Genomic DNA, 142,614 nt, shown 5'->3' on the forward strand with positions numbered 1-142,614 from the left:
GACTAAACAACAACAACAACATTTAATGATTATTTGCTGATATTTCGCTGTTTACTATTACATTCTAATGAATTACTGAGTACTGCTTTAGTTGATACAAATTGTTTATTTAAAGATTATGTTTTTATCATCACTTTTTGTATTGGGTCAGATTGTCTATTTGTCTTATCTTTGCTATTTTGTTGTTTCTTCAGCTCATAATTTGCCTTTCTATAGAAATATAGAAAGGCGGGATACAAATTAAAAGTGATATGAAAATGATGTCTACCGTAATCTAATGCTGCCTTCAACCTCCTGTAACAGTATTCCTTTATGCCCTTCAAAAAATTAAAAAAACTAAGTTTGGTCTCTAAGGTGCTACTGGAAGGATTTTTTTTATTTTTTTGTTTCGACTACGTCAGACCAACATGGCTACCTACCTGTAACTAGTATTTATGCCCTTCAGTTTGTTTTGCATGCACGCACATATATACAATTTTGTTTTTTTGTTTTTTAAACCCCAATACATCCATCAGCATCAGGCAGGGATTGTCAGGGATGATGGGAATTGGAGTCCAACAATGTGAGGCAGTGTGGTGTAGTGGTTAGGGACTAGGGTCCAAATCCTCCTTCGCAGCCATGAAGTTCACTGGGTGGGGTTTTGCCTCTCCCCACCTAAGCCTACCTCACAGGGTTTAAATGACTCCTCAAAACGGCTAATGTGCAGACAGAAATCGGAAGCAGCCAGTTAGATCAGGCATCCCCAAACTTCGTCCCGCCAGATGTTTTGGACTACAATTCCCATCATCCCTGACCACTGGTCCTCTTAGCTAAGGATCATGGGAGTTGTAGGCCAAAAATCTGGAGGGCTGCAGTTTGGGGATGCCTGAGTCAGATCATCAAGATTTCTGGTGTTACCAGAGAGGGACAAAGGGCTAATGAAATGAAACTGGTCTAAGGTACTGGGTATTTTTTTGGGGGGGGGAGGGGTGTGTTCATTTGGTCCCAATTTTTTTTAAATAACTTTTAAAACTATACAGTACAAGGCAAGTCCTTGCCCTGCCTAGTTAGAAGTCCTGTTAGAGTTGGGAGAAGCCCTCAGCGTTCATCTAATCCATGGGTCCCCAAACAAAGGCCCGTGGGCCGGATGCGGCCCAATCTCCTTCTAAATCCGGCCCGCGGGCGGTCCAGGAATCAGCATGTTTTTACATGAGTAGAATGTGTCCTTTTATTTAAAATGCATCTCTGGGTTATTTGTGGGGCATAGGAATTCATTCATATATTTTTTCCCCAAAATATAGTCCGGCCCCCCACAAGGTCTGAGGGACTGTGGACCGGCTCCCTGCTGAAAAAGTTTGCTGACCCCTGATCTAATCCAACTCCCTGCAGCGCAGGAATAAAGTTTAAGGATGCTCTTACTTGCCAGTTCTTAAGATTTTTAATGCACTCTGGCAGGAATCTTTACAATGATTTTGAATCAGTCTCCAGCCCAAGCCACTGTTCCATCCTGTCTGAAATCTGCTACCATAATGCCCCTGCCAAAAAAAGCAAAGATAGACAGTCTGAATGACTTTTGCCCTGTGGCGCTAACACCCGTCATAATGAAATGCTTTGAAAAAAACTGGTGCGGAATCGCATTATATCATGTTTGCCAGTGGGACTTGACCCTTACCAGTTTGCATATAGGAAAGAGATCCACAGAGGATGCTGTGGCAATGGCACTACATGCTGTCCTGACTCACCTGGAGAAACAAGGGAAGGGAAGATAAAAGAAGATTTGTAAAAAATTATGTGAAATGAGGATTGGGGAAAACGATATATTCTTTAGGGAGTAATTGGAGGCTAAAGGATACAATTGGAAGAAGTTAAAATGAATTTAAAGTCTAAAGTTTAAAAGAAATAGCATTGAATGAAGAATATGAAATTGTTGAGTAATTTTGTAAGTAATATGATAGCTGCGTATAGAGTTAGGAATAAGAATTGGGAAAGGGAGAGACGAGGAAGTCGAGGAAAATATATTAACAAGTTTTAGTTAACTATATGTTTTTATTTTTTGTATTTTATTATTTTTTATTTCTTTTTTGAATCTTATGTATTTTTCTCTTTTTTGTTTTCTTTTTTACTTTTTACTCTTTTTTGTATCTACTATAAAATCAATAAAAATATATTTTTAAAAAAGAAAAGAAACAAGGGAACTATGCGACTGTTATTTGTGGACTATAGTTCTGCGTTTAATACTCTTCTTCTGCAGAGATTGGTGCCCCAACTATTAGACCTGGGACTTCCACCGAGCTTTTGCAGGTGGGTACAGTATTAGATTTTCTATCAAACTGTTCCCAACGGGTCAGGATAGGTTCTCGCGTCTCTGCGGATCTCAGTATGAATACGGGGACGCCACAGGGGTGCGTGTTGAGCCCGCTTCTATATACGCCAGGCATCCCCAAACTGCGGCCCTCCAGATGTTTTGGCCTACAACTCCCATCATCCCTAGCTAGCAGGATCAGTGGTCAGGGATGATGGGAATTGTAGTCCCAAAACATCTGGGGGGCCGAAGTTTGGGGATGCCTGCTATAAGTTTGCAGATGATACAATGGTGGTTGGTCTAATAATTATGGCTGGAGAGGGGGAGACGGCCTATAGGAAGGAAGTTGAGCAGTTGGTGGAGTGGTGCAGGGAAAACCATCTGTATTCCTCAATTTAAAGAAAACAAGAGAGATAATTGTGGATTTTAGGAAATGCAAATTGAATATTCAACCACTTAATATCGAGGGGAAGTGTGTGGAACAGGTCTCGGTGTTTCGATTTCTGGGAATGGAGTTGAGAGATGATCCAACATGGGGAGCAAATTGCAAAGACCTAATGAAGAGAGCACAGCAGAGGCGATACTTTCTGAGAATCCTCAGGGACCTGCTGAGGGCATTTTACCACTGCAGTGTAGAAAGTGTATTAGCCTATGGTCTGTGTGTGTGGTTTGGGAGTTGCACGGTTGGGGAAAGAACAGCGCTGTCCAGGGTCGTAAGGACTGCGGAGAGGATAATTGGGTGGACTCTTCCCACTTTGGATCAAATCTATGCGTCCAGGTGCAACTCCAGGAAGCTGCAGATATTGTGCAGGACAGTGCGCACCCCGGAAATGATCTCTTTCAGCTTCTGCCTTCTGGAAGGAGGTAAAGGGTCATAAAGACCAGGACTAGCTGCCTGAGAAATAGCTTCTATCCAAGAGTGATTTTGGTTTTGAATGCAGCGAAAAGTAGTTTGTGAGGGTCTGTATTCAGCCATGGGGCATCAGTGTTTTAGGGGGCAAATCAGGAGGGGAATTAAGAATTTTTTAGGGGGTAATTATGCTGATGGTTCTGTAAGTTTGATGTACCGGTAGATGTTCAATTTCGTTGTTCTGCATGGGACAAGGACAATAAAGATTATCGTATCGTATCGTGCATGTTCAGAAATACTCGGAACACTCCCTCTCCTTGGAGGTTTTCTAAACAGAGGTTGGCTTGCCATATGCCAGGGATTCTTTAGCTGCGGTCCCTACATTGCAGAGGGTTGGGCTGGATGACCCTCAGAGCCACCTTCCAACTCTACAATTCTGTTGAGTTGAACTGAAACTAGTAAGGTTCCAGACTAGTAAACCCACTGAAATGAATAGGCAAAAACAAGCCACGTCCTTTTAATTTCTATGGGTCTGCTCTGAGTGGGACAATCTGTAGTGGAAAAAGAGGTTAATTGGCCAGATGGAAATCAACCAACCCTGCTAGGTAATCCTGTCTTTTAGGCCCAGTATCCCTGAAGGAGCATCTCCACCACCGTTGTTTAGCCCAGACATGGAGGTCCAGCTCCAAGGGCCTTCTGGTGGTTCCCTCCCTGCGAGAAGCGAGGTTACAGGGAACCAGGCGGAAGGCCTTCTCGGTGGTGGCGCCCACCCTGTGAAACGCCCTCCCATCAGATGTCAAGGAAATAAACAACTATCTGACTTTTAGAAGACATCTGAAGGCAGGGAAGCTTTTAATATTTGATGCTGTATTTGGCTGGAAGCTGGGGGTGTGTATGAGAAATTTTTCATTATTATTAGAACCGAGGAGGCGGCACCCCCCCCCCCCCCGGTTTGGGAACCACCGTTCTAGTCCTTCAGAGCAAAGTGATAGGGCATGAGCAATGCCAGTCTCTGGTGACACATTTTTCCAGGATGCAATGAGTTTAAATATGCACACACCACCACCCAATTTTCACCAAGTGCCTTCCAGATATATCTCACCCCCACCCCATATCATTCATCATGTCTACAACCCCCCCCCCAATAAATTATGCTAGTGATTTTGCTGTGGCTTAGGAGTAGGCTGAGGGACGCAGGTGGCGCTGTGGGTTAAACCACTGAGCCTAGGGCTTGCTGATCAGAAGGCCAGAGGTTCGAATCCCTGTGACGGGGTGAGCTCCCTTTGCTCGGTCCCAGCTCCTGCCAACCTAGCAGTTCGAAAGCACGTCAAAATGCAAGTAGATAAATAGGAACCGCTGCAGCAGGAAGGTAAATGGCGTTTCCGTGTGCTGCTCTGGTTTGCCAGAAGCGGCTTTGTCATGCTGGCCACATGACCTGGAAGCTATACGCCGGCTCCCTCGGCCAATAATGCAAGATGAGCGTGCAACCCCAGAGTCGGTCACGACTGGACCTAATGGTCAGGGGTCCCTTTACCTTTACGAGTAGGCTGAGGAGGAAGGCATTTTGGGGGGGGGAGATCAGCGTATGCCAAAGGGATGTTTGATCCAGACTCTGTAATGGGTAGCTCAGATAAATCTGGACGGCCGCAGACGGACCACCTTGGCTCTGCAGCAAGCTTGCTAATTCTGAATGCTGGATCCGGTTCTTTGCTACCTGGGGAACACAGATTTTCTGTAAAGAAAAGGCCCAGATCAACAGAGGATGCTGCCTTATACTGAATAAAAACAAGAAGCTCCTCAGCGGCTCTCTGGGATTTTTGGCACGGAATCCTTTGCAGCCCTATGTAGAGATGCCAGGGATGGAGGACAGCTTAGGTCGGATACAACCTAATGGTTTCAGGTGGTCTGTTCCATGTATGACATCGCTGGACCCACAGCAGTGCCAGATATCATGTGTGTGTTTGTCTGTTAGGTGTTGGGCTAGGACCCGAGAGAGACCAGGGTTCGAATCCTCCCGTTCAGCCACCACGCTTGCTTAGGGGTGACCTTGTGTCAGAAGCCCTCACCCCTGGCCTACCTCGCAGGGTTCTTACGAAGATGAAGATGGGGATGACGGAGAGAACCACATACTCGCTCCCTTGAACTCCATGGGGGGGGGGGAGAGGTGGGATATTACAACATATAGACAGGTCCATGTAGAATAGTTAAAACCCAAATATCCACACTTGTGGGAAGGGGAAGAAGAAAGAAAGAAAGAAAGAATTATAAGGAGCTTTTTATTACAATGCAACAGTCATACTTTGAAGAGGGGTTCCCCCTCCTCACCCCCCCCACCCCTGTACAGCAATGGTTGTTTTGTAATTTTTTTTTTGTATTTTAAAAAATTTATTTTAAATTAAGTATCTAACTTGCTGCTAACAAAATACCAGACTGGCTCCCCACTGCCCCACCTGCCTGAAAAAAAGAGAGAGGTTCAACTGCATCAATCCTTCCCCACCCCTTCTTCTTTATATATAGATATATATATATATTTATATAATTTTTATTTTTATTTTGCAACGAACCCCTCTCCTATCAGCACTAGATCTAGTACCAACATGTTGTTAGGAATAAGTCCTTTTAAAAATGGGGGCTGCAATTCCACCTCTAGAAAATAAAAGTTTTCTTTTTTTAAACAACCTTAAAAACACAAAAGAGGGAACAAACTGTAGATGCTCCTTTGATTTAAAGCTTGGAGTATTCTCTTTTTTTGTGTGTGGGGTAGGGGTGGGGAATGCAATTTAAAGCAAAAATAAAATAAAATAAAGGTTACCCAAGGTGCTACTAGAAATTAAACATTTGGGGGGGGGCAGGGGGAAGAGAATTTGCTTGTTGGAAGGAGGAGAATGAAGTTTGGGGCACTGTGAACAGGGTCTGGGGTTGTGCTTTGAGGACAGCGATCAGCCCTACGGGAAACGGTTCAAAGCGTACGAAGGCCGTTTTGCACACTACCACCCCAAAACTGGTAGCAAACGGGGGCTGAGGGAGCCTCTTATCTCGTGGCATAGCTGAATCAATTTTCTCTCCCACTCCCTTCTTCTTTTCTTTCTTTTTTTTTAATAAAAAAAGCCTCCCCACAAAATTTCCTTTTCCAAAATCCACCGGACCTTTTCTTTCCTCCAAGTCACCTAAAACTGCATACAGCTTCTGGAGAGCCAAATTACAACTCCCCCCCCCCGGGCCACAGAAAGCGCACGGTGGAAGGAGGAGAGGGGGTGGGAGGGACGCAGTAGACATTTTAAAAATAAAATTTTAAAAAAATTATACATCTCTTCTTCCCTGTTGGGATGCTTGAAGTGGGGAAGGGGGAAGAGAGGCTCACCCCCCTCCCGGTTCATTCTCTCCAGATGAAGGAAAACTCCTTTAAACTGTCCAGTAAAGTTTTCGGGCTATCAAATGTCCGGGGCAAAACATCCATCTGAGACAGGATCCTGTTTATTTCAAAGAAAGACAAGACAGGTGCGCCTCCGACCCCCCCCCCTTGACGCAACCTCCCCTCCCCAAGTCCTGTCACTCCACACATCTTCGGGGTGGGCGGAGAGTCCGTTTTGCATTTGTTCACAACATAAGTTATCAGTGGGTTTGTCTTTTCTTAATTAAAAAATAAAACCAACGACCCTAAGAAGCCACTCTCGCCCCCCTCCACCGCAACAACCCCCTTACTTCCCCCCTCCTTTTATCACGTTGCCACCATGGGAATTGTGAAGGGGGTGGGTGCAAAAATGAAAAAGGCAGGGTTGGAGCCGGTCCGTCCCCTTTGCAGATTTCTCTCTCCACAAGCGCTGGGTCCCAGTTCCACTTTCCGTGAGCGGGAAGTAGTACATCCTTGATCGCTAACGACCGTTGTACGATCGCTCAGAAACGGAAATAATAATAATTATAATTATAATAACGACAACGATAAAATCTAAAAAGGAACTAAAAAAAAGGCGGCTTTTTCTCTTTAAAGGGGAGGATGGGACGAAAGCAGGCGAGAAAAAGAGAGAGAGACAGAGCAGGTTTCTTGCGCAATTATTCCTCGTTATGTACTACCGCTGGCTGGGGGTGGGGTGGGGGGAATGACATGTAACTCCCCCCCCAAAAAATGCTAATAAGAGAGACAAAATAAGTTTCAGGGTGTGTGTGGCCAGCAGGAAAGAATGATAAAAGGGCGACTCTCCTCTCGAAGACAGCAGAACAAAAATGATAATAATGAAAATGGGATAATCCGGTTGCCTAATGTTCGTTGCAACCTCCCCGAGTGTCCGTTCCACCCTGCAGGGAAGTGTTGTTGCCCCCCCCCCCCCCTGCCGCCGCCATTCCTTGTCGAAAGCAGCGTTGATGGGAGCAGGCTTTTCCCTCCTGCGACCTTTGCAGGTATGATCCGGGCGAGGCTTGAAAGCAGGCTTGCTGTTGTTGCTGTTTTTCCCACCGGGTAGTGGGATCCTGGGTGGGTGACGGAATCAAAGGTTGGGTGGGGGAGGGTGGGGAAACGGGGGGTGGGGACAAGAAGAAAAAGGGAGAAGTCTTCCACTCAAGGCGGAGGTTCCTGCGTTATTTCCACGTGGCAGACTGAGAGATGGACCGCGGGGGGATCATGTCTAGGAGGTACTCGCGCTGGCGGTCCACAGCCGAGGCAGCAGTTTTATGCACAGCGAGACTAGGGTTGACAAAGTTCAGCGTCCCACCTGGAGGGAGGGAAGAAAGGAAAGAGGGGGTCAGGGTGTGGGTGTGGGCCATAGCACACGTGAGCACATACAGGGTACGTGGTAACTGACAATCGTCACGCCGGAGCGTGCGGATGGTTTTGGAGGCAAAGCTTAGTCGGTAGAGCACGAGACACTCAATCTCAGGGTCGTAGGTTTGAGCCCCACCTTGAGAAAGATTCCTACATTGCAGGGGTTGGACAAGATGACCCTCATGGTCCTTTTCATCTCTACCATTCTACTATTCTATTAAAAAATACGGGGGGAAATGCAAAATATCGAAAGGATCAGTTACTGGATCGCATGTTCACTTATGCTGGCAATGTGAAAAAGCACAAACCTTTTGAGTCCGTGGTTTTTAAAGAAACCACTAACATGTTAAATTGTCGTATTATCCCTTTGCCCCTGAGCTACAGCCTCTTCCTCCCCCCCTCAAGCCCCCCAAAAGACAATGAGATTCTTTTCATCCATATGCAAATGTGAACCGATCAATTAAAAATTGCATTCCTGCTCTGCAGGGGGTTGGGCTGCATGACCCTCTGGGCCCCCTCCCAACTCTATAAAAAACACAAACAATCATAAATCAAAGTTTTAAAAGCAGGGCCCTGAGAAGCCACCGAAAGAGAGAGAAAGCGTCCCAGGAGGGAAATTCTGCAAGGTGGTTTGGAGTCCCAGAATGCTTTGCAAAGGGCACCAAAGAGGAGAGAGAGAGGAAGATGGAGGGAGAACTAATAATTCTAATTAAAGGAAAAGAGAAGCACCCTTTTCACCCAGGAGAAGAGAAGAGAAGAGAAGAGAAGAGAAAAGAGAGCCAGCCTTGCTCTGTTTGCTGGCTGGGCAAGGGAGCGCAGCCAGCGACGGCAAATTTTTGTTTTTAATAGTGTTCTCGAGAGCGAGTGGTCTACCTGCGTTGACGAGAGTCTTCTTCCAAGTGCAAGCACTTCCTTTGCCGACGGGTCTCTGAGCACGCTTACCTTGCCTGCCGCCAAGCACGGCCACACTGGAGGCGGCGTTCTGCAACTTGGGCGACGGGCTAAATGCATGCAACACTCCGCGGGGGGTGCTGGCGCTACGGGGAAGCTGGCTGGAGGCCTGGGGGATGAAAAACAGGAAAAGAGGAGGAAGGTGAGAGGGGCCTGAGCAAAAGCCCCCCCCCCGCTCTGTTCCCAGGTGAGAACTCTGGGAGACATTCAGCGTTTCCTAAACTCGGGTCTCTGGCTGTTTTTGGACTACAACCCCCATCACCCTAGTGCTCAGGGATGATGGGAATCGTAGTCCAAAAACAGCCAGAGACCCGAGTTTGGGAAACACTGTTCTAGATCCATAAGGATGATGGAGGGTGGCCTCATACTGGACATGCAGGCAGCTGGCTAGTGGAGTATTTCCTGCACGGGCCGGCAGCAGCTCTCCAGGGTGTCAGACTTAGGGGTCTCTCCGCCCTACCTGGAGATGCCACTGTGGATCGGACCTGGGAACTTCTGCATGCATAACAGGTGGTCTAGCACTGAGTGGCCGTGCTCCAGGCAACACTCCGCCTACCCCTGAGTCCCAGGACCTTCTACAAGCTCTGAGTCATGGTCATCCCCTTAAAAACAGAGTTAAGATCCCAGCCCTCATTGTTTTAAACAGGCAGAGAGGAAGCTGCCGGACACCGAATCAAGCTGTTGGTCCATCTGACAGAGGTGCACTTAGCACTTCCACTGCACGATGGAAGACACAGCTCTTTCCCCTGGTCCTTGGCACCCAAGAGAGGTATGTGTATGTGTATTATATTGCTGCTGACATCCATCTGTCTCGAGAGACAATGGAGGGCATTCTCCAGCGGTGAAACCAAACTTCTGTGTGAGCAGCAGCTTCCCGGGGTGCAAGCCTGGGGAGTGTGTCTGAAAGTCCTGGACTGCCCAGACAACAAGACGCCCCCCTTGGCCTTGCTGATGGGGGTCCAAAGGAAATCAGAGCAAGATGTTGGACACCAGCTTGGCAGCAAGAGTTGCCGGAAGGAGGCGGACAAGGCGCCACCCAACTGTTTTAGGGACTCTGCTCCGGATTTACTCCTGAGCCTTTTCTTCTCCCAAAGATGCCCCGCAAGGCAGCAGAGGTTTAGGATCTTCCTTCTATTTAATGGGCTCCCTTCCCAGGTGGACGAGCCCCAGCTGCCCCTCACTTCCCTCCACAGCATGTGCAGAAATCACCTTCTTGACCACTTGGTCTCTTCCGCTCCATCCTCCGGAGCCTATTTTCGCATGCAGGAGAAGCCCCTAACTCACTGTGGGTTTGAGGCCCATTGACTCCCCTCACCTGGTTTAGCCGGCCAGTCGTTACACCCACCCACCCCTGTTCATCTGACTGCAAATTGTTTAAACTGATTTTATTAATATTTATTTTATTACATTTGGAACATGGGAAGCTGCCTCCTACCGAGTCAGGCCAGTGCTCCATCTAGCTCTGTACTGTCTTCACTGACTGGCAGCAGCACTCCTGGGTTTCAGGCAGGAAGTCCTTCCCAACCCTGTTTGGAAGTGCCAAAGATTGAACCTGCGATCTTTTGCTTGCAAGGCAGGTGGTTCTACCACTGAGTAGGGCTGGGCAATATCTGGTTTGCAACATCGTGATATATCACCAGCTAAACCACCACATAACACCGGTCCTGAGAGACCTACATTGGCTCCCAGTACGTTTCCGAGCACAATTCAAAGTGTTGGTGCTGACCTTTAAAGCCCTAAACGGCCTCAGTCCTGTATACCTGATGGAGTGTCTCCACCCCCATTGTTCAGCACGGACACTGAGATCCAGCGCCGAGGGCCTTCTGGTGGTTCTCTCACTGCGAGAAGCAAAGTTACAGGGAACCAGGCAGAGGGCCTTCTTGGTAGTGGCACCCGCCCTGTGGAACACCCTCCCATCGGAGGTCAAGGAGATAAAAAAACTACCTGACATTTAGAAAACACAAAAGGCAGCCCTGTTTAGGGAAGTTTTTAATCTGTGATATTTTAATATATTTTGTTACTTGTTGGAAGCCGCCCAGAGTGGTGGGGGAAACCCAGCCAGATGGGCGGGGTATGAAAATAATAATAATAATAATAATAATAATAATAATAATAATAATAATAATAAACATATACGATTCATCATAATGTCTGAAATATTGTGGAGCTAGGTAGTGGCAATGGCTGGCTTCATGGTTTTTCCCACATTGTGATTTTTGCATAGCACATACACCATGATTTGTGATATATTGCCAGGTCACAAATTATGAAACCACTATCATAGGGACTTCAAACCAGTTTTGGATGATCTACCAATATATTACCCAGCCCTACCATGGAGCCATATATCCCACCTTTTCCTCCAAGGAGAGCGCCAAGTACATGGCTCTCCTCCTCCAGGCCTCATCCTCCACAACAACCCTGTGAGGTAGGCCAACGAGCTTGTATTTTTATACCACTTGTACCTGGCACTGGTGGGGAAATTGCTCTCCCCCTAAGCCTGCAGAACAAACTAACTAGAAAGCTAAGTTGGATACAGCATGCTGCTGATAACGCCAAGGTTGCAGGTTCAGTTCCTGTAAGGAACAGCTGCCTGTCCCTGCATTGCAGGGGGTTGGGCTTGATGACCCTCAGGACCCCTTCCAATGCTACGGTTTTTAAGCAAGAGAAAGTGCAGTGTCCCCACCTGCTTGAGCGAGTGATGCTGCTGTGCGATCTGCTCGGGTTTGGTCTGGACGGGGGAGGCCGCCTGCTGCAGTATCCGCTGCTCAATCTCCTGTTCCTGCTGGAGGGCCTTGACGAAGGCGGCCTTCAGCCGGCTGGTGTGCTCGGCTTTCAGCGCCTTCTTCTGGTTCGAGGACATGCATGTCTCGCACATGATGGAACCGCTCTTCTCCTCCCGCCACCGGCAGGTGAAGTCCGTCTTGCACTGGACGCATGTGTAGGGGTCCTGAGAGGAAGGGGCAGCAGAAACCTTGCCTGTAAGGGGAGGGAGAAATGGAATAAGTCAGCCCAGAAGAAGAAGAAAAAAAAACCTGGACAGCCTTTCCCCACCCCCAACCCATCAATTGCCCAAAGTTGTGGAATGCACGCAGGTCACAGAATTGTAGAGGTGGAAAGCACACCCAAGCCCTTTTCGAAATTCGCCAGCTTGCGATCAAGCGAAGATGCCCGGGCGCTAAAATGGCACCTGACTCTCCACCATCTGGAAGTGCATGCCATGGGATCCTTGGATCGGGACTGTTTTCGCACACTGATACCACATTTTGTAGAGTTCTATCTGTTATATTTCTTTAAGTTTTCAAAGTTCTTAACCCAGCTCAAGGCTGTCATCTGAACTAGCCAGATGTTTTAACTGCGAAGCCATCACGGCCGGTCCATCATTTGAAAAACAAGACTTTAGAGCTGTCTTGCCCCCAAATGGCAACTACCGTGTTTCCCCTATTTTAAGACGTAGTCATAAAATAAGCCGCAGCAGGATTTTTAAGCTTTTGTGAAATATAAGACATACCCCGAAAATACGCCATACCTCCACGCCACGTGGAGTGAGACCGCTGAGCGCCCCAGCCAGCCAGCGGGACTCAGCACGCCAGCTACGGCAGGGGGAAGAGGCGGCCTGCAGGGTCGGCACCCAGCAGCGTCGTGCCGGATTGAGGAGGCGACCTGCAGGGTTGGCGCTCAGCAGTGCCACACGGAGTGCCGGATCAAGGAAGCAGTCTGCTGCGTCGGTGCCGATCAGCGCCCAGCGGAGCGCTGGATCAAGGAGGTGGCCTGCAGAGTCGGCGCCCAGCAGCGCTGTGCTGGATCGAGGCGGCGGCGCTGCGGGGCGCTGACCCGGCAGGCCGCCTCCTCGATCTGGCGCTCTGTGCGGCGCTGACCCTACAGGCCGCCTCCTCGATCCAGCTGGGCGCAGACTCTGCAGGCCGCCTCCTCGAGCTGGTACTCCATGCTGGTGCTGCTGGGCACCAACCCGGCAGGCCACCTCCGAGATCCAGCAGCAACGCAGCAGCAGGTGGGGGAGGCTTGCTGTGCACCCCGAGGCAGCGGGACCCAGCAGCAGCAACGCTGGCTGCAGTAAGGAGGTACTTACGGTAAAAAATAATAATAAGACACCCCCCCAAAAATAAGCCATAGGCTTATTTTCTTGAGTAAAATAAATAAAGACGGTGTCTTAAAATAGGGAAAACACGGTAGACATTCCTTTCTGGCAACTGCAACCTTCGTTCAAGGAGACATTTGGTGCCTAGCTTGTATATCCAAGTTTCTCACACTGCCTCAAGCGTCGTCTAGTCCACCACCCCCCCCGGCAAAACAGGAATCGCAGCTAAACAACCTGTGACAGAGAACCATCAAACTTCTGCTTAAAAGCCTCCAAGGAAGGAGAGTCTACCACCTTCTGAGAAAGTCCGTTCCACTGTTGAACAGCCCTTACCCTCAGAAAGTTCTTCCTAATGTTTAGTCGGAATCTCCTTTTTTGTCATTCGTAGGGTTGCCATACGTCCAGGAAAACCCAGACATGTCCTCTTTTTGCAGGGCCGACATGTCAGATGGACATGTTTTACATGGAAATGCCTGGGTTTTTTTGGGCTCAGGTTGTTCTGCCTTCCTAGTCATCTGAATCCATTGGTTCAGGTCCTACCCTTATTCTTACTAAATATATGAAGTGGATTAGCAATCCTTCCATCTTCACCGGGAATTCTGGGAGGGGAATTCTGGCGGCAGGGTCCTCCCAACATCTCTCAGCACCCTTATCAAACTACAGCTCCCAGAATCCCTTGAGGGACACCACAATTACTTAAAGTGACATCACACTGCTTTAAACTTATGCTGTGAAGGTGGCCTTGGAGAGATTCCAGTTTAAAAAGGAGAAAAGAAGGACTCTGGAGTATTTTTTACGGAGGAGAAAGAGAGAATGTGTGTGCGTGTCCCTCCTCTCACCTTGAGCTTCTAGGAGGTTCTGCACCACCTCCTCCAAGCCCACCAGGTAGATGAACTCGTTGTTGGCCGCGCTGGGCAGGAAGTTCATCTCGGGGGCCGGCGGCTTGGGCGGAGGGATCTCCAGCAGCGTCTTCTCCAGCTGCTTCCGCAGCGCCAGCTTGGCGGCAGCTTGGCGGCTGGCAGGGGAGTCATTGGAATTGACGATGGAGGCTACACTGGTGGCAGTGGCTGCAGCGTTCACCTGGGCCGCCGTCACGGCCGTACCTTTGAGCGAAGTTGGCGAGGCCTGAGGGAGGGAGAAGGAAAGAAAAGGGGTTGTGTTGAGCCGAGATTCCTGCATTGCAGGGGGTTGAACTAGATGACCCTTGGGTCCCTTTCCAACCCCTAGGACTCTTATGATTCATGCAGACTGCCCTGCCCTGGCGTCGTCACACTGAAATAATAGCTCATTGCTTGTTTGTTTGTTTTTAAAAGTTTCAACAGTTCCTACCAGTAATTTTATCACTGGCTGCAAAAAATATCGGGAACAATGAGTCAGATAAAATTGCTATAAGCTGCTTTGGTGATTGGGAGGTTTAATTTGAAATTAAGCTGATTTGTGTTTCCAGTGTCTCCTTTTGCCCACACCATGGATGTCAGTTTATATTGCAGGTGTATGTTCTGCGTTATCTTATTAATATTACTGCTGCAAACTTGTCATGGCCTTTTGGCTAGTTTACAGTGCTTCCCCAACTTGGGTCTCCAGCTGTTTTTGGACTACATCTCCCATCATCCCTAGCTAGCAGGACCCGTGGTTGGGGACGATGGGAATTGTAGTCCAAAAACAGCTGGAGACACAAGTTTGGAAAACCTTGGGCTAAAATATTAACCTTATTGATTGATTGAAATAGCTTTCTTGTTTTATTCTTGTTTTTTAAACAATGAAGCAGAGTATAAATTTTATGAAATAATGATATATCATCATAATCATCACCCTAGTTTATTGCCAACCATTAGGTTACAATATCAAAAACACTTTTTTGTGTATTTATTCCATTTATCCCTTTATCCAAAGTTCCTATGGTGGGCTACAACATTATATAGCATAGCAGTAATTTAAAAAATCACAGAAACCCCCCCGTAATAACAGACCCCCCACTTTTAAAAATTCATAGATTATTTAATAGTCAAAGGCCTGGTTTAAGACTTTGAAACAGGCTTTGCAGTCACAAAAATAAGGCGGGTTCTGAAAATATACCCTTCAGTAGCCAGGTTCCTCACCAGGGCAAGACAGTTTGAGCATATTAAAGGAGCGTCTCCACCCTCATCGTTTAGCCCGGACATCAAGGTCCAACTCCAAGGGCCTTCTGGCGGTTCCCTCACTGCGAGACGTGAGGTTACAGGGAACCAGGCAGAGGACCTTCTTGGTAATGGTGCCTGCCCTGTGGAATGCCCTCCCATCAGATGTCAAGGAGATAAACAACTATCTGACTTTTAGAAGATATCCGAAGGCAGCCCTGTTCAGGGAAGTTTTTAGTGTCTGATGTTTTATCGCTTTATTATTATCATCATCATCAACAATTCTGTGGGGAGCCGGCCAGAGTGGCTGCGGAAACCCAGCCAGATGGGCGGGGTATGTATGTATGTATGTATGTATGTATGTATGTATGTATGTATAAATAAATAAATATTATATTGCACCGATCTTGGGTCCGACTGCACTCACTACCAATTAGTTTCCAGTCCAAAGTGCTGGTTTTACGACATAGGACTGCAATACCTCAAGGACTGCCTCTTCCCATATGAACCTACCTGGACCCTGAGATCACCTTCTGAGGCCCTTCTTTGAGTGCCTCCTCCTCAAGAGGTCCAGAGGGTGGCAACACGATAACAGGGCCTTTTCTGCAGTGGCTCCCTGTCCGTGGAATGCTCTTCCTCCAGGGAGGTTCCCCTGGGGCCTTCATCATACACCTTTAGGCGCCAGGCAAAAAGCTTCCTCTTTAACCAGGCCTTTGGCTCCTTTAAAATATCTTGGGGGAGGGGAGGGGGATTATTGTGTTGTTCCTGTTTTTATTTTCATTATGCATTTTGTTTTTTTTATATTGTGGTTTTTATCTCGTGAACTGCCCTGAGACCTGCGGCTATAGGGCAGCATGCAAATTTAAATAAACAATGACGTGTCTTCAGCGTTTGTCAAAATCTGTGCCTGGGGGAGAGTTCGAAGGCTTAGGATCTGCTACACAGAAGACCCTCTCCCTCTCCCTGCGCCAGCCCCCCCCCAAAGCATCTGATTTCAGAGAAATCACTACTCTGCTGATCTCAGCACCCAAGAGGGTCTGCAGAGAAGAAGGTTCCCTTTCAGGCTTGGGGGGGGGGGCTGAGTAATTCAGGGTTTTAAACGCCAACATGTGCAATTTCAAATTGGACATGGAAATGAACTGGCAGCCACTGCAGCTGTGTTAAAACATGAGTTATATAATGTATAAATGGGACCCCAGCCGGTGCCATTTGGCTGCTGCCTCTTGGGTGGCGCCTGCCTGCCTGCCCCGCCCCTCCCCCCGCTCTTGCAGCTCCTCACCTGCGGGATGTTGACCAGGAGGCTTGCGTTGGGGACGTTGGCGACGCGGATGAGGCCCTGCTGAATGATGCGCTGGCCCTGGATCTGCACGCTGGGGACGGACGCCCGCGGGGCCAGGAGCAGGGGAGGGGGCCCCGAGCTGGAGTGCTGGCGGATGTTGTGGATTTGCTGGGGAGACACAGAGATGGGCTGATATAGATGGGATCCGAGGGGGGGAGGTGGAAGAGAAATTTGAAAAGAGGGGGAGCGGAGGATGACAGCCAAGGGGGAAGAAGGCAGAGAGGAAGATGGCGCAATGGGGGAGATGCAGAAAGGAAGGCGGGGAAGAGGAGGGGGGAATGAGAGAGCAAGAATATTAACCTTTTTTCCCCCTTTGAAGACAAGAAATGGCAGAAAAACTGATCCTCCAATTATATCCCAGCTTTTCTTCCAGGGAGCTCAAGGTGGCACACATGGTTCACCCCCTCACTGAATCAGAACCACCACCCTGCCAGGCTGACTGAGAGGAGATAGGACTCGAACCCATGGCTTCAAGTTACAAGAAAGGAGATTCCAACTAAATTTCAGGAGGAACTGTCTGGCAGTGAGAGTTATTCCAACAGTGAAGCAGACTCCCTATGGAGGTTGTGGATTCTCCTTCCTTGGAGGTTGGGTGGCCTTCTGCCATGGATGCTTAAGCAGAGATTCCTGCATTGCAGCGGGTTGGACTAGATGACCCTTGGGTACATTCCAACTCAACAATTCTATGATTCTATAGGTTGGTTAGGTTGAGATAGGCAGTGACTGCCTCCCCGCCCCCTGTCAGGGAGGGCCCAGGGAGCTTCATGGCCGAGTGGGATTTGCAACCCTCTAACCACTGCTTCTCCAGGGGATGATTGCGCCACACCACAAGTTTGGAAGTTGACATTTCAGCCTTTTCCCACCTGCCAAACTCCCAGTCAGAATGAAACACCCAACTGAATTCCACCAAGATTTAAGAGCATGGAGTTACCCATGTCCTTTGATTTCATAGAATCATAGAGCTGGAAGAGACCCACGAGGTTCGTCTGGTTCAACTCCCTGTAATGCAGGAATTTCAATGGCTGTACTCTGATTAGGGCTAACAGCTGATGCATCCCGATGTCTGAATGACAGAATCACAGACCTGCAGAGTTGGAAGGGATGCTGAGGACCATCCAGTTCAACCCCCCACAATGCAGGAATAGCAAGCTGTTCTACACAGGGATCAAACCTGCAACCTCGGGATTATCAGCACTGTGCTCCATCTAACTCAATGCTCTCTACACCAGAGCTTTCAAAACTTTTCATTTTGATGACACACTTTTTAGACATGCATCATTTCGCAACACAGTAATTCCATTTCACTAGCAAACCGGAGGTTAAACTAACCCCCATCGTTCTGCCCGGACACTGAGGTCCAGTACTGAGGGCCTTCTGGCGGTCCCCTCGTTGCGATAAGCCAAGTTGCAGGGAACCAGGCAGAGGGCCTTCTCGGTGGTGGCGCCCGCCCTGTGGAACGCCCTCCCAACAGATGTCAAAGAGAAAAACAGCTACCAGATTTTTAGAAGACATCTGAAGGCAGCCCTGTTTAGGGATGCTTTTAATGTTTAATATATTATTTTATTTTATTTTTCTGTTGGAAGCCGCCCAGAGTGGCTGGGGAAACCCAGCCAGATGGACGGGGTATAAATAATAAATTATTATTATTACCCCTTTTGCAGCCCCAGGAGGAGTGCAGGGAGCGTTCGTGCAACACACCTACACACTGCAGCCGACACACTAAGGTGTCGCGACACAAAGTTTGGAAAGCTCTCCTCTACGCTGACGGATGGTGGCTGCCCCAGGATTTCAAACAGGGGTTCCTGCTGTAGATTGAACCCCGGACCTTCTGCCTGCAGAGTGCATGCTCTGCCCCTGAGCTACAGCCCCAACCGAGCCCTTCAAACAAAGAAAACGGAAAGCACAAGGTGGGGGAAAGCAGCTCACCTGTGCTCCTCTCACCAGAGGAGGCATGACTATCTGTGTGTTCTGCTGAGAGCCCAGCTTTGAAGATGCCTGCTGCCCTCCGCGGATCAATGGGGGAGGAATAACAGTCCCGGGAATACGCGAGGAATTCTGCATGGCATGAGAAGAGGAGACCAAGGAAGTGAAGGAGGAAGTCCGTTCTATAAGCACCCCACCCACCAATGCATCATTTGTCGCCAGAATCTTTGCTATATTCTTCGGGAGGTTCTGAAAACAGGCCAGTGACGGACTAAAGAACAGTGTTAGAGCCAGCGCGGTGTAGTGGTTAGTCAGGCTAGGATCTGGGGAAGACCACGGTTTCCCAAACTTGGGTCTCCAGCTGTTGTTGGACCACAAACCCCCAACCTCCCTAGCTAGCAGGACCAGGAGTCCAAAAACAGCTGGAGACCCAAGTTTGGGAAACCCTGCTATAACCATACCATGCGGCCTGTTGCATGTCTGGGGGTGAGTGGCTGGGAGGGGGGGGAGGAGACTTAAGGTCCCAACAGTCAACCTCTGTGGTTTAAACTGGACTGAACCCAGTAGAACCGCCTGCCTGAAAGAGGCTTCTTCCTGTTGTGTTTCTGAATAAGCAGCTCTCCTGGCCTCAGCCTCCTTCAGCTTCTGCAGGAGACTCCCTGGTACTGGGCTACATTCGAGGAGACTCAGTCAATCCCAATGGAGAGAGAAGGTGTCTAATTCTTAACCGTTGGGTGCTTAAAAACACGAAGCATACTTTAAAATTTTGAGGGAAGGTGTGAAATGTGGCGGCTTTGTAATTTTTTTGGGGGGGGAATCTGGGGAGCAGCAGTGTAGATTTTGGTTCCCTTGCTGTTGAACAGCTTTGGATATCTGTCGGACCTGCAAATTGGCACTATTCTGTTAGCGTGAGCAAGATCTGCACCCCCCCCCCAACAGCACAGAAACTGACCTGCTTACATTTCAAGCAAGGCTTCATATTTTCTGGTCTGAACCAACTTGCAAGAGGCCTCATCTGCTTGGGATGTCTCTGGCAGAGCATTCAGGCCAACCCATTGCATTCCCCTCCTTAACCTCCTCATTCCCCACCCCCCAAGTTTTTGTTACTTCTCCCCCCGCAAAATGCACACACAGCTTTGCTTCCAGTTCTGCCGTGTGCCCTTGCGTGTACTGACCTGGAGGAGGGCTGACTTGCTGGAGGCGATGCTCTGCGTCCCTCGCACCAACGGCGGGGGAGTCGCCACGGCATTTCCGGAGGAGCCAGTGGGCTACAAGGGGCATCAGCCAAAAGGGGCATGTTGCAGGGGGGCGGGGGAGAGAGATCCAAGAGAGATAAATTAGGGTACAGGCAACTGAAAATCCTTGGGAGTGTTGCGGTAGTTGGCTTCCCCACCTCCCGTTACCCAACACTCTCTCTTCCTGTGTCCTGGGGACATAGAAACTGCCTTATATTGAATCAGACCATAGGTCTATCTAGCTCAGCTTTGTCTACCCTGAACGGCAGTGCATTCAAACAATCGATCTATTTTTATTGTATACAGTGGTGCCTCACTAGACGAATTTAATTCATTCCAGGACTCAATTCGTCCTACGAAAAATTCGCCCCAGGACTCAATTCGAGCAAGAGAAAGCACGCGGCGCTCGCCCTCCGGCCGGCCCAGATCGACCCCCTCAACGCCGCAGCACGCTTTCTCCTGCTTGCCCTGCGCGCTGCGCTCGCCGTCCGGCCGACATCAGTGCCGCCGCCGCCAAGGCGAGCGGGAGAAAGCGGGGGGTTTCGCCGCCTGCCTTCCCCAAGCCAAGGTTCCTGAAATTCATCCCAATTGTGCAGATAAAATGTAACGGATAGGATTCTACAAGACTGGGGTATGAGTCTGAGGAAACAGTCTGGATCCAAGGATCCCCAGGAATGCACCTCCAGATGGTGGAGGTGTCAGGCACCACCCTGGTGGTTATGGGTCATCTTCACTTGGTCGCAAATGGCTAATAATTCTGAATGCTGCTGGCCTGGGCAGGAGGCAGCTTGGGACACCCCGCCCACCCCCAGCGCACAGCTGCCTTGGCGTTCTTACCTTCTGAGCCGTCGTCTCCTTCTGTATCTGACTCTGCCGGAGTTTCTTCAGCAGGACTAGTTTCGCCTCCTCTAACCGCAGCTCCTCCTTCAGCTGCTTGATCATCTGCTCCCGCTCCTCGGGGCTGCTCTTCTGCAAGGGGGGTGGGAAGAGGAGAGGGAAAGGGGGCTTAATTCTCCAGTTAGGGGTTTTGCTGAAAGGGATGACGTTTTGGGGAGGGGGTCTGCAGGGAAGAGAGGTGACAGCCATGGGGAGGTAAGGGGTGCAGGACTGGCCCCCAGTCGGCAGAGTGGATCCAGACCTCCCTCCCCACCTCCTTGCTCTATGGGCCTTTGACAGGTGGGTGGGACTGTTCACCAGCCAATCACCTGCCAACCTGGTGCCATTACGGATGCCCAGTGACGACGTCACCCCCAACACACCCACCCCTCCACCTTTTGCTTGTCTGCAGGCGTGGTTTGGGGACAGATTGGGACTGTCACATGTGGCATGTGACTCTTCATCTCAGGGTCATGGGTTCAAGCCCCACGTTGGGCAAAAGGCTCCTAGATTGCAGGGGGCTGGACTAAGGTGACCCTTGGGATCCCTTCCAACTGTACAATTCTATGAGATGAAGCAGGCACCTTCACCAATCCCTTTTCAGCACCGGCTAAAAATATTTTTGTTTAGACAAGCCTAGTCAGATATTTAGAAAGCGGGTGTGAGTTTTAATCTGCTTGCAGTCTACTGCATTGTAGCTTTTCAAATATCTTAACTATTATTGTTAAGATTTTAATTATTAATTATTATTGTTAAGATATTAGTGATATTATTTTTCAATAATAAAACAGTGTACAGTGGAACTTCGGAAGCCGAACGCCTGTAAACTCGAAAGTTTCGGTTCCCGAACGATAAAAAACCGGAAGTGATTTTTCCGTTTTCTAATGATGTTCGGAAGCCAAACGATGCTCCTGCAGCCAATTGGAAACTGCGCCTTGTAAGTTGAATGGACTTCTGGACAGATTCCGTTAGACAGACTTCCAAGGTACATCTGTATAAATTTTGGCACCCAGTCTCTAGTGGGCTCCAGCTGCCCCTGAAGTTAAATAAAGCCCCGGAGGCTGCAGAAGTCAATGGAAGTGGTGACTGGGTGAATCAGAGTTTTCGCAATATGTGCGTGGATGAGGAGCAGAAGAGATGTGCAAAAAGGGATGGCTCGTTTCAGCGCCACACCCAAGGAAAAGTCCCGGCGGAAGACAGAACACAAGGAAGCAATGAAAATAGAAAGCCACAGCCGCCTGGCCTGAATGTGTCGAGTGAGGAGAGGCAGCTACGTCAAGGCATGGGCTAAGACTTACCATCAGCACCTCTGTGCTGGTCTCCTTTAACGGGATTTTCGTCAATCCATTCATTCTTGGGCTCGATGGTTCGTTGTCCGATAGTACTATTACATCGGGCGAAGGAACCCTCCTCTCTCGCTTGATGTCACTGGAGGAGCCACCCCACACACACACACAAAAAAAATAAAGCAGAGAGAGAGAGAGAGAGAGAGAGAGAGAGAGAGAGAGAGAGAGAGAGAGAGAGAATAAATAACAGTAAATTAAGACAACACAGTGAAACAGTTCCAGCTGGCTGTTGTTCAATTAACACACCACCTTCCCCAATGTACGTCCTTCAGAGAGGCTGCTGCGCTTCATCACCCCTGAACACTGGTCATGCTGGCTGCTGGGAGATGGGGGTCCAGTAGCACCCAGAGAGCCAAAGGTTTTTCAGTCCTGCAGTAGGAAGAGGCATTCCTCTTTCTCAGGAGAGAATGGCTCTTCTAAACAAGAGGCATTCCTCCACCTCTTGTACGCAGCAAAGCAGCTGCTACCAAACCTTTTCAGGGCACTGTCGTCGTCCCCCCCCCCCGGTCCCATAAACTCACTCCCAGTGCCCCCTACCCTGCAGAAAGCATCGTTCAGTCAGCCCACTGAAGGAGACAACACAATCAAATTCAGCAACAACTGGCTGCACATTTAGTCAACATCCAACTGGAACTATTTAGTTTCGACAAAATTGATGAACTTGATCCAGGGATGACAGCTTTTCGGCAGCCATTTACACCCTCTCTGCCCACTTGGGAGAGCCACTGCAGTACAGAATGCTCCTTCTGAGAGCAGGGATGGGGCACCTGTGACCCCTAGATGTTGTTGCACTATAACTATGTCCGTCACCGCTGGCTGTTGGCTGGGGCATGCTGAGAAGGATCTAGGTTTGGGAAGGCTGGCCAAACATGCGGACTGGTCTTTGGAGGGGGGGGGGCACCAATATTTTTATTCATTTATTACCAAATGTACATCTCCTTCAAGAAGATCAAGATGGTGAGTATGGTTCTTGCCACGCATACAGGCACTCTTCATGGCATGCCTGTGAGGCAGGGTAAACTGAGCGTGACTAGCCCAAGTTGCAGGGCAGAGTGGGGATTCGAACCCAAGTCCTAAGACTAGGAGCTTCTAGTTCAGCCCAGACACTTAGATCAAGCTCTGAGTGGTTCCCTCGCTGTGAGACACAAAGCTACAGGTAACCCTGTGGAATGCAGTCCCATCAGATGTCAAGGAAATAAGTATTATTATTATGAAGTTTAATTTTACTGTTTATGAGTAGATTCCCTCGTTGCGAGAAGCCAAGTTGCAGGGAACCAGGCAGAGGGCCTTCTCGGTGGTGGCGCCTGCCCTGTGGAACGCCCTCCCAACAGATGTCAAAGAGGAAAACAACTACCAGACTTTTAGAAGACATCTGAAGGCAGCCCTGTTCAGGGAGGCTTTTAATGTTTAAAAGATTACTGTGTTTTATTTTTCTGTTGGAAGCCGCCCAGAGTGGCTGGGGAAACCCAGCCAGATGGGCGGGGTATAAATAAATTATTATTATTATTATTATTATTATTATTATTTATTGAATATTGCTTTATTTGATATGTTGTTTATTTTAAAGTTATTGTGACTTTATATTGATCAGATTGCTATTATTCATGTTCGATGTTTTATTTGTATATACCGCCCAGAGTGCCTGGGGCAACCCAATTTGATGGGCAGGGTACAAATAATAAAATTCTAACTTTCACCCCACTTGTAGCAAGTGGTCTCAACGAGAGGTTTCTGCAATACTTAGAAGAGGCTCTAGAGGGCAGCCTAATGCAGTTCAAATGCATCATTCCTCCAAATGGGGACAAAAGGTGAAAAAGAGGTTATTCCCCTTCCCCATTTCTTATGAACCACGCCAGATCTGTGGACCGGATAGGACTGCATGCAATTCAACCTTAACTCAATGGAGACCCACTAAACTTGAGAGGCTCAAGCCAGATAAAGCACGGCTTGTGAAAGAGCACACTTCTTCCTCTGCAAACATTACCCAAAGGGTCCTATTCCTTCTTAGAATCATAAGTGTTGGAAGGGGTTCTAAGGGTCCTCTAGTCCAACCCCCTGCAATGCAGGAATATATAGGGGATCGAACCTGCAGCCTTGGCATTATCAGCACCAGGCTCTAACCAACGGTGGTCTCCAGGCTGACTTTAACAAAAAGTTTAAGCTTAAAAAACCTTTTAAAAAAAACCTCACTTCTTTCAGTAGGCAATAAAACAAGCCCCTAGCTCAAGTACTCTCTCTCTTTATTTTGATAAGCAGACCTGATTCCAGAGAAGATAAATAAACAAATGGATGGATCTAAACATGGGACTTTTGCTGCACTCAAATTAGTTTCCACTCGCTCGTTTTTTGGTTTGTTTTTTTTTAAACATCATTTAATGCATTTATATCCCAACTTTTTATCCAAGGAGCTCAATTCTTTCCTCACCCTTCATTCTACCCACAGAACCACCACGCCGTGAGATAGGTTAGCCTGAGAGGCATGATTGACACCCAGTGAAATTCATGGCTGAGTGAAGAGATTTTAACACTGGTCTCCCAGTTCCTAGTCTGACAGTCTAGCCCAGGGTTTCCCAAACTTGGGTCTACAGCTTTTAGACTACAACTCCCATCATCCCCGACCACTTGTCTTGCTATCTAGGCATGATAAGAGTTGTAGTCCAAAAATAGCTGTAGACCCAAGTATGGGAAACCCTGCAAAAGAGCTCTTCTAACAACCCTCAAGGAAGCAAGCAAGCGTTCCTGTTGGAACTGGTGGTAGGCATACTCTGAGCAGAGGAACCAAAACTGATGGACACAACTAACATTGTGCAAGATAGAAAAGAGCCCTACAGCTGAATCAGGCCAGAGGGGAGCCATCAGTTGGTTACAGTGTGGTGCTGAGAACACCAAGGTTACACATTCAATCCTCATAACAGATAGATGCATATTCCTGTATTGCAGGGGGTTGGACTAGATGTTCCTAGGGGGTCCCTTCCAACTCTGATCCTATACTAGTCCATCCTGTTGCCCTCACGGTAGCCAAATAGATGCCCCAAAGGGAATCCCACAAGCAGGACTACGGCACAACACCGACTGTCCCCAGTTACGACTCCCAGCAACCCATATTTAGAGGTGTTTATTGCCTCTGACCGTGGAGCCCATTCATTTCAATGGGTCTACAGTGGTACCTCGACTTACGAATGTTTTTGAGTTACGAACAGAGTTCCACCCGCCATTTTGGATGTGGTTTAGATAGGATTTTTTTGACTTACGAATTTTTAGATAGGCTTTTTTCAACTTACATTTTTTTTAAAAAAAAATTTCCCCCATTGGCTTCGACTTATGAATTTTCCGACTTACGAAGGTCCGTTTGGAACGGATTAAATTTGTAAGTCGAGGTACCACTGTACTCAAAGTGGAACTAACTTAGGTAAAACTTCTTTCTTGCCAATGTACTCTTCCTTGAAAACTTTTCAGCTCCGGCTTGTGGTTTTTAAAGTGTCACGTTTTGCAGGAATAAACTCTTGAGGAAGAAAGCAGTTTCTACCAGGCCAATGCCAAGTTCGGCAAACAGGGCAGTCATAGAGAGGGGACACAAACAGCTTACGGTGTCAAACAATGCCTCGACGTATGAATTTAATCCGTTCCGAAGGCACCTTCGTAAGTCGAAAAATTCGTAAGTCGAAAAGCGCCATTGGAAATGCAATTTCCCATAGGAATGCATTGGAAACGGAAAAATCCGTAAGTCGAAGCAACCCTATCTAAAAATGCGTAAGTTGAAAAATCCTTTCGGATGTCGAGACATTCGTAAGCGCGCGGCCATTACCCCCATTCGTAAGTCGAAAAATTCGGTTGTTGAGTCGTTCGTAAGTCAAGGTACCACTGTAAGGTCCTCTCTTTTGGACAGGGAAATACCTGGGTTTGGGACCTCTGCAACATTCCAGCCCTGACCACAGAAGGAAATGTCCAGTCTTGATCACAGAATCATAGAATGGTAGAACCGGAAGGGACCCCAAGCAATGCAGTCCAACCCCTTGCAACGCAGGAATCTCAGCTAAAGCACCCTTTGAGAAAAGGCTGGGCCCAATTCACCAGCCTGCTTTCGAAGAAGTCTTCCCTGCCACAAATTACTATCAAGCAGAAAGCTTCCCAAACCATTGGCTTCTGCTAAAAACCCCAACACACCCACCACCCCTCCAATTCGCAAACTGTGCAAGGTGTTACCTCTGATCCTGAACCTCTGCTGCCTTGTGGGATAATGATGATGATTAAAATTATACACCACCCTTCATCTGAAGGTCTTTGGGAGAAGAAAAGGCTAAGGAGTAAACCCTACTCAAATCCACAATGGAGTTCCTAAAATGGATGGATGGCGCCCTGTCAGGCTCCTTCTGGCAACTCCTGCAGCCCAGCTGGTGCCAAACGTCTTGCTCTGATTTCCTTTGGATCCCCCATCAGCGAGGCTGAGGGTGTGTGTGTGTGTGTGTGTGTGTGTGTGTGTGTGTGTGTGTCTTGCTGCCTGGGCAGTCCAGGACCCCATACACACGGCCCAGGCTTGCACCCAGGGGGGAGAGGCACTTCAGTGCTGCTAACACAGCGGTTTGGCTTCACCCCCGGAGGCACACTCCATTGCCTCTCGAGACACATGGGATGCCCAAGGCAGCAGCGAGATGTAAATTCAGCCTGGGAAGTGGTCGAATTTTGGGTTCAGAAGCTCCTGGTTTGATGCCCAGCATTTCCAGACACGGCTGAGAAAAAGAGACCTTGTATCTGAAACCCTGCAGAGTCGCTGGGGATCCTGAGCTGAATTGTTCCAATTGTGTGCCTCTGTTGCGCTCTTGCGCGGAAAAAGAATCGGCCAAGTTTTAACCCCTTCTGCTACGTGTGAACTAAAAACCTCTCTGTCACACACACACACACAACACACACGGTCACCCTTCTATAATCAGTTATCACAGCAGCATCTTAAGACTCTAAACTTCCTGTAATGCCAAGGAAGTCACAGGGCTCACCCCCTCTCCACATCGCCCAAAAAGTCACATGATCCCAGTTGTCATGTGATTTTTTTTAATTTTTTATTTTTTTAAAAACCAATTCCTTTCCACATCCTGGAAAAAGTCATAGCAACCGACTGGTCGGAACCGGTTTCGTGACACATTTGCTTTCATTTTGTAGAGTGGGAAGTTGTTGTTGGGGTGGGGGGGGGGGGGAGGAAGGAAGGGAAGAGGAGGAGGAAGAAGAGACAGGTAGTGGAAAGAAAATGGAGGGGGCGGAAGGAGGAAAAGTCTCTCTCATTCAGACACACACAGGAAAAAAGGGCAGGCAGGCAAGCTAAGACTAAGAACCTTAAAAAACTTACTGAAACCAGCTGAACTATGAGATCTGCAGAACCTGTTTTGTACCCCTAACATTTCTTTTTATTTCTGCATTTGACATCGTCATTCCTCCTGCTTAGTTTCAACGCACTAATTTTGTTGGCTAAGTTGCATCGTTTTGCATATTTTCATATATTTATTGCAGTGACTACCAAACAGAAACTTTCTATTCTTATGGCAATAGATATTTTGATTATTATTTAGATTTGTATGAATTCATTAAATTTATATATCGCCCTCCAGCCAAAGATCACACAGGGTGGTTTACAACATAAAACCACAAAATGCATAACATAATACATATTTTTTTTAAAAAAAACCAAACCAATACTATATGTGGCTTCTGTGATTAACAGCATCCCACTAGGTTCAAGGTAAAACTTGTCTCAAGTGCTGTTTTGTTGCTTTTATTATTATCTACCTACTTATACAATTTAATGTTTCTAGGTGGGTTTCATCCAACAGAGTAGACCCATTAAGAAACTTAAGTTAGTTCATTCATTTCAATAGTTCTGCTCTCTAGCTAATGTTGGATATAACCCACAATACTGTATGGATTTGTTTTCTGTATTGATTCACATTATTTTAGATTTTTTTTTACTGCAGCATTTATTGTTCATGTGGGTATTTCTATTTTTAATATTATTATCCTCATTATTTATTTTCAATTACCGTGTTTCTCATATTATAAGACATGTCTTATATTTATTTTTTCCTCAGAAAAACACACTATGGCTTATTTTCAAGGGATGTCTTATTTTTTTCCTCCTCCTCCTGCCGCGGCCAGCATTGCTGCTGTGCCTATCACTATGTCTTATTTTCGGGGTATGGCTTATATTCTTTGAATGCTTAAAAATCCTGCTATGTCTTATTTTATGGGTATGTCTTAAAATATGAGAAACAGGGTATTTATATGCCGCTTATTAACAACAGCCACTAAGCAGTGTATAATAAATTCAAACTATTATGATTATCATCACCAACAATTTTACATACCGCTCAATTACAAAAGCTCCTACAATGCAAATAACTTGTTTATTTTGCAAATAATTTGTTTATGTACCACTCAATTACAACAGCCCCTAAGCAGTGGATAATAAACTCAAAACAATGCAAATAACTATTAGAATTATAGAATTAGAATAGACCCTAAGGATCATGTAGCCCAACCCCCTGCAACGCAGGAATACACAGCAGTCCGGGGATCAAACCTGCAACCTTAGCATTATCAGCACTGTGCTCTAACCAACTGAGTTATTATTTTCAACAATTTATATACTACTCAATTGCAGCAGCCTCTACGCAGCAGCGTATAATAAGCTCAAAACAATGCAAACAACAACAGCAACTAAAAATGAAAATATCAGGGTATCCTTGTGAGCCACTTTGGGTACAATGGTGGGAAATGTATGCAAATCTAGGAAGACATTCAAGAAAGGCATCTGCAAAGAAAAACTGTGCACAAAAACAAACACTTCTACTGCCCACAGCGCTTTTTAGATAGGGCCTCCTCACTTGTTCAAACGTCAACATACCACATATGTTGACTTGGGAGCAAGCCTCCATTAGGTCCAGTGGAACTGATTCCCCCCCAAAGATTAAAGTCCTTTTTCAGCGGGTTGGGTGTTGGAGGAAGGATAATATAATAGTTGCGCTGGAAGGGACCCCCTGTGGGTCATCTAGTCCAACCCCCTGCAATGCAGGAATAGGCAGCTGTCCAGGCATGATGGGACTCGTAGTCCAACAACAGCTGGAGACCCAAGTTTGGGGAACACTGATCTAGAATCTGAAATCAGACAGGATGCAGAGTCAGACCACTAGTCCATCTAGCTCAGTATTAAAGAACAAAAAATGACATTGTCTCCTACCAATTACTGGTGGAAGCTGTCCAGGTGGGAATCTCGCCTACCTGGAGATGGCAGGGACTGGGCATGGGACATTCTGAACGCAAAGCAGGTGCTCTGCCACGAGGCCTTCCTCTAAAAACGTAGCAAGGTTCCAGTCCCTATTGTTCTGGATACACAGCAGATTTGAATGGACACACAGGAAGAGTCGTGTGAGTGTGTGCCTGCAGTAACTTATCTTGGGGATGAAATACAGTGGTACCTCGGTTTATGAACACAATTGGTTCCGGAAGTCTGTTCATAAACTGAAGCGTTCATAAACTGAAGCGAAATTTCCCATTGAAAGTAATGGAAAGTGGATTAATCCGTTCCAGATGGTCCGCGGGGTACTTAAACTGAAGCGTTCATAAACTGAAGCGAACTTTCCCATTGAAAGTAATGGAAAGTGGATTAATCCGTTCCAGATGGGTCTGCGGAGTACATAAACTGAAGCATGGGTGTAATTGGTTCCGGAAGTCTGTTCATAAACTGAAGCGTTCATAAACTGAAGCGAACTTTCCCATTGAAAGTAATGGAAAAGGAATTAATCCGTTCCAGATGGGTCTGCGGCGTTCATAAACCGAAAATTCATAAACCGAGGTGTTCATAAACCGAGGTTCCACTGTAAGTCTCTTTGGAATCCAGGAAGTTTCTCCCAAACAGGAAGTAAAAAGAGCAGAAATAAATGCCATCTATCCCACCCTCCTCTTCAATTAAAATAAAATATCTTAGAAGAACATCTTTGCAGAGTTTGAAATTGTGTGGTGAATAGTGCCTGTAGGGTGGGTTGTGGGGCACACACACACACACACACACAGCTCATCAGCATAACCTGTCCTCCCAGAAGAGCCAGTAGACCAAGGATCCTCCTTATCAATCCCAAATAAATCTTTTAAAATTCAGCACAGCCTTCAACGCTACCAGGAGTCAGGTAGTTTTCCAAGAAGGGTGAAGAGGTACCCGGGCAGGACAGGGCAGTCGATATTAAAACTAAAACGTGGATCTTCTCACATTTCCACCAATTGTGCCCGCAAAACAAATTGCTCCAGGGTTAAGAGTTTTAAAAGAGCAGGGAAAGTGGAGCCTGCAAAGGGCCTCCCCAGAATGCTGCTTGCTCACCACCAGCCTTGGAAAACACTTCTTATAGATGGCTGCTGTGCATGTGTCTCTTGGCCAAATGAAGGCTTCAGAAGGTTATCATGCACTTACAAAGATGACACCATGCCACTCAAGAAAAACTGCAAACTGCAGCCCAAAATAAATAACAACCGGCTTTTCACTTAAGACTGGGCCTAAGATTCTCCCACTAGTCTGCTTTAAGAACGCAAGAAGAGCAGGTATAGGCAAACTCGGCCCTGCAGATGTTTTGGGACTACAACTCCCATCATCCCTAGCTAACGGGACCAGTGGTCAGGGATGATGGGAATTGTAGTCTCAAAGCATCTGGAGGGCCGAGTTTGCCTGTGCCTGAAGAAGAGCCTGCTGGATCAGGTCAATGGCCCATGTAGCCTGTTCTTGCAGGGGCCAACCAGAACCTCAGGTAGGACCGGAGCGCAAGAGAAGCTCTCCCCTCCAATGGCCAAAGATGATGGGGAGTCGAACATCTGGAGGAAGGTCCCCTGGAGGCATCTTGGTGCTTTCCTGACCTAAGAAGTCACATTCATTCTGCTTGCAAGAGATGGAGGAATGCAATCATTTAGACCAGAACCTCGAAAGACCTGCATCCCCCAGGGGTTATACAGAGTCAGACCCTTTGATCCATTGGCTCAGAACTGCCCACTCTAGACTGGCAGTGGATCTCGAGGGCTTCAGGCAGGAGTCTCTCTCCCCGCTATGCCTGGAGATGCCGGGGATGGGAGAGCGCTGGGAGAATGCCTCTCTTCAGAAAAGGAATTCGCCTTGGGAAAGGGGAAATGCCTCTTCTTTGATCAGGGACAGGGAAACCAGTGGCCCTGCAGATCTCATGGGAGGAATGCCTCTATTCAGAAGAGGAATTCTTTTCTGAGAAAGGGGAATGCCTCTTCTTGGATTAGGGATGGGGAAAACGTGCATCCTTCCAGGTGCTGTTGCGACACCCAAGGTAGTATGACAACAACAACAACAACAACAACAACAACAACAACAACAACAACAACTATCAATCTGGTTGGGTTTCCCCAGCCACTCTGGGTCGCTTCCAGCACATATAAAAACACAATAAAACGTCAAATATTAAAAACGTCCTGATACAGGGCTGCCTTCAGAGGTCTTCTACAAGCTGTGTAGTTCTTTATCTCCTTGACATCTACAGGCCACCTACCTTTTCGAGGTGCTCATGTCCACCGGCTCGTCTCCCGTCTGCACCTCCACTTTAATCGTAGCTTTCATCTCCCCTCCTTTTAGCAATCCCTGGACTCTCCCAGGTGTGGGTTCACTCTTCACCTTGAGGTCTCCCCCTTCCGTGTTGGCATCGGGGGCCCCCAGGAGCCCCTTGTCAATCTTCATCTTCTTGCAGTCCACGTCGTTCTGGGTGATCTCCCGCTCGAGGGCTCGCTTCTGACTTCGCGTCCGGCAAGCTTCTTCTGTCATTATGGTACTCTGATGAGATGGGGAAGTAACGCAAGGAGAGGGAAAGGGGAGGGAAGAGGAAGAAGGTAATTAATTCATCCAGGCAACACAGATCAGAGTATCATAGTGGTGTTTTTTTTTTTAATATAATAGTAATAAAAAAAGCAGCAGTCTGCACTAGCTGCTTAGGGAGTACAAAAGCGGGTGCTCAGCTCTGTTTCAAGCAGCACTCACAGCTCAACTCAAATGGAAGAATCCGAAGTCAAAATGGGTTTTTGGAAACCAGGGGCAAGTTCACTGCAAGAAGACTTGGAGACTCCCTAACCACATTTTTTTTAAAAAAACCTGCTTAATTTTGCTTGCCTTTCCCCCCTCCTGCCTGTTCTCCTGAACACCTGCTTCTCATGATTGAAAGTTTCCAAGTCCCTTCTGACACATCCTGGGGTTTGGGAAAGGCCTTGCATATTATTAGTTTTTTTTAAAGGTACAGAGAACATGCTTTTTTATTGCTAAAGAGATTACAGGCTTTATTCCACCACTGGCCCTAAAAGCCACCAGAGAGAATGTCTTAAAGGAGAAGGGCTGTGGGGAAGCCTTTCTCTGCACCTCTCCCCCCCCCCCCAGGCCTCAAAATGACTCGTTTTGCACAGGAAGTGCTCAAAAACTCATGGAAGTAGTTGGGAGAGATTTGGGGGGCATTTTTAAAAAAGTTTTTTTTTTTAGTGGTGGTGGGGTGGAGGGTTGCAGTCTGCGTGTGTTCCCTCTCCAATTGTACCTGCAAGAGAGGCAGACACACGGACACACACCAAACCTCTTCTGATTTGGGGGTTGGCGTTGCGGGGGTGGGGAAGGGCAGCAGGGAGCAAAGAGCTGAGTCAGTTTGTGATCCCATGACATCACTGGGTCCACACATGACCCTTTCCCAGGATTCAGTGGGAGAGACAAAGCACTTTCCAGAAAACCGGTCTGAACTGGTTCCAGACAACAAGGCTATGTGTTGTTAACCCCTCGCAGCACCAGCAGCAGCAGCAGAGAGAGAGAGAGCGCGAGAGCCTCCGCGACTGCCACCCTAACCCTGCATCTGCTTGTGGGTGGGGTGGGGCTGGGGGGTTGCAGATGGGCATTCCAGAACACAGAATCCCAGGGAATAAATGGGAAAGGGGCGGGGGAGACCACCCCACTGCGTGCTCTTAAAGGGGCAGCGCAGGTGGTGGTCAGCCGGTCGGGGTTGAGAAAGCCATTTGGGAGAAGGCGCCCATAAAAGACAGATATAGAAGGGGGGGGAAAGGGGGGTGCGAAGTCAAGGACTAGGGGGTGTGAGATGCACACCATGACCCAAGCCCCCAGGAGAATTACACAGCGGGGAGTTGGCAAAGAAAAAGCAACTTTTCTCCAAACCGGGAAGGGGGGGGGGAAGAGGAGGAAAGGCTTCCCAGGATGCATTGCACAGGAGGAAGAAACTTCCCCCTACGTTAAAAAAACACAAGGTGGAGGCAGGAAAAGAAATGCATTTGCCGCAGGTGGCCTCTCCCTGCAATGGAAAACCCTAAACCACGAGGTTTAAGAAGCTGCTTTGTCAATTTGGGAGAGAAGCTGGGATTCTATGGCGTCTAGCCCACTGCCACTGGCTGCCAGGGGTGCCAACTTGAATAAAATATTGAGGTGTGTGTGTGGGGGGGGGGGGGACAGGTAAGCCCCGCCCCACAGAATAGATCACAAGCTGCGGTGCACGCACACTATTTGAATGGCAATGCCGATCAACTTTTGAGAAGGGCGGCCCAAGGGACCTCGGCCCCTAGGGACTGGCTCCTCAGATCAAAGGGGCTTGCCCACCCCTCTCCGCAGATGGTGTAGGGACTCCCCTCTCCGTGCAGGGAGCATACCCAATGGTTAGGAGTGATGGCAGTTGGAGCCAAACATCCGGGGGGGGGGGGTTGCAAGTGCTCCACATTCCCAAAGCTCACAATTTGTCTGCAGACATTTGCACCCGAAGAGAGCTGCCAGTGTGTTATTTGTTAAATTTGTACAACGCCCTGTCAGGGCGGTTGACGGAACAAAGATGCGAAACAGAAGCACAAAATGTGATATGAATAAAGTTGTGCTTGTGTGTGTGTAAACACCTTGTACAACCGGATCCCAGCAGAACCTAAGAGTGCACAACTCAAGGAGGAAGGAGAGCTGGACCTACAGCTAAGCTTGAAATGCTCCTTCCTAGGGGTAGGGAAGCCACAAAACTCCTGGGCAGAGACTTCTTTCAATAGCCAAGGAGCCTTCCAACTCTGCAATTACCGGTAGTGGTTAATCCACCCTGCAAACTAAGGGAAGAAGAAAACCTCACAACCTTTGTCAGTTTCAGCCTAGTTACATCTCTGCAATTCTCAACTCGTCCCAGGCAATAAGACTCTCTATACCTCTTGCTTAACACCAGCCACCCCTTTTCCTGTCTCTCACAATAATGGGGGACAGGCCCTTCTATCACTTGGAAGACAGGAAGCTGGGGTTTATTTGTTTTGCAGCCCCAGAAACATTTTTAATACCCCCAACAACCTCCCTTTAAAGAAATGGAGACAAACCTGGTATAATTCAGGCAGTGTCTTTTCCGGCATGGGGTGCGTCGTGACAGAATCCTATCACATATTGACATAAATTCACCTCCTGCTCGGAAGAGAGGCGAAGGAAAAAGGAGCTTGTGGGAGAGTTATACCGCTTTCTTTCGCCACTGCAGGGAAGGTTATAAGGGAAAGGAAAGGAAAGAAAAAGCAAAGGGTAAATTTCAGTTTATGAAGGTAAAGAGAGCCCTGCCGCTGGACTCCCATCGAGTCCAGCATCCTGCCCTCCCAGTGGCCAACCAGATGCCCCCAAACAGAAATCCGCAAGCAGCAGCGCCTCTACCCAGCGGCTCAGCCAGCAACCAGTGCTCAGAGAAAAAGAAATCGGGTATATACAGACATTTCCACACATAGCTGCCACTACAGCCTCCTGAGCAAGTTCCACCTGCTGCCTGACAAAAAGGAAATCTTTCTTGATCCTGTGAGTTTTGGGCAACCAGCTAACTCTGCATGCAAACAAACGTATTAGGAAAGGGGTGGTTTGCAACACATTAAAATGTCTAATCAAACAATCCAGAATAAAATAAATTCAAGCTTCAAGGAAAATATTTTAAGCTTCAAGCTTCCTTGAATTTTCCTTGAAATTTGAATTTCCTTGAAATTTTCCTTGAATTCAAGCTTCAAGGAAAATATATAGTAAGAGCTGTTCGACAGTGGAATTTGCTGCCAAGAAGTGTGGTGGAGTCTCCTCCTTTAGAGGTCTTTAAGCAGAGGCTTGACAGCCATATGTCAAGAATGCTTTGATGGTGTTTCCTGCTTGGCAGGGGGTTGGACTGGGTGGCCCTTGTGGTCTCTTCCAACTCTATGATTCTATGATTCTATGATTTCAGATCCTTCCCTCTAAGGGACATTTTGCTTCCCCCCTGTTGCCAGCCTGGCATCCAGAGGTCTCCGTGTGGTCGCAATTGGGCCTGCGCCTGTTGCAAAACGTGCCTACTAATTTCTAACTGCCTGGAGAGCCGCTGCTGCCAGCCAGTGTAGGCAATGCAGAGCTAGAGGGACAAGTAGTCCGACTGCATAAGGCAGCTCCCAAAGTTCATATTTCCACCTCCGATGCAGCGATACTGAGGGAAGAGCTTTGGGAAAGGGCATCGCCCTCATCATATGGGCAGGTCTACACGGGAGGAGGCATGCTTATTATTTGAACAAGTTCCTTGTTGCATTTGGTGGTGGCTGAAGAAGACTGTTGCAGGCAACCCTAAGACCACTGGATAGGAGAATGCTGTAACAGCTTTGAGGTGTTTTTAATTGCAATTGCTTTAAAAATGTTTCCACTTTATTTTTGGATTGCCCATCTCTCTGCTGCCCTGGGCTCCTTCGAGAGGAAATGGTGGGGATAAAAAAATCCAACAGAGAAACAATTCAATCAACGAAATGGGAAGCATGGTCTGATATGGCAGGCGCAACTAACTGGCTTTGTGGCTAGGCCTACCTTGCAGGGTCGTTGTCTACAGCAGGGATAGGGATGTTGACGCCTGTGTGGGGTGGGGGCAATGCTTGAGTGCTTTTGTCTGGTTGGAGTCATCGAATCGTAGAGTTGGAAGGGACCACAAGGGTCATCTAGTCCAACCCCTGCAATGCAGGAAGCTTTTGCCTAATGTGGGTTTCGAACCCACGACCCTGAGAGTACCAGTCTCTCAGCCAACTGAGAATTGCCCTGGAATCCCGATCGCGCCTCTCGCCTGCCTGGATGCAAGTAGAGGGGTATGTGAGAGTCCATGTATAGAAACTAGCTTGCTTTCGGAAAAAAAAATACCAATGTCATCTGAACAGCAGCAGCAACGACAACTCTGCAAGGGAAGGCCACATACACAGACCTCTCTGAGCTCCTTCTGGAGGAAAGTAGGGGTGCAGGGAGGATAAACTGAACAAGCCAATGAAAAACAGAAACCCACTCAACTTAGCATGCAGAACGGCAGCCTCCCTGGACAAGAACCAGGGCTGTTGCCTCCAGCACTAATGCAAATCAAAGCCTACCTCTTAAGGAAATGGGTCTCCAGAGAGCGCAGAATGCTGGAGAGGCGAAAAACAATCCCCACTAGACAACCAAGGAAAAACATTGGTGTGTAATGAAGGCGAAGAGAACAGGGCGATTCCACGGCTACCAGCCATGATGGCTGCTGTTCTGCCAGCATGGTCGGAGGTGATAAATGCCACTAGATCAGGGTTTCCCAAACTAAATTCTCCTGCTGTCTCTGCACTACAACTCCCATCACCCTTAGCTAGCAGGAGCAGTGGCCAGGGATGAGGGTAATTGTAGTAAAACAAAAAACAAAACAAAAAAACCCACCAATAAGCAGCTGGAGACCTAAGTTTGGGAAACTCTGCAGTCTGGATTCCAGTTGCTGCTGGTGGGCTTCTCATGGGGACATTTGCTTGCCCACGCTTAGGACAGGATGCTGGGCTAAATGGCCTGATCCTGCAGCTGCAGGGCTCTTTTTATGTGGCGAGCACTCAGTGCGAGTGCAAATAGCTTGCGCCAACTTTCATTTACAAGCTTTTCAATGTCAAGTGAAACAAAACAAAATTTAAAAAATCCTTCCAGTAGCACCTTAGAGACCAACTAAGTTTGTCATAGGTATGAGCTTTCGTGTGCATGCACACTTCTTCAGATTGGCTGATAGGAGTGGTAAACCTGTTGATGGCTGTTTACCACTCCTATCAGCCAATCACCCATTCCCACCACCCTTCTGGGTAATACCCCTCCCCACCCTCTGACTATACATAAGGGTCTGGTGACTTCTGTTTCAGTGTATCTGAAGAAGTGTGCATGCACACGAAAGCTCATACCTATATGACAAACTTAGTTGGTCTCTAAGGTGCTACTGGAAGGTTTCTTTTTATTTTGTTTTGACTGCGTCAGACCAACACGGCTACCTACCTGTAAGAAGTGAAACAAAAGTTTCTTCTGCCTGGACCGTTTTTTATTACACTCTGGCCCAGGAAACACTCTTCCTTCCTTGATCCTTGTAAACCCACCCTTTTCTTATTTATTCTGTTGAATCAGAATCATAGTTGGAAGGGATCCAAGGGTCATCTAGTCCAACCCCCTGAAATGTAGGAATCTCAGCTAAAGCATGAAATTGTACCTGTGGGCATACTGAAATCAGTATTTTTTTTAAAAAAAGGAAGTCCCCCTCCTCTCCCCAAGTAAACAGAGTAGTATTCTTAATAATAATAATAATAATAATAATAATAATAATAATAATAATGTTATATGTTATATGTTATAGCCTTAAAGAAAGCAGAAAATAAAAAATTTATCTCCTTTATGAAACAGGTCCCTTAAAAAACATTTTAAAAAAATCCCAAAACATTTTCTCTACATTCCTGGAATTATTTGGAAAAAAGAAAAATATCAGATATTGCAGCCCATATTCCGGAATGTAGCTGCCTTCAGTTCTACTCAGAGTAGCTCTTTGAAAATAATAATGTTGGGCATGACAGTGCAATCCAGTCAGGTCTACTCTGAAGTAAGTCCTATTAAATTTGCTGGGGCTTACTCCCAGGTAAGTAAGGTTTAAGGATTGCAGCCTAACTTCAGGTCCATTGATTTCAACCAACTTACTTACAGTAGGACTCAAGTTGAATAAAGACTGACACTTATTTTAAAAGGCAAATTCTATTTCATTAACCTGATCTCTCTCTCTCTCTCTCTCTCTGTGTGTGTGTGTGTGTGTGTGTGTGTGTGTGCTATGTCTGACTGAAGAGAGAGAAATCAAGTTGCATTTTGGGATTCTAAAAAGGTGTGTGTGTCTGGAGTCAAAGCTTTAAAAACAAAACAAGGGGGGGGGACTCTACAGAGTCGAGCTTTGGGCTGCAGCACACAAAGGGTTAAGCCCTGCCATCTTCATGCCATTCACTGATATGTCCATTAAGGGTGTTACATAACAAAATGGCAGACCTTAACCCTTGGTGTGCCACACATCCCCATCGCTTGTCAGTCACAGGAGCCAGGCTGAGTTGAAAGCAGCAGGAGGACACAACCAAAAAGCCAAAAAAACAAAAACAAAAAACAAAACCCCACATTTTTCTGGGCGGTGGGGGGGGGCAGTGTAGAGAAATGGGGGAAAGAAAGGACAGTGGGATCTTTAAGGAACCCTACCATGCCTGCAAAATAAATAAAGTTGGGGGGTGCATAAGTTTTTTGTTGTTTTTTTAAACATTTTGTTTGGTTATTCAGGATTAAAGCTAATGAGAAGTTATTTAATTTAAAAGCCACAGGGCAGTGTGGAAATATTCCAAAACATGTTGGTAGGCAGTATGTTTAATACTTGGGGGGGGGATCTGGGGGGGGCACGAGGGGACACAGTGCCTCCCAATGACAGGGACAGGGAAACTTCTGTGTCCCTCCAGCTGTTGCTGGCCTCTCAGATCTCAGTAGCCCCCCCCCCCCGCATTGTTCGATAGAGTGTGTGTGTGCGCGGATTGGGAGTTGTAGTACAGCAACGCCTGGACAGCCACGGAGCCCCTGCCCTCTGTGGATGGAATATACATTACATGCGCGCACACACTTCAGGATCTCTGAAGGGGATGCAGTGCAAGGAGCAAAGGTCTTCCTGCAAGCACCCTTCTTCGATACAACAACAGCATCCCGAATCCCCCTCCTTTACATATAGGGAAGAAAATGGTGCTCTTGACCAGGAACCTCAACCACTTAAAAAAAAAAGTCCTCATCTTGGTCGCACTCATATATGACCACAACGCGGGTCTGTTTTGCCAGGCAGTGGATACGGGGAGAAGGGGGTAGTGTTTGAGGCTGCTTTTTCTTACAGGGAGTCCCGTTGCAGGTGTCAAGTCCAACAAGTGTAAAGGGACCCCTGACCATTAGGTCCAGTCGTGACCGACTCTGGGGTTGCGGCGCTCATCTCGTGTTATTGGCCAAGGAAGCCTGCGTACAGCTTCCAGGTCATGTGGCCAGCATGGCTAAGCCACTTCTGGCGAACCAGAGCAGCGCACGGAAACGGCGTTTACCTTCCCGCCGGAGTGGTACCTATTTATTTACTTGCATTTTGACGTGCTTTCGAACTGCTAGGTTGGCAGGGGCTGGGACCGAGCAACGGGAGCTTACCCCGTTGCAGGGATTCGAACCGCCGACCTTCTGATCGGCAAGCCCTAGGCTCAGTGGTTTAACCCACAGCGCCACCTGCTCCCTTGTTACGCTACACTGTGTAACAAGTGAAGTGTTAGCCATCACTACTATGCCAAGGAACTCGAGTTTCACCTCAAGTTTCCACCTGCTGACTTTCGGCAGCTGGTAGGAAAGGACAAGGACAAGGCCCCCTTACATACCTATGGGGTTAGGTCTTCCTTGCTCAAAGTCAAGGGGAGAAGAAAGCACCTGGGAGCGAGCACAGAGGCTTCCCTACACACCCAAATACACACCACGGACCAGCCACCTGCATTTTACGGGTCCAGCCCTACCTGGGTGACTTAAGGATCATGGCAATTTCACTGCAACACCCGGACTCAAGTGGCCTGGTTTGCCAGAGGCAGAAAGAGAGGGAGGGGGAATGCATAGTAAACTAGGCTGAGCACACCTCAAATGAAACAGGGTGGGCTTCCTATTCCAGTCTCTTGCTTTCTCTCACACACAGATTTTGCAACGCAAGAATATAGGTCTATCGCATCAAGCGTCCGGATTCCCCCAGCGCCCAGCCGGAGGTGCCTCGGGGGGACCCTTCAAATGGGAGATGAGCACCACCAGCCCTCCCTGGCAACTGATCTTAAATTCCCAAACTCAGGGGCTGTTTGAATTCCTCTCGGCCACCAATTTGCCTCCTCCGCTGCTTCCCATGGCAGAGAATTGCAAGAACTGGTTGTGCTTGTACTAAAGGCTGCCCCTTAAACAGTCTCCAAGGTTTTCCTTCCCTGGCTATATCAGTGGCGGTTCCTAACCGTGCCACCACATACCCCAGATTGTTTGTAGGGGGGCAGGTAAGCCCCACCACATCACAAGAGGCGGTGCACACACACCATTTGAATGGCAATGCCCATCAACTTTGGGGCGCCTTGGCCACTCAAATATTTCATTGTGGGGGACTCGAAGGGACCTCAGCCCCTAGGAGTGAGCTCCTATGCTTGTAATGCACAGTTAATGCCTCTATAGCAGAGATGGGGGGCTTGGGGGCAAATGCGACCCACTGTCCAGCCCTTGAGGAATCTCTCTTTTTCCAGGCCACACCTCTTCTCTCCCAGGCAATGCCCCTCATCATGGTAGTCCTTTTGCCTGGTTATAATAACAGAATCACAGAACTGTGGAATTGGAAGGCACCGAGGGTCATCTACTCCAACCCCTTGCAAGACAGGGGGTGGGTAGACAAATCTGCACAGGACAAGACTTATCAGCAGATACTTGCCACAGTCACCATGTTCTCCCTCTACTGTTGCTGGGAAGTGCAAGTAGGGAGAGTTGCTACTGTTCAGTGTTAGAAACTCAGATATACAGTCATATCTCGACATCCGAAAGCTTCGACTTCCGAAGGTTTCAACTTCCGAAGTCGACAACCCTGGAAGTCTTTTCGCCACTGCGTTCTGCACCTGCACAGAGCGGCGCGCGCGGTCGGCGCATGCGCACAAGCGGCACTTCGACATCCGAAAACCTCGACTTACGAAGACGGCCGTGGAACGGATATAAGCTAGGAGCCAAATGTATATAAGCTAGGAGCCAAATGGCTCCGTTGACCAAGGTCACAGTCGCCAAAACGAAATGTCTAGTTGCCACTGTGGGGTAAGTCGGCTCTAAAGTCTTATTTTCCAAATGATGGACTGACTGTGATGGATTCTCAGTTAAACATCTGGCTAGTTCAGAGGACAACCCTGAGCTTGGTTAAGGGCTTTGAGAACTTAAAAGAAGAAAAGTCACTTTATCCAGTTCACATGTACACTGGGCCTGTTCCGACCTCTTTTTCTTAATGATTACTCAGACCATTCATGACGTAGGAATATTCTTCCCAACTCTGAGCAGGGCAGTGGGGGAAGCAAAGACAAGTGACAACAATTCACTATAACGATGTTCACTGCTCCTGCTCAGGCTGCACTGAAAAAGCATTTTGGTTCCTGAAATCCATTCCAATTGTACAGATAAAATATAATGGGATAGAATTCTACAAGGTTGGGTATTAGTGTGTGAAAATAGCCCAGGGATCCAAGGACCCCCAGGCATGCACCCTCAGATGGTGGAGATGTCAGGCAGCATCCTCGCAACTTAACTTGGTCGCAAGTGGTCAAAAGCCAGGTGCAAAATGTGCCTGGCTAATTTCGAACCCTGCTGCTGTTGCACTTGGGTTTCCCGTAGTGAACATCTGGTTGGCCACTGTGAGAACAGGATGCTGGACTAGATGAGCCCTTGGCCTGATCCAGCAGGCTGATTCTTACATTTGGGGCCTAAGTCCTTTATCAGGGCAGCTTAATGTTTCTGGGTAAACAAGAAGCTAGGGCTGGTCCCTGCAGGTCGCCCTCCAGCAACTGTGGTACTTTGCCTTGGAAAAAACAAAACGGGAGACTCCAGGTTTAGTCGCCAGAACCAATTCTTATCATTTTTCTTTTTTCCCAGACACCAGGCCACAGTGACATCTTAAAATCCTCATCCTCAAGGGTTGTCACCAACTACGTTCTCCTCAGAGAAGACCCATTGAAATTAATGGATCTTACACAGTCAAGTCTGTCAGTAAGACAATAAGAATAGCCTGCTGGATCAGGCCAGTGGCCCATCTAGTCCTACATCCTCTTCTCACCAGATGCCCATTGTGGGAAACCCTAAGTCGGATTCGAGCACACGGGCCCCTCTTGTCTCCTGCTGGTTTCCAACGACTGCTTTTCGGAAACATTTGCTGCCTCCGACCGTGGCTAGCAGCCACTGATCGCCTCCTCCATCTCCATGAATCTCTCCAATCTTGCTTTAAAGCCATCCAAGTTGGTGGCCATTCCTGCCTCCGGGGAGGAGTGAGCTCCGCATTCCAGTTTCTGTGGATCCGCTCTGAGTTTGACTACTGCTGGGCTCAACCCTCCAAGTCACACAAAACAGGAAGCTCCTACCTGTCCCAGCCGTTCATGGGTTCCCAGGAAAGGTCTGCTCAGTCCTTCCGAAGGTTGTTTTTGGGAGGAGGATCCCGACTACAAGAAACCTAGGGAGAAGGCAAAAGAGAAAAAGGTGTACTAGGTTACTGGTGGGGTAGGCAGAGATTTATACAAGAGGTTTGTAGACCTTAAAAAACATAACCTGATTGCTGCTGGATTTGGCCAAAGTCTAGCATCCTGTTTTCACAGCGGCCAGCCAGATGCCCGCAAGGAGGACCAGGGCAACCAACTCTCCCTGCTTGTGATCCCCAGCAATGGCATTCAGAAGTATTTACCGGCCATGACAGTGGAGGGAGAAGATAGCAATTGTGGCTAATAGCTACTGGCTTTTTTTTTATAAAAAAAGAAGGGGTGGAGGATAAGCGCATGAACCCAACATGTTCCCTGTTTGTTTGTTTTGTATACCTCCCCATACCCACCAGTCTCAGGGTGGTTACAACATAAAAACACAAAATACACAATCAAAATAAAAACAAAAGCAGCCCAATTAGCACTCTGATGCAGAGATACGAGTACCCTGCTGAAATAAAAAGCTCTTCTCATCTGAAGCTGCCTTCGACCGAGATGGACAGGTGGGGTTGCAAAGAGCAGGATTTGGGAATGCCTGAGGCCTTGCGGGAATTGCTGGGACGCTGACTCTCCTCAGTCCCCACAGGCAGCATGACCAACGATCAGGGACAATGATGGAGCTTGTGATCCCCACACCACCCGGAGGTCCCCCACCTTAGTTTGCCCCAGGCTTCCCAGTCCAAAGGCCACATTCCCTTCTGAGGGTTTCTACCCCCCCCCTCTATCCTCTATTCCAGGGTCTCCCAAACTTGAGAGTCCTGCTGTTTTTAGACTACAATTCACATCATCCCAGACCACTGGTCACTTTTATCCAGGGACAGTCCACATATCTATTGGCCTGTTCCGACCTCTTTTTCTTAATGGTGACACGGACCATTCATGGACGTAGGAATATTCTTCACAACTGTGAGCAGGGCGGGGAACGAAAACAAGTGACAACAATTCACTACAACGATGTTCACTGCTGCTGCTCAGGCGGCAATGCAAAACACATTTTGGTTCCTGAAATTCATTCCAATTGTGCAGATAAAATATAACGGATAGAATTCTACAGGATGCGGTATTAGTGTGTGAAAACAGTCCCGATCCAAGGATCCTCGGATGGTGGAGGTGTCAGGCAGCATCCTGGCACCAAGGCATCTTCGCTTGGTAGCAAATGGTTGAGAGCCAGGTGCAAAAAGCATTTGGTTAATTTTGAACGTTGTATGGCTTGGCCCCAGGGGTGGGGAGAGGGGGTGGAGAGAGAAAAGATTGTCTTGAAGTCCTAACAGAGTAGTTCTTTGGACATGGACTTGGCATTACTGTATACTCGGCTTGAAAAGCAAAAATGAAAGGAAACGACCAGCGAGAATGTACCGAGGCAAGAGGCTCTGCTTTGAGCCAGGAAGTTGGTGGCTTAGGTGTATCTATAATAAAGATGCAGCCCACCCACACCAGTCACCCACACTGCTTTTTCACACTGCCATCTCAGTAGTGGGGCCCACCTCACAAAGTGGTTGCAAGGCTGGTACTAGCTGAAATGGCCCTCCCTGTCCCAGTGTGCCGTCAGTGCTGTGAGCCGTGGAGAACCCCCAAAATCCGAGCCACGGCACCTCCACTGCCAGTACTTGTTGGCCAGGATTCTTGGTTTGTATCTAACCATAGCAATACTCAAAGGAGACCCATAGCATCAGAGAAAATGACTTATTTAGGCCAATTAATTCCAATGCATCTGCCTTAGATGCACCAGCCTCTCCAGGTGGCTTCCAACACATATAAAAACATAATAACATGTCAAACATTAAAGGGCTGCCTTCAGATGTCTTCCAAAAGTCAAATAGTTTTATTTCCTTGACATCTGACGGGAGGGCATTCCACAGGGAGGGCACCACTGCCGAGAAGGACCTCTGCCCTGCAGCCTCACTTATCGCAGGGAGGGAACATCCAGAAGGCCCTTGGAGCTGGACCTCAGCATCTGGGATGAACAATGGGGGAGGAGATGCTCCTTCTGGTATACTGGGCCGAGGCAGTTTAGGGCTTTAAAAGTCAGCACCAACACTTTGAATTGTGCTCAGAAACATACTGGGAGCCAATGTAGATCCCTTAGGATGGGAGTTATATGGTCCAGATGGCTGTTTCCAGTCACCAGTCTAGCAGCCGCATTCTGGATTAGTTGTAGTTTTCGAGTCACCTTTAAAGGTAGCCTCAGCGGGATGCAACCTCTTGCGGCAGTGCGTTCCACAAGCTAATCGGGATCTGTTCTGCACAAATCATTGCTAGGAAGCTGCAGCTCAGTGGTCGAGCATCTGCTTTGCCTGGTTCAATCCAGGACTTCTCCAGCTAGGGTTGGGAGAGACCCTTGCCTGAAGGGCTGGAGAGCAATTGATGCCACTCAGTGCTGGACTCTGTATAAGGCAGCTTCCTATGTTCCCAGTATATGCAGCCAGCATGGGCACTAATCAGGGGGGATGATAGGTAGGAAGTAGAGCCCAGCAACATCCAGAGCACCCCAGATGTTCCTCTATCCTTGGCCTATATGGAGGGACACACCTCTGGGGTATAGATGGGCGCAGGGTCCTACTCTGCTGCACATATGGTAAGTATCATAGAATCACAGAATTGTAGATTTGGAAGGGACCACAAGGGTCATCTAGTCTGACCCCCTGCCATGCAATAATCTCTTTGCCCAATGTGGGGCTTGAACCCACGACCCTGAGATTAAGAGTCTCATGTTCTACTGACTGAATTATTTCAGCATCCAAAGCACATAACCCAAATGCTCACTTAAATAATGCTCAAGAACACATCTGCAAACCACCAAGGTCGGGACAACGGACAGGTATATTACAGAAACCCAATCCTGGAGGGGCTCTGAATTCAAACATCCACCCCACCCCACAAAAAAAACAACCACATTTTAAGCAAGAAAACACACAAATTCCTGGCCCCTAGGGATCCAAGGATAGGCTTGAATAAATTAACTCTCCCTCCCACATCAGAAACTTGGGATAGGGCAGAAGTCCCCTCCCCCAACAGCTGTAGGAGAAGAGAGAAACCGAGTCTCATGAGAACTGGAGAACTGGCAAACGGTTCCTTTATACAGGGCCACAGATTATTTTATTATTTCATGAAACCTTGATCTTCTCATTTAAAACAAACAAAAAAACAGAACAATAGCATAAACGAGCCTCTCCTTGGGCAGAGTTTTGATCACAAACACAGCTGACACAAACCCCCAACTGCATAGGATTTTAAAACTAGAGTTGGAACACCTTTGCCCCACCCCACCCCCCAGAACCCCCCCCCAAAGTAGCATGAGACTGAAAACACTGTTTTTCAACAACAACAACAACAACACCCCAACTTTAAAACCCTTGTACCCCTTAGGATTCTGGAAGGATGGAAGTTGTGAATCGTGAAAGGTTCTGTTGCTGTTGAAACAGGAAGCCCCTTTGGGTGTGCCAAGCGAGGCGTAGAGTGGCATCTTTTGTAATATATATATATATATTAGGTGCAATGTTTAGGTATCTGGTTCCGTTCCACTCACATGCCGCTGTGCAAAGCAGACATTACCAGCTGCCCGGCTTTCTGCAGGTTCCCTCCTCCTGTTTCCCGGCAAACTCCGAGTCAACTTCTCTCACGCAACCTTCCCCACCCCACCCCAAACGAAACCGCCTTTTTGGGGGGAGGGGAGAGTGATTTGCAAACAAGAGAGAGGAAGAGAAAAAGGGGTCCAGCCGTTCCCCAGCTTTGGGGTGCAGAAGGGAATGAACAGAAAGAAGCAAGCCCAGCACCCCATACTACGGAACGGGGTGTTACCTATGCACGGAAAGTGTCTTGCATCCCGAGAAGCTGGGAGCTGTTTCTCCAGTGGGCGTTTCCGAAAAGAGGAGGAGAAGGGAAAAAAGAAAGAAAGAAAGAAAGTCAGGGATCAGACTCCCGGGAAGAAGCTCTCCTTCGCCTCTTAAGGGAGCCAATAAAAGGAGGCTGGCGGTTGTGCCCCTGTTGTAAGCTGGGTTTAAGCTTCCGGGGCAGTTGCAGGAATGACCTTAGGACTCTGAAGTGAGGGAGGGAGAGAAGGGACCGTCTTAAAAGAGGCAGGATTTGAAAGCAAGATTAAGTCCCCCACGCGCCTGATGCCATTATGCACAAAAGCAAAGTGTGTTTGTGGCACAGGAAGGGGTTTGGAAATGGATCCTGCGTGTGCCATTAGCATGGCAGGGAGGAGGGATTCCGCCCCACTCCCAATCGAGACAGCCAGTCAGTTACTGGGCAGGCAGGACTGGGTGGTTACTGTTGCTGCTGTTTGTTTGCTTGTTTTGCAAAAGTCAGCTCTAGAGGAGGATGGACGGTTTGGGATTTATTGGGGGTTAAGGAGAGCAGAGTGCGCTCAGAGTCCCAGGAGAACCTGCTTCGCTTTCGCACAGAGGACCCCCCATATGGAAACTCGGGAAGCCGCTTTGTGTCGAGTCCACCTGGCTCTCGGGATTGCCTACCCTGACTGGCAGCACAGGGGGAAGTTCCCAGTCCTCACCCAGGACCTCCTGCCTTTAAAGCGCTGCAAATAAAGTAGGATTCCATGTCCTCATCGTTCTAAATAAAGTGCTGATTCTGCTGGGAGTGAAAGAAGCTGCCCATGCAGACCAGCACTGCTTACACTGGCTGGCAGCAGCTCTCTCGGGTTTCAGGCAGGGAATGCAAAGCAGGTTATCTACAAATGAGCTTCGGACCCTCCCTAAACAGGAAGCTGTCTTAAGCGGAGTCAATGGTCCACTGAGCTCAGTACTGTCTCCACTGGCTGGCAGCAGCTCTCCAGGGTTTCAAACAGAAGCTATTCCCAGCCCTAAGTGGAGTTGCTAGGGACTGAACCTGAGACCTTCTGCATGCAAAACAGTTGCTATACCATTGCCCTTCCTCCTTAGGACATCCAAAGCAGGGAGTGATATTTTGCTGTCTATATGCCCTGCCATATCCTGGCTGGGGCCATTGTTAGTTGAGGTGGTCCCTTCAACATTCATAAGAATGCTGAGTGGCTCTGGATAGACTGCCTCTAACCATGGAGGTTCTGCTGGATCAGACCAAGTCCCCTCATCCTCCAACCAGCTGGAGTGGACCAACCAGCCCAACTCAGGGAAACCTAGAAACAGGCTGCAAAGGCAACAGCCTTCCCTGGTATTTTTGGTCTCCAGCTCCTGGGACTCAAAAGAGATAAGACTGCTCTTCAATATGGAGGCTCCACAACAGCCACCAGAGAATAAATCACAAAGCAGACTGAAGGGTCCATCTAGCAGGGTGGCTTGAACCCCAGACAGAACCCCAGACAGGGGCTAAGCAGGTGGCCATGGAAGGCAATAAGGAGGAAAATGAAGGCCACTGTCCTCCTGGAAATGGAGAGACCAAACACCATGCTAGTTTTGCCACACAAAACTGTGACACCCCCCCCCCCGGCACCCCTGAGACAGCCATGCTTTAATATTACACAGAAAGGTGAGGAGAGACCCCAGCTTATGATGCCAAGTGGGAATTTTTCATAAGTTTCAAACAAAGCACTTTGAGACAGGGGGTGGGTGGGTGGGGGGTGGGAAAGAGAGATACAGGTAAATTGTGGCTTGCTTATTTTTTTGTTTGTTTTAAAGGGCTAGGCCCAAGATTAAATGACCTGTTGCAACAGCTTTGCAAAACTTTGTAGGAGCAGTAAGTGGTGGAGAGGGGTTTATGAGGATATTTCAACTAGGGAAGCTTTCTGGTTTCTTTAAAGGTGTTGTTTGCATAGAATCCCTCCCTGCAGCTGGATCAGACCAAAAGGAGACCCACCTAGTCCTGCATCTTGTCATCACAGTGGCCAGCCAGATGCCCCAATGGGATGCCCACAAGCAAGCAAAGACAACTCTCCCCTCCTGTGGTTTCCAGTAACTGGTATTCAAAGCACCTACTCTCTCCCAACTGTGAAGACAGAGCATAGCCCCCCCTCCTCCTCCATGACTCATAAATGGATCCTTAAACCAAGGTCTGAGGCTCCAAAACTTTGGCCACCTCATGAGAAGAGAAGACTCCCTGGAAAAGACCCTGATGTTGGGAAAGATGGAGGGCATAAGGAGAAGGGGACGACAGAGGACGAGATGGTTGGACAGTGTTCTCGAAGCTACGAACATGAGTTTGACCAAACTGCGGGAGGCAGTGCAAGACAGGAGTGCCTGGCGTGCTCTGGTCCATGGGGTCACGAAGAGTCGGACACGACTAAACAACAACAAACCAAGGTCGCAACCGCCAAAACAGAATGTCTAGCTGCCATTTTGGGGGCAAGAAGGCTCTCAAGTCTTATTTTTCAAAGGATGGACTGACTGCGATTGATTCTCAGTTAAATATCTGGCTAGTTCAGAGGACAACCTTGAGCTGGGTTAAGAGCAGGCATAGGCAAACTCGGCCCTCCAGATGTTTTGGGACTACAACTCCCATCACCCCTAGCTAACAGGACCAGTGGTCAGGGATGATGAGAGCTGTAGTCCCAAAACATCTGGAAGGCCTGGTTAAGAGCTTTGAGAACTTAAAGAGGAAAAGTAACTTGATCCAGGGACGACCCACATAACTATTGGTCTATTCCGACCACTTTTTCTTTATGCTGACTACTCCTGCTCAGGCTGCACACAAAAAAAGCATTTTGGTTCCCGAGATTCTTTCTGACAGTGCAGATAAAATATAATGGCTAGAATTCTACAGGATGGGGTATTAAGTGTGTGAAAACAGCCCTGATCTGAGGATCACCTTCAGATGGTGGAGACATCAGGCCCCATCCTGGCACCCAGGCCCCATCAATTGGTCGCAAGTGGCCAATATTCAGGTGAAAATTGTGCTTGGCGCCTGGCTGATTTCGAACACTGGTTCTCACAGGAGCCAACCAGGAGCCTGTGGGGAACCTCCAAGCAGGACCTGAGCACAAGAAGTTTATGAAACTATGCATGGAAGTTTATGAAACTATGCATGGCATAGAGGAAAACTTCTCTCTATTCACTTCCCCTATGCCATGCATAGTTTCATAAACTTCCAACAGTCTTACTTCTTTCTTGCCGTTTCTCTACACAACCCCCCCCCAAGCACTTGGGGGGAGTGCAGAGGGAGGCTGTGGAGGGGTGTGGCCTGGGGCAAGTTTCAAGGGGCAAACACAGAGGCTGGGGAGGGGGGGTATTTGGCCCCTCAGGGGCTGAGGTTCACAATCCCAGATTTACAAAGTGGTGTTGAATTTCTCCCTTCCAAGGCCAAATGACAAATCTAGTATGTGCAGCCAGGGGAGGGAGGGAGGGTCGGTATTCTGTGTTATTAGCCACAATGGCAGCCCCAGGCCTCTGGAATCAAGTTACCAGCTGAAATCACGACAGGGTCTCAGTGTTTTCGGCAGCTACTAAAGAATTTTGCATTTAAGGCCCCCTTTCCTTGAAGCAAACATTAATTGTGCACTTGTAGAAACGGTACTTGTTGATTTTCAAGAGTTTGGGTTCTTTTTTTCCATTTCATCTTATTGAATGCTAATTCAGCAGCTGCCAACTGTTTATAAAATTGTTAAGATGGGCTACTAAATAAACAGAACCTTCATGTGACAAGGAAATATACCCCAGAACATCAAAAGCTGGGAGAGACACTGGAGGTGAAGCCCATGGCTGTCCAGCTCTTCTTAATGGGCTTTGTGGAAGCATTTGATGAACTTCAGAAAGAAGCATCTTGTGCCTCCCCACCACCCGACTGAAACAGAAAACTTGCTCTTAAAATCTAGGAGGGTCCCACCATATGCTGAAAAGTTAGGTGATGATCCATCAGAGCATACAATAAGAACATCAGAAGCTGCCTTTTATCAGGTCAGTCCCACTGGCTCCATCAGAATTTCTACACTGACCGGCAGCTGTTCTCCAGAAGTGTCTGAAATCCCCCAGGTGCATTTTGCGACTGGCATCTCCACCTAGCTGGGTCCTCCAGCTTTCTTAAGCAGGTAACCAGCAGAGCTTATTTATTACCTTTTTCTCCCACCTTTTTCTCCAAGGGGTGCATGATTCACCCTCGCTACGATGACCCTGTGAGGTAGGTTAAGAGGCTGTGACTGGCTTAAGGTCACGCAGTGAGCTTCATGACCAAGTGGGGATTTGAACCCTGATCTCCTTGTCTGACCCAAATCACTATACCACACTTGCTTCCTAGAGTACTTTTGCTATGGGGCAGTACTTTTGCTAGAGTACTTTTGCTATATAAATTAAGTAGGTAAATAAATAAATAAATATGGGGAAAGCTAAATGTCACATAGAGAAGGATCTGAAATATTTTCCTGGAAACCTGAATTTGCTTTATTTTGGATTGTTTTGTTTGATGTTTTAATGGGTTGTAAACCGCTTTGAGGTTTTTCCTTTAAAATACTGTATAAAGCAGCATAGAAAATGAACTGAACAACAACAACGGGGGGGGGGGGGAATGGAGAGTAGACATTCTGCTGTAGTGACCACAACCCAGGTTAAAGGTGCTATCTGGCAATTAGCTTATATACCGTGTTTCCCCCTTTTTAAGACACCGTCTTATAACTTTTTTTCCTCAAAAAAAACACAAGGTGTCTTATTTTCAGGGGATGTCTTAATTTTTTAATTAGATTTTTGTTACGGTTTTTATTATGGACCCACCCTGGGGAGCAACTTCTTTTAAAAAGAGACAAGGGAAAAAGTGCCCTCTGTTTTGCAACACGCTGCCTATGCTGCAGGAGGGAGGGCACTCTGTACCTGCCCAGAGACCACCACCATCACCCTCACTCCTAGCCACCAGAACGCCAGCCTTGCAAAATCCTCCCTAAGAGATTATGTTTATGTAAGAAGCATTCACCGTGCATGTCCAAAGGCAACCAGTGCAAAGGCAGTGGTGAGGGAGGCACTTTGTGCATGCTCAGAGACCACCCCATCCCGAGCTATAAACCCACTCTGGCTTTCCAAGACGCCTTTTCCCCGACACTGGACTGGGGGATGGGAAGGGAGTGTCTCTCTGTGCATGCTCAGAGGCAGCCTCGTTCCCGTGCCGCTATGGAAGGGGAGGGCACCCACCCAACCACGATCCAGATCTTGGCCACAACGAGGTGCCGTGCGCCGGCGGTGGACTGAGCCGGAGCCCCTGGCGCAGGCCGGCGCAGGCCAGCGTGGAGCCCACTACTGGCCCCGCCGAGCGCAGCCACGGGCCTATCGCCCAGCCCGCCTGCTTCCCGCTCCCCTGCCCACAAAATTCCGGCAGCGGCCATGCAGCCCACGATGCTCCGGCGCCGCGAAAGGGGCCAGCAGCGCTCCCGCCGCCGTCCGGCGCCCTGGCAGGGCCAGCGGGCCTCCGGCTGCCGCTCTGCCTCGGGCCATGCAGCCCACAACGTTCCGGCGGTGCGGAAGGGCCAGCGAGCCTCCGGCCGCCGCTCTGCCTCGCCACTCCGGCTGGGCACTCTGCTCTGCAGTCGCCTGTTCCGGCGGCAGGGCAGCAGGCCTCCTCGGCCGGGCGAGGAAGAGGTCAGGCCGCTGGCTGGATGCTTCGCCTGGCGCTGCCGGGCGCTCCGAGCTGCGGAGCGCTCCACTTTGCAGCCGCCTGTTCCAGCGGCGGGGCAGCAGGCCTCCTCCGCCAGGCGCTCCGCGCGCTCGGCGCTGCGGAGCGGTCCACTTTGCAGCCGCCTGTTCCGGCAGGTGGCTCGCCGCTGCAGCAGCCGGATCCAGGCCCCGCTGGCTGGCTGGGTCCCGCTGTACACGGTATGGAGGTATGTCTTATTTTCGGGGGGTGTCTTAAATTTAGCAACTGCTACAAAATGCTGCCATGGCTTACTTTATGGCTACGCCTTAAAAAAGGGGAAACACGGTATACACCTGAGTTTCTAACACTGCTCCCCAGGGTTCCAGGAAACAGCCTTTCCCAGCTCTTCCTGGAAATGCTGGAGATCGAACCAGGAGCCATCGGAATACAAAGCATTACTCTGCCACTGAGGTACAAAGTATTTCAGTCCTCAATGTTCCAAATAGAGCTGATTTACACAGGAAGCCACCCTATACTCATGTTGCCCTCACTGACTGGCAGTGGCTCTTTATTCGTTGCCATGAGGACTGCAATCTTGCGCTTTATTTTTAGGGAAGGGGCACAGGTGTATACACAAGGCTCCAGGTTCAGTCCCGAAAGGCACCTCTGGGTAGGGGTGGGAAAGATACCATCCGTATTTTTCTGTCCAAAAGATGCCCCCATGTATAAGACACCCCCTATTTTGGGGGACTCAGATTTAAGAAAATTGGGGGGGAGTGCATCTGTGTATAAAATGCCCCCTAATTTTAACATTATTTTAAAGGGGGGGAAACCTAGTCTTATACACGGAAAAATATGGTATCTGTTGCCTGAAACCCCGGAGAGCTGTGCTGCCAGTCAGTGTGGACAATACTGGTGTGGTCCAATTCAGCATAAAGAGTAGAGCTGGGTGATGTATCGATATATCACCCCAAACCGGTTTGAAGTCCCTATCATGATATTGGTTTCATAATTCCTGACCTGGCAATATATTGCGAATCACGATGTGTGTGTGCGCACTATGCAAAAATCACGATGTGGGGAAAATTATGAAGCCAGCCAATGCATCTACACAGCTCCATCCTTATTTCAGACATTGTGATATATCAGTATATCACGATGTTTGGCTGGTGATATATCGCGATGTTGAAAAGCAGGTATCGCCCAGCTCTAATAGAGGCAACTTGCTCTCATCCCAGCAAGCCCCTTGTGATGGCAGCTAGAGCTTTCCCGCAGCATCCTTGACTTTCAGAGACAGCAGGAGTTTTCGCTCCTGGTTCCCCAGTGGATTGCACAAGGAGAAGGCCTTAAAATGGTCACCGTAACAGTATGTTGGCACCAGCCCAGGACTTAATATAGCAGAGCCACACCCACTTCTTCGGGCCTAGTGTGTGTACGTGTGTGAAAAAGAGAGAATGGAGCTGTGATCACCTCCTCCTAAAGCAAAAACAACAACAAAAAAAGTCATTGTCTCCCCCACTCCTCATTCCATCCTCACCCACCACCAGGTCAGACACGGGGGGGGGGGGGGGAACCCCAAAAGTTTGACATCCTTGCCTGCCTGCCTTCCCTTCACTAAAGGCGTGTAAATAGGGTGTTTATATATGAGCACAGGAAGAAGATGGTTCACTTGCTGCAAAAGAGATGAGGAAATAATTTTTAAAAATCCATCTGGAAATGAAAAATGGTTTGCCCTGATGAGATCATAATCATTTCTTTTAAGGGGAGGAAGTTGAAGACCACTGGAAATAAGTGTCTGGGCGGGTGCTCAATATGGAGTGCCCTGGAACTGGATCTGGCCAAAGGGGGCCCATCTTGTGCAGTCCCACCACCACCCCATCCTCGCCAACCAGATGCTCCCAATGAGAAGGCCACAAGGACTGGGGCACAAGAACCAGCAGCATTGTTCGGAGGTAGACTGCCTCAGACAGTGGAGGGAGAAGTAGTGGCCAGTAGCCCCCGAGAGACTTCTCCTCCATGTTTTATTAATGTCTTATTAATTCTATTTATAGAATTTGTTAAAAGATAAACAATAATCCAACAACATTTCAGGTTTTGCAATCAGTCGGTCAACCTAGGACTTCCCCTCCCTCCCCTCCATGGTTTCCCCAAAATGTCAATTTTTGTTGCATATTACTGTATATGCCGGCGTATTAGGCGACTGGGCGTATAAGACGGCCCCCTAATTTTTAAGCGAAAATATTGACATTCAGTAAAAATATAGACTCACTGAGCGGCACCAGAAATCGCGTCTGCCCAGCCGCAGAAGCAATTTCTGGCGCTGAGGACATTTTGGACATGGGCAGTGCGGCACCAGAAATCGCTTCTGCGCGTGTCCAGACGCGATTTTCGGCTTCCGCATATGCTCAGAAGCAATTTCTGGCGCTGCGGACATTTTGGATATGGGCAGCGCTGCCCATATCCAAAATGTCCGCAGCGCCAGAAATCGCTTCTGAGCATGTGCGGACATGCGGACACGCTCAGAAGCGATTTCTGGTGCCACTCGGCGAGTCCCCACACCGCGCTTATTCTTATTTCTGCAGCCAAGGGAGAGGAGGAGGCCGTCCCTGCTGCCGAGCCCACCCACTGCCCTCCACGGTGGAGGAGACACGGAGGGCAGGTGAGGAAAAGGTGACGGGGAGCAGGCGGGCGGGAGCCAAGAGCCACTACCCCTCTGTCGGGCGTAAACCAGCGCGCACGGCCCTTTTTACGCGCCTGGCAACTTCTGTCTTTCACACGCAGATTCGTATATCCGACGTATAAGATGGCCCCCAACTTTGAGACAATTTTTCGGGGTTAAATGTTGTCTTATACGCCGGCATATACGGCAGTTACTCCATGCCTTTGCTTGTACAAAAACAAACAAAAAACTCCACAAAACACAAAACTCCACCGTCCTTCCCATTGCTGTTCTCAGTCAAATCCTATTTGTGTCTTAATACATTTACACTGAGTTTTTAAATAATCTACAAACATTTTCCAATCCTCCTCAAAGTCAGTCTCTCTTTTTTATCTCTAATTTTAGAGAATTCTGCCAATTCCAACTGCCACTCCTCTTTCGTAGGCTTCTCCCCGCCATTTTTGTGCTTATAATATTTGAGCTGCCATTGCTGTGTAAAGAAATAGATTTACCTGGTTTTTGAAGGGGACATCTGTTCCCATTATCCCTAATAAAGAGGCTTCTGGACTTTCTGGGAGAATTACCTTAAATCTCTTTTTTATCTCATTATAGATCATCTCCCAAAAGTAGTTAGCCACTTTACAGGTCCATCACATGTGATGAAACGAGTCTTCTACTTCTTCACATTTCCATCAGATGTTTGACACAGATTTATGCATCTTTGCCAACTTAACTTGGTGTCAGGTATATCATTTGCATTAAGTTTTCCCTCAAAGTATAACACTTTCCCCATGATTCTATGTCCCTCATCCCTAGACCCCTCCATGCATTTGTCTAAGAGCCCAGCAGGCCCTTCAAAGCAGTGTTAGAAACACATATATAAGCTAGGCCGGGGGTCAGCAACCTTTTTCAGCCGTGGGCTGGTCCACCGTCCCTCAGACCATGTGGTGGGTTGCACTATATATATATTTTTTTTGGGGGGGGGGAAATGAATGAATTCCTGTGCCCCACAAATAACCCAGAGATGCATTTTAAATAAAAGCACACATTCTACTCCTGTAGAAACACCAGGCAGGCCCCACAAATAACCCAGAGGTGCATTTTAAATAAAAGGACATTCTACTTATGTAAAAACAGTAGGCAGGCCCCACAAATAACCCAGAGATGCATTTTAAATAAATGGACACATTCTACTCATGTAAAAACATGCTGATTCCCGGACCGTCCGTGGGCCGGATTGAGAAGGCGATTGGGCCACATCTGGCCCACGGGCCTGAGGTTGCCTACCCCTGAGCTAGGCGCATGCAGGAGACAGACCCAGATGAGAGTCCTGCCAACATTAAAAAGACCAGCTCCATCAAGGCTCCTTTCCCACAACTGTCTCCAGGCAGCAGCTATCCCATTAGGCTGCCTCCGGGGGGGGGGGGGGGGGGAGACAAGAACCAGGACTCTCTCCATCAGCAACTGCTGAAAGACCAGCTCAATTAAGCACATCCTGCCCCTGGACTGCTTCTATGCCAGCTGACCATTCCAAGAAACTACTGTGTGGGAATCGGTGCCCGGGTTTGCTTTCTTCCTCTGCCCTCCCTATCCCTTTTGCCTTGCGTGTCGTGTTGTTGTTTTTTTAATACAGATTGCAAGTCTTGGTTTTACGTAAGCCACTCCAGGAACCTTTTTTTGGCTGAAGAGCAGGCTATATTATATTATATTATATTATATTATATTATATTATATCATATTATATTATATTAATTATACCCTGCCCATCTGACTTTGCTTCCCCAGCCACTCTGGGCAACTTCCCACAAATGCGCTTAAATAAATAAATAAAAATCAAACAACATAAACAACATTTCCCGCACTATAGAATGCAAACCAAGATCCGCTGTCTGATCATTTCTCCAACAAATCCACTGTATGATAGGAAAGCGCTGGTCCCCTCCACCCACACTGAACACTTTTGCAATTGTTTTAAAGCAAAGGAGAATTAACAGAGCCACCGTAGTAGCAGGATGCAAGGCCAGCTTCATGAAGCCTGGCTCTTCTGGAGGTATCGTGGCCCCTTTTTTTTTGACTTTCTAAATTTCTCAAGAGGGAGTCTCCGGAGAACTCCTATGGTTGCTAAGCAACCACCTTGGGGACCTTAGCCTGGCGGACACCATTTCAAGAGGCACAATAGACACCCCCCCCCCGCTATAATTATTATTATGTTCACACACACACACACACACACACACATGGCAGACAGGCAGGCTTTATTTGTTTGTTTGTTTCAAAGTTTTGCTGTGGCCCCAAGCTTGGTACATTTGCAGCTCTTGTATATTTTGGGGGGAAAGGGTCCTTTAAAAGAGGGGAGAGAAGAAAGAAAGAAAGAAAGAAAGAAAGAAAGAAAGAAAGAAGGAAGGAAGAGTTGGAGGGAGAGGCATTGAAAGGTGTCATTAACAGGAAAGCGAAGTTCTTAATTTAGCCACAAAGAGAGAGGAGGTTCGATTGCAGGTGGGGGAGGGGAGAGAGAGAGAGAAAAAAAGAAAGCACAATTAGCCTAGAAAAGGGTTTCCTGCTGGCTGGCCAATTTGCCTTGATTTTTTGGCACAGAGGGGGCCAAAGTCAGCTAGCAAATGAGATGCAAGCCCCCCTTACCCTCTCTCCCCACCCACAGATTTTTGTGATGCTCAGCTGCCCAAAGGTGGCTCAAGATTCCTGCCTTTTGCTGGGGCAAGATTTGCAAAGCCAGCATGGCTCACCTCACTTGTGGATCCCCCTTTGGGGGCATCTGGCTGGCTGCTGTGAAAAAAACGGGATCATGGGCTGCATGCCCCCCCCCTTTGGCATGATCCACGGGGAAATCCAGATGTTCTTGCAGACAGCTTGAAAAAGAGGATTAGACGAATTCATGGGGGAGGAGAAGGTTGTCAGTGGAGACTGAATACCAGTGGCTGGGAACTGTAAATGGGGAGAGCTGCTGTTGCTTGTGGGCTTCCCTATGGGGGGATGCCAGACTAGATGGGCCCCCTTTGGGTCTGATCCAGCCAAGGGCCTCTTCTGATAATCCGATTACGTCTATAGGATTGAGTTCTTGGCATGTCGAAGTGCATCAAAGCTCGCTGTTTGTTGGCTAACATTTGCAGCATTGGCAACAACAAAAAGGGGGGGAAGTCTGCCATCGCTCCTGTGATTATTTGTACACCACTTCCGAAAGGGGGAGGACAGCACCCTCAAGGTATTTTCAGCAGGTACCTTGAAAGGAATCCCTGAGTTTTCCTTCCGATGGCATCACACAGACCACAACATCACCATGACATTAGCACATGACTCCCTGGCAGAGGGGACCAAGGCTGCGATCATAACCCCACACACCTGGGAGTAAGCAGCATTAGAGTCAATGGGACCTACTTCTGAGTAGACATAGTTAAGAAATGCCCACCCTCCCAAAATTGCTGTTTGACCGCCAAAAAGATTGAAATAAAAAGCAGAGAACTTTCAGAAATGCCTTATTTATCAGTTATAATTATTATTACATCTACCCGTATATTCCGGCGTATAAGACGACCCCCAACATTTCCAGTTAAAATATAGAGTTTGGGATATACTTGCCATATAAGGAATACGACCTGGCGTATAAGACTTTTGAGAAGATTTTCCTGGGTTAAAAAGTAGTCTTATACGCAGGAATATACAGTATGTATTCCACTTTTTCTCCCAGGAGGTGGTATGCATGACCTGCCTCCTCCCAATTCTATCCTCAGATGGGCAGGGTATAAATAATAAAAATTATTATTATTATTATTATTATTATTATTAGCTAGGTAGACCAGCGGTCTGTCTCAGTCAAAAGCAGCTTTCTAGGTTCCTATTTAAAACTAGGTCTTTATTCAGGACCATGAGGACTAGCATCTATAGCTTAGTGGTAGAGCACCTGCTTTGCAAGCAGGAGGTCCCAGGTTCAACCCCATGCAGCTCCAGGTAGCGCTGGGAATGTCTGTTGCCTAAATCCCTGGGCAGCTGCTGTCAATTGGTCTTGACAGTGCTGGATGGAGTAGTGGCCTGACTCAGTAGAAAGGCGGCTTCCGGGGTTCAAGGCTTCTTGAAACAATTCCCTGCTCCCTGAAGAACCTGTTGGGTTAGAAAGAGCACCCTGAGAGGCTCTGCACTCCAACCACCTGAAGTCGTGTGGAAGGAGGATCAGCAGCAGGGCCTTGTCAGTAATGGGACCATGCTCTTGGAACTAATCTGCAAGAGAGGTGTCATGGTTACTATATTTCCAGCACCAGACGAGAAAACAGGGCATTAAAGCTGTATTTTACCTCTTAAGCTTTGTCAGTGCTTCATGCTGGATTTTAAAACTGCCTTCTGTTTAGAACAGAGTTCCCCAAACTTAGGTCTCCAGCTGGTTTTGGAATGCAACTCCCATCATCCCTAGCTAGCAGGACCCGTGGTCAGGGATGATGGGAATTGTAGTCCAGAACATCTGGAGGGCCGAAGTTTGGGGATGCCTGGTTTAAAGCCTTTGAGAGGCACTCTCCCCTCTGAAAGCCTGCCTGGTGCCATCGCTGTCAGCTTTTAGGCTCCAAACTATGGCCTCCCCTTGGCCTTTTTTGAGATCATGCTAGTGTTAATCTTCACCCCTGGCTTTTGACACCTGAGATAGAATCATGAGAGTTGGAAGGGACCCCAAGGGTCATCCAGTCCAACCCCCTACAATGCAGGAATATATCAACTAAATCATCCATGACAGGTAAAAAATAATACTAATATTGATAACAATAATAGTCTACATTGCTGTACATCTTATGGGTGGCTTTAAAAGGGGGATTGGACAAATTAATGGAGGTAAAGGCTATCCGTGGCTGCTAGACATGAGGGAGGCTATGCTCCATCTCTGCACTTCTGCATGCCAGTTATGTGGTCACTATGCTGCACTAGACAGATGGGCCATTGGGCTGACCCACCTCTTCTTGAGTTCTTACTAGGTTGAGGTTTTCCTTACTTTGCTATATGGTCAGACAAGCATTTTCAGTAATTCTGTGGTGAGGTTTTTTTTCATTTCGAATTATTTTTTAGCATGTGCGCGCACGCACACACAACATAGGAACTACAAAGAACTATTATGACCGTTTAGAGCAGGCACCCCCAAACTTTGGCCCTCCAGATGTTTTGGACTACAATTCCCATCTTCCCTGACCACTGGTCCTGTTAGCTAAGGATCATGGGAGTTGTAGGACAAAACATCTGGAGGGCCGCAGTTTGGGGATGCCTGGTTTAGAGGCACTGTGGTCCGTCAATACTCAGTAGGTTCCAAAGATCACCATATTGCAGAGGCAGCGTGATTGACGCTTTCTGTTAACACGCATCATAAACCCTAGCTGATCAGAGACAGATCTGCCCCCTCTTGCCCTTTTTATTTTTGCTTGTTAGCTTTTATTACTAGCGTGATGCTCCAACTTTTTTTTACTCCAAAAGTGTAAGTCTGGATATATTATCCCAGAAGAGTGCTACTGTTAGTCTGGCTGCCACTAACGAGTGGCAAATCAACTCCTTGCTTTTTAAATCCCTATTATCATCAATAAAGATACAGTACTTAGGAAATTTTTGTTTTATATGTGTTGCTTTCTTCTCCCCCCCCCAAAAAAAAATTGGCTTCTCCTTTATTTTTACCCGTTTCATATTTTACCTTGTTGCAAAGCCCCTTTGGGACAAAGCGACAGGCAAGTGCGAATAATAATAATAATAATAATAATAATAATAATAATAATAATACAGTCATACCTCAGTTTAAGTACGCTTTGGTTTGAGTACTTTCAGTTTAAGTACTCCGCGGACCCGTCTGGAACAGATTAATCCACTTTCCATTACTTTCAATGGGAAAGTTCGCTTCAGGTTAAGTAATAAGTACGCTTCAGGTTAAGAACGGACTTCCAGAACCAATTACACTCATACTTTGGGTTAAGTACGCTTCAGGTTGAGTACTCCGCAGACCCGTCTGGAACGGATTAATCCACTTTCCATTACTTTCAATAGGAAAGTTCGCTTCAGGTTAAGTACGCTTCAGGTTAAGTACAGACTTCCAGAACCAATTGTGTACTTAAACCGAGGTACCACTATATATACATATACATATACATATACATATACATATACATATACATATACATATATGGAGTCAGCAAACTTTTTCAGCAGGGGGCCGGTCCACTGTCCCTCAGACCTTGTGGGGGGCCGGACTATATTTTGAAAAAAAATATGAACGAATTCCTATGCCCTACAAATAACCCAGAGATGCATTTTAAATAAAAGGACACATTCTACTCATGCTGATTCCCGGACCGTCCGCGGGCCAGATTTAGAAGGTGATTGGGCCGCATCTGGCCCCCAGGCTTTAGTTTGGGGACCCTTGCTATATATTGATAGACACCCTGCACCAAGCTTATATCAAGTGGTCTTATATATAATGGTAGCAGTAGCAGCAATGCAGTGCCCCCATACATAACCTACCCCAATAACATTCCTGTACGTAGGGAGAGACAAGGGCGACAAGAATAATATATACAGTATAATAATATTGCAATGGTGAGAAAGAGGAACAGCTTTAGGAAGCTATTGCCAGTGGGGCTTTTTCCTGGGGTGTGGGTGCATGGCTGATGCTGAACCATGCCAATGCTAAATGCCAGGCCTGCATGACGTAGCCAAGGGCTGTCTCACGGTCAAGGAACCCTAAATATTGAACCTGCCACTTGCTCCTATTCCCCTGCAGCAGCGTTTGCCTGCCTGCCTTGTCCTCCCCATCTCCTTCCTCAAGATTGCAAACAGGACAGGAGTTGCCTTCTTTGCTTATTTCATTTTGTAAACTGCTATGCACACAAAACTGCTATAGAGGTAAAGAAAAAGGAATACAGTATATGCAATTTTTAAAATTGCAATTTGTTCCTCTGCATCATTTTTTAAAAAACACATTTTATAAGAATGATAAAAAAAAGAGTCCGGCTATTGAGTCAGGCCGAAGGAATCCCATCTAGTCCCACTAACCAGATGCCCCAAAGGGAAGCTGCCAAGGAAGAACTGAAAGCAAAAAGGTCTCCCCACTTGTTTCCAACAACTGTATGAGAGGCTTTATTGCCTCAGATAGAGGAAGGAGAACACAGCCATTATGGTCACTGGCAGCCTTAATTCTCCATGGATTGGCCTAAACTAGTATTTCCCAAAATTGGGTCTCCAGCTGTTTTTTGGACTACAGTTCCCATCATCCCTGACCACTGGTCCCGCTAGCTAGGGATGATGGGAGTTGTAGTCCAAAAAAATTGCTGGGTATCCAAGTTTAGGAAACACTGGTCTCTAAGCAGCTCTGTGCAAAGGGGGGGGGCATCCAGTCCAGCATCCTGTTCTCACGGTGGCAAACCAGACGCCCCTCTTACAAAGCCTGCAAGCATAGCCTGAGCACAAAAGCAACTCTCCCCTTCTCCCCACTTCTGGTTTTCACAACTGTACAGGTGGGCAGAGCACAGCTATTGTGCGCAGCAACCCTTGAAAGTGCCCCTCTCTCCTCCACAGTGTTCAAAATTCCCCGAGCACCAGGCTCAGTTTGCAACCGGCACGAGTTGAATTGCGACCCCGTGGAGATCTCTGGGCGACTGACATCTCCATTCAGCTGGCCCTTCCAGCTTTCTTAAGCAGGTCAGCAGAACAGCTCATTTACTGCCTTTATACCCCTCCTTTTCCTCCAAGTGGTGCATGATTCACACTCCCTATGACAACCCTGCTAGGTAGGTTAAGAGGCTGTGACTGGCTCCAATGTCACGCAGTGAGCTTCATGACTGAGTGGGGATTCGAACCCTGATCTGCCAGGTCTTGGTACGATGTACGCTTGAGGCCTAGGATGCCTTGATTTCTCAATTCTCCCTAGTACAACGCTTTAGCCACTACCACACCCTGCCTACCTAGAGTCCTTCTGTTATGAGGCAGCTCTATAAATCAGTGGTGTTCAAACTTTTTTCAAAGAGGGCCAGATTTGGTGAAGGGAAGGGCCGTGGGGGCCGACCAAAGGGCCAACCAAAGTTGTTGAGGTTTCTTTTAGGATTGAAGTTGTTGAGGTTTTTTTTTTTTAGGATTTTACCCCAGGAAATTAACTGCCAGATTAAACCGGCCAGCAGGCCAAATTAGGCCCACCAAACGGACTTTGGACATGCCTGCTATATATGAAGTAACTGAATAAATTTGAGGAAAGCAAAATGTCCTTTGGAGAAGAAATATATTGCTGGAAGCTTGAACTTTTTTTATTATGGATTATTTCATTTCATGCTTTAATGCAGGCACCCCCAAACTGCGGCCCTCCAGATGTTTTGGCCTACAACTCCCATCATCCCTAGCTAAGAGGACCAGTGGTCGGGGATGATGGGAATTGTAGTCCAAAACATCTGGAGGGCCGAAGTTTGGGGATGCCTGCTTTAATGTGTTGTAAATCGTTGTGAGATTTTTTTCCTTTAAAATATAAAGCGGTATAGAAATGAAATTAATAATAGCAATAAAATATATTTTTTTGGGGGGGGAAGCATCTCTAGATAGTCAGTGGTGGTGACCACAGAACCAAAGTTAAAGGTGTCATTTGGCAATTAGCTTATATATCAGAGTTTCTAACACGGCTCCTCCGTGAATTTATCTCAGACACTGTAATTTGCAGGTTGCTACAAGACATCTGTGGAACATTGTCCAAATATTACCAGGAATGAAATGAACAAATGAGACCTGCTCAAGGATTCCATTGAGGCTGTGTGCATCCGTGTGTTAACTATGTGCATCAGGGGGTGGGAGGAAGAGGGCACACAACACCAAATGCCCCTCCCCACAGAGCAGATGCCTCCTTCCCTGCAGCACCCACCCTTCTTGCGCACCCCCCAACTCAAACACCCAGGAAACGCCTTAAGGATCCAGATGTTGAAAAACAGCCAAGGGTTGGGATGTTTGCCAAGTACACAGCGATGCTGATGCAATGCTGTGACATGACTACGCAACATCCTCCCTCCCTCCCCTCCCCCCAGACGTCAAGATGCCTTCGCAGCAGGATTTTTTATTAAAAAAGTAGTGTGGGCGGGGATCTTCACTGTGCAGCCAGGTGATTGTAATAATCGCCATGGGGAAGGCGAAGTTTATGCTTCCACTGGCCCGGGGAAAGGAGAGGCGAGAAACAGGCAGAATTCTGGGTGTGTGTCGAAGGCACCCTGAGTCTCCAGCCTACCAACCCGGACGTCCTGGCTCCTAACTAGCTGCAAACTCACTCCAAGTCTGTGGGGAAACCTGCAAGAGTTATGAATGCACAGGGGCAGCTCTCATTGGGTCCATCTAGAGCAGTGTGGCCTTCCTGGACTGGCAGCTGCCCTCCAGGGTTTCAGAGAGGAAGTTTTCCCTCAGCCCTACCTGGAGACGCCATTGGGGATAAAACCTGGGACCTTATGCTCGCAAAGCAGGTTCTCCATGTCTGAGCTACGGCTGTTTCCCCACAATGGTATTTAAAGGTAAAGGGACCCCTGACCATTAGGTCCAGTCGTGACCGACTCTGGGGTTGCGCGCTCATCTCGCATTATTGGCCGAGGGATCCGGCGTATAGCTTCCAGGTCATGTGGCCAGCATGACAAAGCCGCTTCTGGCAAAGCAGAGCAGCACATGGAAACACCGTTTACCTTCCCGCTGTAGCGGTTCCTATTTATCTACTTGCATTTTGATGTGCTTTCGAACTGCTAGGTTGGCAGGAGCTGGGACCAAGCAACGGGAGCTCACCCCGTCGCAGGGATTCGAACCGCCGACCTTCTGATCAGCAAGCCCTAGGCTCAGTGGTTTAACCACAGCGCCACCATTTATTGGTTTTTAATTGTATTTATACCCCACCTTTTTCTCCTAGGAGCTCAAGGTGGCACACATTATTCTTTCCCTCCCTCAATTGACCCCCCCAACAACCCTGCAAAGTAGGTTACCTGGAGGCAGTCAATGGCCCAGTGAGCTTCGCAGCTGAGTGGGCACTCGAACCCTGGTCTCTTAGGTCAAAGTTTGACCCTCTAACCACTGCACCACACCAGGGCTGGGTGATATATTGATATATCATCCCAAACCAGTTTGAAATCCATATCATGATATTGGTTTCATTATTTTTTACCTGGCAATATATCGCAAATCATGATGAGTGTGAGCGCGCTAAGCATAAATCACGATGCGGGAAAGACCGTGAAGCCAGCCAATGGCTCTACACAGCTCCATCCTTATTTTGGACACCGTGATATAGCAGTATTATCGTGATGTTTAGCTGGTGATATATCACAATGTTGAAAACCAGATATTGCCTAGCCCTACACCACACTAGCTCTCGCCCCCAGTGAACAGCTAGCCTTACAAAAAATCCTGTGCGAGAGGCCAACTTTTACCACCCTTGTCTGTTTTAAAACCTGTTATTTCTGGAGACAACAGGGTTACCCCCCTGGAAATGATTATTGCGCAACTGCTGCAGACCTCTCCCTGTCTCTCCCGCTTGTGCTCAAGCCACCTTCCTCTTCTACTGAATTATGGGAGAGCTACCCATTTTAGCAATATTTGGGTCTTACCTTGCCTTGACCACCTGTTAAACCTCACCCCCCATTCAGAGTTAAACACACACCCCTACACCTTCACAGTTTTTTTTTAAGAGCAGGGGAAGTACAGAGCTCAGAAGCGAAAGTAAAAACCATGAGTATTTGCATGCATGATAGCTTTTAACCCCAGAATCTGTAAAGCCACAATCCCAGGCCTGAGTCTTTAGTTCAATCAGCATGAACAGGACTTATTTCCGAATAAGAGTACTGTTAAATAAATAAGAGGACAAACTGAAGTACAGGGAAGCAGCCTTGCAGGATCAGGCCCAAAGCTTCCATCTACTGCCTCTGAGAGGACAGTCAGCAGAGAAATTCACTTAGCAATGTCAGGAAGTCCACAAACCCTACCCCGTGGCATGACCCCAGTGATCTAGCCTTCAAAGACATGCTGCTTCAAGGCACAAATAAAGAAAACCTAACTAACTTGCATGCCATGAGACTTAAAAGGAGGCACCGGATGTTAACAGGGATTACCCATGGACAAGAAGAATTGCTGGATCAAACAAAAATTCCATGTAACCCAGTGTCCTGTTCCCAACAGCGGTCAGTCACACACTCCAAGCAAGACCACAAAGGCAGCATTCAACTAAGATTCACAGCAAGTACACCCGCTGAAATGTATGAATACGACCAAGACAGGTTTGTTAATTTCAGTGGGTCTACTCTGAGTAAAATGGAGCTGAATACCACTCCTTGGCAACAGGTCTCTGTCTGTCCTCAGCGTCCGATAATAACTCTGCAACGTAGCTGCCAGCATGATGTTCTCAGGCAGTGTTCGAAATTAGCCAGGCACATTTTTTGCACCTGATTATTGGTCACTTGCAACCAAGTGAAGATGCCTAGAGCCCACAATGGCATCTGATATCTCCACCACCTGGAGGTACATGCCTGGGCATCAATGGATTTGGACTGTTTTCTCTCGCTAATACCACATCCTGTAGAATTCTATCTATTTTATCTGCACAATCAGAATGTATTTCAGGAACCAAAATGCCTTTTTTTCTGTGCAGCCAGAGCAGGAAACAGCGGTTTAGTGAATTGTTGCTTGTTTTATCTTACCCCACTGTCCTGATCACAGTTGGGAAGAATATTCCTAGGTTATGAATGGTTCCTGTCACCATTAAGAAAAAGAAGTAGGAATAAGCCAATAGATATGCAGACTGTCCCTGGATCAAGTGACTTTTCTTCTTTAAGTTCTCAACCTAGTAGCTCAAGGTTGTCCTCTGAACTAGCCAGATGTTTGACTGAGAATCAGTCAGTCCCATCACTGGAAAAGTAAGACACAAGAGCAATCTTGGCCCACAATGGCAAGTAGACATAAAGTTTTTGTGAATGGTTTAAGGAGCCCTATGGCACCTAGCTTATATATCTGAGTTTCTAACACTGGAGCCTAACATCAGGAGGGTGACAGATTCCCCATTTCTGATTTAAGAGCCATTCCCCCACTCTCCTGGAGAGAATGCCTCTTTTAAATAGAGGCATTCTTCCATCTCTTGCATGCAGTAGGGAAAGCTGATTCTCAGGAGCAGGGATGGGGAACATCTATAGGGTTCCTTCATAAGTGTCTTGACTCCAGCTCCCATTACCCTGACCATTGGTCATGCCTTCCATCCAGATTAGCCATGGCAGCATAAATCCCATGTTTACCCTTATTCATTTCCAGTGCTTGAAATTTTGCGACTGACACGGGTTCAATTGTGACCATGTGGAGATATCTGGATGCCAGGTTGGCGACTGGCCCTTCCAGCTGTCTTAAGCAGGTCAGCAGAGCTTATTTATTGCATTTATCTCCCACCTTTTTCTCCAAGGACTACATGGTTCACCCCACCCCCTGCTCAGGTAATTCCTACAACGACCCTGTGAGGTAGGTGAAGAGGCCATGACTGGCTCCAAGGTCACCCGGCAAGCTTTACGACAGAGTGGGGATTTGAACCCTAATCTTTCAGGTCTTAGTCCAACACTCTAACCACTACACCCTACTGGCTTCCTAGAGTCTTTCTGCTATGAGGCAGCTCTATAAATTAAGCGGGAGAAAGTAAACTGAAAATGGAGAAAGCAAAATGTCACTTAGAGAAGGATCCGAAATATTTTCCTTGAAGCTTGAATCTGTTGTATTCTAGATGCTTTATTTAATGTTGTAAACGGCTTTGAGATTTTTTTTCCTTTAAAGTATAAACCAGTAAAGAAATGAAATTAATAGGAATAAACTCCACCGGGGGGGGGGCAAAAATGGCACCTACACATACTGCTGTGGTGCCTGTAACCCAGGTTTAATTTATATACTATAAGCTAATTTGGTGATTAGCTTATATATCTAACACTATCTCATTCTCCAAATTTGGAAGCCCCTCTGTCATGCCAACATGATCCAAAGGTGGTTTTCAAGCAATATAGAAATACCCAAAAATGTTTTTCTGAAGGCCTTCTTGAACCTACTGCCAACCTGTCACATTAGGGAACCCCTCTTCTTTGGGAAGGACCCCAGTTCAGTGAAAGCGCACCCGCTTTTCATGCAGAAGGTCTTGGGATCAGTCCCCAGTGATGGCTGGGAAAGAGTCCCTTCTTGAAATCCCAGAGAGCTGCTTCCAATCAGTGTGGACAACACTGAGCTAGATGGACCAACAGTCTGACTCAGTTTAAGTCAGCTTTCTATGTTCCTAGTGTTAAGGGAGATGAATATCCCTCTGTCTGCTCCAGGGATGGGAACAACACCTGTGGCCTCTGGACCAAAACACCCAACACCAACATCTTCCTTGACCATTGCCCCGAATTCCTGCCTTGCAGGGGGTTGGACTAGATGACCCTGGGGACCCTTCCAACTCTACAATTCTGTGGTTGCTGTCAAAGACAGCTGGAGGGCAGCATGTTGGCTATCACTGGAAAATGTTATGTTTGTGGGTGCTAGACACCCTAAATTCCTGTGTCCAGCAGGAGTTAGAAATTAATCAAGGTAAATGTTAAAATATATTTCCTGACTAGGAAATTGCCTGGGGTGGTGGACAAAAGGAAGGTAATTAGCCATTAGGAAAGCAAAAGAGGGGGGCCCCCTCCCTCAACTCAGAATTAGTTTTGAAGAAAAAGCAGAGTTTTGAAGTAGAGTTTCAGAATTGTCTGTGATGTGGGAAAAGGTTGCAGGCTGGAAATGGCAGAGCACAACGTTTAGCTTTCTGCTTGAATCCAAGGCCGCAGCTATGGGAGAAACGAAGACTCTTTTGGGGTGTTAATGCTGTGAATTCCCATTATAGGCTCAGGTGGTATATCTGTGTAAATAAGCCGTATATCCTCTAGAGCAAGGGTCAGCAAACTTTTTCCGGAGGGGGCCGGTCCACTGTCCCTCAGACCTTGTGGTGGGCCGGACTATATTTTGGAGAAAAATATGAACAAATTCCTATGCCCCACAAATAACCCAGAGATGCATTTTAAATAAAAGGACACATTCTACTCATGTAAAAGCATGCTGATTCCTAGACCATCCGTGGGCTGGATTGAGAAGGCAATTGGGCCGCATACGGCCCCCGGGCCTTAGTTTGGGGACCCCCGCTCTAGAGACACCAGGGTCTCCGCTGTGCCTCATTCCCAAAGGCCCAGCGCAGACCCCTGGTGAAGCACTCGGAACCCCTGGAATTCTGCATGACTCACAGATTAGGGATTCGGCTAGAGAAGTGTTCCCCAGACTATGGTATCCAGATGTTTTTGGACTACAATTCCCATCATCCCTGACCACTGGTCTTGCTAGCTAAGGATGATGGGAGTTATAGTCCAAAAACACCTGGAGACCCAAGTTTGTTAAACACTTTCCCTGATGGAAAGCAGCTCCCTGTTTATATACAGCAGTGGGGACTCTGCAGACTAAAGAGGGGGAACATCTGTGGCCTTCTGGCATCCTATAACACCTGGAGAGGAGCCACAGGTCCCCCCATTCCCCTCCCTCCCTCTCTGTAGCTTAAAGAGATGCCCATTAGGAATGATATTTTGATAAGGATTTGAAGGTGATGAGGGAGATTGGAGGGGGTGCGGGAAAGAAGAGAAGAGGAAGTACTCCCCTATAAACAGAGTGTGAGAGCAGCCATCTGAAGCAAAAGACGACCTGGTTAACCAGAAATCCTGAAGCAACAGTGGCCGGTCCATGGAGTGGGAAAGGAAACCATCAGAGACAGAGCTCAATGGAAATTTAAATAAATAAATGCAGAACTCCAGGAAGAGGTGGGGCAAGATTTCTGGCGGGGGGAGGGAGGGGGCAAGCAAGAATGAGAAAAGGTCTCTGCAAGGCGAATCAGGCTACGGGGGAAGCTTAGGTCCCACCCCTCAAGCACATCCCCATCATCATCTTCATCCTAACAGGAGGATTGAGGAGGGACTTTTATTCTGGAACAGAATCCTGTCTGGCGACCTGCCAGGTTTAGGTGCTAAGAGAAGACGCAATTATGTCCTCAAGCTCCCCTCCCCTCCGAATTTATTTTTTTACCTCTCCCTCTATGTCCTCCCCACCCCCCCAATAAAGCCAGTGGCCTGTTCATTCAAAGTAAGGAAGTCATTTCAGACGCACCAGAAACCTCACTGACCTGTCTTCCTAAGGCAGACAAGATTACAAGCTCCCCTTAGAAGTACTCTCCCTCCCCACACCCAATAAAACAACTGGTTGGGGGGACGGGACGACGACGACACAGAGGGGAGTTATTTTCTAAACCGTGGTTTGTATTGCAATGCTCCGGCCGTCCTCTGCCTCCCCGCCCCCACTCAACTCCAGCCTCTCTCTCTCTTCTTCCCAAACTGGGAGGGAAAGGAGGGAGTGCGGGATGGTGGTAGGAGGAGGAAGAGGAAGTGAAGAAGCAAGGCCGGGGAAAGAGAAAAAAAACAGGGCTCTAACTTTTTGAAACAAGCTTTTTTCCTCCTTCCCACCCAAAAGGCCGCGTTGGGTGTTTTTTAAAATCAGATAATGCTACAGAACCCTGCGTGTGTGGCTATTAGAGAGCGTAGTAGTGGAAATAAAAGTGTATATTGTCAAGGGGAAGCCTCCTCCAAAACACAAGTTCCAGCTTCCTGTCTCTCTGTTCTCTCTCTCCCCCCCCCCCGCCCTGCCTCTTCCATCCTCGGTGAAGCACGCAAAAGAAGAAAAATCCACTTTCTTGCGAGTTTTTACGTTTTTATGAACACGAAACCTTTTTTAAAAAGAAAAGAAAAAGAAAGTTCGCCAGCTGCTTAACGTCTACCTCCTCCCAAAATCCACCGTCGAAGGTTCGGAAGACGCTTTGCCAGGAAGTCGAGTAAGCAAAATCTCACGCCTCCCCCACCCTGCCAGTCGAAGGGAAGGGGCTGGGAGCTTTAGTAAACTCCAAATCCAACGAGGCCGACGAGATAAGGAGGCTTTTAGCCACAGCCCCAAACCCACTCTGCTCGTGCTCCACTCCTTTAGAGGCCGCAGGAATCCGACTTCTACCGCCTCTCTCCTCCCCCCCCCATCCCAAAGGGGAAAAAACCCCAACTTTCAAAGAGACGCACTTACAAAGCCGCTTAAACGATCCCCCAAATCGAAAGGTCGGGCAGATCCACTTCTTTTTTTAAAAAAAAGCCTCCCTTTTCTGTCCACCCCCTTCACCGGCGATGGGGGGGGTGGAAGCGAGGAGGAAGAGCAGCCTCCTCTTTCGAACCGGCCGGCGAGATCCCTCCTCTCTCCAAATCCTGCTGCGCTCTCGCCCCCCTCCGTTGGCCAAATGCGCTCTTTACACATGGAGTCGCTGGGCACGAGCATGCGCGCACCGCCCGCCGCCGGCCCACTTGGCTCTTGAATCCGCCTCCTCCTCCGATCTTCCTCTTCCTCTCTTCCCTCCCCCGGCCAAGCTCTTAATTAGATGGCAGCAGGCAAACTCCGCCTCTGTCATCTCCTTCCTTTTTCTCCGCCCGCCCTCGCCAACTCCGCTCTAAAAACTTTGCGCAAAATGGAACGGCTGGAAGAGCGCGCGCGCGCGCAACGAGACGACTTGGGCAGGAGACGTAAAAAGAGCGCAGCGAAGGATCAGCTTGGAGATCGGGGCAGAGAAGCAAGGGGGGATGGCTGATAATGCAATGGGGGTGGTCCCCCACTTTTTTGGTGTTACTCTTTCTCTTTGGGGCCACGTGGAGAGGCTGAACCGCAGCAAACCAAGTCTGGGTATGTGCCGATACATTATAGAGGCATGGGGCGTCTTTCTGCGTGTCCCACCCCGGGGAGGGAAGAGGAGGCTGCTACTGCTACGGTACATCCGATGGGGCTTTGCATGCTGGAGGTGGAAGAGAAGAAGCCGCCCAGCCTAACTAGGGCGTCGGTGACACAGAGCGCTTGTTGTTGGACCTGGAGAGGAAGGAGAATGACGGCCGTCCGGGACTGGCAGCTGCCTGGCCGCTTTGCGAGGCCCAGGGGTGCTGACGACACGAGTTTGCTTGCTGCGTTTACTCGGGAATAAGGGCGGCTGCGGCCGAAACGCTAATCCTTTTATCGGGGCCGGGCGACTAAACTGTCAGCAAGCTTCCAGGTACTCCGGAGCTCTCCGCTGACGCTGCGGAGTTGAACGCTTGCTCTCGACTTTCTGGCATTTTGGTTGGGGCCTAATGCGAGGGACAGGGTAGCTCGGTCGGTAGAGTCTGACTCTCAGGGTCGTGGGTTCGAGCCCCACGTTGGGCAAAAGATTTTTGCATGGCAAGGAGTTGCGCTAGACGACCCTCTTAAGTCCCTCGCAACTATGCAATTCTATGGTTCTCCCACCCACTCCACCACAATTGCTCGGTACAGTTTCCGCGAAATTGGGGCATTCACAATCTGGGTTAAAATGAGAGATATAAGGAAGCACGCACCTATGGCCAAACCCCTTGATGCCTCCAATCGCTGCTGTGCTCCAAACATCAATCAGCCACAGCCATCATAAGGCAGGTTTCCTTTGTGTTCCCTGTTAAAACCAGCACTTGATTCAGAGCTGGAGGACTGTAATTTTAATTTGTTTTTAGGGGGAGCAGTTGGGCACCTGCTTTGTATGCAGGAGGTTCCAGGTTCAAGCCACTGGGGGGGCCACACACACCAGCCACCACGGTCTACTGCTACTACGGTAGCAGTGCCTTCGAGGGTTTGCAGGCAGAAGCACCCCACCCCATTTTTTATTTAGAAAGAGAGACTCCAGGAATTGGCTGCATGAAAAGCATTGTTCTACTCAACAGTAGAGCCACTGAAATGAATGGGCCCAATCTAGCCATGTCCTTTCATTTCAGTGGGCTGCTGTTGTTGTTTAGTCGTGTCCGACTCTTCGTGATCCCATGGACCATAGCACGCCAGGCATTCCTGTTTTCCACTGTTAATTCTACCCAGGAGTTAGAACTGTTGAAATTGATGGACATAACCAACACAGGTCCATTCATCTCAGTGGGTCTGCCCTGTGTAGAAGGTGCAATTCAGTGGGTCTACTTTTGAGTACAACTTTGGATGCAAGGCTTGCACAGTGGTGGACCCTGCTCTAGTCTCTTGTGGGCTGCAGCTCTTAGGCTTCTTCCATCAGCAACTTTTTAAGTCTCTTTAAGGTTACCATATTTATTCGAGTCTAATGTGCCATTGAATCTAATGCGCACCTCAATTTTCAGAACCTTGAAACAAACAAAAAAAGGTATTTGCTGGCGAATGTAAATGTACCATCGAATCTAATGTACACTTAATTTTTGCAATTTTGTGATTTGGCCAAGTGAGGTGAGCAATTAGAGTAAATACGGTATTAATATCTTTCATCCAATCTCTTGTGCCCACTACAGCTCCCCCACCCCATCTTTGATGATAAGATTTCAAATCTACACCAGAGTAAGTGCAGTGGCAACACGCCCAGCCCTTTCACCAACTACCCTTCAGTGAACACAATAAAACCTGGAATGCAAAGCAGGTGAAAAGGTGTGGTCTGGCTGGTCATGAGGCTGAGGCTGGCCATGATGGCTGTCAGCATTCCAAGGTCTTTTAGGTGTTACGTTCTGGGGTGTGCCTTTAAGGTAACGCTGTGTTTGAAGAATGGAGGGCATCAGCTGTGTGCTGCATTAATTATACTCCCTGGTGAGTTTGTAGGAGCAGGGTGGGTCCGAAGGGAAAATGGCTATCTACTGTCTTTTCTTCTTCTTCTTCACCTAAACAAATGGAACAGAGGAAGCCCTTTTTCGTTTTCTTAGATTTTGCCAGGGAAACATGGCCAGCTTTCTTAAACCTAAAATTCTCAACAGGGGGGCAGATCCTATAAGTTGAAACAGGAATCTGCTACAGAAGACCCTGCCCAGTCCTACAACATTTTAAGAGGGAGTCTAGAGATAGTGCACCGTAAACAGCTGACCACGTGCAAAGTTTAAGGTCAGAGTGGCCAAGAAATAAAGCCCAGTACCAATCCTGCTTAGAGTAGACCCGCTGAAATTGATGGGCATGACTCACTTTGGCCCATCTAGTCTATGATCCTGTTCTCAAAGTGACCAATCAGATGCCTCTTTTGAGAAAAAAAACACAAGCAGGACACAAGTGCAACCGTATCTCTCCCCACTTGTGATTCCCAGGAACTGAAATTCAGAGGAACAAATTAGGGTGTCAAAGGTGAGGGTTAAAAAGGTGTGTTTTCAGCATACAGTAAAGTACTTTCTTCCTTGGAGCTTTTTAAGCAGAGGTTGAATGGCCATTTTCACGACTCCTTTAGCTGAGATTCTTGCATTGCAGGGGTTTGGATTAGATGACCCTCAGGGACCCTTCCAACTCTACAGTTCTGATTCCATACAATTTAAGGTGCCATGCTCACCTCTGTAGAGAGGGGGTTCCACAGCTTAGGGGCTGCCACAAAGTGACCTGTTTGGCAACTGCTTTCCTTGTTCTACACTGGCTCCAAGTATGTTTCCAAGCACAATTCAAAGTGTTGGTGTTGACCTTTAAAGCCCTAAACAGCCTTGGCCCTCTATACCTGAAGGAGCTTTTTCCACCCCCATCATACAGCCCAGACACTGAGGTCCAGCTCCAAGGGCCTTTTGGTGGTTCCCTCTTCCCGAAATGTGAAACTACAGGGAACCGGGCAGAGGGCCTTCTCAGGAGTGGCACCTGCCCTGTGGAATGCCCTCCCACCCGATGTCAAGGAGATAAACAACTGCACGACTTTCCATAAACAACTGCACAACTTTCCAGAGACATCTGAAGGAAGCCCTGTATGGGGAAGTTTTCAAGTCCCCATGGTTTTTTGCTTTTTTTAAAAGACAGGAGTGTCTCCAAGTCCTACCTGGAAATTCCTGGAAATAAACCTGGGACCTTTTGCATGCAAATCAGAACACACAACCTCTTGCAAATATGGGAACAAAGACAGTCCCTCTGGAAGCGGGCCTAATAAACTATGTTAATGCCATTTCACAACGGTGAGGCAGGCATGGAGACAACAACACCAAGTCACAAATCACAGGCCTACATTTTCACATTTGTTTAACTACTAATGTCCTGATTCCAGGGCCTTGGGAGAGGAAGCAAGCGTGTTGGGTCAAGCGAGGAGGGCCTTAGTTGAATACTGCTAATATTTTTAAATGAACAAAACATGGAGTGGTTTCCCTTTAGGTTCCTCCCAGCTAAGGATAGTGGTGACAGAAATAGCAAGGGTTACATCATCTGCTTTCCTAAATATTCCTAAATATGAATGTGCACACACGAACACACGCACACAGTGTGTTCTTTTGAGACAGGCACAGAGATTGTACTGTATACCGTTTTGAGAGTGAGGGAAGAAAAGGGGCAGGGGTGGAGGACAGTTCAAGGTATACCTGTCTGCCTGGTAGGCTGTGTGAAGGCTAGTCACCTCCCCCAGGGGTAGCCAATGTAATGCCTTCCAGATGTTGTTGGAGTACACTTCTGCTATCATCTCTGGCCATTGGGCCATGTTGATTGCCAAGAACGAGGAATGTAAGAAGAGCCCTCCTGGACCGAGCCAATGGCGTATCCAGTCATAAAACTGTTGAGTTGGTAGGATACCCCCAAGGGCCATCTAGTCCAACCCTCTGCCATGCAGAAATCTCAGCTAAAGCACTTAGGACAGGTGGCCATCCAACCTCTGCTGAAAAACCTCCGAAGAGTCCACCAGCTCCTGAGGGAGTCTGTTCCACTGTCAGAAAGTTATTCCAGAAGTTGAGTCAGAATCTTCTTTCTTGTCACTTGAAGCCATGGGTTCAAGTCCTACCTTGTTTTCACAGTGGCCCAAAAATCTGCAGGGTGCCAAGCGGGTGTGTACCTCTAATATGCACAGACCAGAACTTTTTTTTTTTTTTTTAAAATCATTATTCTAATGAAGCACAGGAATATTTCAGCACATGGCAAACAGTACAATGACAGAAGAGCAGGGGAGTGAGAAGAGGTTTGTGCCTAGGAAATAAGAAAAGCCCTGCTGGATTACACCAAAGGCCCATCAAGTCTGGCATTCAGTTAGGGAAAACAGGAAGAAACCTTAATAGTGAGTCAGATCGTTGGTCCATTGAGCTTAGTATTGACCACACTGACTGGCAGCAGCTCTCCAGGGGTCTCTTCCCTGCCATGCCCGCAGATGCCAGGGGCAGAATATTCTACATGCAAAGCAGATAATCTATCCCAGAGCTATGAAGTTGAGCTCCAAGGACCTTCTGGCAGTTCCCTCACAGTGAGAAGTGAAGTTGCAGGGAACCACGCAGAGGGTCGTCTTGGTAGTGGCACCCACACCAGAAGGCAGCCCTGTATTGAGAAGTTTTTAATGTTTAATGTTTAGTTATGTTTTTATATATGTCAGAAGCTGCCCATAGTGGCTGGGGCAACCCAGTCAGATGGACGGGGTACAAATATTATATACTGCATTATATTATATTATATTATATTATATTATATTATATTATATTATATTATAATTATTCCTTGCCCTCCACCCAGACTGAAAGCCCTGCCCACGGCAGAGAGGTGTATTATAAACCACCCTGTGAGTCTCAGATGAAGGGTTGTATAGAAATTTTAACAACAACAATACAGGGGCCAATGCTCTTTGGGGTCTCCCTGCTCCACAAAGGAGATGATGCTTTCAAAATGGCAGTTGTCTTTTTCAAGCCCTGGCATGGAAATCACTCGTGTACTGAATCCTATTAAGATCCAAGTTTTGCTTTTTTTTTCTCCAAAAGGAAAACACATTTAAAGGATGGTCGAGGAGCCTCAAATCCATGGACAGAATTTAGCCCTCCAGCTTATCTGGCCCTCAAAACTTTGCCCCTGCATCACCCCTTAGGAGCCAACTCCTATGGTCTGCGAGGTCTCCCCCCACAATAAAATGTTTGAGGGGGCTGCCCTCCCCCCAAAGTTGATGAGCATTGGCATCATGTGATTGATTATGTAGGATGGGGCTTACCTGGGGCCCCCAATATTTGATTCAAGTTGGCACCCTGCATCACCCTGTCATGGCTCCTGCTTCACACCATCCTTGAGTGTTTTGGTTTGACTGCACTGTGCCTTTGAGCTGTGATAAAGCCTCTTCGCTTGCCTTGATGGAGGATGGAGAGAAAGGTATGGGTGAGGAGAAACCAGCCTACTGCCCAAAGGTTAAATTTGCCTCCATTGCTCTGCCCAGTTTTGCCTGTGGCCCTGCTCACCACTTGCATGCAGTCCTCAGAAACTTTACCAGAAGGGAATGCGGCCCTAGAACTGAAAAATGTGCCCCCCCCCAAATCCCTGACTTAAAAGGATTGTCTATGTATTCATTGGAGAATTAGCACCCTTGGGTGTCAGACTTTAGCAGGGCTTGTTCAACTGGGCTATTAAGTGAAAACCACTTAGCATAACCTGTTCAGGTGGATGTGTAAAGGTGCACTTGGAATGACAAGGAGAAGATGAGTCAACTTATGTTAAATAAATAGGTTTGTGTATATGAAAGACTGAGGGAGGGGGAAAGGAATCTGTTGACCTCAAAGCAGGATTTGCACACCTGGGATTAAAATACAGCTCATTGTTTTTCTGAACTGCTGATAGGGACAAGAACAGTACTGGTAGTGTGCTGCAGAATTAATTCTGGAGATGGCGCAGCTAACCTGCGCACTCACCCCACCTTAACAATGGATGGCTTTGGTTCTGGGGGGATCAGTTCCCAGTCCTCACTTCCATCTTTTAATATGGGAATAAGCAGCCTTACAAATAAGTCACCAGCCCACATTTATCTTTTTGCTGCTACTAACCATATTTTAAAATGGTTTTCCAAAAACACACAATTTGTGTCAAAAAGGTTAGAAAGAGAGAAGAGACACAGAAACGGGCTCTAATAAAGCTTCCCAACCTGTTCTGCCGGAGATGATTCTTGCTCTTCTACAGGTAACCAAGGTGTGGGGCATTTGCAAGCCTGCTATTATCCTGCCTCACAGATTGTGTTGGGATAAGAGAAGGCCCCTGTGGAGCTAGAATGGACATGAAATTCCCTCAGCCTGCAGTGGCCTGCACCCCACTTTCCAACTGAAATAATTGGAGTCCTGGAAAAGTTGTGGACAGCGATTAGATTTCGCACCAAGCAAAAGGTTGTCCCTCTCTTCCTGCAACTCTTTTAGCTTCCTGCTTTTCCTATGGCATCCTGCCTCACCCAGATTTCACTCTCTGTCCCTGGATGGGAATAAAGACCTGGTCTAATCTTCCAGGGGCCACATTGCGGTGGTGGGCAGAGCCAGAAGGGAAAGTGGGCAGAGAAATAAATTCAAATTTTACCTTTTGTACCATAGGTACAACACATAGGTGTGTTCTACACACCCCCACCCACCCACCCCTCTGCCCTCCATCCAGGTAATCAAGATGCATTTTCTGTTGTAAGCCGCCCAGAGTGGCTGGGGAAACCCATCCAGATGGGCGGGGTATAAATATATTATTATTATTATTATTATTATTATTATTATTATTATTATTATTATTATTATTATTATCAGAATTAAAAGACTCCCTACCCAGGCAAAAATACCTAAGGAAATAAAGAGGCAGGGCTAGTGAGAGATGCTGGCCTGGGTAGAGTCCCGAGCAGTGAAAAAAACTTAGATATATAAGCTTGGCACAAAATGGCACCTTAAACCAGGGTTAAAGTCGCCAAAACAGAATGACTAGTTGGCATTTTGGGGCCAAACGGCTTGAAAGTTGTATTTTTCAACATGACTTTTTGGTTCCTGAAATTCATTGATTGTGCAGATAAAATATAATGGATAGAATTCTACAGAATGTGTTGCTAGTGTGTGAAAAAGGTCCAGGCCCAAGGATCCCTAGGCATGCACCTCCAGATGGTGGAGAAGTCAGGCACCATCCTTTTTCCCACATGATCGCAAGTGGCCGATAGCCAGGTGCAAAATGTGCCTGGTGAATTTTGAACGTTGGTCCTGAGGGCCAAATGGAGAGGCATGGGGCTGCTTTTGTGCAATGGGCATGAAGTTCCCACCCTTGCTCCCCTCACATACACACTTCTTGATAAACTACTTTGTACATTCCCCTACCAAAATAAAGTCTTAAGGGAATGCGGTCTTAACGATTCACATTCATTGTGCTATACTCATTGCTCCATTTCTCTCCCACATTCCTTTGCCATCAACCTTTCAAATTGTAAAGTCATTAGAACAGAGACTTCTATTTTTTCTCCTGTTGCTCATGTACCCCTACGGAGCCATGTTTCTAGAACATGCACACTACAAACGATTGTGCTTTCCTGCAGGCTATGAAATGTGGCCCATCCTCCCCATGCAACCTGCAAAAGTGAGTTAAAATGGTTTTCTGTAACTTAATGCAGTGTTTCCCAACCAGTGTGCCTCCAGATGTTTTGGGACTACAACTCCCATCATTCCTGACCACTGGTCTTGTTAGCTAGGGATGATGGGAGTTGTAGTCCCAAAACATCTGGAGGCACACTGGTTGGGAAACACTGACTTAATGTACAAAAAAACAATCCCCACAGCAAAGACCAGCATCAATCCAAAGCCATCAAAGAGAAGCATCAGGCAGTGTAGTCCGAAGGTCATAACCAAAGTTTAAATCGCCATTATAAAACTAGCAGTTCATAAAACACTCCTGGGGGGGGGGATTTGCTTTGTTTTTACAGTGAGTGAAATTCTTCAGAATTGTTTTGTTTTGTTTTGAAAGGCAGGTTGCATTCAGCTAAACTAGAGTAGCCTCACTGAACGGATCTAATTAAGTTGTGTCCTTTAACATTAGTGAGCCTACTCTGAGGATGACTAGCACTGGACACAAGCTAGCACTACTCAGAGTAGATCCCTTGAAAAATAACAGACATGCTTGGTTCACGTCCATTAATTTCAATGGGTCTACTCTGAGTAGGACATTGTTAGAGACAACAAAGTTTTTACTGGGGTGAGAAAGAAGCTATCACCACCTTTAATGGCAAGACACCCGCTCCCAACGTAAACAGGAAAGGTGTGTTTCATAACCCCCCTTTTAAAAGAATTTTGCAAGAAAACATTTCAATCAGTTGGACTGCAGCTTCCAGTATGACATGGGGTTTTATACATTTGGCAATTGTTGAATTAATAGAAGTGGGGACACACAGAAAAGGAGGCAAGCTTTCGAAGTAAATATAGTTCCATGTGCATAAAAAGTCCCTAGATAACTCCCCCTGCTGCCGCTTTTATGCTGGAATCTCAGCCTGCACCAGGCAATTCTGACAGTTAAAAGTGTGCTGAAATTCGAGGGAGTGGGAGGTGCTGGTTCCTGCTAATAGACTTGGATATTTTAAACTGGACCTCACATTCACATGACACTAATAACTTGCCAATAAATGTGTGCTCCATAAATTTAACCGCCATCATCATGGGGCTTCCAGCAACTGGTATTCAGAAGCATTGCTGTCTCCCAGCAAGGAGGCCCCGAACATAACCATCATGGCTAGCAGCTGGGAATCATGGGTGGGGAGAGTTGGTGTTACACTCAGGTCCTGCTTGTGGGGACTTACTATTGGGGCATCCGGTTCACTACTGTAAAAAAAAACGACTCTGGAATACTTGGTCCTCCTTTGGCCTGATCCAGCTGCAGAGTTCTTCTTTGGGCTGCATTCAGCTAAGTTCTACTCTAGAGCAGACCCACTGAAATTAATGGGCCTACATTAGTCATATCCATTCATTTAAAAATGCATACTTTCTAACATTGGATACAACCCTATGTTCTTAGGTTCCGATTCTATCTCCATTCAGTTTTACCAAACCCTTCAAGTGTCCCTGTTCTCCAGGGACAGTCCTGGATTTATAGAAGCTATTCCGCTTTCTGATTTGATCCCAGAATGTCCCACTTTTCCTTAGATCCCTATTATCATCAGAGAAATGTTGGAGGGTATGGTAGGCTGTCCCGATTTTCATGGGAGAAATGTTGGAGAGTAGGGTGTTCTGCAACCCCTGAGCCAAGGAGATAAGTAACTATACAACCCTTAGAAGACATCTGAAGGCCATCTCGTATAGGGAAGTTTTTTTAATGTTTAATGTTTTATTGTATTTTTATATATGTTGGAAGCTGCCCAAAGCGGGCAGGGTATAATTACTACTGCTACTACCACTACTACTACTATAACTATTATGGAATAGTTCTAGTTACAGGTAGGTAGCCGTGTTGGTCTGAGTCGAAGCAAAATAAAAAAATTCCTTCAGTAGCACCTTAAAGACCAACTAAGTTTTTATTTTGGTATGAGCTTTCGTGTGCATGCACTTTTTTTTATTATGGAATAGGACAGCCCTTTTTTTCATCAGAGAAATGTTGGGCGGTATGTTTTACTGGATGACTCCCAGTACTGTACTATGAAAAAAGAAAGGAAAAAAATAAACACCTCTTTATTTCTACACTTCTGTGTTAGCTGCCATTCCCTTGTCTCCTAAGGTTAGTATCTCCAAATACATTTCTCACAGGGAATGTGCCACAGCTGTCTAGCACAGGTATGGGTGGGTGCACAGCATGGGCTAATAACCCCCCCCCCCAAGATTTGCACTGCTGACAACCTTCCTAATTTTTCAGCTGTTGTCTTGGAGATAATGGAAAGGTAGAAAAAAGACACACACACACACACAAGCACAACGCAACTCCATCTCTAAAATAACTTTTTAAATGAAGCATGAGAAGGCAAAGGTTTGATTCCTAACCTATAAGGGATTGTTCAACCCAAATCCCCAACCATGGCCTGTGTAAGCGGGAGGGGCACACACAATGCATCTCCAGAGCATGTAATATTTTCTTCCAAAAGCACATTTCTTGGGGAGGGAGGGAATGACATGAAAAGAAGAAATCCCTGCTTTTGGTGGCCCCACCCCCCAGCATAAACACACAAAGCAGTGGCTTAATGATTTGAAAAGTAGGGCAGTTCTCTCATCACCTGAGGACTTAACATCCCTGTCATTGTATCCAAGAGGAAGGAAATGTCTCACTTCCCCAGCTATTTCAGGAACAGAAATCAACTGCGGGGGGGGGGGGGATAGGGGAGGGGAGAAGGGTGGTTAGATGAGCATTCCATCATAGACTATTGGAATTGCATTCCTGGGCCACCCTAGGCAGTATAGTGCAGTAGTTAGAGCATTAGTCCACCCGCCCCCCAAATTATGTCTCAAGCAACCTGCCTCCATGGGCTTAGAATGAAACAGATTGCCCCACTGGAAGGGTGGGGAACACCTGTGGCCCTCCAGATGTTGCTGAATTACAACTCCAGCCATCCCTAACTACAGTACTGGGTCCTGTTATCTGGGGCTGGATGGAAGCTGAAAGTTCAGCAAGATCTGCAGGGCCACAGGTACCTGGGCTACTGGCTGGCTCTAGGTAAAATATTTGAGGGGCTAGTTTACTTCTGTGGGCCTGCATAGCTCGACACCCCTCTCCTGACCCTCCATGGATTCATCCTGGGGGGTGGGGGGTAGGGGAAGGAGATGCAGCTCGGAGGTAGAGAGCAGGCACTGCATGTAGTCAGTCCCAGGTTCAATCCCCAGCATCTCCAAGCAGGGCTGGGAAGCTCCCCTGCCTGAAACCATGAAGAGCTGCTGTCAATCAGTGTTGATGTGGCTCAGCACAAGGCAGCTTCCTACATACAGCTTAGATCTAGTTTTTATCCTAGTACAAGTTTTAACTGCCCTATCAATACCAGGGTGTATGAACAGCAGCACTGCTTCCTGATGACTGATTTAAGCTGCCGCAGCTTCTTACCATATAATGCCCTTAACAATTTGGGATCTGGGCATCTTGCCATATTGTCCTGTCCCAAGATCTGCTGGGGATGCCTTGCTGCAAGTGTGTTCAGTACTGTGGGCTCAATTATGTGGAGTTTCCTCCTGACTGGGAGTAGAGAGGTCTTCTCGCAATAGCCTTTCCAATTCCGCAATGCACTGCAATGAAGTTTTCTGTTGCATGGTGGTTTTTAATAGCTTTTATCCACTGCATGCTTTTCGTTATTTTTTACAGAGAGTTTAGAGATCTAGGTAATTAAATGGCATATGAATACTGTACTTGAGTTAGGCTGACCCCAACATTCATGGTACTGCAGTTGGATAAGATCATGAGGAATCCTTTACACATTGTGGGGCTTGAACCCACAACCCTGAGATTAAGACTGAGCCAGGTTAGAGCAATGTATTCAGCTTTAGATGCTGGCTGAGGACCTGCCTGTCTGTGAAGACTGTAATATCAGCCTGTGTAGTGAAAAACAAGCACACTTGACAACATTATGTGATATTTTATTATTGGGTTTTATTTATGTAGTTGCTGCAACAAACCCTGAGGTCTTCTGATGATGGGCAGGAATGAAGGTTTATATAATATATATTATATTATATATTAATAAATAAATGTGCTTGTCATGATCTATATTAATTTTCCCCCAGACCTCATAAAAACTTTAAAAGTGCACTGCAGTTCAGTGCAGTGAATTCTGGTGTTATGAGAGATGGAGAGAACAACTCTCTGTCCACTTGCGGCACTCCAAGCATACTTTTAGATACCACACTGCTCGCATATGGAAGGGTTTATACACCAGACAAGTGACTTTACATATCTGAGGGCACTAGACTCCAGTCCATGACAGGTTCCACCATAATACATTTGTTACGTCTCTTTAAGGTGTAATTTCTTTTTCTTGCCAGAGACTTAACACAGCTAGGTAGCCAAAATGTTGCCTGGAGCTTTCTTCCCTTCCCTTTGCTGCTCTTTCGTTGCTCAGGCTTCTGCCACCAGCAAAACTTCCATCTCTAAGACAAAACAAGCCCCTGCATGCCTCTAGTTGTACCTCTTGATTTCCCACCTCCCTGATCTCAGTTCAGCTTGCCCTTTCTTCCTGGAACACCTGGACCCAGTGGATTCTCATACCACCCTGTGTATAATTGCACCAACCCCACCCTCTTCCCAAGTCTCCATAACCGGCTCCTCTCCTCTCCTAGCATTCTCACTGAGCCCTCCATGTTCCCTCACACACTTCTCTAGAGACTATATTTGGAGATGTGCTGTAGCCTAGTGGTAAACTATCTGTTTTTCATGCAAAAGGCCTCAGGTTCAATCCTCAGTATCTCCAGGTAAGCCTGGAAAGGACTCCTGGTCCAAAACCCTGGAGAGTCACTGCCAGCCAGTGTTGATAATGCTAGATACACCAATGAGTCCAGCTCTGTAGAAGGCATGTTCCTATTTAAACCAGCCCTCTGTTCATAAGCACGAGGATCAGAACTTTACATTATCTTTAAAAGGTCCACAGCTGAGTAGTATAGCACATGTTTTGCATGTAAAAAGTCCAAAGTTCAATCTCAGGCACCTCTAGGAGCTGGGAATACCACCTGACTGTGAAACCCTGTAGAACTATTGCCAGTCAGTGCAGAAAATACTGAGACAAACAGACCAATGATCAGATTTTGTCTAAGTCAGCTCCATATGTACAAAGCAAATTCCTTCTTCTTCACCCACCACTCTTGGTACCTCTTTTCTTCCTTATTTATTTTTTGATATTTCTAATCCACCCCATAACAAGGTCATTGGATGGCTGGTGATAAATAAGGAGGGGGGAAGCTAAAAAAGAAGTTTTTTTAAAAAAATATTTTTTAAAGGGGAGGTGGATGAATAATTACATAAAAACAACAAAACAGAACTGCCATGCCACACCTCCAAAACAAAAAACAACAAAGGCTCAGATTATTGAAGCCAGCCTTTGCCAACCTGGTGCTCTCCAGATGTTTTGGACTACAGTTCTCATCAGCTCTAGCCAGCCTGGTTCTATGATGTCAAGGCTGATGGGTTCCCGACTGTGCTGGCTGTGGCGGCTGGGAGTTGTAGTCCAAAACACCTGGAAGAAACAAAGGTGGGAAAGGTTAATATATGGTAAGTTAAGGAGACCCAAACTCTAGAATCAGGTGTGGGAAATCTTTGCCCCTCCCTCAGATGTTGATGAACCACAGCTCCCATAATCCCTGGCCATTGGCCATGTATTCTGGGGCCAATGGGAGCTGCAGTTAGCAACATCAAAAGAAAGGACTTCATCACCAGAGAGATGGGGCCAGGCAAGCCTCCTTGGGAAAGTTACTCCATAAGTGTGTGGGGTGGGTGTGTAAACTACTGAGAAGGCCCGTTTTGGACCAGGTTTCCAGATTATTTTGAATTTGAACAGCAGCCCCGACATACAGTGTGTTGCAATAGTCTTAACATAAAGATAGCCTATTCTCCAGCAACTCCTTCCCCTCCCCCTTAATGTGTGAGGGGAGATGTGCCAGACACTTACCATCTCCTCACTTAATGTGCCACCTACATGCAGAACAAAAACTTTGGGGTCTGGATCCGGAAAGCTAAATAGAATTGTAATGTGCAACAGGGATGGACACATAAACTGGGCTCCCTAGATGTTGTGAACCACAACTATTATTTTTTAACTACAGGTAGGTAGCAGTGTTGATCTGACGTAGTCGAAACAAAAAATAAAAAAAATTCCTTCCAGTAGCACCTTGGAGACCAACTAAGTTTGTCATAGGTATGAGCTTTCGTGTGCATGCACACTTCTCCAGATTTTTAACTTGTAATTTCAATTATTTGTAAATGCTTTTATTGATAATTTTAATATTGCTTGTAAACCCCTTAAAAGCCTTGCGACAATCAAGTGGCATATTGTTAAATGCTGTCCTCAGTGCTCATTCTTTGAGCACCCCCAAACTCCCTCTGAACCCCACACACAAACCATCTCCAAAGTCCTCCCATTAGATGTCAAAAGAGATAACTAACTATATAACCTTTAAAAGACATCTGAAGGCAGCTCTATATAAGGAAGTTTTGAAATGTTTGATATTTTATTATGCTTTTTATGTGTTGGAAGCTACCCAGAGTGGCAGGGGCAACCCACTCTGCTCATCCCCTCAACCCCCCCCCCCAACTCCTGCTTCTCGGCCCCTCAAGCACCCCAAAACTTCTACTCAGCTGCAAAACCTAAACGCCCCCTAAACTCCAAACACTTCCCCAGATTTCTCACACCAACCCCTCCAAATCCCAAAATCCCTCTGCTCAACCTCTCGAACAGCCCCCCCCCAAAAAAAACACACCACCTGCTTTCTGCCCCTTAACCAACAAAACCAGCTCGAAAACACACACACACGTTTACATGGCTCCTGGTTAGAGCTTGGTGCTGATAACTCCACGTAGGGACAGCTGCCTATTCCTGCCTTGCAGGGGGTTGGGCTAGATGATCCTCAGGGTCCCTACCAACTCTAAAAAATTATATGATTCTATGAATACTTGCACTGGCCTGTCAGACATACATACATACATCTATAATATTATATATACATAGTGCTTTTCTTCTTGGGAAAAAAAGGTGCCCGTACTGCACACAAAGGGTGGCGGTGGCAGGAAAATGTGGGGGCTCTTTTGGGAGGAAGGGCGGGATATGGAAATTTAAAAATAATATTAAAATAATTAAAATATTAGAAATCCCCCCCTTTCCGTTTTCTCTCCCTTCTTCCTAAGTGACACGCGGTGTGTGTTTGTGCGGTGGAGGTGGGGATTCCCCCCCCAAAAAAAAATTCCCCCTAATAACAAGAACTTCTTTCTTTCCCCTCCCCTCCAAGCCCCCGAACGAAGGCCCCGCGGACTTTACCTCAGCTTTTCCTCCCGAGGGCCTCCGCCTCCTCCTCCTTCGCCGCCGCCGGCCTCCTCCTCCTCCTCTTCTTCCTTCCTCGTCCTCCTCCCTCAGCAAGGCAAGGCCCGGCTTGGCCTGGCTGAGGGGAGGAAAGCGCGGTGGGGGAGGGGAGGAGGCTCCCTCAGGTGGCCGCTGACAGGAGGCGGGAGGAAAGGCCCCTAGAAGCGAGTGCGCGTGCGCGGGGAAGGGCAAAGGGGAAAAAAAGGCGGGCAATCGGCTTCCAGCGTCGGGCCACGCCCCCTCTTTCCCCTCTTGCTTTCGACGACGCCGGCTGCTTTTCCCGCCCACTTTCCGACCGCAGCCTATCCGCCGGCTTCGCGACTCCACGCCCCCTTCTGTTTTTTTCTCCGCCTCCTCGCCCGCCGTCACTGCTTTCCCCTTCCAGGCCACGCCCCTCCTGCAATTCCCCGCCTCTCTTCTTTTCGCCTCGCACGTCTGCGTGCCTGTTAGCCGCACCCACTTTCTGTAGAGGCCACGCCCCCTTTGTGACTCCCCGCATCTCCTCTTTTCACCTCGCGTATCTTGCGTGCCGGTTCGAGGCGCGCCCCCTCACGTGATATTCTAATCCACCGATTTTGCTTGATAGGCAGCTGGATGCGACCAATGGAAAGTTTTAAAGGGTGAGTTCAGTGTAGGGGTAAAGGGAGGAATAGGCCAATAAGAACAGAGGGCGGGTCTCAAGGGATCCTTCAACCTCATTGCACGCTGCTTAAGACACGCCTCCTTCGTTATTCCCCCTCTTCTCCACGCCCCTTTTCTTCTGCCAGTTAGCTGAAAGACAATCGCGTCTTCGGGTAAGAAAGCGAAAGCATCAGATGGTGGATATGTTTTTCCCCCTGGAATCAGAGTGGCAGTCAGTCTCTATGGGAAAATCCTCATTTTTTTGCATTGATAGTTAATAATAAAAGGCACACGGGTGCCATTGCAAGTTGGAAGCGCCGAAAAAGATCCCGGTGGTGTATTAATATTGCCCAACAGGGATCTCTATGTTGCAGATGCTCTTTGCTCAAGCACATAAAAGTACAATTTATAGCACTGGCCCTCTCAGGTTCCCATTTGAAAGCAATGGAAGAGTTTTTTAAAATAAAAACTCTTCCATTGCTTTTACTTTACTTTACAATTGTTTTTACTTTACTTTACTTTGTAAAGAGTTTTGTATTTCCTCCCTAAATTTTCAGGGTTACAGCTGTAACTGGGGATAGAACCTAGGGAAGGATAAAATGACCTCCCTTCTCACACAGACACTTCTTAGGGTGAGCGTATCTATTGCTTTACAGAAGACAGCCCTCTATTCAAAGCAATATCCTGGTTCGAGTCTAAAGATCTAAAGTCCTCTAAAAAGAGAGAGCAGGAGGGTTTTAAAGGCCAACTCATGCAGCCTCAGGACCCCAATACCTCAAGGACTGCCTCTCACTGTATGGACTGACCCGGATGCTGTGCTTATGAGACCCTTCTTCATGTGCATACAGGTCATGTGGTCACTGCCCTCCCTTCCCTACCAGGGGGTGGTACATTTCATTTCCATCCAAATTCTAGCAACCACTTCTAAATTTGCAGCTCTCACTGTAAATTAACACATAGTTTTTATGGAAATTGACATCTCCCCGCTCCTTCGGCCAGGTCATTAGACTTATTGAGAAACTTGAGTTATATGCAGCCGAATCCTATTTAAATCTATGGACTTATGTTGGTCATGCCCAACAATTTCAGTATAGGTCTACTCCAAAAAGGAGCCACAATGTGCAAACAGCTCTTTCTGGGTTTCTTTTTGCTTTTGCTGTGGTTGTTTTTTGTGTGTGGTGACCTACTTCTTAGGGCCCAAGTTTTCAATCAGTGTGCTGTGGTACCCTGCGGTGATTTCTTTCTGCCAAGGCCATCTGTTGAAAGATAGTGGGGCAACCTGGACCCACTGACCCCAGTGGATTCTACTCCTGAGTAGGACTTTGCTGGGGAAACCCATCTTCATCATTATTGGGTTGTAGGCAATGTTGAGTCCTGCTCAAGAGGAAACCCATTAAAATAGGTGGGTAATAGATGGGCAATAAATTAATACTAAGAATAATAATAGCCAAGAGACCTACTAAAATTGATTGATGTTGTTGTCTCGGGGGTCACTGGCCTCCAATGGGTCTTCCCTGAGCCAGATTTATATTATATTATATCATATTAAATATTATATAGGGTTGTCGCCAGTGTTAATTTTACTCCGTGTAGGCCCATTGAAACTGATGGTTATGACAGACCATTGATTTCAAGTGAAGCCTGTTGGGGATAGAACATAGCAACCTTCAAATACAAGTCCCAGTGTTAAGTGGGGTTTCCCCTGTATCCCACAGGGGACCCACAGAAATAATGTGGTCGGTAAAGGGAGTTGTGGACTCAAAAAGGTTAAAAACCTCTGCCTTAGGGCATAGATGTAGAAAACACAGGTTAAATTAAAGAATGGATACCATGATGCTGTGCATGCACACTCAGAATGAAGCCCTATATAATTCTATGGGACTTACTCCCAGGTAAGCATTAGGCACATTTGTGGGCTAATTTAATATTATTTCTAAATCCCTGCAATGGAGCAGGGCGCTTTCAGAACCAGATGTGTTGGCTGATTCAAGCTCCCCACACCTTTACCGCTGTGCTCCACAAATGTTCTCATTATCCTCTGTGAAGAATGGATTGTTGGCACATCAATTAAGCAAGCCCAACCTATCAAAATCAAGGCCCATTACCATAATCAAGGCCCATTACCATAACAATCGATGTCCTTCAAGTGATTCTTCAGCTCTCTTTGACTGACAAAACCAGTTCACCAATAAGAAAGTTTTTAAAGGGATAGGTTGACGCTATGCTTTTATTAAGGAGAAATGAATGTGAGCAGCTGAATAGCTCTGCAAGAGAGACTTTAATTTATTTTCTTTCTTAAGAATAGTAGTCAAAATTTCCTCCTACTCATTCTCCTTTTTTGCAAGGCTTACAACAACCCTAAAAGGAATATCAGTATTTATTAGCCTCCATAGCGCAGACAGGGAAAACTGATACGGAGATTCGATGCAGAAGGGGCTTAAGACACCTGGTGAGGCAGGATTCAAACCAGGGAACTTGCTCAATTACCAGCTCAGGCCTTAGAGCGCACCCACTCCTCCACCCTTTTACAAGTTTCTGTGTAGCCAGACAGTTCATTCTCAGAAAACGAAACCAAACAAATGATTCAGCTTTCCTGGGGATCAGGGCTGATGAACAAAAACTGCTGCCTCTTCTACTCTAGTTTAAACCTAAGTATTTTTTGTGGGAGACTGCAGCCAACTAGAACCACGAAGGGTCACGAAGAGTTGGACACGACTAAATAACAACAATAACCATAGCATGTGCAATGCTAGTTATTGCACGAAGAGGTTAAGACCATAAATCTGTATTCCTAGACTCAGCTAGGTTGTGGTCACACCCCTCACCTAGAAGGAAGTTAAGTTTCCTCCAGTTGTTCTTTCTATTAGCCTGAACACTATAAGTACCGAAGGCCTCATCTGGGGCTCCAGGCCCAGACCTCATAAAGGGCTCGCTAGCCATTTTTGCGTTTCTTGACCTACAATTGAGAAACATTTTACCACATCATGTAACCAAGATGTTTGTACCTGCGTTTTACCTACTGCTTAATGGATGAATGCAGTCCTGTTTAGGGAAGCTTTTAATGTTTAATAAATTATTGTATTTTAATACTTATGTTGGAAGCCACCCAGAGTGACTGGGGAAACCCAGCCAGATGGGCCGGGGTAGAAATAAATAAATTACTATTATTACTATTATTATTATTATTGCACAAATCAAAGAACTGTAGAGTTGGATGGGTACCCCGAGGATCATCTGGTCCAACCCCCTTGCAATGTAGAATCTCAACTAAAGCATCCATGACAGATGGTCATCCAACCTCTGCTGGAAAACCACTTGGTTCCCACAGGCACCACTGCTACTACCTAGGAGTCACATCTTGGTTGGAAACTTCATTTTTAAAAACCAAGCTGAAATTCTTAGGAAGCACCTGCATCCAGACACCTGCACACAGTTCTGCTCAAAATAGAGACACACCCAATGACAAAAGAAAACCCAAGATTCTCCGAAAACTCACCCCATGGACTAAGGTGAAAAACCACTTTTGCTCCTGAAAATGAAGACAAAATAAAACCACTGTACATTTTTTTTAATGTCTGCACGTTATCGCTAGGAAAAGATTAAACACTTTTTTGGAAAAAGGCTAAAAGACAAAACTGTACAAATTTACTAAAGCGCACTTTCTTTTTTTTAAGTACATAAAAAGAACTCATTCATAGAGAGCCTTACATGAGCAGGAGAGGGGACTGTTAAGAGTGACGAAGCAAATAATTTCTCACATCAAGTTGGGCAGGTGCCACACTTTCAACTGTGCAAAGTTACAAAGGTGCCCACATAACTGGCCCAAATGAGGGTTTTCTGGGAAGGTGGGGCCCCTGGTCGTAAGACAGGGGTCTGTTGGGATGGGGTGGGTGGATGGGAAACCTTTGGGGAGGGGGGGCGTAGGTATTACAGCAGACATACTCAACACATGGCCTGATAGAGTCAACCCCTCCAAGCAATTTAAACGTGGGTCTTTCCCAGAGGGGTGGAGAGTTTCTAACCCAAAGTGTGGGAGAGTTCTCTCAGGATCAACCTAGTGCTTTTCCCAAGTTGTAAGAACCACTTAATGCCTCTCAAACACATTTGTCAAAACATGCTTAATTTGTCACTAATAGCACTTTTTCCTCTCTTTTTTAATAAAAAAAATACTAATGCCAATATTGAGCAACCTGTCCTCTTGTTAACTCTAGAGATGGTGTCTAAAGGGTGCCTTGGAGGTGGGGGCAGAGGGAGGGTGAAGAGTTCATCCTCTGTGGCAGTGTACACTTCTGGTCCCTGAGCAACTGTCTGGGAAAATCAACATAATCTTTGCCTGAAAGTCCTGGGAATAGGCCATCCTTCTGTGCTGCCCTCAAACAAGCAAATGAAAGATCCATATCATTCAAAAGCGTTTGCAGAAATGTCAGGTTTGCAGATCCAGCTTGACTTGTGTCTCAGCTGAAAAAGCAGCTGAGGAAAGGATGAGCTAAACACCCCCCACCCCCTGCAAAAGTCAACAGGTCTATTATCACTGGTCTCAACACCTTCCTGGAACATTTGGTAACTCTGGCACTCTATCCCAAATGTAGGACAAGTCTGTCAGAGAAAAAGCAGGTCCGGGGGTCACTGCAAGAATGAGAAAGACGCAGCTCAAGGCTGAAGGGAAGTTTCAATTCATGATTTCTTCTAGGGGGTAAGACAAGCAGAGGATCTGCTCTAGTGAGCCAACACACTCAGCTTCTTTGAGGGATTACTTCCAAACCCTCTACAGACACTGAAAGTGACTTCCCTGCTGGGACTTTTTTTTTTTTTTGCACATCACCAACCAGCTCCAGAAAACCTGGAGGGTCTGCAACAGGTTTCAGTAGCAGAATGAAGCAGCCTCATGAGAGAACATGATTAGATAGAGGACACAGGCCATTTTTTCAGTTTATGAATACAGTGGTACCTCCGGTTGCGGATGGGATCTGTTCCGGAGGCCTGGCCGGATCCCAAGGTTTTCAAACCTGGAGAGACTGCTTCTGCGCGCGCACGCACGGCAGTAGAGCGCTTCTGCGCATGCGCGTGTGGCAAAAACCCAGAAATATACTTCCGGGTTTGCCGCTTACGTATTCCAAAGTTTACATAACCGGAGGGATACGTAAGCAGAGGTACGACTGTATTCTTGATTTGAAAAATCCATGATTGAATGCTCAAGTTAATCTGGTTGCAGGAAATATTTCCTTTTTAAAAACAAAAACCCACACACGCACACTAAAAGTAGCACTGTGTCCCTGTGCTAAAAAGCAGAAGTTCTGCACCAAGAAAAGCAGGATTCTGCAACATGATTAAATTATGCAAATTGATCACCACTGCATAATTAGTTTTAGTACTTTGCATAAAATATTCCTGTTTTGCTAGCCAGAGCAGGGCAAGGCAGGCTTTTATCCCAACACAGGAAAGCCTCTTGATTTCTCGGGGGGGGAGGGGCAGCCGACCCAGCAGATTCAGTAGTAGTTGTGATCTGCTCTCCCTTATGAACTGTCCAAGCCTCCCGTCCCCAAGAACATGGAACAAGTGTTCCCTGAAGTGCCCCACACTCGATTTTCGCTTTGCTTCTATGCACAGTTCTTTCTACTATATGCCAAGCCAAAAGGAGTCAACTGTTAGGGAACACACAGTCTGTGTTGGCTGGTGGCTACTGGACCACCGAATTGATTTCCCTCAAGAAAACAAATGTAACAGACTTGGGAGTGTGCCAGTTAAAATGCAAGGATGTGACATTATAACGGGCAGTTTCAAATTAGCTGGGTGGTTTCCTCCCCTGCTTCCCCACACCAGTTTTTTCCCCTTCATTAGAAAATTGTCGTTAAAGTTATGTTGAAAAGAATCAGCTTAATGGAAGGAACACTTGTCCATGTGAATTGCGTAAAACCTAATTCTGGGTCAGGGAAGGGATGTATCAAAACCCCTTCTCACAATTGTGTGTGCCTTTGTGTGTGTAATGGAGACACGCGCACACACCTGCAATCCAGGCAAAACACAGAAACCTTAAGAAGGAGCTGAGAGTGGCCCTGCTGTCCTGCAAGTCTGTGAAGTATCCCTCCCTAACGCAACACCTGCAAGGCAAGGAATCTGCAGCCCACTGTCTGTTTTAAAAAAGCTCAGCGTAATAAAAAACCCAACTCCGTCGCCTCCTCTTCTCCAAGTGAAGACTGCACATCGCCCTCCTTTCACAACAGGCTGGCCAGACTGGTGGTGGGTCCGTTCTGTGCCTGGAACTGTACAGGTGGGGGTCCGTCTGTCCACTGCAGGTAGGGGTGGAGAAACACACACACAAGCTGAGGGTTAGTTTGAATGGTCAGTGAGCAACTGAAGTGGGAAATGTTATATTACCCTCAAAACCAGTACCATTTAGCAGCCTGTATTATGGGAATGCTTGACTGTTTAACTTTACAGTGGAACCTCGGTTTATGAACACCTCGGTTTACGAATTTTCGGTTTACGAATGCCGTGGACCCATCTGGAACGGATTAATTCACTTTCTATTACTTTCAATGGGAAAGTTCGCTTCAGTTTATGAACGCTTCAGTTTATGAACAGACTTCCGGAACCAATTGTGTTCATAAACCAAGGTACCACTGTACTTTTAAGTAGAGTTTATTGGCCAATTTGCTACTTAAAAAGCATCAGATGAGGAGTCCTGCAGCACACACACAAATAAACAATACACTCCCCAACCAAAGCCCCTAAAGAATACTCCAGCTCACACATAAAACTATCCAAATTAACGTATGCAGTGGTACCTCTAGTTGCAGACACAATCCGTTCCGAGGTGCCGTTTGCACCTGAAAAGTCCGCAAATAGAGCGCTTCTGCGCATGTGCGAAGCGTGCAGAACACTTTCAGTGTTCGCAAGCCAAAAAGACGCAACATAAACCCAACACAACACGAGGTATGACTGTAACATTTAACAAGTTGTTAAAGCACCACCATCCTCCAAATAAAACAGCACCCACCCAAGTTAAACCACCATCCCCGTTAAAGCAGTAATTTTAACACAGCAGACCTCCTTCCACAATTGGAAGCCCACAAGCAGAGCCTAAGCACAACAGCAGCAACTCTCCCCACTTGTGATCCCCAGCAACTGGTATTCAAGAGCAGACAGTCTTCCCAACAGTGGAGGGAGAACACAGCCTCCTCCTCCTCCTCCATGAACTGATCTAATATATTTTTAAAGCCATCCATAAGAACTGCCCTGCAGCCCATCTAGTCCAGCATTCTGTTCTCACAGTGGCCAACCAGATGCCCAAAAGAGAAACCCACAAGTAGGAACTGAACAGCAACGGTGGCGACTCTGCCCAGCGAATGACATTCAGAGGATTAATTATAATAATTATTGTTACCATTAAAATTTATATACCACCCTTTACCCGTAGATCTCAGGGCAGAACACAGAATTACAATATAAAAACCATGAAATACACGGCAGAAATTAGACCAACATCAAACCAATAATCCCCCCTCCCACAACACATTTAAAGGGGCACCCTAAACCAGCTCAAATCTGGAAGTTCAGGATGCCTATAAAAAGGAAGGCTAGGAAACAGATGCTGCTGGCCCCCCACCTCCTATCGCCCCCTGAACATGAGCTATGGCGGCGGCTGGGGGCCAGAATCTAGCAATGTCTGGAGGGTCTGACATACCGTGATGAGGTTGTGCTCTGGGAGACTACAGGCCTCAATATGATCCTGGAGAAGCTGCTGAGAGAAGTTCTGGTGCATCTGCGCAGCTTCGTGGGCATCAATGGCGTTCCCACAGGCTTTGTTCAGATCTTTTTTTCCACAGAGGGAAGGGAGAAATGAGGAAGGGAGGGTGAGATGGCAGACTCCTGGTGGGGTTACACACCTAGTCTCTGTCCATTTCAGAAGCCCCAACCCACACAGATGGTGCAATGTTAGGGGGATAGGAAGGTATTTGGCTTGTCAGGCCTAATTTGCCTTTTTACTAGAAGACCAACCAGAACCAAGGGCAATAAGCCGCACAGTTAGAACTCTCACCAAGATCTCCCCCAAAAGATCCAGGTACAAAAGACATACATGGTTAGATTTAGCAAGGACTTTCCAGCAAATTATAACCCCTAAGATAAAAGCTTCCAGGTTTTTTTTTTTTATAATCACTCCACCCCCATCGTTCTGCCCGGACACTGAGGTCCAGCGGCGGTTCCCTCACTGCGAGAAGCAAAGCTACAGGGAACCAGGCAGAGGGCCTTCTCGGTAGTGGCACCCGCCCTGTGGAACGCCCTCCCATCAGAGGTCAGAGAGATAAACAACTACCTGACATTTAGAAAATACCTAAAGGCAGCCTTGTTTAGGGAAGTTTTTAATCTGTGATATTTGATGTATTTTAATGTTTGTTGGAAGCCGCCCAAGAGTGGCAGGGGAAGCCCAGCCAGATGGGCGGGGTATAAATAAAAAATTATTAATTATTATTATTATTATTATTATTATTACTACTTTAAACATCTTTTTATTCTATATTGAGACAGAATTCCCCCAAAAGATGATTAAATTGTTCATGTAGCATTCTTTATGCACAAAAAATGGAAGGAAGTTCCCATGAAAGAAGAATGAGTAAGGTGATGAAGAGTACCCTCTCTGCCTGCCAAAATAAGATGATATACAAATATATAGTAGCTGCACAGAAGGTCCTTGGGGAGCCCAGGAAATGGCCAGTTTCATTTTCTTTACCAGGAATGAAGCAACAGTAGCACTGAATGCCAACGAGGCACAATTCTGTATTTGAATGTGGCATCCCGACTGTTCCCAAACAAAAAACAATACTGGTATATTAAACCTTTACCCTCTTTCTTTCTTCAAGAGACCTTATTTTGCAGTGATTGAAAAGCAGGGGCTTTCCCCCTCTCCAAAATTGATTAGCAGGCACCCAGAGGAAGATGGAGTCTCCCCCCCCATCTCTCCTCCAATAACTAGGAAGAGGGTTCACCCTCAGAGACAGTTTGGCAGGAAGTTTAAAGGTAGCACACAAAAAACAAGTCAGACTCTTGGTCTATCTAGCACAGTATTGTATACTCTTGACTGGCAGGTGCTCTCCAGGGTCTCGCCACCTGCTAACTGCCCCTTTTGAAACAAAACATGCCATCAGCAATTGAGCTGGGGTCCTTCTACATGCCAAGCAGCTGCTCTGCCACTCACCTGCAGCCCCGCCTTTTTCTGACACTTACCCCGCAGGAGAGCCGATGACCACAGCTGCACGGACATGTCCGGGATCTTGCTTGCCAACTGCATGGCGGGAACCACCATGTTGTTACTCTCCTAGGGATAGCAGAGACTTGGATCAAAGGGTGTGAGGAAACCACATGTGGACAAATCCACCACCTCCAAATTCCTGCATGAAATGCCCCACACCAAACTGCAGGAGTGGGCCGTGCCTGTCACCTCTAAAAAGAATCCCAAGAATGGAATTCCAGAATGCCTCAACCCCAGTGGCAGCATACAAACACCGCTTGGAATCATAGTACTGTAGAGCAGGAAGAGACCCAAGGGCTCATCTAGTCCAACCCCCTGCAATGCAGGAAAGCTGCAAGGCAGCTTGAGCAAACTGGACTTCCCCCACCTCCAAACAGTAGTATTTTCTAAACTTCTGATAGCTCAAGCCCTCTTCCAAGTTTTGATTTTGATGTATGGATAGTAAGAATTACCCTCAGAATGAGTGGTACCCACCACATTCCATTGCAAGTCACTATTCCACTTCCAGATCATAGATTCCTACAGAGACTCGACACACAGCCTCCTCTGAGAAGCTCCACTGCATGCGTTGCTGCACTTAAGACTGGATGAGTATTCCAACCCACACCTCAGGTAAAGCTGTGGCAGAATTATCCAGCTCTAAACAGAAGCAACTCCAGAGCAGCCAATCACACAGAGATGCAGGAGGCAGTCTCCTCCACACTGAGGGCTCAAATAATTCCATCAATTCACTTCTTGCGGCAGCCTAGCAGAGTTCTCCAAAGGCAGCAGTTTGGAAGCAACTGTTCTAAACACGTGAACAAATGGGAGTTATCTGCAGGACGTCTTTATGTACAGCGGGGAAAATTATTGTCTGCACTCATTGTCCAACAGTGTGAAGGGCGACCCAAATGATCAAGGGCCTGGAAACCAAGCCTTATGAGGAACGTTTGCGGGAGTTGGGGGTATTTAGAATGAGAAGATATGATAGCCATCTTCAAATCTCTGAAGGGCTGTCACATGGAAGACAAGACGAGCTTGTTTTCTGCTGCTCCAGAGAGGATGACCCAAGATTCTGGCTGAACATTAGGAATAACTTTCCAGATGGTAATAGCTGTTCAGCAGTGGAACAAACTACCTTAAGTGATGGACTATGCTTTATTGACAGTTTTTAAACAGAGGTTGGATGCTTTAGCTGTGATTCCTGTATTACGGGGGTTGGACTAGATGGCCCTTTGATTCCTTCCAACTCTATCATATATTCTATGATTCCACCAGTTTAAAGGGGGTGTGGGACAGGGAGATTCACAGTTCCAATCTCCTCAGCAAACCCTTGGACATCTATTCTGTGCATCTCCCACCCCCCACCCGACACAAATAAGCAAACCACATTACAGAAGTTGGCAACTGATCACGAGTGTCACAACGTGCCCAATATACCCCAGAGGCACCACTGTTTTCTTGGCAATTTTGTAAGCAGAGGCCTGACGAGCTCAGGGGGATGGAGAGCATTGCTCGGCGGCATTCTTAAGCTGGATTGATTCCACACTCCAGTCCCCTTTGGTGACAAAGAAGTGAAACATTGACAAGAGCACGATTCTAGAGAGCCTGTTCTGCTCACCCTGTGATTCCCCAACACATAGAAGATGTGACCCAGGAGGACAAGGGAGCAGGCTGTTAACCGATTCAGGTCTTCCGCGTTTGACATTTTCAACGTCTCCCGCAGAAAACGCCTGTCGGAAAGAAAAGGAGCAGCTTGAAGCGACAATTGGAATGCAACAAGCCCTGCTGGTTTTTGTCCAGTGACTAGAGACACTTAAAAGCTGACATCTTCCACTAACACCCTCCCTGCAAAGTGGGTATTTCCCCCAAAAAATGTTCTGTGGATTTATAGGGACCTGCTAAGGACAACGATTTAAAATCAGACACTGATACAGTCATACCTTGGAAGTTGAACGGAATCCGTCCTGGAACTCTGTTACATTTCCGAAATGTTCAGAAACCAAAGCGCGGCTTCTGATTGGCTGCAATTGGAAGCTGCGGAAACCCCGTCGGAAGTTCAGCTTCCAAAAGAACGTTTAAAAACCAGAACACTCACTTCCAGTTATTGATCGTTCGGGAGCCAGAACATTAAACTCCCGAGGCATTTGGGAGCCGAGGTATGACTGTAACACTTTTTTAAAAACCTTACAATTGGGGGTGGGGTGGGAAACGCAATTGCAGAAAAATTGGGAAAAGGCTCTAGAGCAGGGGTAGGCAACCTAAGGCCCATGGGCCACAAGCAGCCCACAGGGGTTGTTTAACTGGCCCATGAGCCGCCCCCGAACCAAGCCCCCTGCTTGGTGAGTCCCCACACACTGCGCTAAACCAGTGCAACACGGCATGGGGACTCGCTTCCGCGGCACTGAAAATCGCATCTGCACAGACTCCAGAAATCGCATCTGCGCAGACGCTGGAAATCTTGGGCATGCGCACAATCTGGCCCATGGAGGGATCTCTGCTGGAGTGAACCGGCCCAGGCGAGGTAAACCTTGCCAACCCCTGCTCTAGAGTCTCCACAGATTTGACTTGACAACTATTTTTAGCTTTCTGAATCTCTCTCTGGATCCACACCCATATATAAAAACCACCCCCACTCCACTTTTATTATCCCTTGGCCTTTTCCATTTGCTTCTTGCTCTGTGCTGTTAAATTCCAGAACGCTTGTAAAAGCAGCTGGCTTCCCTTAGGAATCCCACTGCTTGAGTATGAGGTATGGCTGGGACTGTCTACCTGCCCATCACCTAGCATCACAGTGGTGTCAGGAGACCCAGTATTGTTGGCGCTTGGCAAAGGGCTGAACAAGGACTGCTAATCGCCTCTGCCTGCAAATCTCCTTTGTCTCTGCCCCCTCTTTACCCCCCCTTTCCCCACAGTGCATGTGGTTGTGGCTTGGGCAAAACGTCCGTGCTGGTTAAAGGGGAGGCCTCGATGGCTCTGTCTTAGAAGGGACTCTGCTACCCAATGTTAGTCCTGCTGAGATTAACGGACACAGCTAACTTAGGTCTATTAATATCAGTGTGTCTGCTTCAATTGGACACAACCCAGAGATAGCAAGCAGAGTTGCTGTGACAGGCCAGCTCCATCGGGTCTCCTCTCTCCACAACTGTTACCTGGATACCTCAGTGGGAGAGAGTGGAAGCAGAAGGCTCACTCCATCATCTTTGCTGGGGGCACAGCTCCACCAGGTACCTCCTGCCCATGAACTTTGCCAGCTGGTCAGTATAGGGAATAACTCATTAGAAATTGCTGCCTGTTTTGATCTTCCTCTTCTCCCTGTCCCTTTTCCCTCGTGTGTCGTGGGTTTTTTTTTTGCAGATTGTATGGGCACCAGGGACTGCCTTGTTTTGATTCTACACAAGCTGCTCTTGGCTGAACAGCAGGATACATAACACTTTACATAACGATAATAGTAATAGTAGTAATCCAAGTTTGCTGGGAAAGGGAAGAGGACAGGCAATCTCTCCAAAAAGAGGAACAGGGTAGGGGATGCCTACTTGTGCCTACCACCCTAGCTTTGTCAGAACTAGAAGAACAATGAGGGCTTCCCATCCCCACTGTCATTCATTTCAATGACCCACCTCTGCAAAGAGGCAGGTTGCCACTTGACTTCACTAAGTGCCATCAAAAAACAGGCACACCCAACTAAGAAGTCCCCATTCTCACTCTCTGCCCTCACTTGCTTTCTCCCTCCCTCTGCTTAAGCTGGAACAGCCAGCCAACCAATCCCACATGACTCACTTGGCTTCGTTGTACCTCCCTTGGAAAAAGGAAAAGAGACCTCGGATGTAGAAGGCTGCTGCTCGCAGGCAGTGGGAGCTGGAGGAGAGGCAGATGCAACAACAAAGAAATGGGCATTAATGACAATTGATGGGCAGTGATGGCAATTAACTCTTAATGCACAGACTGGGGAAGGCACAAGCAGAGGTTGTACTTGGGAGTTGCAGAATTTTAATCAACCAAAAGGCAAAAATAATCCAGACTCTGCTTTGTAAACCTCTAAGCCCAATAGTTCCCAAACTTTCCCCTCCACAGACCACTTCTGCCTTGCATTCAAAAGGTCCCATGATCAATCACCGGAGATGTAGGATAACACAGGGCTGGGAGAGCCACTGCTTGTCGGTGCAGACAGTGTTGAACTAGAGGGACCAATGGTCTGATTCAGTGTTATGTTCGCTATTCTTCTTCAGAATCTACCCATGCAAGTGGATTAAGGCATGGAAACTGTGTTTATAATATTATTACTAAAATTTGAATACTGCCCTATACCTGCAGGTCTCAGTGTGGTTCACAACATAAAGGCAAAATATATATAATAAAAACAAAAACAAGAACAACTCAATAATCCCCCTCCCCAACACATTTTAAAAGGGCATTGGATAAGACCTGGTTAAAGAGAGACATTTTTGCCTGGCACCTAAAGGTGTATAATGAAGGTGCCAGCTGAACCTTCCTGGGAACAGCATGAGAAAGAGATGCCCCCTTGACTTCCAGATCAGCTGAGCAGTAAAAGCCTGCAACAGCAGGCAATGTGTGTTGGGCTTGTTTTTACGGTATAGCCAACAAAGCGATGGACTATGACAAAGCTGTCTACTGCGAGTTGCGATGTCAAAGCATTTTGCTGCTGCGATTGGTGGCTGCCTTGCTTCCGCTGGCCAATCTGGGGAAACTTAAAGCTACCGCTGTGTGATCCAATGGAAGCGCCAGCACTTACTATCTTGCAATGGAGGTGCCAGCACTTACTGACATGCAATTATTCTGGTGCACAAAGAGAGTGCTCACCTCAGGGATCTGCAAAGGTATTAGAGCCAGCATCAGGTAGTAGAGTGTGGGACTAGCATCAGGAAGACCCAACGGCCCCAATCCCCACTCAGCCATGAAGCTCACTGGGTTGCCTTGGGGGCCAGTTACTCATGCTCAGCGTAACCTACCTCACAGGGTTGTTTTGGGGATTAAATGTGAAGGGGGAAGACCGTTTACACCACCTTGAGCTACTTGGAGGGAAAGGTGGGGTATAAAGGAAATAAAAGGAATAGAAATGAAAATAAAAAAGCACGTGCTTGGTCACTACTAGTGTTAGAAATGTAAATATATAAGCTAGGCGCCAAATGGCTCTGTAAACCAAGGTTGCAGTCACCAAGATGGAATGCTGTATGCTGGCTGTTTAGCCGTAAGAATAAGCATTCATTCAAAACGGAATGTCTATTTGCCATTTTGGGGCAAGATGGCTCTAAAGTCTTATTTTTCAAATAATGGACTGATTGTGATTGATTCTCAGTTAAACATCTGGCTAGTTAAGATGACAATCTTGAGCTAGGATAAGAGCTTTGAAAACTTCAGGAAGAAAACCACTTGATGCAGGGACAGTCCACCTATCTATAGGCCTATTCGGACCTTTTTTCCTTAATGGTAACTGCTTCTGTTAAGGCTGCACAATAAAAGCATTTTGGTTACAGAAATTCATTCTGATTGTGCAGATAAAATATAATTGATAGAATTCTATGGGATAGGATATTAGGGTGTGAAAACAGTCTAGATCCAATGATCCCCAGATGGTGGAGACATCAGGCACCATCCTGGCACGCAGGCATCTTCACTTGGTTGCAAGTGGCCAATAGCCAGGTGCAAAATGCACCTGGCACCTGGTTAATTTCAAGCACTGGTCACTACTAACTCATAAATCTATTTCCTTCCAAGCATAAATGGCGCACATACCTCACAGGGAAGTTGTGATCTGGATTTATCCTTTCCAATAAACTGTAAAGCTAGAGAGGAGAAAAAAAGGGATTTAATGTTCAGCAATACACATTAAAAACATCAAAGGGGTACATCTGTGGCCTTCTCAGATGTTGCTGGACTCCCAGCAACCATAATCAACCCTGACCACTGGCAAGATGAGGGTGTTGGGATTCCATAGATGTTCCCAACCAGTGCTCTGAAAGGCAAGTCCAGGACTGCAGCCAAGGGAATCCTCCTACCTCTTGATGCCGGTTCCCCTCCCTGATGTAGACGCTTGCCAGGTTAGTCACAATGAAAGCCCACAATTCCTGATGGGTGGTGAGCTGTGGGTGTGGGGAAGAGGAAGAAAGGCAAAGTCAGAAGATGACTAAAAACAACAACAACCCAACTCATAGAAGGCAGGATTTCCCACTTTTGTTAAGGAACTGTGTTTGAAGGAGAATCCCTGGACACAGGAAGCCAACTTCTGGCTCTGTGTTGAGACACTGAATCCAGCCTTACCCTGAGTGCTGTGGTGAACTGAGCTTCTGCGTTGTCCATGCAGTTTACGGAAATGCAGTATAGCCCCTGTGAGGGGAAAAGAGAAATTAACATTCCAAGGTTCAACAACTCTGGCCTCTAGAGAGAGGGGTGGGGTGGGAGAGAGCATAGAAGCAGTAGTGGGTATAAAACCCTCTTGGCATGAAACTTGATAGAAAATAGAAATGAACCAATTGTTGATGGATTCGAACCATACTCTCTGCTACCTCCAGCTGCTAAGCCAGTGCATTCCCATGAACCATGGCACAGGAACAGAACTTGCTGAACAGTAACTTGTTTTTTTAATTTTTTTATTATATACACACAGAATAAACACAGCTTTATACAAGTTACTATTTACACAGACTAGATTCAAACTCTTTCTGCAAACTCCAACAACAAGGGGGAGCTTAGCCAATCACCAACTTGTAGCTATGCTTCCCTGTCTCCAAGCAGGCTATCTCAAGCACTCTTGTTTAACTTGCCTTGTTTCCAACTTACTACAGTGGTACTTCGGGTTACAGACGCTTCAGGTTACAGACTCTGCTAACCCAGAAATAGTACCTCGGGTTAAGAACTTTGCTTCAGGATGAAAACAGAAATCACGTGGCGGTGGCGCAGCGGCAGTCCCCATTAGCTAAAGTGGTACCTCAGATTAAGAATGGTTTCAGGTTAAGAACGGACCTCCGGAATGAATTAAGTTCTTAACCCGAGGTACCACTGTAATTGCCCACTCAAAAGCTGCTAGCATTCACATTCCTCAAAACCAATCCCCTTTCCTCACTACAAAGGAATAGAGCAGGGACCGCCCCCCCCCCAAGTTTACTTTCAGAGAAACAGGAAGGGCCGAAGAAGAAGCTTTTTCTGAACTAACAATTTGTCTTTTCTATTCTCTTGCAGCTTTTAAAAATCCAGTGCTTATTGCTGCAATAATCTTAGGCAAACTGCTTTGTACAGTCCGCCTGGAAAACAGTTATAAATACTGCAAATAAATCAATGCAAGTTGTTTAAAACAATAAAATGTAACAACAAATATATTTTAACTGGATGAGTTGAAGGAGGTTTACCCCCACCCACCCCTGCCCCAATTACATGGCTTAAAAGGAAGAAAGACAGCGTCTGTTTGGCTTAATTTTTTTAAGCATTGTAGAGCTGGAAGGGAATCACAGCGAAGACTATACCCCCATCAAACTCAGGTTGATATACTTACCAGCAGAGTGTGGAGCTGAGCTGCGTGGTTTGAGAAGAGCCGAGGAGACTGCTGGCAGAGCTGGCAAACCTGGGAGATCTTTTGGAAGACGAGGCAAATGGGAGGGAGAGGTGGCATTTAAGTCAGTACCGTGAGTTTCTTTCTCACAGGATCTTTCCCCCACACAGCCCAGGAGGGTCACCTCCCGCCCTCTGCCTGCCATTCCTCCACCACCTTTCACCAGCCCCAGCTAAGTGAAGTCTTTAGTACTGCTGCTGCTGCAGTAGGACACCCCTGTCTCAAGGTAGGGGAGCCATGGGGCTTTCCCCTAGACCAGCCACCCCCTTTCTGGCCTCCGGCCCCTTGAGTGTTCTTGGCTTGCTGGGATTGTTTCCTTGCACCCCAATGATACCTCTTGATTGACCGGACGAAGTACAGAGAAGTGTGTGTATGGAAACTAGCCTACTCTACAAAGCTAAAATGTTTACCTGTTGTCCCGCCCACTGTGGCCTTTGGCCCCACCCACCATGTGACCCCTGGAAGGTTATCCAGCAGAGAACGTGGCCCTTGGGCTGCCCAGCCCTGTAGTAAGACAGCCTTTGCCAAACCACAGACCCCTCCTGATCACAGAATTCTAGAGCTGGAAGGGACCTGATGGTCATCTAGTCCAACCCCCTGCAATGCAAGAATCTAATGAGCTACAACTGCTATCAGCTGTTTTGGACTGCAACTCCTACCGACTCCAGGCTGCACTAAGGGCTCCTCAGCGCTGCTGTGTCCTCAGCAAGCACTGCGAGGCTTTTCCTGCTCCTCTGCCCTCAAAGGATAAGAGAAAGGAATCCCTGGAATTCATTTTTATAAATACCATATTAGATTAAGGTCTACAATAATAATTCCCCCTTTCTTGAAATGTACACAATATTTCTTTTCTTTTCTTTTTTTGTTTTCTATATGGGTACTATTTCTTGTTTCTTCTTTTTTGTGTCTTACCTTACTTTGCACACTAGGTTTATAACTTTTTTACAACCTGATGTTCCTGTAGCTTAGTTAGATGAACTTTTGCCTAAAAACAAAGGAATGAACTGTCATTTCCAAATCTTTTGAAAAAAGGTCACCCCAATATCAATAAATCAATTTTTGTATATGTAACTGTATAATGTATTATGTAATACACTTAGCATGTATATAGGAAAAATGGAGTTTGCAAATTTTCTAATATTTGTACAATGTTTTGTACACTGTTAATCACTTATTATTGCTTAGAATAAACCGAGGTTGCACTTTGTCTTTGTTTCTGCCACAAGGAGCATAACATTCCAGCATCACTTGGATTGCGCGTCCTGCAAACGGATTACTTTTTTGTATCTGGAGTATGGACAGCTCCTGCTTCCAGTGCTTTTCTGATACTTTTAAAAGTTCTTTTACAGATGTAAAAATTCTAAACAGTTCCATAAAGTTTTTAAGAGTGGTAATGCTTATGAGTAGTAACGTGACATATACGGTGATTTCAACTCTTCATTTTGGGGTGACCTTTTTTCACAACTGAGAAGAATTAGTCCCTTTTTCAGTGTTTCTAAGAAAAAGTTCATCCCTTTACGATATAGGAAATAGTTTTTATAACCCTACTGCACACTTGTTAATCTTGTACTTTTTATTTTTCAATAAAGAATATAAAGCAGGAACCCCTGGAATACAGAAATTGGGCTCTACCTCCTGCAGGGCTGTGGCTTTGTGACCTGTCACGAGGCGGCACATGATGATGTGTTCCAACAAAATCACTTGGAAGGAAGACAAGATAGGGCTGCAGTCCAGCACTGGGAAGTGAAAAAGAAAAGGTGGCGCCTTTAGTGTGGGTGGAGAGGAGGGGAAAAGCAGTTGCGACAGCCTCTCCAAGGGCAAGTGGAAAGAGCTGCTCTGCAATCTTGATATTCTATGGGCACTTTTATGGGCTGGCAAAGACACCTTCTAGCCCCAGTCTCCTTTTCAATGGGGGGTGGGGGGGTGGGTCAGAACTGAGCACACCAAAAAGGGATATGCCAGAAGCAGTGAGGCAAGGGGTCCTTGCATTTCTGAAGTCCCAGGGGGGAATAAAGAAAACTCGGGGCTCGTTCACATATGCTTACAAATAGATCTTGGTTGACGTTGCAGTGTAACAAAAGGATACCATATTTTTCTGAGTATAAGACGATGCCTTTTGCTATAAAAAAATTAGGCAAAAATTTGATGTCGTCTTATACAGATAGTGAATGCAGAGGGGGGATGTGCGATTAATGGCAGCAGCATTCAGGAGATTGGCAGCGGTGATTAGGCGGGTGATTGGTGGCTGTTGGAGAGCAGCTGTGGCAATTGGCTGCTGCGGCAAGTGGGCGGGTGGGCTGTTGGTGGCGACAAGCGGGCAGGCAATTGGCGGCTGCGGCGAGGTGTGCAATTGGCAGTGGCAAGCAATCGGCAGTGGCAGGCAGGCATGTGAGTGATTGGCAGAAGTGACCTCCCCCACCCCCCAAAAATGCTAAACAACTTAATTTCTTAATTTTGGGTTAAAAAAAATAGGGGTCATACTATACATGGGGGCATCTTATACAGTGGTACCTCTACTTACGAATTTAATGTGTTCCGAACACACATTTGTAAGTCGAAAAAATTTGTAAGTCGAATCCCATAGGAATGCATTGGGAACCCTATCTAAAAATTCGTAAGTCGAAGCAACCCTATCTAAAAATTCGTAAGTAGAAAAAATCCTATCTAAACCGCATCCAAGATGGCGGACGGAGCTCCATTTGTAAGTAGAAAAATTTGTAAGTAGAGTTATTTGTAAGTAGAGGTACCACTGTACACAGAAAAATACGGTAAATGGTATTTGATGGTAGTGGATTGGAGATGGGGGTATGACTGGCCTTAGAAAAGGGGATTCACAATCCTCCACAAAAACGGCAGCAGTGAGAAAGGGGAGGTACATAGTGGGGGTGGGGGAGAAGGACACCCTCTGGCAGAGATTTAACATGCATATGGTGAGCATTCCGAGCACAGAATCTCAAAAGAACAAAGACATGGGCAGGGAAGAAAATAATTCCTGCCGCTCACTTTTGAGTTTCTCCAGCTGCATAAGCGCCTTGTCTGTGTACTTCTGTGCCTTCTCCAAGTATCCGGCCTGCATTGAGTGCATTACCGTCACCTGTGGGAATAAACAAACAGAAGCCTTTTGCCATCATTCTGCAAGAAAACAAAAGAGCCAGTGTGGTGCAATGGTTACAAGCATTGGACTGGGACCTGGGAGACCAGAGTTCAAATCCTCACTCAGCCATGAAGCTCACTGGGTGATGTTCGGAGCAGTCATTGCCTCTTGGCCTAGCCTACCTCACAGGGTTGCTGTGAGGATGAAATCAGATGGGGGGGGGGAGAATGATGTACACCATCCTGAGTTGTCACACTCATCCTTCACAGCAAAGATAGCTTGACACCAAGCCCTTGACACTTTCACACCAAGGGCTGTAAAAGAGAAGTTTTCATGAGCTGCCCCAAAACTTAAAAAAAACTTGCTCTTGTAATTCCTGCAGGGGAGAGCTGAGCCAGCAGTTAACAGGGGCTGCAGGAATCAAGCAAAACATTGCCTAGCTTCACGGTTTTCCCCACATTGTGATTTTTGCATAGTATACACATACATGTATCATGATTTGTGATATATTGCCAGGTCAAAAATTACGAAACTGTTATCATGATATGGACTTCAAAACAGTTTTGGAGGTTATATTGATATATCGCCCAGCCTTAGTGTGTGTCTGGTAAGAGTCACATGCGTTGCATTGTATCAATCTAAGTTCACAGTTAGACCCACTGGAATTAAATGGGCCTAAGTTTCCAGTAGATCTACTCTGAGTAGGACTAACACTGGATATAACCCAAGCCTCTGGCCTCCCCTACCATGGGCCATGCAGTCCCTGTGACCTGGACAGAATAGCAGTGCAACACTGATATAGCTTCCTAGGATGTGGCCCCAATCTCAAGTGCATTGAGCAGCTCACCAGGTAGACCAGCACACACATGTGCTCCTTGGGCAGCCAGTGGAAGAGGTCAGCAGGGTTGCTGGGCAGGATCTCATCATCATGGAGGGTGGAGATGGTCTGGATGCACTGCTGGAGCTGCTTCAGGCAAGGTTTGACACTCTTCACCTGGGGAAAGGAAGGGGTCGCCTCAGCAAAGAAAAAAGCTACCACCTGCTGATTTTAATGTTGTGAAGCGCCCTGAGATCTACGGATGAGGGGTGGTATACAATGATTATTATTATTAATCCCATTGAATGAGTGGGCAAGGGGGAGGACTTCCCCTCTGTTCCTCTCTCAGCTGTCTTCCTTCTCTCTCCCCCCCCTCCCCCCGCTACAAAGCTGTCATTGCACTGCTGGTGTGGGTCCAGGCGGCAACCTGGCTGCAGTTCAATTGTCAAACAGATTTCCAAGCTGTTAGGAGAGTACCCTGGGAATCCCAAGAATCCCAAGAAAGGTCTTTCTTTTCTTTTCATTATAGATAATGATGTACCAAAAGAGTTGGTTAACTTATTTATGTGTATAACGATAGCAGCACAAATACTGTACACCCAAAGATGGAAAGAAGGAGAGGTTCCAACAAAGGAAGAATGGCTTTTGAAAATGATGGGAGTATGTGGTACTGGCAAGATTAACAGCCAAGATTAAAGACCAAAATTTTTAAAAAAAAAAACTTGAGGACTGGAGACCCGTTACTGAGTATTAAAAAAAACTACTAAAGGGAGATGAAATATGAGCAACAGCATTATTAAAATAAATGTAGGTTATAATACTATATATTCTATATATATCATATATATTATTATATTATATATATAGCATAATATAATAAAGGTTGAAATATATGTATTGAATAGTGTATATGAAACAGGCAGCATTCAAGGGTAAATATGAAAACCATGTAAGAGGAAGATGGGAAGTCAATAGATAAAGTAATTTATGGTCTATGTTAAAATTTGTAAGGCTTTTTTGTGGGTGAAAAATCAATAAGGTGTTTTTTTTAAAAGGAGAGTACCCTGGGAAGCCGTGACCGCTAAAGTGCTGTCACAGGGCTTCAAATGTATAGTGCGAAATGGCGCAAGTGTGCCTTAGTTGGCTACAAGCCACTGAAATTATTGGAGATAACTTAACCGAGGCCTATTCATTACAATGGGTCTAGTCCAGTGTTTCCCAAACTTGGGTCTTGAGCTGTTTTTGGACTACAATTCCCATCATCCTTGACCACTGGTCTTGCTAGCTAGGAATGATGGGAGTTGTAGTCCAAAAACAGCTCAAGACCCAAGTTTGGGAAACACTGGACTAGTCCCAATAATATGTGCTTGAATACAACCCAAATGCTCCAATCCTAACCTCCCTTATCTGGGAGTACGCCCAAGTGAATTCAAAAAGACTTAGTTCCAAGAAGACATAGCTAAGCTTGCCACTACAAGCTTTTCCTTCTAACCGTTGCAGGGTGCAGGGGGAGGGAACTACCAGGCGTCTGTAGTGCCTTCCACTCACCTGACCAGCATCCAGGTAATGTGTCACTTGCAGCACCAAGAAGAAGACTCGCAGAGACTCCTTCTGGATGGGGTTCCCCTGCCAGTTCTCCACTATCTGCCCGCACAACGTAAGCAGTGGATGCACCTCTTGTAACTTCCTCTCCATAAGGAGCAGCTGACGAGTATGAAAAAAGGAGGGGAGAAGCAAAAAAGGAAATAAAATGGCTGCAATCAGAAGATCAAAGTAAACCTTGCCTGTCATGTGACTGCTTTAGAATTATAAGTCTGGTCCGGAGGGCTAGGGGACTCTCCGGGGAAACATTTGAGAGGGCTGCAGGGCAAACAAAGAGGATAAGTTCATTTATGCAGTATTGGATGTCACCCAAGTTTTTTGGAGTGTTTTTTTTAAAAAAATGTTTTTATTGTTTTATTCCAGGTAATTAAAAGGAAAAGTGCTAAGCCTCCCCTCCCCCGCTCCCAGAACGGTGGTCATTCCCCCCAAAAACAATATATTGGTTATATTGCCATAAAATGTGCTATATGGTTTGTTTGTGTCATCTGGCAGAGTGTTTGTGAGTTAGCTTTTTCATTAATCCCAGGTGACATACTGCAGCTGTCCATTCCACTGTCAGGTTAACATTTAAAGTCCTCCAGTGTTTAGCAATTGTCATCACAAGAGGTTATATGAGTTCTTATCCCATAAGGTGCCAATTCCTCCCTTTCCTTTCTCATAACAGCTAACACTCTTAACAAAGTCTTAAAATTAACTTAAGATGTTGCGCTTTGTCCAAACTTGCGTTTCCAAACATCGTTATTTTTCATGGGAACGTTTACTAGAACTCATGACCTCTTGATTTAAAAAATACAAAGTGATAACATCAGCCCTACTCAGAACACTGAAAATTAATGGACCCTAATTAGTCACGTATGATTTCAATTTCACCGTGTGAATGAGAAAGTATGGGGAAGAGGACTGTTATTATGATGATTATTTCATTATTAGCCTGTCCATCAGTTGACTTTTTATATTTTTATCACTGATATTCTGTAATGTGTTTTTAATGTTGTACACCACCCTAGGGGCTTCTGATAAAGGGCAGTATATAAATTGATTGAATAAAATTATAGTTATACTCTGTAGAGCAGATGCTGGATACAACCAACATTATTTGTTTTAAAACATCCCCACAGCATCCCATTTGGGTTTCAAGGCTGTGTGGTAAGAATATAAGCAGAGCCCTGGTGGAATGCACCCCATTTAGTTCTGTATTTTTATCTTAATTCAAGGAGTCAAGCAAGCAGCAAGAACTAGATCAGAGATGGGGGAACATCTGTGGCCCTCCAGATCCTGCTGAACTAGCAGCATGTGGCCACTGGCCATGCAAGTGGATGCTGGAGTCCAAGATCCAGAGGGCTAGAGATTTCCCTACCCTTAATCCAAGGAGAAGCATTCCCTACTCTCAGTAGAGAATATGACTTCTAAGGTTGGAGATAGAGAACCTGCCGCCCTTCAGATGTTGCTGGACTACAACTCCCATCATCGCCCCTGACCATTGGCCGCAATAGTTATTGGAGACATTTGTGGGGGGTGGGCACCACAGGCTGTCCACTTCTGTATTAAAGATACAGAAGTTACGGTGATGTGTGGCTTAATGTTGTAGGCCACAGCCGAACTGCCCATCTGCAGGTTTCTCCAAACACACACACAACTTACCATGCCTTTGCTTAGCAGAAACAGGGCTCTGAAAGGGAAAAAAATAACAAACTGAAGATTCTAAAATACAGGCAAGACCACCAGAAGTGCAAGGAAGCCCATCGGCTACGAACTTTCAGTTACAGTGGTACCTCTACTTACAAATGTTTCTACTTACGAACGGAGCTCAATCCGCCATCTTGGATGCGGTTTAGATAGGATTTTTTCTACTTACAAATTTTTAGATAGGGTTGCTTCTACTTACAATTTTTTTCTCCCAATGCATTCCTATGGGATTCGACTTACAATTTTTTTTAGAACGCATTACATTCGTAAGTAGAGGTACCACTGTATAGTTTTTATACCATGCCTATCCACTGCAATGAGCTTAATGTATTTAAAACATCTAAAAACAATTACAAGCAAACATCTAAACACAATTAAAAGCAAGCATCTTAAAACAACTCTATTCTGACAGCTAATAATTTCAAGGCTGCCAGGAATAGTATCTTTTGGCTGTCTTATGCCTGGGTGAAAAGGAATACTTTTCAGTTCCTCCTGAAAGCTGATAATGAGGGAGAGGGCATTCCACAAGCAGGGAACCGCCACTGAGAAGGCCCCATCATGAGCCTGTGACAACCAGGCAGCCCCCAAGGAAGCTTTGCAACTCTCTCTTGGAAGGTTGAATGAGCCCCCAGAGTACCCCTAATAATCACCCCCACACACACACCCAGACTCTATCAACTTTGGTGGCAAAAGACCAGTTGCCCCATAAGAAAGGACTCACCTTGTATATTCCGACCCTACCACACGGGCGTATTCTGCTCCAACCCCCAGGAGGTCACAAGCAGACACCAAATCTTTTTCAAGCGTGTGAAGTTGCTAAGTGGAGGGAAAAAAGACACAGTGTTACATTTTGAAAGTAGCCTACTTCTTCCTTTCAAATCTGATCCTACAGCTAACTGTGGAAGCCGACAGTGTCGGTGCTGAGTTTTCTATTACTGCCCCCCCCCCGGCTGGTGGTTTTTCATTTGTTTCCCTAACATGTTGTATGAAATATAAATGTGTTATATTGTATACGTTATACAAGGCAATTATGCATATACTGTACATGCACATGTATATACCATACCTACACACACACATTCAATGTAAGCCACTGGGAGACCCTTTGAGTGACAAGTGAGTAGTGAGTTTAATCAATGAAAACAAATCAGTCAGCAGTGCATGAGATTTGCCAATACTGCAGTGACTGGAGAAACTACGCTATTTTGCAGGGTGTATCTGTTGCTATTGGATTCCTCCTGGTGCATGCTATGCTTCTTGCTCAGCTTGCTTTTGGCTAGCATGTTTTCTTGCCCTGGTAAAAAAACAGCAGTGATCCCATGCATCATGTGGCTTAATGACAACGAGGGTTTATATTTCTGACTGAAATGTTGCACTGAAAACTGGAAGCATCAGAGAGAGAGAGAGAGAGCGAGAGAGAGAGAGAGAGAGCAGTGCATGAGATTCTTAATCTCAGGGTTGTGGGTTCAAGCCCCACCTTGTGCAAAAGATTCCTGCATTGTAGGGGGTTGATCCTTTCCAACTCTATCATTCTATAAGTAAGTAAATTGATCTGCCCACTGTTGCCTCTGGCCCCACCCACCACTAACACACAGCCCCACATAAGGTCACACAGAAGGAAACACAGTCCTTCGGCTGAAAATGGCTCACCACCCTTGGCTTAAAATAAGCATACCGCCAGCTGGAAGAGGAGGCGGCAGTGCCAGTATGGAGTCTGCTGTGAAATCTGGATGGCTTTACGAAGCAGGGGTTTTGCAGTGTCAACAGAGTTCTGGAACAAAACAAAACAAATCAACAAAAATATGGATATAAAGGGAGGTACCCAAAGTTCTAACTCAAAATAGGAGAATCAACAAGGTGTTGGGCTAAGAACTTCAGCCAGTACAGATGTACCTTGGAAGTCGAATAGAATCCATTCCAGAAGTCTGTTCAACTTCTGAAGTTCGGAAACCAAGGAGTTTGGGAGCCGAGGTACAACAGTATTAGAAATTCAGATACTGTATAGAAGACTGTGCCAAATGGCTCCTTAAACCAAGGTTACAGTCAACAAAATGGAATGTGTAGTTGCCATTTTGGGGCAAGACAGCTCTAAAGTCTTATTTTTCAAATGATGGACTGACTGCGAGGGACTCTCAGTTAAACATCTGGCTAGTGCAGATGACAACCTTGAGCTAGGTTAAGAACTTTGAGAACTTAAAGAAGAAAAGTTGCTTGATCCAGTCCACATATCTATTGGCCTATTCCTACCTCTTTTTCTTAATGGTGACATGGACCATTCATAACGTAGGGCTATTCTTCACAATTGTTAGAATGGCAGTGGGTTAAGTGAAGACAAGTGACAACAATTAACTATAATGTTGTTTGCCACTCCTGCTGAGACTGCACATAAAAAGCATTTTGATTCCTCAAGTTCCTTTTGCTTGCACAGATAATATATAACTGATAGAATTCTACAGGATTAGGTATTGGTATGTGAAAACAGTTTAAAGTCAATGATACCCAGGAACGCTGAGAAAGTGCTCTGTCCCATTCTGAGTAACCCACTCTGAGCATAGAGGGAATGTCTATCATCCCTCCTCTTGCACTCTGCCTGGCGCTCAGGATTAACCGAGCGCTCTGTCTCTTGCCTGCCACCACAGATACACACTTGCAATAAAACTGCAAGAGCCTGGCTGTCGCATCAGGCCAAAGACCCATCTAGTTCAGTACTCTGATCTCACAGTGTCCAACGAGATGACCTCATGGGAAGCCCACAAGCAGCACTGTCTCAGTTCAGCTCTATTTTGTGCTATAGTAAAGCACCTTTACTTTACGTAAAGTAGTAAAGCCACCTTTACAAGGGTGGCACTGTGGTCTAAACGGTTCAAATCCCCGTGACGGGGTGAGCTCCCATTGCTCGGTCCCTGCTCCTGCCAACCTAGCAGTTCGAAAGCACGTCAAAGTGCAAGTAGATAAATAGGTACTACTCCGGCGGGAAGGTAAACGGCGTTTCCGTGCACTGCTCTGGTTCACCAGAAGCGGCTTAGTCATGCTGGCCACATGACAAGGAAGCTGTACGCCAGCTCCCTCAGCCAGTAAAGCGAGATGAGCACCGCAACCCCAGAGTCGTTCGCGACTGGACCCAATGGTCAGGGGTCCCTTTACCTTTATTTAAAGCACCTTCCTAAGTCTTCTCTGGCTGTTGACCCCACTGAACTCTGGGATTTAAAGAACCAAGTGGGAAATACATTCTTTCTCCACTTACCTCTTGACAATACAGCTCCGACAGCAAGCTGGCAGCTTCAAATTTGACATCCTCAAACTGCGGAATCTGACAGCATCCAAGTTAAGCTAATATAGTTTTAAAAAATGGTGGAGCAATTGTTTTAAGGGGTATCCAAAAACAGGAAGCACAGTTGCGTCTCAAAATTTATATTAACAAAACCAAAGCACAGAATCAATGGGGCTTGTTAAACACTCTGTTGACACGTAGTTGTGTTTTCCCCTCCAAGCAGCACAACCCCCGTTTCCATGAGGCCAGAAAAAAGGATACTTGCTGCGATATCAGCCACTGTAAGAGAAACAGAGGGAAATGAGGTATTCCTGGAATCCACAAAAATAAAGCTCTTGACATAAATGGAAGGGGACAGTTTGGAGTTGTCACTACTGAGCTGCCTTGTCCCTCGCACCATATTTTAATCCTTTCCACAACAGGGACATAGGAAGCTGCCTTCTACTGAGCTAGACTGGCAGCAATGTTTCTCTCCAGAGATTCAGAACAGTCTCTCTCCCTGTCCTACTTGGAAATGCCAGGAATCGAACCGGGGACCTCCTGAATGCAAAGCAGGTGCTCTAACCACTGAGCTATGGGGCTTCCAACTGGAAATAAAAGATAAACAGAGCTCCCTCTTTGGGCGTCCACCTTTCACTTCTTTCTTTCTTTCCTTCTTTTCTATGCTCAAGAAGCCGACACAGCCGTGCCCCTTGAAAAAGTCCACAGTCCACTTTCATTCTCCCCACACACTTGCTGATGGTCTCAGTTCATTCTTGAGATGCCCCCACACCTACTTCTTGCCTGCAACCCCAGAGCCGCTGCCAATCAGTGTAGACAGTACTGAACTAGGTTAACCAAAGTTGACTGACTCAGTGCAGTTTTCTGCACTCCTACTGAGTTGCTTCCTCCTGCTCTGTTGTTCCTTTTCAAGGGTGTTCTCCTGTTCCCTTCTATTAACTGAGGCAGCTCACACTACCAAACACATTTAAACCAAACACAGCAGGCAATAGGGGCCCTTTCAACCTTCGGACATCTGCTTATTCTCTAACACACCACAACCTCAAGGCCTCTCCTTCTCACTGTTCCACATAGGCACTGCTATATGTATGCACAGTAGGGGAAATTATATAGCTCAAACCCTTTCCTGTATGTCTGCTTGTAACATTTTAACAAAATGGGAGAATTTGGGGCAGCTGTCAAGAAATTCCTACACCATTGTAATAATACGAGGAGTTAAGCTTTCTTCCTGCCCTTCCTGTTTAACACTGAACTGGGAATGAGGACGTCAATAGGACCATAGCCAAAAAAAGGCCAATGACAGAGAGATGGGGGTGGGTATCAACATGCTCTGGGAAACCATGAAGTTTGCAAAAGTACAAATATGTTTTTTAAAAAAAGTTATGAGGGCAAAAAATACAGCCCAATGAGGACAGGGGATTGTTATCCTATTGGAGACAGTAGCTGAAGAACTTTTTGTATTTTTTGTTGTGCTCCACCTTGGGAAACAGAATAATAAATATTTTATAACTACCACATATGCTGACGGTACGCTATATATCTACATATATAGCCCCATATATCTACACCTAGCACACTCAATAACACCCACTAACACATCCATACATATACATGCACCTAATATAAATATTTTACATCCATCCATCCCCCCTCCCCCACATGACATATACATCCACAGAGACCTAATAAAAATACTCTTGTGTCCCCTTCCTGGACATGCAACACATGACACACACACACACACACACACACACACACACACAATAATATGTAACACCCCCACATAACACATGCATGCATATACAAACACTTGCACACACACATAACATTCTCTCTATAATATATAAACACATATATGCACTGTCTCTCTCACACACAAGCAAAATATATAGTATCTGTGTGTATGTGTATACACCATCCCCCACAAAATGCAATACACACACATGAGCAAATCACTCTCTCTCTATACATATATATACAGGTACACCTACACAGGCTGTGTGTGTTTGTGTGTTATATACACACACAGCCTTCTCATTCACTGCTCCCTTCCTAGAGAAGCCAAACTGGCTATTTCCTTTGCTGTCCTTCAGCCCTTCTTGTTGCTGAAGCTTTTAACAAAAGGGCTGGTGTGCTGTTTTTATTCTAATCTGTGTGTTCTCAATGGATTTAAAACTAAAAGATCTCTCTCTATATATACACACTATATATTAACTCACTCACTCTCTCTCTATATATATAACATGCCTACACACAAACACTACACACACCACCTGTAAATCCACACGCAACATAAATACCGTGTATGTATCTGGACATACAGCGCACGCATGGGCACACACACACACACACACATGCACTTATTTATGTGTATGCATCTGCACACAATACATGCCATCCCACACATGCACAGCCCTTTTCCCCACCCCACGGGAAATATAAGTTCGTGCTCTCTCTGTAACTGTGTATATAACACGCCTGTACACAAACGCCACCCGCTACCCCAAGCGCAATGTCCCTTTATGCCCGTGTCTGGCCTTCCCTCACCGCCTTCTCGAGGTGGCTGCGCGCCTGCTCGCCGTTCCGCGTGTGGTGGTAAAGGACGGAGCCAAGCTGCAGGTGGGTCCGGGCCTCGACGCGCGCCGGCGGCTTCCTGGGCAGCACGGCCTGCAGGCAGTGCACGCAGAGGCGCACCTTGGGCGGGCTGGACGTGCGGAAGTGCTCCGCCAGGCCCAGCAGCGCCACGTACCACGACTCCGAGGAGCCGCCCGACGACGAAGATGCCGCAGCGGCCGCGGGAGACGACGACGACGGAGGGCCTCCGGCCGCAGAAGAAGAGGCCGAGGATGACGACGAGCCGCCGCCGCCGCCATTGCCGTCTCCGCCTCCTCCTGCCGCCGCCTCAGCCCCGCCGGGCGGCCCGCCCGATGGAGGCTGAGGCGCCGCCGCGGACGACGATGAAGGAGCCGTGGTCGCGGACACCGAGGAGGAAGAGGCTGGCGGGGGCGGAGGCGCCGTCGTCGTCGCCGTTGCGGAGGAAGAGGCCGCGGTGGCGGCGCCGGAGCCACCAGCTGCCCCGGCCGCAGCGCCGACGGCCGCCATCTTAGATTTACCTCAGAAATGATAAGACATGGATTGTCAGGGCAGAGGGGAAAGGGGCGGGGCGACGACGCGCGCGGGCCTAGCGCAAAGCATGCCGGGAAGGCGAGTGCCGGCGTTGTATGAAGGAAGGAGTGGGCTGGGGCCCTTGGACTATAATTCCCGTCAGGCAGCTGAGTGGGGAGGAGTGACGGGAGTTGGAGTCCGACAAGCGTCTCCGGAGGGGAGAATGCGAATTGCGCCGCGAAGGCTCAGGGCTCCCGTTTCGGCCTCCGCGAGAGGTATAGGAGATGCGCTCCTCTCGCGAGATTTTGTCCTCCGCACCCAGGCTGACATTTTGTGTATTTCTGTTTTTATTATTATTTCTGCTTCATTTTTAATTTGTGTGCCGCCTCCCTACAAAACTGTGGCACACGTCGTGGTTTTGGAGTCAGCCAGGTTACTTTATTTAAAAAAAATAATAATACGTTTTTAAATGTTTTTATTTTTTATTCTATTCTCTTAACTATTTGGTGCGCGTGGTCCGGGATTTAACAACAACAAAATAATAATAATACAAATTTCATTGCCCGCCTATAACAATTTCCATTGTAAACTTGAATTGTTTTCAGCCTTCGTTTAATTTTAACTGTATTGTTTTTAACTTTAAACAATGGTGTTCTATTAAGAGTTTTGGTGTTCCCTTTCCCAGATAGAAATTTACAAGTATTATTATTCATAATGCAATACAAAAAATATCATTGCCATCTTGTAACAATTTAAATTGCAGCATTAAAAAAGCTTTTAATAAAATTCAAAAGGCCATTTCGCGCAAAGTACTAAAAGCATGATTGCTATTATAAAGTATTTACTGTACAACTAATTCTTATGAATAATACCATAGTAATAATAATAATAATATAAAACTGTAAGGGTTTAAATTATAATCCTTTCAAGGATCATAATTTAGCAACATTCAAGGATCATAATATAGTACGTATAGTATTTCTATATTTCATAGATTTCAAACATTACAAAACATAAAACTGTAAAATCAACAACCCTATTTAAAACATACAAAAGTTAAAATATTAAAACGATGAAAATATATAAAATATTAAAACGATAGAAATATCCTATTATATATTTATATAGATTTATATTAATGGTAGTTATATTATAGCAGATTATAATACGCGTTGCTGTGGCAGATTATAAAACGCGTTGCTGTGGCTCATCCGTGTGATTCCCCCAACCCTGTGCCGATCCATGACATATCCCACCCCCTCCTCTCCCCACCCACCGGCTTATCCCTGTGATTCCCCCCACCCTGTCTCGACCCATGACGTGATACGTATCACATCCCCTCTTCCCCCCAGCTCATCCCTGTGAATGGTCCCACCGTGTCCTGACCTATCCTGTCCCCTCCTCCTAATCCCCACCCAGGCGAGTCAGTACCTCCATTTGGCCTAGTCTATAAAGGCTTCGGCCTAGTACAGCGTTTCTCAACCGCTGTTCCGCGGCACACTAGTGTGCCGCGAGACGCTGGCTGGTGTGCCGCGACGTGCGGCGTCGAGAAGGGCGATTTGCATTGACACTCACCCGCCGGAAAGCAATATTTCTCCTCCTCTTTCCCAAAGCTCAGTACAAACGAGCCTGGCGGCCGCCAATACACAACACTAACCCGCCGGAAAGCAATATTTGGCAAGTGTTTCTTACAGTCATAATTATAATAGAGGGCGGCACAGAGTTAAATTTTTTAACTTTTTTAATGGTGGTGTGCCTCGTGATTTTTTTCACGGAACAAGTGTGCCGTGGCCCAAAAAAAGGTTGAGAAACAGTGGCCTAGTATGTAAATGGGAGCCGAGGTGCTGTTGAGAGGGAAGGTTTTATAGGTGCAGTACCAGTGTAGCTGCCGCTAGAGGGCGATGGTTTGCAACCTGGTTCTTTGCTCAGCATGCATTTTTGTCTGAGTGGTGTGTTTTGAAACACGGGGTTTTGGGGTTTTTACCTGGCACAGGTGTGACATCTGTCTTAGCAAACTTCCCTATAGCATTCAGACATTCACATGTGATGCTGTGTCAAAATTTCACCTCAAGCGGTCAAGCGGTTTTGTTGAACATTGGAGACGAAGGAGCATACCCAGTTTACATTTATATATATATACAGTATAGATAATAATAATAGTACATGTTTACCATAATATTATACCATAATATTATTATTATGCTATTATACAAAATACAGTAATATTAAAAAACCTGCTAGCTACAATTGTACATAGTTCCTCATATATAATTGTTTATAAACGGTAGGGAGCGTCCTCCTTGAAAAGCGAGGTTCAAATGTCCTCAATCAAAATAATTTAAATTATTTTAATAATATTGCTAAATATTAGTACTGTATTACTCAATATTAATATCATCAAACATTATTATGGAGGAGTATCTTCTCCCATTTTCCTTCGCCTCATGGGACATAGTCTCTTAGCAACATACACTGAGGAATGGGGGGGGGGAGCTTAATTTCCACAAAACTCGCGAGAGCGCCTTTCTCTCCTTTCATTGCGTCTCCAAGTCTCGCGAGAGCACATTTTCCCCCTCGCAATTATCTCAAACCCCGCGCAGCGCTTGCCGGGAATCGTAGTCCGCCCCGTCTCCAGCTCCTCGCTTCCCAGCTGCTTTATCCTCCCTGCAGCAGCAGCCGAAGCCGATGTTAAAAACCCTCAGAGACGCCTCTGGCCTGAAAAGACCGGCTTCTTCCCCTCTCTGCTTTCTCTGCATTCCCCAACCCCTCTACCAGACGTGGACTACAATTCCCGGCATCCATCCAGGAGCGACCATCTTCCATCTCCTTTCTCCTCTCCGCCCCCCCAGAATGCAACGCGCCTACGTCAACGACGCTGGGAGGCGGCCTTTCCGTGCGGTGCATTGTGGGAGAAGGGTGGGGACATCCTGAGAGCGATGGACGGCAGCAAAGATGCGCCAGGTGAGTCTTCCTTCCCCCGCCCCGCCCCTTTCCAGTCAGGTAAGCCCCCCGCCCCAGTCTCTTCTCCGTCCTTCTCTTCTTCCTCCCCGTTGGGCCCCCACGAATCGGCTGTCCCTGCCCAGTATTAAAAAAACAACCCCTTTCTCTTCCTTCGCTGGGCCTTCTAAGCTCTTTCTCTACTGCTGCTGTTTTGGGGGTCGCCAAGTTATTACTGCAGGTCTCGTCATCATCATCATCATTATTACTACCACTATTAATAAAAATTAAACCCGTTAGCCACTTCATTTCACCTGAGGCAATCCAAAGCGTCTTAGCCATACTAAACATTTTAAGTACTGTACAGTATTCATTTTGCACCTGTCGTTTGACCACTTACAACCAAGTGAAGATGCCTGAGTGCCAGGATGGTGCCTTTCTTCACCACCACCTGGAGATGCTTGGATCTGGGCTGTTTTCACTCGCTAATGCAGCATCCTGTAGAATTCTATCCGTTATATTTTATCCTCACAATAGGGAATGAATTTCTGGAACCAAGATGCTTTTTCTGTGCAGCCTGAGCAGGAGCAGTGAACAACATCATAGTTAATTGTTGTCGTTTGTCTTTGCTTACCCCACTGCCCTGCTCAGAGATGTGAAGAATATTTTTACATTATGAATCGTCCTTGTCACCGTTAAGAAAAAGAGGTAGGAATAGGCCAATAGGTACGTGGACTGTCCCTGGATCAACTGACTTTTCTTCTTTAAGTTCTCAAAGATCTTAGCCTAGCTCAGGGTTGTCCTCTGAACTAGCCAGATGTTTAACTGAGAATCAATCACATTCACTCCATCCTTTGAAAAATAAGACTTTAGAGCCGTCGTGGCCAAAAATGGCAACTAGACATTCTGGTTTGGCGGCTGTAACCATTGTTTAAGGAGCCATTTGGCTCCTAGCTTATATATCTGAATTTCTAACACACTCAATCCCTGACATCTTCAGGCAGGGCTGTCTGAAATCCTAGCAAGAGCCACTGCCAGTCAGTGTAGACCAGGCATCCCCAAACTTCGGCCCTCCAGATGTTTTGGACTTGTTGTTTAGTCATTTAGTCATGTCCGCCAGGCACTCCTGTCTTCCACTGCCTCCCGCAGTTTGGTCAAACTCATGTTCGTAGCTTCGAGAACACTGTCCAACCATCTCGTCCTCTGTCGTCCCCTTCTCCTTCTGCCCTCAATCTTTCCCAACATGAGGGTCTTTTCCAGGGAGTCTTCTCATGAGGTGGCCAAAGTATTGGAGCCTCAGCTTCACGATGTGTCCTTCCAGTGAGCACTCAGGGCTGATTTCTTTCAGAATGGATAGGTTTGATCTTCTTGCAGTCCATGGGACTCTCAAGAGTATCCTCCAGCACCATAATTCAAAAGCATCCATTCTTTGGCGATCAGCCTTCTTTATGGTCCAGCTCTCACTTCCATACATCACTACTGGGAAAACCATAGCTTTAGCTGTTTTGGACTACAATTCCCATTTTCCCTGACCACTGGTCCTGTTAGCTAGGGATCATGGGAGTTGTAGGCCAAAACATCTGGAGGGCCGCAGTTTGGGGATGCCTGGTGTAGACAGTTTTATTTGGACCATTAGTTTGACTCATATCTACATGCCAGATCCTGCTTTCAGCTGAGGGTTGTAACAAATGTCCTTTGAAGCCCTTTCCCCTTTGCAATGATTATATGAAGGGTTAATATAATTTCTTTTGTTTTTTGTGGTGCCCCTTCTTCTCGGCCAGGGAAAACCAGCCGGTGGTTTGGTGTCACGATGCCCAAATCTGTGAAGACCAATGTGAACATCCTCCACCAGGAGAAGCTGATTGCCCAAAAGAAGCGGGAGATCGAGGCCAAGCTAGAGCGTCAAGCCAAGCGCAGCCACTTGGCTAGTCAGCAGGCCTCGCAGGCCAGCGAGTACGTAGGATTGCATTGTTAATACTGTACCTTTCTGATAGGCTGGGAGCAATGGGCAGGCAATTGCCTGTGTGATAGGGTCAGAGGATGCAGGAAAGCACAGAAGTCTAATAAATATACAAAGTAAGTTTTTCTGAGTGAGTCCCTGCTCTTCTCATGTCCCATTCCTGCTGACCTCTGAGGAGAGGCTGACTGCATTTGCCTCAGGTGTGAATTGAGCATCAAATTATTCATGATGCTCGAGATTTAGCAATCAGATTATGAGGCTGGCTGCTGTTTTGATGCAATCTCCTGCTCAGCATCTGCCAGGGGCCAGATATTCCTGCTATTTGCATTGAGCGAAATTGGATCTTTCACTCCTGAGACAAAGAGCAAGCCTGTTATTACCTTCCTACAAAGCCATATATGTGTGAGTAGCCGATCTGGGCTAGCCTCTTCTGCAGCTTTGCATGAGCGCAGTCCTTCCAGTCTTGTGACATCAGCACATAGATCACGTGGAAGTCAAGGGGATGGGATTGCAACCAAGGACACACAGTTCTCCTTTTGTGTGTCTTTTGAAAACAGGGATAGAACTCCATAAGAATGAGCAAAGGCTTAATTTGCGAAGGGAAGGGAGTCTTAGTTATTGGATTATTATTATTATTATTATTATTATTATTATTATTATTATTATTTGCTGGCGAGGGAAGCTCTGTGCTCCACAGCAATGCTGTGGTCTCTAACCTCTTCCCTCTTTCCTCTTCTTTTAATCCCACAGCGACGACAGCGGAGATGGGGAAAGCTCTGTTTCCAACAAATTTGCCAACGATGGGAGTTTCCTCCAGCAGTTCCTCAAGCTGCAGAAAGAGAAGTTGGGCAGCGGTAAGCACTGTTCCTGAGTCCACTCTGCCAATTCTGTGTGCCTGTTGTAAGTCCCAAGGGTAAGGAATTTCTTTCAGCACAAAGAGCCATGTTCTCTTCTGGGCAGATCTATTGGGGGCCACATGTCAATAGCAGGCTGGGCTAATGGGAAAAGCAGGCGGGGCAATGAATGTCAGGTTTTTCCTTCTATGCAGTAGAGTGAGTTTTTGCACACACTCCTGGACCACTCCTCTCAAACCCGTTTTCCTTTTTCTTTCAACTGTTATTGAAGTCAAACAAATATGTGCAAAAAAAATAGCAGAAGTACAAATATGAAAAAAGAAACAGTGTAGTATATCAGGAAGAAACTTAAATCAAGTGAGCAGACCATTAGGTAAGCTAAATTTTACATTGTACCATGGAGAGGGAGTCCAGGTATTGGTTATACACGTGATTAAGTTGCCCCCAGACAGCATAGAATTTTTCAGGATCCTCCAAGCTTTTTGCCACATGTAATTTATGCATGCTTCCTATTTGTAGGGATAGGCACCAGGTGAACGCATTCCTCTACAACCAGACCTTTGGCTTTTAAACAATGTCCTTTTAAAGCAGGGTGAGGGATGGGTTGTTGAGTGTTGTTTTTTTAACTACTATTGTATTTATCTTGTGTTCTATGTTGTGTCCTTGAACCCCTGGCGTACCTGGCAGCAGGCCAGTATGCCAAGTCCCAAGGGTCAATCCACACAAGTCCAAAGGTCAGGAATGAGGTTCAGGGTCAATCCAAGGAGCCAAGTCTCAAGTGCAGCAGACAGGATACAGTCCAGAACCAAAACCAAAGCCCAGTCCCGTAGAGGCCCAGGAGCATTGAAGCCAAGGTCCGGCAGCATGGGTAGCTGAGCATACGCAGCTCTGCTTCACTTTTGTACTTTCCTTCCTGATTGCAGCATCTGGGCTTCATAAGGCATGTGACCCTCACCTGCTCCAAGCCTTTTCTAGCCGAGGAAATCACACCCCTGCTTCCAGAGCTAGCAAGCCCCACCCGGCCAGCTAGGGAGCTGGGCTATGGATCCTTGCCTTCTGGAGTGACCCTCCTGCTGCTCCCTATGCCTCAGAGCCTGCTATTTGTGGGGACACGAGCCCCTCTGGCTCTTGCAATGGGTCCTGCTGCTTTTGTTCCTGTGCACTGACCCCCATCCCCTCGCCATCCTCCATCCCCAGTGTGTCTCAGTCCCAACTACACCCCTTGCCAGGGTCCTCCTTCCTGTCACCCTGCCAGTTCATGACATGTTGTAAACTGCCCTGTGGTCTGTTGGGGAAGGGCAGTATATAAATTGAGTTGTTAATAATAATAATAATAATAATAATAATAATAATGTCAACCTCTGTCTCCCCACCCCTCCAGACGCTTCCTCCAGCTCTGCCAAGGCCTCTGCAGCAAACCCCCCGGCTGCCAGCACCGCAAAGAAGCCCTCACTGAGCGGGAAGCGCCCCAACCTGAGTGTCACCAGCATGCTGAACCAGGTCAAGAACTACACCCATTCCAAGCAGACACCCGTGACCAACCGCCTCAGTGTTTTCCAGTCGCCAGACGATGAGGATGAGGAGGAAGACTACGAGCAGTGGCTGGAGATAAAAAGTAAGTGGCGTTTCTTTACAAAGCGAGGGAACAGGGCCCTCTGCCCTGTACAGCTTCCCATCATTTTTCCAAAGGGGGATTCTGGCCAGCTGAAAAGATACTTATTTGTTTGAGTGCTTAAAATTCCGCTGGGTGTTGTAAAAGCAGTTAAAAACGTGCCTTGAGAGGGAGGGAGGTACATGTCCAGGTCAGGAGCAACACCCTCTCCCCACACCCCCAGCCTTATTTATTGATTAATCCCTCACTTGAGCCAAAAAAGGGCTTTCAGGATGAACGTAACACATCACTGAGTCATTGCCCTTAGGCCTACAGCCTTAAAGGGACGCAACACAAAAGGAAAGTCAGCTGGGAGGGTGTAGTTTAGACCACGGTTGAGTAAACCATGGCTTGATATACCATAGTTGAGAAAACCATGGTTTGATAGCCCACGGTTGAGTAAACCGTGCTTGATATACCATAGTTGAGAAAACTGTAAACCAGGCGATTGTACAAACAATAACAAGGAGGTTTACAAATTAAAACAAAAAACAATACAGCGTAGACACAGCTGCCCCAGTGTCCAGTAGGTGTTGGTAGGTCAGTCCTGCATGCCTGCGCCTTCCTACCCCTTCCCCCCGTATTGAAAGCATCAGGCTTATGTTGCTGCCTGCTGTGGCTCCATCGTTTCATCCTCTTTCTCCTCGTTCCACCCACCCCGCTCCCTCCTTCTCCCCCGCCGTCTCGTGGGCCTACTGCTGTGGTTCTTAAAGAGGTAATGTGCCTGTTGGGTGTGTGAGTTGAGCCCCAGTACTGACAGCCTGCTTAAAGTTTGTCCCCCAGAGGACACCCGGACTCGCCGAGTGGTGGAGAAGCTGGCCAGGGTCGTGGCAGAGGGGGGCCCCGATCTGGAGAAGGTGGCGCTTGAGGACTGCAAGGACAACCCGACTTTTGCGTACGTTTGCTGCTGTTCTTGTGTATCTGCCCTCCCTCTTCTCCCTCCCTTGTGTGGTCAGTCATGGTGCAGGAAGCCAAGGGTAGCCCTTGACTCCCCCTTCCATGCTTGTTGCTATCCACCTCTCCTGCTGTGCACCTTTTACACTAGGACTCTTCCAAGACCCGATCCCCCTTAATGCCCTTTTCTCTCTCGCACCCCTCAGATTCCTGCACGATAAGAACAGTCCGGAGTTTCTGTATTACAGGAAAAAGCTGGCGGAAATGTGGAAGAAGGGTCAAGATCCAGAAGAGGTCTCTTTTCAGAAAGGTAAGGCGAGGGTCATTGCTCCCCTCCTGCAGTTCTTGCCTAAGCTATATTTTTGTGGGCAGAACTCTCCAAACTATTCATGCTGTTGACACACTTTTAAGACAGGCATCGTTTTGTGACACACTAATTCAGTTTTACTAGCAAACCGGAGGTTAAACTACTTTCAGTGAGCTGAAAGTACACTCCTGGGAGGAGCGCCGGGAGCATTGGCACAACACACCTACACACTGCAGTTGACACACTAGCGTGTCATGACTCACAGTTTGGAAAGTTCTGGGCTACGGGCTGGGAGTGTGTAGAGATCAGCCTTGGCTAGCATGGCATCCTCCAGATGTTTTGCACTATGACTCCCTTCAGCCCCAGGCAGCACAGACATTTTGGACTACAACTCCCACAATACACCGTTGTGCCTGCTAAAACATCTGGAGGGTGAAGTTTGGTGTTGATGCAGGTAGATATTAGAGCTGAGAGCTTCTTTTAAAAAAAACCCAGCAGATTGATCTACTGATTAATCAAGCAGCAGATTTTTAGTTTTAGGTGTTTTTTTTAAAAAAAGATAATTTGGCTGCTACCCTAACCCCTCATAACCTGAGAGGAAGCCCCATTGAATTCAGAACAACTTATTTCTGAGTAGATGTGGCTTGGGTTGCTGTTAGCTGCTTTTGACTCAGATCTGTTGAAATGCTGGCTCACTTGAGGCCTAGTGTCTCCAGGGGACCTGCTCTAAGCATGCCTAACTCTTGATCCAGCCTTAATTATTTCTTGAAGAACTAATATCCCGCCTTCAGGGTGCAAAGCACCAATCAAGAATAGTTTACAACATTTTTTATTGTTGTTAATATTTTCAGAGGCAGTAAATGCTTCTCAATACCAGTTGCTGGAGACGGCAGGAAGCGAGAGTTGCTCTTGTACTCAGGTCATAGAACAGGGGTTGGCAACGTGTGGCACATGAGCTGGATGCGGCCCACGAAGACTGTTTTACCGGCCCTCTCAGTGAGTCTCCCATGCGCTGCGCTAAACTAGCACAATGTGGGGATTCACCGAGCAGCGCTGGGAATCGCGTCTGTGCACGCGCAGATACCAAAAATCGTGTTTGCGCATGTCCAGACGCCAAAAATTGCTTCTGCGCAGGTGCGATTTTCAGCGTCTGGGCATGCGCAGAAATGATATCCAGCGCCGCGGACATGTGCAGGTGTGATTTCCGGCGTCGTGCTGCACCAGTCCGGCCCATGGACAATCTCCATGGGAGTGATCCAGCCCATGGCCGGTAAACCTTGCCAACCCCTATCATAGAATCATTTTCATACTGTAAATAATAGTTCAATCCCCTGCAAAGCAGTAACAATTAAGTTGCTTGCTATGCATGTCTTTTGGCCGTTCGCAGATTTACCATAAAGACAGCTAAAAATTGATTTTAAAAGCAGTCTAGGAAACCTGCTATGAAGGTAGGTTTAAGCGATTTGAATGAAAACTCCTAAGGCAGAGACCTCAAGCTGGAAAGGCTTGTCAAAATGAAAACTGTTTATGAAGAATATGGATTTTGGGTGCTTCAGTACAAGAGGAGGACGCGCTGGATCAGGTCAAAAGATCTAGTTCACCATCCTGCCCTAGCAGCGGCCAGCAAGGTGCCCCAATGCGGAAACCCACAAGCAGGATCCAAGCGCAAGAGCAGCCCTCTCCCCTCCCGTAGTGTCAAGCAACTGGCATTCGGAAACATTGCTGACTCTGAGCAGCAGCCAGGGTTAGGCGTTTACCAGATGCAAGATTTAGTCAGTACACCAACCGCCGGAAAAGCCATACAATGAATTGGGCACAGATTTCTTCAGACAGGGTGACAACCCCTAGTATAGCACGCCTGTCTGCTTTCCGGTTTGCAGGTGTGGGTGTTACTGTGTAACAGACCAGGGTGGGGTGGGGGGAAATGCTTGGGGGGGGGGAGAGAACCAAGAGGGGGTATATCTGCGCCAGGAGTGAGCAACCTCTTGCCCTCTGGATGTTTCTGAGCCATCAAAGTTTTTTCCAGGCCCTTTTTTGTGCACAATGAGGAAGTTGTGTGCCTTAATGTCAGTGGTTATGCTCTGAGACCATACATTTAAAGCATGCCATGATAGCACTGCAAACAGTCTTGACTTCTTCCCCAAAGAGTTCTGGGAGCTGTAGTTCATTAAGGGGGCTGAAAGTACACTATTCCTTTCAAAGAGTGTCAGAATTCTCAGAGTGCCCCTGTGAAGTGGGGTTGAAGGTTAAAACTCTCTGGGTATTGATCCGGGGAAACCAGCTTTTCAAAGGCTGAGAGTCATTTACGCCTCTGCCACCCCCTTCCTTCTTAGCGCGCCCCCCCCCCAGATAGCCCCCACTGCCCCCAGGGAGCAGTTGACAATATTGGGACTTAGCTGTGGATCTGCTCTGAGTGCAGCGAGCCTTGCGCGTGAGCCGGCATTATTTCCTCCTTTTCTGTTTGTGATCAAAGTGGGGAGGCGAAAAAGCAAGAAACAGACTGAGAAAGAGAAATGTTAAACCCTCCTCTTCCCGCTTATTCCGTCCCCTCCCCTCCCGGGGTTCCTTAAGGCCAGATTAAGAGCTTGTGGCTGTTGGGTATGTGAGTTGGGGGCACCGTACTGACAGCCTGCTTAAAGTTTCGCCTCCAGAGGACGAAGAGACCAAGGAGTGCGCTGAGAAGCTCGCCAGGTTCGTTGCCGACGGGGGCCCCGTGGCAGAAATGGTCGCCCTGAAGAACCACCGAGAGAACCAGTCCTTCAGGTGAGGGGGGTCAGCTGGGATTTTGGGGAGTGGGAGATTCTGTGTGCCAGCGCGCACACATAGAGCAAGCATAGCCTAGGTTTAAGGTGTCATTTGGTGATTAGATTATATATTGGAGTAGATATGTAGCCGTGTAGATATGTTGTCAAAACAACTAGTGTTATAAATAGGATCTCGGCAGCTCAAACAGTGATAGGGAAACAGCCCACAAATCTTACGCTTGATGCTTTGTACCACTCACTTGGAATAATGGAGAAAGTTACATGAGATTTTGATGAGGACTGGAACCTCCAGGCGCCTTTTATATGATTTGGCATTCCTTCATTACATATACAGTCATACCTCTGGATACGAATGCTGCGGGTTGCGTACAACACTGGTTACGAATGCAGCGAACCCGGAAGTAATGGAACAGGTTACTTCTAGGTTCGGCGGTTCGCGCATGCGCAGAAGCGTCGAATGAGGTACCACTGTACTATGGAACCATCGTCACATGTGCGGCAGATCTGAGACGACACTTGATAGATTACTGCTGATATTCCTGAAGGAGTGTCTCCACCCCCATCGTTCTGCCCGGACACTGAGGTCCAGTACCGAGGGCCTTCTGGCGGTTCCCTCACTGCGAGAAGCAAAGCTACAGGGAACCAGGCAGAGGGCCTTCTCGGTAGTGGCGCCTGCCATGTAGAACGCCCTCCCATCAGATGTCAAAGAGAAAAACAGCTACCAGATTTTTAGAAGACAGCTGAAGGGAGCTCTGTTTAGGGAGGCTTTTAATGTTTAATAGATTATTTTTATTTCATTTTTCTGTTGGAAGCCGCCCAGAGTGGCTGAGGAAACCCAGCCAGATGGGCGGGGTATAAATAATAATATATTATTATTATTATTATTATTATTATTATTATTATTATTATTATTATTTTATTGTATTATTATTATTATTATTCTTGGGGGGCTTTGTTATTTTACCCATGTGCCACTGTACTCGCCCCGCATGCCTGTTTTATAATTTTTCTCTCTATCTTTTAATTTCCATCTTTTGTTAACAACGGTTCTCTCGGTTTTATACGTGTTATAAAATGAAATTAAAATAAACTTTACACAAAAAGGACCTTGGACCTGGGGGAGACCAGGGTTCACATCCACCCACTAAGCCATGCAACTCACTTGGGTCCTCTCATGGCCAGGCATCTCTTGGCCCCTAGTCTACCTCCCAGGGTTGTGGTGAATATCAAATGGGGAGAACCATGTATGAACCTTGAGCTCCTCAGATGGGATAGAAATGTAACAAAGAAGTAATGAGGAAGTGTATGGTTGGCATAAATCTCCTACCCCACTTTCTTTGGTGAACTAGGCTCACCTGTGAGAGAAAAAGGGAAATTTTTCATTTTAATCAATCCATTTGCCATAACAGCCCTTATACCACTAGGTGGCGCCACAGCTGCTTGAATATTTTGAATAATAATGGTTACTTAATTTTATTGCTTCATCTCAGTGCATCTTTTTTTAAAGTTTTGCACTGTATTTCGGTTTTCTTTCTTTCTTTTTACATGCTTCAGGATTTGGTATATATTATGTGTAGCTCGCTGCATTCTTTGACCATTTTTTAATTGTTCTATTGCATTTTAACACCAAATCAGTTATTTCGTACATTGCCATTGTGGGAGATTTCCAACTTCCGTGTTTTCTACAGCTCCTGTTTGAAAAATGCGACGTTCGTGGTTCTTGATCTTAAAAATCCAACAAAAATTATTGATGAATTCAATATAATAATAATAATAATAATAATAATAATAATAATAATATATTTATTTAAAATGGATTTTTCTCCCCTTTAATTGGCCTTTGTACACTTCTTCTGCAGATTTTTGTATGATCCCTGCAGCTCCGGCTACAAGTATTACCGGCAGAAGCTGGAGGAATACCGGAAATCCAACGACGACGCTGATGGGGTCCCTCCCATCCCGGCAGCCAACCTGAAACGCAAAGTCCCTCCCGAGGGGGCTCCCTCTTCTTCTTCCTCTTCCTCTTCCTCCTCCTCAGTGGCACTGCTGCCTACACCGGCCGCCCCTCCTGCAAAGCCACTGCAGCCACTGCAGCCACTGCCACCTGCGCCTGCCACCAAAAAAAAGAGGAAAAGCCGGTGGGGCCCGGAAGAGGAGAAGGTGGACTTGCCTCCCCCAGAGCTCACTGAGCAGGCAAAGGACCCTTCGCCTACCCCGTTGTCGGGTGAGTGGCGGTTGCGGGTCGGGCAGCGCTTTGTTCGTCCCTGGAGATCAGGGCAGGGCACTACTGGACTGGTTCAAAGGGGAGGCCCTTCTGTTCCCACACTGGCCAGCCAGCTGCCCCACAAGCAGGAACAGAGCTTTCTCGCCATTCTATGGTAGACTGGCTCCCTCCATGGAGGCTCCTCTTAGGGGTCATAAGAAACTAAGAAGAGCCTGGCCTCTGAATCAGGCCAAGGAGACCCATCTAAGTCCAGTGACCCACACTCACAGTGGCCAAGCAGATGGGAAACTAGCGGGCAGGATCTGAGCACAAGAGCCCTCTCCCCTCCTGCGGTTTCCAGCAGCTGGAGTTCAGAAGCATTACTGCCTCCGACCATGGAGGCAGAGCACAGCCATAATGGCTTCCATACATTTGTATAATCCAACTCAGCTGGATGCAGCCTACTGTTGATGGGGTCGGCAGAGCAGAGCGGCTCCAAGTGTGTCACAGACTGGTGGAATGGTGGGAGGCAGCAGCCAGGGAACCCCTAGAGGAGGAAGGCTCAGAGCCAGGGGGTTGGTGGTGGAACACTGAGGAGAGTTCAGAGGGAGAAGATTGGGAAGATGTGCCGGATGCTGACGGAGCAACAGGCTTTAGTGAGCAGGAAGAGGCTGTGACAGAGAGCAGTTCAGACTGAGGCTGAAGCAAGGAGGGGTGGTCAAGAGGCTGCAGAAGAATCCAGGGAGTCTCTCTCTCTGGCTGTGACAAGCTCTCTCCACCCTAGCCTCCAACAGAATAATGAGGAGGGCAGAACAGAGGCAAGAGGTGGGCAGACAGAGTTTGAGACTGGGAAACATCTGGGAGAGGAGGAGCCTTCGAGAGGGTGGAAGGCAGGGACCTTCAGTCCTGGCAATGGTTCCATAGGGGCAAGACCTGCTGGGAAGGGTTGCTGAGTTGTATGCCGTTTCCTTGAATAAAGGAACTGACGAAAGCCGAGCATCTTTCATGCTGACTAGGGTTGCCAGACTCAATAGAGGACAGGACTTCTGTGCCTTTAATTGCCCTGCTCTCTTTTGAGTCTGGAAACCTTAAAGAGAAACCAGCAGGCCCTTTGTTTAATTTCCAAGCAAAGGGTCTGCTGGTTTCTCTTTAAGGTTTCCAGACTCAAAAGAGAGCGGGGCAATTAAAGGCACAGAAGTCCTGTCCTCTATTGAGTCTGGCAACCCTAATGCTGACCTGTGTCGGCCCCTTGTGAGCGATTGCAATATATGTGAAAAAAAGAAATCTACAGTAATCTCTGACTCCTCCTCCTTCCCCCACCTCACTCCTCCTGACCATCCGCTTCCCGTGTTGGGTACAGATGGTGATAGAAGTATTGGGGGGGGTGTACTGTGCGCAGTCAGGGCTAACCCGATGCTCCTCCTTGTCTTCAGTCCAGGACCTCAAAGGCCTCGGCTATGAGAAGGGGAAGCCGGCCGGGCTGGTGGGGGTGATGGAGCTTTCGGACGCCCAGAGGAAGCAGCTGAAGGAGCAGCAAGAGGTAACGGTTTCACATATCTCTGCTCTCTCAGCGCTTGCTACCTGCCATCAGGAGTTCAAGTCTTCCTCAAGCAGGGGCCCAGTTTGGTGGGCCCACCTGACTTCCGCAGGGGTGGGGGAAAAGCATCATTCTGTCACCCTTCAGTCACGGCTTCTTCTTTCTCCACCCGCTCCCAGTGTAGCCTTATCAGCTACTAAGGGTCCTTTAAGTTGCGCCCAGGCAGGACAGAGATAGTCAATAATGACACCGGGGTTGAATTCAGAGAAAGAATTTTAATCCTTAAATTTAAGGGACTCTCGGTGATCCATGTTTCACGACAAGAGTAAAGAAACACAAATTGCAAAGCTTCTTATACACTTCTTTGGGCTCCTTTCCCCCTCCTCTGTAAATGTGCGTACACAAGGGGGTCACAAGTACATATAAGGATCTTCCTGTGTCCGGTAAACACATGCTGACTCATGCTGCCCCGGTAGCATCCTCACTCAGCCTTGAGTAAGACTATGCGTCAAGGATAGCAGCTTCTATGTGCATCCACTGATAAGCCTTTCTCTGTGATCCAGACAAGGTCAGCTCTTAGCCTTGATTGCAATTTGACACACAGAGGCATAGAGGCAAAGAGGAAAGCATTTTTAAGAAGTATTTTAGGAGGAATATTGGGGGGGGGGCAATGCAAACTATAGGATCAGATCTAGCTCAATAATACAATTAGCAATTCTCTCTCCACACCAGATGCAGCAGATGTACGACATGATCATGAAGCACAAGCGGGCCATGCAGGAGATGCAGATCATGTGGGAGAAGACGGTCAAGGAGCACCAGTCCGGCTATGACAGCGACGAGGAGGTGGACAGCGAGCTGGGCACCTGGGAGCATCAGCTGAGGCGCATGGAGATGGACAAGACGAGAGGTGTGTGTGCCTGGCAGCGGGGGCCTGCTGGTAGGCAAGATGGGATGGCAGGCACTAGGCGCTTCTGCATATGCCCATTTCTGGAAGCCACACAAGAGGAGTCGCGAGCCGGAGGCAGGGGACTTCCTTGAACTGCCCAACTCTCAGCTGATCAAGGCAACTTGAGCTGGCAGTACATCGCTAGCACAGGCAGGCAGGCAGGCAGGAGTGAGGTGCGCTGTGTTGGCAGCAGCTGGGGAGCCGTAATGTTTCACTGGCTCATACCGGTTTCAGACTATTAATCGTAATGCCGCCCAGGTCCACCCCTGATGTCTTCAAGGGGTTTGTTTCTTGCAGCCTCGAGGCGAGGGATGCCTTCTGGTTAATCCACAGAAGAGTTTCCACACTGGCAAGGCGATAAGACCCCTCGCTTTTTCAGCAGCTGGTGCATTTGTTCCTTTAAAAAAACAACAATGAAAGAAGAACTTCAGATTGGAAGAGTTGAGGTCGTGCTGCCTCTCCCCCACACCACGGTGTTCACCTCTGGGACTCGCTTCCGCAGGAGGCAGCAGGGCATCTTTAGGTGGCAGTGAAAGAGGACGGGGCAAATTCATGGCGGAGGACCAGGGGATCAATGGCTGCTAGCCACAATAGCTGTGCTCTGCCTCCACAGTCAGAGGTAGCAATGCTTCTCTGTGCCAGTTTCTGGAAATCACAGGAGAGTTGCTCTTAGGCTCAGGTCCTGCTTATGGGTTTCCCATTGAGGCACCTGGTTGGCTGCTGTTTTTAATCTGTCTGCCTTCCCCCCCCCCCATCCTTTCATCCTCCTTTCTCAGAGTGGGCAGAGCAGCTGACTCAAATGGGCCGCGGGAAGCATTTCATTGGGGATTTCCTGCCACCCGACGAGCTGGAGAAGTTCATGGAGACCTTCAAGGCCCTGAAGGTAACATGCCTTTGCACCCCCTGCTCTTCAAGCCCCCCCTCCCCATTTCTCACACGCACCTCTAAATGCCACACCCCGGAAACAAGTTTGCAGGGTGAGCACCATCTCCCTTGTGGGATCCCAGAAACTTGGGCTGGATGGATCCTTCTGCTGGATTCTGCAAATCTCTTCTCAGTGTTAGTAACAGCAGAGTTTGATTTCAGCCAGGCTCTCATCAAGCCTTTGACCTGGTTTGGAACGGCCCCTGAGCATGAGCAGAGGGCAGTTCCCTTGCCACTGATCAAGTACAGTGCCCTGAGCCCTGCCCATAGTGGAGAGGGAAATGGTTCTGTTTGTGGCTAGCTGGCTGCTCCTTTTCAGAGAAGCTTTCACCTTCCACCTCCTCTCGAGGAAATAAAATGCCAAGTGAGGCTACCCTCCAGGGGTGGCGTTAGGAGGTGATCCAAGGCACCTTTTTTAAGCAGTCCGCACACACACCCCAGCTTTGCTCTCCCTCACAATGCAAAGCCCCCTGGTTTTCTTTAACCCCACAGGAAGGTCGCGAGCCAGACTACTCCGAATACAAGGAGTTCAAGCTGACGGTGGAGAACATCGGTTTCCAAATGTTGATGAAGATGGGCTGGAAGGAGGGCGAAGGCCTGGGCTCGGAGAGGCAGGGCATCAAGGCCCCCGTCAACAAGTAGGCACTTGTCTCCATCTCTCTCCTCCACCTCCTCTTGGTCTTTTTTTTTTTTACTGGGGTCTGCTACTCCTACTCACCTCCCCACCAACCCCTTTCCCTCCTACACCTGACCAACCCTCCCTTTGCATGTCAGCTGTCCCCTCTGTTTGCCCGAAGCTCCTTTGTGCCCCCAACAATGTTCTCTCTCTTCTGCCTGCCATCGTGCAGGAGTTGCTGTGACTACCAACTGGCAGCTACATGAACTGCACCATGACAACAACCTCACATTCTTATGTATATAGGAAGATACGGCCATCCTCCATACGTTGCCTTCCTGGATGTGTCCCAGGGACGCCACTTTGGTACTGCTCACACAGCAGCTCCTCTGTTGGTGGAGCGTGTGCCTTGCCCACCAGGTGGCAAGAACCTGTCCCCAGTACAGGTCAGCTTCTGACTCCCTCCCTAATAAGCGCCCGTGGAAGGTAAACTTAGCCTCTTTTTCTCTCTCGAAACAGGGGCGTGACAGCAGTAGACGGGGCAGGGTTTGGGATCGACCGCCCCGCTGACCTGACCAAGGAGGACGATGAATACGAAGCGTTCCGCAAGAGGATGATGCTGGCCTACAGATTCCGGCCCAACCCGCTGGTGAGATCTTCTTAACCCCATACCACCATCTTCCAACCCCTGCCCCACTGACAGGGCCTCCTGCAGCCCTGCCAACCTGGTCACTAACATGCAGCCCAGGGGGCAGCCCCTCTTGCCAACTTCCTTTGCCCATCTAGTCTTAATGCTGCCCTCCACTTAAGTCGGCAGGGAGGAGGATGGGAGCAGAACTAGAATGAGTTGCTTCTCTGCCTCTCAGGGTTGGGTTTTCAGCTTCGTGATATCATAGAATCATAGAGTTGGAAGAGACCACAAGGGCCATCCAGTCCAACCCCCTGCCAAGCAGGAAACACCATCAAAGCATTCCTGACAGATGGCTGTCAAGCCTCCGCTTAAAGACCTCCAAAGAAGGAGACTCCACCACACTCCTTGGCAGCAAATTCCACTGCCGAACAGCTCTTACTGTCAGGAAGTTCTTCTTCTATATTGCCAGCTAAACATCACGATATACTCATATATCACAGTGTCTGAAATAAGGATGGAGCTACGTAGAGGCGTTGGCTGGCTTCACGGTTTTCCCCACATTGTGATTTTTGCATAGTGCGTACACACACACACCATGATTCACGATATATTGCCAGGTCAGCAGTTATGAAACCAATATCATGATACGGACTTCAAACCTGTTTTGGACAATATATCGGCCAGCCATAACACACACACCATGAGTCACGATATATTGCCAGGTCTAAAAGTATGACACTCTTATCACAATATGGACTTCAAACTGGTTTTGGATGATAATATCGCCCAGCCCTTCTGCTGGCCCCACCCTCAAAGTTTGTGAGAGAGCTTGAACTAGGCAGAGGGGTCCCTCTTTCTTCTCTTAGCACCTGTAGGCAAGGATTGTCAGGTTTCATGCACGGGCTGCCAGTCCGCACCCACCCACAGCCCACACAGGCTACTTGTCCTCTTTTCTCTGCAGAGGTGGATGTTGGGGGGAGGGGACCGAGCCTCTCCTGTGCTTCCCCTTAGCCCTCCTAACTTCATCCTCTGACCATGTTTTCTTCCTCTTCCTCCGCTACAGAACAATCCCAGACGTCCGTACTACTGAGACCCAGCAACCTGCTTTTCCTCCCCTCTTTTCAAATCGTTAGTTTGGTTGGTTTACTGTATTGCGTTCATGGAATCAACGTATTTCCCACCCCCCTTTTACTTCAAAAGCACTCTTATTTTTTGAAAAAAAACCTCAAGACCTGTCTTCTTCGCCCAGCCCATAGCGATCATGGGGAGGAGGCTGCGCTGTTATTGTTGTCTACCCCCCAAGTAAAGAAGAAGCTTTGGGGATTCCTGTAGCTGGATTTGGGTGAGAGGGTTTGGAAGTCAACCCCCCACCCCGAGTTATCGCTCCCCGTGGGGCTGCCAGGAGTGAGGTGGGTGGGGTTGTGTGTTTGGGAACGTCTTCAGAAATATTGGCTGAGTAACACACAAACAGACACACTTATTTGATTTGGGGCAGTCCTTTCCCTCTGGTTGCCCAGAGAGGTTCCTCCTGTGCTGGTGCAGGGTAGAGGGCATTTTAGCAAGCGAGGGCATTTTGACCCACATAGAAGCAGGGGCAGGGGGTGCCAGGGTGCCACCTCTGGAGAGAGGCAGTGAGGGATTTCAACTCTCCTCCCCCCCCCATTGTCTTTTCAATAAAATAAATAAAATCAGGCCACAATATTAGTGAGTAGGGGAAGCAGCCAGAGCGGGGGGGTGTACACACTCTTGCTTGTGCGTGGGGGTGGGGGGGGTCATGGGGTGATACCAGTGGCTTTCACAACCCCATTCAGGGCTGTTCCTGCCAAGGGTGTCACTTTTCACCCAGCAGTGGAGTAGAGAGGTGAGGCAGAGCCTTTTGGGCGATGGTAGACCCTGTTTTGGAGGGCGCACAATCCCTCTTCCCTCCACCCCCCCCACTTTGCTAGGAATGGAAATTTGTTTACTTGCTACACTGAATTTGAAACCAGGGGTGTCTCCCCCCCCCCTCTGCCTGGATTCTCACTGAAGTGGAAGCTGAAAAGCATCCAGGTTCTCCGAAGGAGAAAGTTTGGGGCAGGGGTGTGGAGAGACGGAAGAGAGATGGGAGTTCCCTCCCAAAAATGTCTAGGAAAGCCCCCTTGCCCCAATATACACCTCATTCTCTGCTGTTTTAGTCGAGATTCTCTCCTTCCTTTCTCTCTTAACTCCCACACCCCCATAGCAAACTTGTACCACTTCTGTTATTATTATTATTATTATTATTTTGGGGTGTCGTGACCTTTTTGGTTTCTATTTTTATTTTTATTTTTATTATTATCATCATTTCAACAATGAAATTGTAGCGTTTGGCTTTCAACAAGTTAATAAAGCTGCCTGTAAATCTAAAGCAGGAGTCAACAAACTTTTTCAGCAGGGGGCCGGTCCACTGTCCCTCAGACCTTGGGGGGGGGACTATATTTTGGGAGGGGAAATGAACGAATTCCTGTGCCCCACAAATAACCCAGAGGTGCATTTTAAATAAAAGGACACATTCTACTCATGTAGCAACACGCTGATTCCCGGACCGTCCGCGGGCCGGATTGAGAAGGCGATTGGGCCGCATCCGGCCCACGGGCCTTAGTTTGCCTACCCATGATCTAAAGGGCAGGTCTGTCGTTTTTTCTGAAAACCCACATAAGATTTTGGGATTTCCCCAGAAAGGGGATGAAGTCTTCTGAGGCACAGGAAGCAGTGAGTGCAGGCCCTGCAGGAAAGGATGCTGGAAGATGGAGAAAGGGTGGGGGCGCTCAACCCAAACGCCGTAGAAATCTCCTGACTGTAAGACTTGCAACCCGATCTTGAACCTTAGACCCTCTTCACAAATGGGCGCTCCTAGAGGCAGGCAAAGAGGGCGGTGCAGTTTTTGAAACCGGTGTGCCAGCCTGCGCCGCGTGGCTGACCCTTGCTCCTCCAGGATTGGCGCAGCCCCTTGAGGAAACTCTGGCTGGCACAGGGCGAGGTTAAGAGGCAACTTCCTCCGCCCCTGAATAATCTCTGGGGGGAAGGGCCTTAGGTCAGTGACAGAGAACCTGCCTATCATGCAGAAGGTTGCAGGTCCAGCTGCCAAGGGCATCTATAGGTAGTGCTGGGGAAATTGCCAGAGTCTTCTTGTCTGGGGAGCCCAGGCCCTCCAGGCACACTGACCAGGCTTGCCCTCCAGGGAGGTCACTTCGATGCTGAAAATCCATTTGACCTCAGCTATGTAGGCACACTCCATTGTCTCGAGACAAGCGGGTGCCAATAATCTGAAACCCTGGGGACAGTTAGGAACTTGGATATATCAGCAAGGGGCCAAATAACTCCTTAAACCGAGGTTGCAGTCGCCAAAACAGAATGTCTAGTTGCCATTCTGGGGCAAGATGGCTCCAAAGTCTTATTTTCCAAATGATGGGCTGACAGTGATTGATTCTCAGTTAAACATCTGGCTAGTTAGATGACAACCTTGAGATCAGTTAAGAGCTTTGAGAACGTGAAGAAGAAAAGTCACTTTGTCCAGGCAAAGTCTGCATATATACCGGCCTATTCCCAAGTTTCTTAATGGTGACCTGGAAAATTCATAACGTAAGAATATTCTTCACAACTGAGTGGGCAGTGGGGTCAGGGAAGACAGCCTACAACGCTGTTCACTGCTGCTGTTCAGGATGCACACAAAAAGCCTTTTGGTTCCTGAAATTCATTCCCTATTGTGCAGATAAAATCTAACAGAATTCTACAGGGTGGGGTATTTGTGCATGAAAACAGTCCAGGTTCAATGATCCCCCAGATGGTGGAGGTGTCAGGTGTCATCCTGGCACCCAAGCATCTTCACCTGGTTGCAAGTGGTCGCAAGTCCAGTGCAAAATGCGCCTGTTGCTGGACTAGATGATCCTTGGGGGTCCCTTCCAACTCTACGATTCTAGACTCTCCCCAGCAACTGGTATGCAGTGGTATATTGCTTCCAACCCAGGAGGTGGAAGATGGCCGTCGTGGCTAGTAGGCCATCGACTCCTTTTCCTCCAGGAACTTTCCCAGTCCTAGAACCACAGAATCGCAGAACTGGAATGGACCCTGAGGATCATCTATTCCAACCCACTTCAGTGTAGGAATCTCAGTATATATGAGAGAAGGCCATGCTTAAAAACCTCCAAGGAAGGGGAGCCTACCACCTCTCGAGAGACACCGTTCGAACAGCTCTTCCTGTCAAAAAGTTTTTCCTGGTGTTCGGCTGGGATCTCCTTTCTAGTCACTTGAAGCCATTCATTTTGGTGTCTGTTGGTGACTCCTGCAGCAGGGAGATCCGCAGGTGAGCTTTCTCTTGTTCTGCCCCGACTCTCCCAACATTCAGCTTTGTGGGATGGCCGCCCAGAGGGGGCGGGGGAGATTTGTTCTCCGTCCGCTTTCTCCAGGTCACGCGCAACATTACAAGCTTTGATAATGCAGCCTCTTCCAAAGTACAACATCTGTGCGTGCTTTGCCACGTGGGGCTCCCAGCGACCAGCTTGCCCAATGGTCAGGGCTGGTGATAATAGGAGCCCCAAAAAAGGACATGTGGACAGGACCACCTTAGGAGAGGCAAATGTTTTAAAAAAGCTGTGTCGCCCTTTTAAAAGGTGGGTCCCTGGGTCTTGTGCAAGGCAGTCTCTCCTTTGACCTTTGGACTGCCAAATATTTCCCTTTTGCCTATGGGGTGGGCAGTGTGGGAAAGCGGCTGGCCAGGCGTCGCCGGAGCTGCGAGAGGAACGCCTGTGTGTCAAGCTGGCCGGCCGGCTGCTTAACCCTCCAACTTGCTTCCCAGTGCGTTACCACGACCTTGCACTCCCAGTTGGCTGAGCCGCGTGGCCTTTTTTTTTCTCACCATGAAACCGCATCCACTCTTTTTGACCGTCTCCTTGTTCCTCTTCGCCTTCCCCTTCTACATGATGAACGGCCTGGCCGTCCTGGACAAGTGAGTATCATGTGAAGGTGTCGTCAGGTGCCGGGGGGGGGGGAAGGATAATAATAACCCTGACCATCGCTCAATCTCCTGTTGTCTCCGGTTATCACCATCTGACCCAGGCCCCCTTGGGAGCAGCCGAGGCAATCATGAAGGTAAAACATACATTCTGGGTCCTTCCAACATCCCCTCCAACATTTCTCCAATGAAAATGGGGACATCCTATTCCATACCCTGCAACATTTCTCTGATGACAATAGAGGCGTCCCCTCCAATCTTTCTCTGGTCATAGAATCATAGAGTTGGAAGAGACCACAAGGGCCATTCAGTCCAACCCCCTGCCAAGCAGGAAACGCCATCAAAGCATTCTTGACATATGGCTGTCAAGCCTCTGCTTAAAGACCTCCAAAGAAGGAGACTCCACCACACTCCTTGGCAGCAGTTCTTACTGTCAGGAAGTTCTTCCTAATGTTTAGGTGGAATCTTCTTTCTTGTAGTTTGAATCCATTGCTCCGTGTCCGCTTCTCTGGAGCAGCAGAAAACAATCTTTCACCCTCCTTAGTTGGTCTTTAAGGTGCTACTGAAGGAATATTTTTTTATTTTACTTCGATCCAGACCAACACGGCTACCTACCTGTAACCTCCTCTATATGACATCCTTTTATATACGGTATTTGAACATGGCTATCATATCACCCCTTAACCTTCTCTTCTCCAGGCTAAACATACCCATCTCCCTAAGTTCAGGGCATGCTTGATGAAAATGGGGGTGTCAACTTCTTCTTTTTTTAATAAATAATTTTTATTCAATTTTTCCAATTAACAACAAAACAATAATTTTTTATACCATTCATCTTAAATTCCCCCATCTCTCCTGGGGTGTCAACTTATTGGTAATTTCCCTAATTGGAGCATGGCCATTCAAAGGTCTTCATCTGCTGATTTTATTTCTTTATTGCTTTAAGAAATGAATTCTTAGTTGCGTATTAAGGCCAAGGAGGTGGTTTGGGGGTTTTGCAGGCCGATCTTGCAACTTGTTAAGAAGGCCATTTTAGTGCTATTTTGGTGCATTGTTTTACTGGACTGTCTACACCGTCATTTTGCTTCATTAGTTGTTAAGGGCCCAAGAAAAGCCTCCTGGATGAGACCAATGACCCATCTAGTCCAGCTTCCTATTCCCACAGTGGTCAGCCAGATGCCACAGTGGGATACCTGAGTGGGCAGAGCCAGAATTTATGTTGTGGGGTGGGCAGGGCCCCCACCTGTCCTCTTCTGTCCGGCTCCGTCTAGCAGATTCGGAATGAAATGTTTCAGCAACAGCTGTTCCAAATTACTTTCTTTTGACCCCCAAGTGCTCAGAAAAATCCATCAAAAATCCATCTTCATTCATTTGAAAACAAGGAAGCCAAATAAAGAATTAACATCAGGGTGTACCTTTCATGCAAAATTTTGCAAAATTACAAAGAACACGCCTTTTTTCATTTGTTTTAAAAACAAGTTTTCTTGGATTTGCTGAAAACCTATTCAGCACTTCCTTCTCAAATTCCTCCTGTTCCCCAATGCAGTTTTTCTAGTAAGCACAGCCCAGGGAGACACTCTCTTGCCATTGTCAACCTTAGCCAGGTCTTTGCTCTCCTCAAGGTACAGAATGATGGCTGCATGGCACATGCCTGGCTGAGCAAGAAAGATTCTGTAGTATCCTAAATTCTGATGTTCTCCAGAGAATAGCTTGCACATTGCAATGAAGGATGACATGATATGCTGCTCTCCTGTCCTGCAGCAACTGAAATCCAGAATCAAAGCTGCCTCTGACTGTGGAGGGCACAGCATAGCTAATGTGGGGCAGCTTCTCCTCCTCCATGGATTTGTTTACACCTGTGGCAGGGAGTTCCACAGTTTAGCCATGGGACGCTTCTTCAATATTGCCATCTGGAGGGATGGGCATGCTCTATAGGGCAACAACCTCCCCTATTAATGCAGAGCAATTCCTGCAGCACGGGGGGGGGGGGGTTGGGGGTCCGCTTCAACTCAACAATCCTATGATTCTCCCTGAGGATTGACAAACGTAAGAGTTGGGGGCGCAGATCTCCAGCATTTTCAGGTGTTGCTGGAAGTGTCCCCAGTCTGAAATCCCAGACCCTCCAAGTGTCCCTATTTTCCAGGGACGATCCCAGATTTACAGAAGCTGTCCCGGTTTCTGATTTGATCCTGGAATGTCCCGCTTTTCCTTAGGACGTCCCTATTTTCATCAGAGAAGTGTTGGAGGGTCTGGAGTTA

General features: G+C 47.3%; 4 protein-coding genes across 14 annotated transcripts in view; 2 read left to right on the forward strand and 2 right to left on the reverse strand.

Moving 5' to 3' along the window:
* Positions 1-6,232: 6,232 nt before the first annotated feature.
* GATAD2A (GATA zinc finger domain containing 2A) lies at positions 6,233-86,291 on the reverse strand. Of its 10 annotated transcripts, none has more exons than XM_035117248.2 (13): positions 86,132-86,291; positions 42,204-42,292; positions 34,131-34,276; positions 31,310-31,587; positions 21,726-21,855; positions 20,389-20,520; positions 19,492-19,584; positions 18,320-18,448; positions 16,334-16,522; positions 13,777-14,062; positions 11,525-11,817; positions 8,761-8,947; positions 6,233-7,837 (listed from the first exon to the last, which is right to left on the reverse strand). In XM_035117248.2, exons 3-13 carry the CDS (start codon positions 34,161-34,163, stop codon positions 7,704-7,706), a joined length of 1,884 nt encoding a protein of 627 aa, XP_034973139.1. In that variant the 5' UTR covers positions 34,164-34,276; positions 42,204-42,292; positions 86,132-86,291; the 3' UTR covers positions 6,233-7,703. The 10 variants fall into 10 exon arrangements, with proteins under 10 accessions (XP_034973139.1, XP_034973142.1, XP_034973147.1 ...); XM_035117251.2 differs by lacking the exon at positions 86,132-86,291 and adding an exon at positions 70,567-77,779 and having other exon boundaries at positions 16,334-16,501; XM_035117256.2 differs by lacking the exon at positions 86,132-86,291 and adding an exon at positions 70,567-77,779 and having other exon boundaries at positions 8,830-8,947.
* A 4,056-nt stretch (positions 86,292-90,347) lies between these two features.
* MAU2 (MAU2 sister chromatid cohesion factor) lies at positions 90,348-117,168 on the reverse strand. The gene is made up of 19 exons (XM_060275415.1): positions 116,602-117,168; positions 114,316-114,333; positions 114,028-114,093; positions 112,459-112,554; positions 111,505-111,599; positions 110,739-110,766; positions 109,044-109,199; positions 107,526-107,672; positions 106,588-106,678; positions 105,217-105,320; positions 103,528-103,605; positions 102,300-102,365; positions 102,038-102,121; positions 101,775-101,824; positions 99,801-99,878; positions 97,642-97,753; positions 96,017-96,107; positions 94,479-94,606; positions 90,348-93,081 (listed from the first exon to the last, which is right to left on the reverse strand). The coding sequence occupies exons 1-19, from the start codon at positions 117,154-117,156 to the stop codon at positions 93,007-93,009; spliced, it is 2,118 nt and encodes a 705-aa protein (XP_060131398.1). The 5' UTR covers positions 117,157-117,168; the 3' UTR covers positions 90,348-93,006.
* Positions 117,169-120,062: 2,894 nt separating this feature from the next.
* Positions 120,063-137,773, forward strand: SUGP1 (SURP and G-patch domain containing 1). Of its 2 annotated transcripts, none has more exons than XM_035118588.2 (14): positions 120,063-120,120; positions 121,878-122,049; positions 122,807-122,910; positions 124,292-124,525; positions 125,333-125,456; positions 125,662-125,765; positions 128,402-128,525; positions 130,387-130,751; positions 132,164-132,270; positions 133,000-133,177; positions 133,993-134,099; positions 134,633-134,778; positions 135,276-135,405; positions 136,451-137,773. In XM_035118588.2, the coding sequence occupies exons 1-14, from the start codon at positions 120,096-120,098 to the stop codon at positions 136,475-136,477; spliced, it is 1,947 nt and encodes a 648-aa protein (XP_034974479.1). In that variant the 5' UTR covers positions 120,063-120,095; the 3' UTR covers positions 136,478-137,773. The 2 variants fall into 2 exon arrangements, with proteins under 2 accessions (XP_034974479.1, XP_034974480.1); XM_035118589.2 differs by having other exon boundaries at positions 128,414-128,525.
* A 74-nt stretch (positions 137,774-137,847) lies between these two features.
* HAPLN4 (hyaluronan and proteoglycan link protein 4) overlaps positions 137,848-142,614 on the forward strand; it is a 32,417-nt gene continuing 27,650 nt past the window's right edge. The window contains 1 exon segment of the mRNA XM_060275236.1: positions 137,848-140,350. Coding sequence (XP_060131219.1) covers positions 140,262-140,350 — 89 coding nt within the window. The 5' untranslated portion in view covers positions 137,848-140,261.

The sequence above is a fragment of the Zootoca vivipara genome, chromosome 6 (genome assembly GCF_963506605.1).
Source record: "Zootoca vivipara chromosome 6, rZooViv1.1, whole genome shotgun sequence".
NCBI classification, from domain to species: domain Eukaryota; kingdom Metazoa; phylum Chordata; class Lepidosauria; order Squamata; family Lacertidae; genus Zootoca; species Zootoca vivipara.

What these genes read in the sequence shown, in the direction of transcription:
- GATAD2A (XM_035117248.2), bottom strand. Translation starts at nt 34,163, where the DNA reads ATGCCGGAAAAGACACTGCCTGAATTATACCAG. An exon ending in CTCTGGTGAGAGGAGCACAG is followed by an intron (nt 16,523 to 18,319) that starts GTGAGCTGCTTT and finishes CATCTATATCAG; the next exon opens with CCCATCTCTGTGTCTCCCCA. An exon ending in GAAGACTCTCGTCAACGCAG is followed by an intron (nt 7,838 to 8,760) that starts GTAGACCACTCG and finishes CCCTCCCTCCAG; the next exon opens with GTGGGACGCTGAACTTTGTC.
- MAU2 (XM_060275415.1), bottom strand. Translation starts at nt 117,156, where the DNA reads ATGGCGGCCGTCGGCGCTGCGGCCGGGGCAGCTGGTGGCTCCGGCGCC. An exon ending in ATGTGTTGGGGAATCACAGG is followed by an intron (nt 96,108 to 97,641) that starts GTGAGCAGAACA and finishes TGCTATCCCTAG; the next exon opens with GAGAGTAACAACATGGTGGT. An exon ending in GTCATCGGCTCTCCTGCGGG is followed by an intron (nt 94,607 to 96,016) that starts GTAAGTGTCAGA and finishes GTGGAAAAAAAG; the next exon opens with ATCTGAACAAAGCCTGTGGG.
- SUGP1 (XM_035118588.2), top strand. Translation starts at nt 120,096, where the DNA reads ATGGACGGCAGCAAAGATGCGCCAG. An exon ending in AGAGGTCTCTTTTCAGAAAG is followed by an intron (nt 125,766 to 128,401) that starts GTAAGGCGAGGG and finishes GCCTGCTTAAAG; the next exon opens with TTTCGCCTCCAGAGGACGAA. An exon ending in GGAGATGGACAAGACGAGAG is followed by an intron (nt 133,178 to 133,992) that starts GTGTGTGTGCCT and finishes CTCCTTTCTCAG; the next exon opens with AGTGGGCAGAGCAGCTGACT.